At 39.7% G+C, this 116,134-nt stretch overlaps 4 protein-coding genes across 6 annotated transcripts; 1 reads left to right on the forward strand and 3 right to left on the reverse strand.

The window, feature by feature from the left end:
• The first annotated feature begins 13,109 nt into the window (after positions 1–13,109).
• LOC109078374 (collagen alpha-3(IX) chain-like) lies at positions 13,110–43,746 on the forward strand. Its single transcript, XM_042751328.1, has 32 exons — positions 13,110–13,113; positions 13,227–13,302; positions 13,855–13,926; positions 14,441–14,476; positions 14,820–14,892; positions 15,003–15,056; positions 20,066–20,101; positions 20,342–20,365; positions 20,554–20,607; positions 20,978–21,031; positions 21,117–21,158; positions 22,785–22,841; positions 23,005–23,058; positions 23,160–23,213; positions 23,771–23,824; positions 23,938–23,991; positions 24,089–24,142; positions 24,240–24,293; positions 24,372–24,425; positions 24,508–24,558; positions 25,816–25,860; positions 26,912–26,965; positions 27,105–27,158; positions 27,371–27,424; positions 27,647–27,718; positions 28,024–28,059; positions 28,149–28,193; positions 28,282–28,314; positions 35,753–35,899; positions 35,985–36,039; positions 36,121–36,303; positions 43,685–43,746. Exons 1-32 carry the CDS (start codon positions 13,110–13,112, stop codon positions 43,744–43,746), a joined length of 1,851 nt encoding a protein of 616 aa, XP_042607262.1.
• A 2,842-nt stretch (positions 43,747–46,588) lies between these two features.
• On the reverse strand, positions 46,589–75,183 carry LOC122141840 (transcription factor-like 5 protein). 3 transcript variants are annotated; one of them, XM_042750098.1, is made up of 7 exons: positions 75,097–75,183; positions 74,046–74,504; positions 51,760–51,895; positions 50,703–50,844; positions 48,720–48,921; positions 48,485–48,626; positions 46,589–47,392 (listed from the first exon to the last, which is right to left on the reverse strand). In XM_042750098.1, the coding sequence occupies exons 2-7, from the start codon at positions 74,501–74,503 to the stop codon at positions 47,267–47,269; spliced, it is 1,206 nt and encodes a 401-aa protein (XP_042606032.1). In that variant the 5' UTR covers position 74,504; positions 75,097–75,183; the 3' UTR covers positions 46,589–47,266. The 3 variants fall into 3 exon arrangements, with proteins under 3 accessions (XP_042606032.1, XP_042606033.1, XP_042606031.1); XM_042750099.1 differs by lacking the exon at positions 75,097–75,183 and adding an exon at positions 74,875–75,090 and having other exon boundaries at positions 48,720–48,918; XM_042750097.1 differs by lacking the exon at positions 75,097–75,183 and adding an exon at positions 74,875–75,090.
• A 2,909-nt stretch (positions 75,184–78,092) lies between these two features.
• si:ch73-181d5.4 (death-inducer obliterator 1) lies at positions 78,093–92,132 on the reverse strand. Its single transcript, XM_042751329.1, has 13 exons — positions 92,088–92,132; positions 90,610–90,828; positions 89,219–89,393; positions 86,430–86,796; positions 85,837–85,996; positions 85,674–85,742; positions 85,463–85,579; positions 84,606–84,744; positions 84,012–84,465; positions 83,756–83,897; positions 83,562–83,651; positions 83,268–83,463; positions 78,093–83,180 (listed from the first exon to the last, which is right to left on the reverse strand). Exons 1-13 carry the CDS (start codon positions 92,130–92,132, stop codon positions 79,345–79,347), a joined length of 6,009 nt encoding a protein of 2,002 aa, XP_042607263.1. The 3' UTR covers positions 78,093–79,344.
• A 2,771-nt stretch (positions 92,133–94,903) lies between these two features.
• LOC122142024 (death-inducer obliterator 1-like) lies at positions 94,904–109,162 on the reverse strand. The gene is made up of 3 exons (XM_042751357.1): positions 108,962–109,162; positions 107,380–108,029; positions 94,904–95,312 (listed from the first exon to the last, which is right to left on the reverse strand). The coding sequence occupies exons 2-3, from the start codon at positions 108,027–108,029 to the stop codon at positions 95,108–95,110; spliced, it is 855 nt and encodes a 284-aa protein (XP_042607291.1). The 5' UTR covers positions 108,962–109,162; the 3' UTR covers positions 94,904–95,107.
• Positions 109,163–116,134: the final 6,972 nt, after the last annotated feature.

Below are 116,134 nucleotides of genomic sequence, written 5' to 3' on the forward strand. Positions count from 1 at the left end.
TAGACTCCCAAATCTTCATTACATTTATCTCCTGTTGAATCTGGCCCGCTAAGCTTTTGGTTACAGTTATTGGCAAAGGGCATCTCAGGAGCCACACTCCAGTGGTATGCTTACCTCTCAGATAGGTCCTTCAAGGTAACTTGAGAGGTGGGCGTCCAAAGTCGCAATATATCTAACTACTGGGGTGCCTCAGGAGAACCAGCGTTCTTGGACCAATTCTCTTCTCTGGTCTACGCTAGCACTACTAGGTTCTATGTTAATTCAGAAAGCATGGCTTTTCATATCACTGCTATGCTGATGACACTCAACTCTACCTCTCATTCCATCCTGATGATCTGAAGATAGCGGCTCACATCTCAGCTTGCCTTCTAATAACTTATTTCTTTGGCTGGATGAAGGACCATCACCTTCAACTCAACCTTGCCAAGACAGAACTGCGTGTGGTTCCGAAAGGAAAACAATTGTGACATCACAATTTCACAATTTGATTGAGCACATCAACCCTAACGCCTTCAAAAATAGCCAGTAACCTTGGGTTATGATTGATGATCCAACTTACTTATTATTATTGTCACATTGCTAAAACTTGCCCAGTCCTGCAAATTATTATTATTATTATTTTTATTTTTATTTTTCAACATCAAGAAGATCAGGCCCTTCCTTTTAGAACATGTTTCTCAACTCCTTGTTCAAGCTCCTATTCTGTCCATGCTGGACTATTGCAATGCTCTCTTGGCAGATCTTCCAGCCAGTCCTATCAAACCTTTGCATTTAATCCAGAACATGGTAGCAAGATTAATTTTTAACGATCCAAAAAGAATGCACGTCACACCTCTGTTTATCAATTTGCACTGGCTACCAATAGCTGCTCGCATAACATTGAAGGCATTGATGTTTGCCTACAAAACCATCACTCGCTTTGCATTCCTTTACCTAAATTCATTACTTCAGACTTATTTGCCTCTAGAAGCTTGTATTCTGCAAGTGAACAACGCATTATAGTGCCATCCCAAAGAGGCACAAAATCACTTTCACTGAATTTCACATAAACTATTTTGCTTTTTTTGCAAATTCCAAGTGTGTTTTCATGTGTCTTCACTAAGAAGAGGATTGAGTTTGGCCACACGGCAATAAAGCTCAGATTGGTGGAGTATTGCAGTGATGTTTGTCCTTCTGTAGGCTTCTCCTATCTCCACATATGATCATGGAGCTCAACTAGAGTGACCATCAGGTTCTTGGTCACCACACTAACCAAAGCCCTTCTCCATCAGTTGTTTAGTTTGGACAGGAGGCCAGCTCTAGGAAGAGTCCTGGTTGTTTCAAACTTCTTCCATTAAGGGTAACAGAGATTGTACATGGTCTTGTCTCTGTGACCCATCAGTGATGCAGAATTTTTTTCTGAACTTTTCCCCAGATGTATGGCTTTATGCAGACCTGTTTCTGAGCTCTACAGGCAGTTATTTTGACCTCAGGGCTTCATTTTTGCTCTGATATGCATTATCAGCTCATTACCAAGACGTGTGTGCCTTTCCAAATCATACCCATTCAACTGAATTTGCCACAGTAACATCTACAAGCGATATAAAAGCTTCTGAGCTAAATTTCAACTGTCCCAGATAAGGGTATGAATACTTATGCAATGAAATCTGTTCAGTGTTCATGTGTTTCCACACTACAGAGTGTTAAAGTAGCATTGAAGCAGTGCTGGAGTTAAGAAGATAATTATGTGATGATTGACCATTAATGATGAACAGCTGCTGTTAACAAGCAGAACCACTGAAGAAAAGATAAACACAAGAACTACAACTGACTTCAGCCACAGATGAAGATAAAATCAACTGAAATAAAATACATTAAATCTCTCAAGATCTGATTAAACAACTCCTAAAACAGCTTTACCAGCTTCTTATTATTAGCCAGACTGACTTTATTTCTGTCAGACATCTAGAGAAGCTCTTATTGAGAATTATCAGAGGTTTAGATGTTTCATTTGAAATCACCATCAAGGAGACCAATGTTTCCTTTTGTTGGAATCTTGACCCTTGATTTTTTTTTGGTGGAAATATTGCACTGGTTGTTTTAACTGTGTTTTTGTAAAACAAATATGTTTGTTTTAGTCAACAAAACTGAGTAAAAAAAACTAAAAGGTTTTCTGTAGATGATCCATTGATTTCATTAGAAGTCCAGTTTCTGTTAAAATGGATGTTAAATTGCTTTAGCATTGCTTATAGCTTCAGATTAAGTAGTACTGAACAACAAAAAAATATGATTTAAATGATTTACAAATCATTTTGTGCACAAAAAGTTTTCCTAAGCAATACAAAGACTACAGACTGAAAATGTTTTATGCACAAAGTGATTTGTAAATTATTTAATTTTTTTGATTATTACAACACATACTACATCTGAATTTATAAACAATGCTTAAGCAACACAACATCCATTTAATCAGAAATTAAACTACAACTTTTTAGTTTTTTTTTTTTTTTAAATGGCTTTTTTAACTAAAATAAACATGTTTTATTTACATATATATATACACACAGTTAAAACAACCAGTATAATATTACAACCATAAAAATCAAGGGTCAAGAGCCCAACAAAAGGAAACACTGGTCTCCTTGATGGTGATTTCAAATGAAACATAAGAGCTTCTCTAGACATCTGACAGAAATAAAGTCAGTCAGGCTAATAATGAGAAGCTGGTAATGCTGTTTTAGGAGTTGTTTAATCAGATCTTGAGGGATTTAATGTCTTTTATTTTAGTTGATTTTATCTTCGTCTGTGGCTGAAGTCAGTTGTAGTTCTTGTGTTTCTCTTTTTTTCAGTGGTTCTGCTTGTTAACAGCAGGTGTTCATCATTAATGGTCAATAATCACATAATTATCTTCTTAACTCCAGCACTGCTTCAATGCTACTTTAACAATCTGTAGTGTGGAAACACATGAACACTGAACAGTGTGGGCACTGTTCAGACATTAACTGCGAACAAACAATTTTTTCTAAAATTTTTGAGATGCATGGTAATTTTGAGATAATTCTTCAAATCTATTGTATCTACATTAGGCTTTTTAAGGCCCATTGGAACAACCCCATTATAAAGGCAACAATTAATAATGGAAGTAATACTTGGCCCAATGACATCGACTATCTCCTCTATAAAAAATAAAGTAAATACACCACAACACAAACACCACAATAAACAAAAAAGATAATAAAAAAACAACTGAAAGTCAAGTCAAGTCACCTTTATTTATATAGCGCTTTAAACAAAACAAATTGTGTCAAAACAACTGATCAACATTAATTAGGAAAACAGTGCATTAATAATGCAAAATAACAGTTAAAGGCAGTTCATCATTGAATTCAGTGATGTCATCATGCAGCTCAGTTCAGTTTAAATGGTATCTTTGCAATAATTTGCAATCAAGTCAACGATATCGCTGTAAATGAAGTGTCCCCAACTAAGCAAGCCAGAGGTGACAGCAGCAAGGAACCAAAACACCATCGATGACAGAATGTAGAAAAAACCTTGGGAGAAACCAGGCTCAGTCGGGGGGCCAGTTCTCCTCTGGCCAGAAGAAACCAGCAGTTCAATTCCAGGCTGCAGCAAAGTCAGATTGTGCAGAAGAATCATCTGTTTCCTGTGGTCTTGTACCAGTGGTCCGGTTTACCTAATTAATGCAGCCTAAAAATCCTTTAACGGATTTGGATATTAGAAGCGTATTAGTGTGTTATGTGTAAGCCAGGTTAAAGAGATGGGTCTTTAATCTAGACTTAAACTGCAAGAGTGTGTTTGCCTCCCGAACAATGTTAGGTAGATTATTCCAGAGTTTAGATGCTAAATAGGAAAAGGATCTGCCGCCCGCAGTTGACTTTGATATTCTAGGTATTATCAAATTGCCAGAGTTTTGAGAACACAGCAGATGTGGAGGACTATAATGTAACAAGAGCTCATTCAAATACTGAGGTGCTAAACCACTCAGGGATTTATAAGTAATAAGCAAGATTTTAAAATCTATACAGTGTTTAACAGGGAGCTAGTGCAATGTTGACAGAACTGAGGTAATATGGTCATAATTCCTGGATCTAGTAAGAACTCTAGCTGCTGCATTTTGGACCAGCTGGAGTTTGTATATTAAGCATGCAGAACAACCACCCAATAAAGCATTACAATAATCTAACCTTGAGGTCATAAACGCATGGATTAACATTTCTGCATTTGACATTGAGAGCATAGGTCGTAATTTAGATATATTTTTGAGATGGAAAAAAGCAGTTTTACAAATGCTAGAAACGTGGCTTTCTAAGGAAAGGTTGCCATCAAATAGCACACCTAGGTTCCTAACTGATGACGAAGAATTTACAGAGCAGCCATCAAGGCTTAGACAGCGTTCTAGGTCATTACATGCAGAGCTTTTAGGCCCTATAATTAACACCTCTGTTTTTTTCAGAATTTAGCAGTAATAAATTACTTGTCATCCAGTTTTTTATATCGACTATGCATTCCATTAGTTTTTCAAATTGGTATGTTTCGCCGGGCCACGAAGAAATATAGAGCTGAGTATCATCAGCATAACAGTGAAAGGTAACACCGTGTTTCCTGATGATATCTCCCAAGGGTAACATGTAAAGCGTGAAGAGTAACGGTCCTAGTACTGAGCCTTGAGGTACTCCATACTGCACTTGTGATCGATATGATACCTCTTCATTCACTGCTACGAAGTGATGACGGTCATGCTAATGCACTTCCATTAATGCCAACAAAGTGTTCTATGCTAAAGAATGTTGTGGTCAATAGTGTCAAACGCAGTGCTAAGGTCCAATAGCACTAATAGAGAGATACAACCATGATCAGATGATAAGAGCAGGTCATTTGTAACTCTAAGGAGAGCAGTCTTACTACTATGATACGGTCTAAATCCTGACTGGAAATCCTCACAGACACCATTTTTCTCTAAGAAGGAATATAATTGTGAGGATACTACCTTTTCTAGTATCTTGGACAGAAAAGGGAGATTCGAGATTTGTCTGTAATAAACTAGTCTTTGGGTGGTCCAGTTGTTTTTTTAGTGACGAGGCTTAATAAGACAAGCAAGTTTGACAGGTTTAGGGGGCAATGATGAGATTAATAATAGTCAGAAGAGGAAATCTATGATTTCTGGAAAGCACCGATTTTGTTTTGAGGGCTTGATGGAATAGGGGTCTCTAGTAGAAACAGTGGTTCTCAACTCCAGTCCTCAGGAACACACTGACTCGTGCACCAGTTTTGTTCGTCTATGCCCGTTATTATGAACCTGATTCAGAATCATCATGTGTAGTCAGATTTCGCAGAAACGTCAGAAACGTGACAGGTAGCAGCGGGTCCCAAGGCCTGAAGTTGAGAACCAATGGTGTCTTAACAAAACATACATCGTTTGTTGGTGTAGCATGATTTGACAAGTTTATACAATTCTCCTTCTCTTATGAGTCGAGAATGAAGTGGGAACTGTTTTCCCTCAGGGGATCTATAGTGCAGTGTCCTGATGCAACTACTGTACCACTGTTTAAAAACTATCCGTAATTTTAACAGGAAATTCTCGGCAAACTAGTAGGTACCAAGACTTTATAGCAAATAATATACCGGAATATTTTTTTTATTTTTTTTTTTTTTCAATTCAATTTACACAATAAAGTTACCTGTTTAACAACAGAGTATACTGTGATTATAGTAGTAGCATTAATTACAATAAGTAATGCTGTTTATGTTCTATTTGTTGTCATACCAATCCTCAACAAGTGGTGCACAATCAATGAAAAAAAAATAAAAATAATGACTAAGCGAGGAGCCAACTCAGCATGCAATGCATGCTGGCATGACGCATGTTCACAAGCCGATGTGTTCCATATGTGAAATGTTGATGCCTGTGAGTGTATAAAGGGAGACAAATGATTATTTCATGTAACGGTTAACAAATAGACAATATTGGTATCTCTCTAAACATTAGCAGCATGACAACACTAAAGCTAACCTTTCTAGTTACTTCTGCTTTAGCATTAGTTAAATTATTTTAAAACTTATTTAAATAAAGTTCAATTCATTTCACTGTTTTAAAAGCAGACATTGATTCATCGTAATTTAATCAATGCAGAAAATGTTTTCTGAAACAATTGTAATTACTGCAAAAAGAAGCAAACTCCACAAAACTTGAGGGTCAAAGAGCCCAACTGACAGCAAACGCGAATGGTGATCTCAAAAAATAAATAAATTCAGTAAGACACTGCGACATCTAAACCTCTGTTAAGTCTCATAGTAAGAACTTTCTGTAGGCGTAAAATCTGGTTAGTACTAATTGAAGCTGGTAATGCTGTTTGTGCATGCTTGTTTAATCGATATCTTGAGACGATTGTAATGCATTTTTCTCTTCAGTTCATCTAATCTGGTGGATGAAGAAAGTTGTAGTTTAATTGTTCTTATTTCTCTTCTTTCTTTCAGTGCTTGTTCACAGCGGGTGTGTTTGAATAATTGAAAGACTGTTTGCAGGAACATCATACGTTAAACTTTAAATAACATTCTACTAACATTAAGGAAACTGGATCTTTTTATGTTTCTGGGATGTTACAAAATAAAAGTGTTCCTAGAATATTACATTTTATAAATCAAAAACTAAGTTTGAAAGAACATTTGAGGAAACATCATACCTACGATTCCTCTAATGTCAAGAAAACTGGATTTTTTTTTTTCCTTGTTCCCCAGAGCCAACAACTCAATATTTGGTGAGAACGCTTCTTAATAACAAAATTCTGGTTAGCTGGGGAGAGTAAAACAGATTTTAAAGTGCTATCCTACAATGGCTATGCGGTGGCTGTAAAATAAGCTTCTACGGTGTAGTTACAATAATGTTAGAGGACTGTCCGTCAATTTCCCATCATGCATTTGCATTTACAATAAAAAATGGCATGAATACAATGCATTTGCTGTAAAAATTTATTGTAAAAATTATTAGCTGATGGCTGCATGGTTACAATTTTATCTCTAATAGTATTGATCTTATAAGTAAAGTAGTTCATAAAGTCATTACTGCTGTGCTGTTGGGAAATGTGAACACTTGTTGATGCTTTATTTTTCGTTAATTTAGCCAATGTTTTGAATAAATAGCTGGGGTTGATTGTTTTCTTTTAAAAGAGATGAAAAGTAATCAGATTTAGCAGTTTTTAATGCTTTTCTGTAAGATAGGTTACTTTCCCTCCAAGCAATATGAAATACCTCTAGTTTTGTTTTCCTCCAGCTGCTCTCCATTTTCCGGGCTGCTCTCTTTAGGGTGCGCGTGTGCTTATTATACCACAGTGTCAGGCTGTTTTCCTTAATCTTCCTTAAGCATAAAGGAGCAACTGTATTTAAAATGCTAGAAAAGAGAGAGTCCATAGTTTCTGTTACATCATCAAGTTGTTTTGAGGTTTTGGATATGCTAAGGAATTGAGATAAATCAGGAAGATTACTTACAAAAGCAGTCTTTTGTGGTAGAAGTGATGGTTCTACCATACTTGTAACAAGGAGTATAATTTACAGTTTTAGCTACATGAAGTTTGCACAAAACTAAATAATGATCTGAGATATCATCGCTTGGGCTGCATAATTTCAACACCATCAACATCAATTCCATGTGACAGTATTAAATCTAGGGTATGATTTCGACAATGAGTAGGTCCTGAGACGTGTTGTCTAACCCCAATAGAGTTCAGAATGTCTATAAATGCTGATCCCAATGCATCTTTTTCATTATCAAACATGGATATTAAAATCACCAACAATTAAAACTTTATCTGCAGCCAGCACTAATTCGGATATAAAATCAGCAAATTCTTTAATAAAGTCTGTATGGTGCCCTGGTGGCCTGTATACAGTAGCCAGTACAAACATCACAGGGGATTTATCATTAACATTAGTTTCTCTGGATAATGTTATATTAAGCACCAATACTTCAAACGAGTTATACTTGAAGCCCGCCCTCTGAGAAATATTTATAATAGCTCATGTTTATAACAGTAATCTTGGGAGGTAGACTTATTTAAAATAATGTAATCATCAGGTTTCTGTCAAACACAGCACATCTAGGTTATGATCAGTGATCATATCATTTACAAAAAGTGCTTTCGTAGAAAGGGACCTGATATTCAATAAGCCAAGCTTTATCATTTGTTTATCCATATTGCATCTGTATTTTATTTGTTGAACCTCAATTAAATTGTTACTCTTAAATTCGTTTGGACGTTTTTTGTATTTTCTAGTTCAGGGAACAGACACAGTCTCTATAGTGTGATATCTAGGTGAAAGAGTCTCTATGTGCTGAGAATTAACTGACTTCTGTGACGTGAGGCGGCTAGCAGACGGTCGGTTTAGCCAGTCCATTTCTAGAGAGAAGAGCGGCACCACCCCAGGAGTGATGAAGACCATCTCTTTTCAACAGGTCAGGTCTGCCCCAAAAGCTCATCCAATTGTCTATGAAACCTATGTTATTCTGCGGGCACCACTTAGACATCCAGCCATTGAGTGATGACAATCTGCTATGTATCTCATCACCACGGTTAGCAGGGAGGGGACCAGAGCATATTACAGTGTCTGACATCATCTCCTTCACTTGTGTCAATGATACCTGCTCAAATAGGTCGAAATCACCACTGGCTCAACAAACAGTGTATGAAAACTAGATCTAATCATCTCAATTTTTTCCACAAAAAATGTCTGTCAAACCAAAACATTTGGTTGAGATTAAGAAGTCTATTAATAGTTGAGAAGAGGGCTGTAGTGGCATTACATTTCTGTGCAATGACATTGGAAAAATAATTCTGCCTCGCAGTTCTCACAGCAGCCTGATAATCTGAAAACCATTGCCTCAAAATTTGAAGAGAAACCTGTAACTTATTCTCCATTTCCTTTCGGCCTTCCTGCATTCCTGCCTAATCACACTTGTATGATTATTAAGCCATGGTGCTGAATTAAACTTAGATATCCAAACTTTATATGGAGCAACCTCATCCAAAATATCTAAACAAACAGAGTTAAACAATATCAACAACTCATCTGACACAACACCAACATAAAAAAACTCAACAAAATCAAAAAAACAGGAAGAATTATAAACATCAGAAAATTCTACATCCATGAAAAGCAACATTCGACGAGAACAAATCACACCAGACTGAGGTATAACTGGTTTGCATGGCATAGAAACATTAAAAATAACAGTCATATGATCAGACAAACCATAATTGTATATATCAATGTTGCTAATGGGAAGGCCCAGAGACAAGACCAAGTCCAAAATATGGCCTTGCTCATGGGTTCATGCGCATAACACCTCGGGAGCAGCTGTGGTCTATTGGTTAGAGAGTTGGACTTGTAATCCAAAGGTCGCAGTTTCGAGTCTCGGTGCTGGCAGGAGTTGTAGGTGGGAGGGAGTGAATGAACAATGTTCTATTCCTCCATGGCTGAAGTGCTCTTGAGCAAGGCACTGAACCCCCAGTTGCTCCCTGGGCACTGGATATATAGCTGCCCACTGCTCCGGGTGTGTGTTCACTTCTCACTGCTGTGTGTGTGCACTTGGATGAGTTAAATGCAGAGCACCAATTCCGAGTATGGGTTACCATACTTGGCAAATTTCATGACCTTCACTTTCAACATTTTTTCTGTAGGCCTATGTGTTTTCTCAGCACACTACAGCTTATTACAGCTATCACTGTAAAATTACAGAAGAAATGTTTATGAATGGGAGTGAAATTAAAAGAGCAACTGTGAACTTTTACAGATATTTTACAGTAAATTAGAACCTTTGTTGTGAAATTCAATTCACTAAATTAACTACAATTGAGATTTGTCATAGCTGTGATAGTGTGTAAACATTTGGTTAACATTTCATTTGAGTCCACTGAGAATGAATACTTATTAGTATAAAACTGCAAAAACTTAATGTGTAATAGTAAAGCACTAAAAACAATTTTAACTCCCTGCAGTTCATCGTCGGCTAAAGCACACATGTATGTTCTGAAGTACTTAACAAAGAGATTATCACTGCATCAACTTCACAGTTACTGTCTTTAAATAAAGATTACAAAAAAAAACAAAAAAAACATCAATACAGTTCAGTTGATTATTTATTCTCCTTAAAGATAATTCTGTGATTAAGTGATGTTGGTGCTTTAGAGATGGACAGCTGCTGTTAACAAGCAGAATCACTGAATGAAAGAGAAACAAGAACTTCACTGCAGCCGATGAAATCCACTGAAATAAAAGAAGACATTAAATCTGTCAAGATCTGATTAAACAACTCCACATACAACATTGCCATTTGTCTGCTGTTGCTGTCATTCTCTACAGTATGTTGTTATTTGTTGTCACTGTCTGTCTGTCGGGGTTTTCCTAACTCTAACATACTCCTCAGTGTCTCTGCTAGGCCTACTGTAAAATCCTTCCTCAAAGCACTGGTATTGGAAAACGAGAGGTCTCTGGCTGTAATGATTCCAGCAACGTCCTAGTTAATGAATACAGTATATGATGTAAAACCTTGCAGCAAAAGATTTTTCTTACTGACTGCTCTCAACATTGGAATACACATGAATACATGCAAGTAATAATAGCAAAAAAGGAAATAGAATATATAGCAAAAACTATAAACACTGTAAAAAATAAGTGTCATTTTAACTGTAATTATTTATGAATTAAAGTATGCTGAAGTGTTGCTAGTTTGTGCTGCATGTGCATTTGTTTGTGTGTGATGTAAATTATGTGTGTGAGTGTGGTCTCTCTATCTTCCTGTGTGTGTGTGTGTGTGTGTGTGTGTGTGTGTGTGTGTGTGTGTGTGTGACAGGCACAGGTTCCTCCTATCCTAAGAGTTAATTAATAGTTAATTAGAGCTACATTATTAAGAAACTGGAAGCATCTGAATCAGGGTGTCTCTCCCACCATGTCCTCCTCCATGACACTTGACTCTGCAGTAAAGTATGTTAATTACATACTTTAAACGTATGTAGCCTGCTGTATGGGTGCTCAATGTTTTAATGTAATATATGACTATCTACACAGCAAAATCCCCAGTGTTAATTTAACACTCTGAGTGTGGACTCATATAAACACCGAAGTAGTGTTAAAAGTAACACTGAAGCAGTGTTAAAGTTAATGAGATAATTAGGTGATTAATTGAGTGATGATTGACCATTATTGAAGACACCTGATGTTAACAAGCAGAATCACTAAACAAGAAAATCACAATTTGTGTGTCACCATTATAGTGGTCAGTGTTTGCTTTAGTTGGGATCTTGACCCTTGACTTTTTAACTTTAAATTTTATTTGGCTGATATAACTGAGTTATAACAAACAGATAAACCGAGAGTGAAAGTCATCAGGTGATGATGATTATGCTTTAATGTAATCATTATGTGATCTGAATCACTGAACTCACTCAGAGTCTTTTCTCTGAGTTATATTTCCTTGATTGAATATAACAACTTTTGATGACACAGTGAAAAAGTCTGTATCTGCTTTACATTTTGTAAGGGTCCCTTGCAAACTGTTCTGATTTCTTTTTCAAGATTCGTTATTTTAGGCACACACAGACATCAAGAATCAGTGTATGAATCTAAACAACGGTGGACAAACAGCATAATTCAGATAAACAGATCAACTCTGAACATCACAAAACTACATAAAATATAGTTAGAATAAAAAGTTAAAAAGGATGAGTTTTTTATTGGCTATAACATGCTTTTTTGATGGTCACCATTGTTGTGATGCTCACGCTGATTCCTGATGTCTGTGTGTCTAAATAAAAACTTACCATATAGCTGTAACTTTTAAAAGCATCTGTCTGATTAGGACAAAATGCAAGGTCTTGTATTTTTCATTTAACTTACGCAATAAATAAAGACAATCCAACTCAAGTATTCAGACCCAAAACACAACCAACAACACAAGACAACATTTCCTCTGGTTTGTCTGTTATAACTCAGTTACCACAGTCACACAAAACCTAAAGTTAACCACTTAAGGTTCAAGATCCCAACTAAAGCTAATACTGACCACTATAATGGTGACACACAAATTGTGATTTTCTTATTTGGTGATTCTGCTTGTTAACATCAGGTGTCTTCAATAATGATCAATCATCACTCAATCACCTTATTATCTCATTAACTTTAACACTGCTCAAGTGTTACTTTTAACACTGCTTCAGTGTTTATATGAGTCGACACTCAGAGTGTTAAATTAACACTGGGGATTTTGCTGTGTAGCAGCCGAATTTAAACCTTTTGAAAAGAGCTCCGCTAATTTTACACATTAAGCAGCCTCGGACTTAAGCCCTTTGTTTCCTTTCTTAACGTTTTTCTGCACTGCCTTCCCTTTGGTCTGTTATCCAGCTTTTACTGAACATTAGCTCGTGTTGCAATCTCTCTGATGGGTGATGATTTTGACTGAACGGTTCGGTCGGCCCATCTCGGGACCGGACGTTGCCGCCTGGGCCAAATGCCTAACATTTATTTATTATTAACATTATGATTATTATTATAACCATAGAGAAATCGGGTAAGCTATAAAACCTGTCCTATGCGCTGTTGGCCCGTAAAAACAATTTTATTTATATATATATATTTTTTAAAAAAATCTGACCGGATCTCTCTCTCTCTCTCACAATAAGATTACTATCTCTCTCTCTCTCTCTCTCTCTCTCTCTCTGCTTTGCATAATAAGATGACTACTTCTGAACATTTATAAAAACATTTTATGCACAAAACCTTTAGTATCATTTTTCATTTGCAGTGGCAGGTGATTTTCATCACTCAACATTACAACTATTTAAATTTAAATACCAATAAATCGTAAGATATTTGTATTTTGTAGGATGAAAACAACTGGCGCAATAGTTAAAATCTCAACATTTTATTTTCAAGAGGCATATCAATTACATACATCCAGTCTTCCATGAAAAATAAGAAGAGTATGCTGTAAAAAAAACGTCTCATGAGAACTTAGAATCACCAGCATTACTGTCTAGTAGGCTACATGTTTTAATTGCCAGTACTGAGAACATGCCAGTTGAGACCGCGTGTAATTCGCTCGTGTGTGTGTTTCTCGTGGGATGGGTTTGCATCTCTCGACTGGTCTGGGAGTGAGCTGACCGCCCCCTCCGCCGGACTCCTGCTCTTTATCTGCATTCATACTGAGAGCGTGCAGCACAGGGCACAGGGCTGAGGAGCGCAGGAGCCATGGCCGTGTTCTCAGCGCTTCAGTTACTCTTCCTCTTCCAGCTGCTCACGTCGTCTCTCGCTCAGGTAAGACCACAAAGACCTGCCTGATGCGCAGCTGGAAACAATATCACATCACATCAGTTTGTTAAATCCATGACAGCAGATGAATTGTGTTCGTGTTTTCGTTTACAAAGGCTTTGTGGACTGACTGTAATGTGTATATTGTAAAAGTAAAATCGTTTCTACCTGACCCTTAAAATGACTTTTGCTGGTGTAACTTTTTACATGAATAAATCTGTTTATATTTAACATAAAAAAAACAAAAAATAAATATTTAACAACACACAAAAAATGTGAATTTTGATCGTCGCACAATAGCATCTTTGTGAGATCTTTGCAGTGTTTGCCATTTGTTGTGTTCTTCACCTTGGTCTTTTTCTGTCTGAGTATATAGCATTTCAATGCAAATCACATTGTTACTAGTTCATTTTCATTTATGAACAGATTAAACTCTAGCTTCACTCAGACACCTGACATTTTGAGCTGAGAACTGACACTGGAGGCATTTCATTTATTTACAGTGATTTCTGTTTTTGATTATTCTTATTCAAGATTTCGTTTGGTTTATGTCTATAGCAAAGGCCAGGTCCTCGGGGTGCACCTGGAGTGCCAGGGCCGCCGGGACCCCCAGGGAAAGACGGCATCGACGTGAGTTCCAGCTTCATGTGTTAATCTATTATAAATACTGTTTTCTTTATATACGTGTGTTTGTTCCACACTTTAGGTGAGAAACAAATGACGGAGAAAAAGTAATTTTCAAAATTCAGAAAAATGACTGAAAAGATTTTCATTCTGTGAACTAAACAAAAAAAATCTCTCATCAATAATCTAAAACTTTCATGCAGATGACCTTCATTATATTGCATGTGTGAACAGTAATGTCTTGACTGTTTTAGACAGGCTGTTAATGGTAAAGGAAAACCTCTCAGGAATTTACGCATGCAAACGTTGAAAGCAGTGAATGTTTCCTCAGTAAGACGAAAGTGGTGCAGTGACAGAGAGCCCATTCATTCAGCCTCAAATCAAACACGAGCGTCTAGAGTTTCCCAGCCCCCTCCAGCCCCAGTGTTATTCAGCTCAGAACAGCACAAGCTTTTATAACAGAAATACATGATCACCTAGGGCTTATAAGTCTAACGTTAAGTGATTGTCATCTGTGCAGGGTAAACCTGGCCCTGCTGGACTTCCTGGAAAGCCTGTGAGTATCTGGATGTGCTCACGTCTAATACTTTAAAGCACTGGTTTTGCAAGTGTACTTTGCTTTTGCATTTAACATGCATCACAATGCTAAAGAAGTAGAAATGGCTGCTCACTTCATATCTCTGATGATGTTTCTGACAGTGCTTTTCTATCTAGATTTTGTGTAAATAATGCAGTAGAGCAGGGGAACACAGACCAGTCGAGTGTCATGCTTTAACCTCATCCTTAGTCCCTTCCAAAGACTTTGTGCAGTGCTTTTTTTCTGGTTGCGCTGTTAGATGCAATAAATAACATGTAAACACAGAATCGTACTGGGTAAGGCATTTTTCTTCTGATTGCAGGGCCCGAAGGGTAAAGCAGGTAAACCTGGGGGCCGCAGGGAGCCCGGGACTGCCTGGCCTCCCTGGTGTGGATGTGAGTCACAGCATTTTCAGTGTCTTCTTTTTTTTCTCTATAAAGCAAAGAAATCATTTAAGCACTAAACATACTTGTCCCCTGGTCCTGAAAAATGTCATGTTCTGCAGGGTTTGACCGGTCTGGACGGTCCAGCAGGCAAGGATGGGCCGCCAGGAGCAGCAGTAAGTGACTCTCAGTTTTGTTTGAGTGCTCGAGTCTCTATGCATTATACTCTTGTAGTTTTTTTTTTTCCAAGCTATATTTTGCGGTCCTAAACTGTCCCACAGCAGATTTAATGAGCATCAGCTGACTGTAGATTAACGGGGAGTTTTCTCTAATCCAGCCTGGAATGTGAAGCCGTCCCAGCACAGGTTTTCTGTTCATTAGTTTCTTGGAATCAGCAGGAATCGCTGTAACTCTGTGTGGTTGATAGACTGAGCTGTGGGTATATGTGATGTCTTATTGTGGAAACCATGTGTTTGCACAACATACGGCATGAACTGTTTGACAGCAATAGAAAAATAATGTTTGTCTCATCAAATAATGCTCAGATGCAGATGTTCAAAGTTGTATTTGTTGAATTTGAAATGCCACTCCATTTTTGTAAATAAGAAATCTAGTAGGAAATAGCTTTAGTGATGGCAGAAATGGCAGAAATTGGAAATTTCTCTGTTTTATTTATTTATTCACATAATGTTGCTCTTTTGTTAGTTTGATTGCTTCTACTGTCATCATTTGTAAGTCACTTCGGATAAAAGCATCTGCTAAATAACTGGTCGTCGTGATTTTGCCAAGCAAGACATGTTCCTAGAACAACATCTTTTGATGATCCTGGGTCAACATTATTGTCCAAAAATATAGACTTAACCCAATCCCTGCCCCTAAACCTAACCCACCCATATTTTATTCCTAAAATCAGTAGGAAATGATTAACAAGAGTATAGAAGCACCTAACCCTGACTGTAGGCCTAAAACAGATATTTCCTGAAAAGTTATATCTCAATTCTCATTGGCTGAATGGAATGTTGTTGATTTCCACAAGGATGTTGATCCAGGAACATGTTGTACTTGGTGAAATCCCGATCGCCTAAATAATTACATGTAAATGTATTTACAGTTAGTACATAACAGAAAACATGATGCATATTTTAAAAAGAAGCTTTCTTAATTAAACTAAATTAAACATTGACTTACAAATGTTTTTTCTTTTTATCTTAAATGAAAACTGATCTTTCATATTACAGCTTATTTATGTTTTGTTTATGGTGATATTTGTAAAAAGCCAAAAATTTACCTACATTGGGTAACATTTTGGCATATGTATTTGTAAAAAAAAAAAAAATATATATATATATATATATATATATATATATATATATATATATATATATATATATATATATATATATATATATATATATACACACTAAATATATATATATATATTTAATAAGTACATATAAAATATAATATATTTTAAATATGGTACACACACTGTAATAATACATTTAAAATGTGCAGTCTGCTAGATGACATTATGTAGGGCGAATGTGAACCAATAGGAACTTGACAATGATTTGGATGTTGACAACTGAAACTCTACTTCCCATGGGACTTAATGGGGAGAGTAAAGATATGTGTTTTTGAGCAAGATTAGAAAATTTGAACAATATAAAAAAATGATAATACTTTATAGGGTTTTATTTTTTCAATAATGTGGGGAGTTTCAACAGTTTGATTTCCACTGGTTTGCACTGCGCTGAAGACGGACACATAAACAGTGTGTCTAAGCAGACTCACAGTGCGTCTGTATCGCACACTGTCTGAGGAGGTGCTACATTTGTGTTGGGCTTAATTCACAACCGTTAAAGAAGCATGTTCTGTGTATGAATGTGTGTAGTATGAATGAAATTTGGACATACTACATCCACCATGTTGTCAATGTCACATGACCTACTAGCGTTAGTTGTGTGGCTTCACTGCTGTGGCCTCATGGGATAGTAAAGGGTAGTGTGTGCTTCAGAATCCAGGCAGAAGTAGATCATCTGAGTACTTTTGTAATGTAGTAATGGACCATGTGTAACTTAGTTATGTATTTGAAATATAAAATACTGTATGAGTTAAAAATAATAATGTTACATTTTAAATGGGTGGTAGTCACATTATAGTTACATCAAAAAAGTATTTTAGATGACCAAAGTGACTCTCAAAATCATAATTTAAACCACTTCATTTAAACATTAATGTAAACTGTATCGGGCAATTAGTGGAAAGAACAATTGAAGATTCTAAGAATCTGACGGTCTGCAAAAGCATATTTTATACCCCTTGCAGAATATGCAAAATTGTAAACTTTTTTAAACAAAATTAGAGGGATCATAAAAACTTTATTTTAGTATTGTCCTGAATAAGCGATTTACACAACAGATGTTTAGATACTGTACTCCAGAAGACAAAATAACTGAATTTATAGAAACTGTAGGACTGTTGTCATGTTTTGTGATAGCTGTTCATGAGTCCTGTGTTCATCCTGAGCAGTTCTTCTGTCCGCTGGTCTTCAGAAAAATCCTCCAGCTCCTCACTTTCTCAGGTTTTCCAGCATCTTCTGCTGTCCAACAATGACTGTATGATTTTGAGATTCATCTTTTTCACTGAGGGCAGCTGAGGGACTCAAACACAACTATTACAAAAGGTGAAAACATTCACTGATTCTCCAGAACGGGATGATTTTGTTTCAAGAGGGTGAACTGCAAACTTTTGAACGGGATGATTTTGTTTCAAGATTTTTATTATTATTATTATTATTATTATTATTATTATTAACTGCCTTTTCCCTTTCTAAGAAATGCTGTGGAAAGCTGATTTTGTAAATATATATATATGTTCTTTCTCAAGAGGACTCTTGGTGTTACATACCTTATTAGTATTAAAAAGCATTCAAAAGTGTTTAGATTAAATTTGAGTAATCTAAAAATACATAACAAATGACTTTTTTTAGAGTGTGTATTTTGCAATCTGCACATTCTGCAGTGAAACATATTTTAAAATTAACCTCCCCAGTCCTGTATTTATAGTAATAAAGTACTATACTAAAAAAAAAAACCAAATTCAAATATAGCATTATAATTTAGTATAACAATTATGTGCGATTGTTCCCTAACAAAAAAAATGTATGAAACTGAGTGAATTAGTTCCTGTCATAAAACCACAGAAAATCACATTGAGATGCTTCATTTGGTTACTTCAAAGATAGCCCAGCTAATGGAAACATCAATCGCCAGTATGGTGACTTCAAATGCAACAAACGTTAGATTTAAACCCCTGTTAATTCTCAATAAGGACCTCTATAGACTTCTACCAGAAATAAAGTCTGTCTGGTTAGTAATAAGTGAAGATGGAAATGTTGTTTGTGAAATTGTTTAATCCTCCTTTGCTGAGATCTTCAGAGATTTAAAGGGTTACTCCATCCCAAAATGAAAATTTTGTCATTAATCACTTACCCCCATGTTATTCCAAACCCGTAAAAGCTTAGTTCATCTTCGGAACACAATTTAAGATATTTTGGATGAAAACAGGGAGGCTTGAGACTGTCCCATAGACTGCCAAATAAATACCAGTGTCAAGGTCCAGGAAAGTGTGAAAAGCATCGTCAGAATACTCCATCCGCCATCAGTGATTCAACCGTAACGTTATGAAGCGACTACTTTTACTTTTTGTACACGAAAAAAAACAAAAATAACGACTTTATTCAACAATTCCTCTCCTCTGTGTCTCTCCAAATCAGCGGAGCCATTTTGACAAATCTGACTAGTACGCAAGCCGCTTACGCTCTTCTGTATCAGCCGCGCTACAAGGATACATTTTGGTTTATTTCTTTGCTCTTGCCTGACATGTGGCATTGCTATGGCCTGCTTGTGGCCCAGATCTTGCAAACAGGAGCGGTCCGCCCAAGTGCCATCATTCCACGCTACATGTGGGCCAGATCTGGGCCAACACTATGTTGCTATCTGGGGTGGGTGTGTAAAGAATTCAAGTATTTTTAGTAACATTGTTGGTGATCAGGCCTACATCTATGGTGCTCATGGCTGCGCAGAAGGAATAATATGCTGTGCAAACGCAAAAATGAGTTGGGAAAAACAAAATAATTGCAATGCTCAGGCAAACTGCTAAGTTGGTGTTGCTTTAGAGTTATAGAAAGAGAATGATGTGAGCCAAATCAGTCGCTGTAAAAATTAAATACTTTAATTGTTGTGAATGAAATAGCTCAACACGAGAGCCAACACAATGACTTGTGAAACAAATACAAAGACGTTCACTCCTATACTTATGAATTGGAGAAACTGCAACACACAATATCATGGAATCGAACCACCTTCTAAATGAAAGAGCCAATCGCTGATTGGTAATCACTGCAGCAGCCGTTAGTAGCTCTGGTTCCCATAGAAGCCTGAGGCTAGACCAGCCAATGCACATGTGCAGTCATAAGCGCATTATAACTGCCCATGCGCATTGGCTGGTTAGCCTGAAAAATAAACTATTTGAGAATAAGAAACAACATTCAAGGGGCAGTTCATTTCAGATTTTGTTGCTGATTTGAAATATGTAATTTAATTACAACTTCAACAAGCAGTTTTTGAGATTTCAGGATTCCCCAATTCATTTAGATAGGACTTGGTCTTGTTTGAGCTACCCGAAGGCGTTGTTAATATGGCCGGCGAGTGAACGGACTTTCCTTGAAAGGGACTTTGTGTGAAATAAAACGGCATCATGTTTCAAAGAGGAGTGGCTTGATTACGTGCTTGAAATAGTGGATGATGTGCACAGAACAGTAACAAACCTCAGTCATACACAAGTGTAGTAGTGTGCAGACTCTAGGGATGTTTATATAACTGTAAGAATTCACATGCTTAAGTTTTTTGAAAATATGTGGCTTACAGTTCTCATTTTAAACGCTTCAGTTTGTTTTCTATTCTATTCTATTCTACTCTATACTGTTATATTCTATTCTATCAGTTTAAATTATTTGTTTCATTTCTATTCTATTTATTCTATTCTATTAAAACTAGTGAATAATTGACCTCAAAAAGGAAGAGTACAAGCAGTACTCTTCAACATGATACAGTTCTGCTGCTTTCTCAGCTTGCCATCTCAGACTTTTATTTTGAACATTGTTTTGTGTGTGTTGTTGTAGGGTGACCCAGGACCTCCCGGACCGGATGGACCCCCTGTAGGTGCCAAGCATCAGTAAATCCACAGTAAACACAAAAGTCATATGACGTTTCAGCATGTGTGCTACAGCACAGCACAATAAGATGATCTCCAGTTCAAGCCCACACCATCTTTTTCTCAGTCGTCAGACCACCGTCATTACCTACATTCACAAAACATTTGTACAGCAAGAGTGCAGTATCATGATGTAATATCAGTCAGTGACTTGTCTTAAGTTGTCTTCTCTTGTCATCCTCAGGGCAGAGGCAGACCAGGAGCTCTGGTGAGTGAAACCCGTCCAAAACCACAGTTAGAGGAAGAATGATCCGAGTAACGGTCATTAGTTCAAGGTTCATTTGCTCTGGCTCTTGGTGGGCTTATGGTGATTTGTTATCTAGTGAGGACACTCAACAAAAGAAAATGTGCAGCCAGTGTCAAGCATCTGTATTTCTGTGTGTTTTCTGATCTCAGGGTCTTGCTGGAGCTAATGGACTTCCAGGTGGACCAGGACCTAAGGGTCCGCCGGTGAGTGACTGATCACTGGCTTTTACACACTTTGCCGGCAAAAACAGTGCAGACATTGGTGCTCCTGATCTACTAGAGTGCACAAAGGACAAACAGCGATTTGGACATGCAGAGAGTACAGAGACAAGCAGATGAAGCATGAAACATTTGTGTCAGACGAGCTGCAAACTGGCATTTGATTGTGAATTCTCTGAAATTTGATGCAATCCACTGAGAATAAAAGCACACATAGATTCAAATCAGGAATCAGATGTGGTTGGATGTGTATTTGCAGGTTGAATGACAAGCTGTCTGTAAGATATTGTTAATAGCAGCTTCAGCACAGCTGCAGGATGAGTGTTGTGAAGAGTGACTTGGGTTTGTGTTGTAGGGCCCCGAGGGTCTTCCAGGACTCCCTGGTCTTCCAGGCCCAGACGGACCTCCTGTAAGTACCTGCACTCAGAGGGCAAAAACACATTTATTTCATTCAAATAATTCAATCTCATCTATACTTCTTCCTCTTTTTTTAGGGACTCCCAGGAACTCTTCCTGAAGGCAATGGAGATCTGCTGGTACGTTAAGATGCTCTACCACTTTGACATGAAAACTACTGGAAAAAAATATACTGTACTTCATACAAACTAATTTAATATTAATCAAAATTAAATTACAAAAAACAAAAAAGACTAAAAATAATAAAAACCATCAAATCCATCACTGAAAAAAAAATTATGTTGGATTTACATTATTCAGTCCTTCTACATCGATTCACTGTGTTAAGTTATTCTGAATTGACCAAATGTCTCAAAATGCTTTTACATGGTTCACTGACAGGTTTTCATTCATTCGATTTGTCACATCACTGAATTATAAGATAGTACTGCTAGTCAACAAACTTTTCACGAGCAATCACACATAAAGCAGCACACAGATTTTCTGTAGCCGTCCTCATCCTCATCTTCAGCACAGAAACTGTTCAACTCTCCCCACAACTGAACATTAAACACTACCAAGCCTCCCCTTTTCAAATAATAATAATAATAATACTTCATTTCCGAATGGTTACCCTCCTTGTTAAGTCAAATTCGAAGAATTTTCAAGCACGTGTTTAATTCACATTCACGCTACTAGGCTGCATGTTACATCATTAAGAGCAAAGAAATCAAGTCCAGAAGAGAAAAACAATTTCCTTTTGTAGACCACAAAGATCAGTGTACCATACTTAATATATATTTTTTTAGACGTACATAACCCATAACTGACTGTAGATCAATATATGTAGGTCAACTTTTTACAGCCTGATTTCACTTAAACAAGAATTTTCAGTTAATATTTTAAATTCTTGATGTTTACTGTGACGCTAGTTCTCCACATTATCACAAAAATACTATTTAAACCAAATAATTTATTTTCATTTATTCTATGGGGAGTGTTATTTGATTTTAGGCAAACTAAACAAAACAGGTTGAAATGGAAATCATGCTTTTCAATCAAAATAAATGGTCCTTTCACTTTTTTCAGTGTATGTACAGACATCTTTCTGTAAAATCGAATTAGTTGGGCTCACTTAAAAAAAGCATGCATACCGATTGCCTTAAAACTAAGTAAAATATATAGTATGTTGTACTGACAAATGCTTATTTAGTATAGTTTACTTACACCAGAGTTCTAGTAACTAAAAACAAACTTGATCCTTTACTTTAGGTTTACTCATGACTTAGTATAGCTACTCACTGACTCTAAAAAAGATCTTGTGTCAGTAGTAGCACAACAAAAAGAGCAAATAAAATGGTTATTGTTACAATTAGATAAAAATGTCAAATTGAATTGTTACCATTGTTGTGATTCACGTGCTGAATGTTGAAGTCTGTGTGTGACTTGAGCATAGCACCACAAATATTAATGGTTTATAACAGCCCAATTAAAAGCTTCTCAAGGTGTCAATGAAAAACAATTAAATCATGAAAGATCATTCATAAACATGAAAAACACACTAGCTAACGATTTAATTAGAAGAAAGATCGCCACCTAAAACCAATCTGTTTATTACTTTTCTTCCACTGAAATCAAATAACTCTGATTTTATCTTGCATTGTTGCATTAATAGGAAGACAATAATAATAATAAAAAGGGACCGCTAATCGCTATAATGGTGAGTTTTTGCATGCAGATTGATTGCATCATTGTCTTGTTTGCAGTGTCCGGCCATCTGTCCTCCGGGTCCTCCTGGACCCCCGGGAATGCCTGGATTCAAGGTACTTGATCTCAACAAAACGACATAGAGCAGCTTTCCAGCAGAATCACTGTCTCTGCTGTTGCCTGTTTATCTCTCTCAAGCTGCTAAACATTGACATAATATAACGATAAAACGCTTGTTTCTTTCACAAACTGTTGTTCTGCCTCTGTGTTTTGGTTTAGGGTCACACAGGTCATAAAGGGAGTAAGGGAGAGCTGGGGAAAGACGGAGAGAAGGTGAGATGGGCGTGCGACATGCAGAGACACTGCTCTGAATGAAGTGGAAGCAGTGAGCAGCTTGTTGGTAATGTGTTTGTGTGGCTGTGTCTTCCCATCAGGGGGATCAGGGGCCGCCGGGGCCGCCAGGAATCCCAGGGACAGTGGGCTTACAGGTGCGGCTGACCTCACCTCATGAATATCTCACTAATTCCTGTTTAGTTTGGGATTCAAAGACCGTAAGGAAAAATAGTAGCAATAGAAATAGGTTTTAATGTTAAGTAATGCAGCTAACATTTTTTGCAAATAACATTTTCATTTTATAAGATGCACACACTCTTATACAACTAACATGTCAAAACCGGCTCTGTTTTATGAATTACTTTATATGTATTATGTACATGATATAGGCAATATTTCACATCATCAGATATTACTGCCTGTAACAATTCTGTCATAAAACAGTTGTCAGATATTGGACATTAATGTGAAGAAGCTCTGTTTACACCTGCTACTTCTGTAGAATCAACTTCTCGTTCATTTCTTTTATTAAATGATAAAGGACCCCAGTGTTAAATAGTTTTAGAAGAACAGAACAGACTAGAATAGAACTGGTCAAAATAAACAGTGACATATTCTATTCAAATGTAAAGAATATAACACGTTGTGTGTCCAGATTTCAGTAGCTTGTCTCTTCTTCCGTTGATGTTTTGTGTGTAATGGTGTGTTAAAGGGCTCTCGAGGGCTGAGAGGACTGCAGGGGCCGGTGGGAGCAGTAGGAGACAGAGTAAGACCTCAGTAACATCACACGCCACACATCTTACTGAAATATAGATCACATGAACAAAAGAACAAGCCTCTGCCGAGTCCAGACAGCTGTGCTTCTGCTTCTCTGTGCAGGGATTGCCGGGCTTCAGAGGAAAACCTGGAATTGCTGGCATCATTGGAAAAACTGTGAGTGATTCGTCACTCCTTTAAAGCTTTTTAAAGTGTTTTTTCTGTTAATAAATAATAAAATCATAAACAGTTTGCTGCGTGTGTCTTTGAATAGGGTGATGCTGGTGAGAAAGGACCGCAAGGTTTCAAAGGGCCCAAAGGAGAGATAGTAAGCACATTACTTGCTAGATATAGTTTCTTCTAGGCCCTTCATACTTATTTCAATGTAGGCCTGAGAGTGATTGTGATATTCATCCTCTTAATAGGGGAAAATAGGTCCCAAGGGACTCCCTGGAGGTGCAGGACCTAAAGGAGAACCGGTGAGGAACTGTTTTGTTTGCTGACTCTTATGAGGAGCGTTAGATTTGCTCATAATAATGCTGTGTGTGGAACCGCAGGGCATCCCCGGCAGGGACGGGAAGGATGGCACTCAAGGGCTGGACGGTGAAAAGGTAATCAGCTTGGGTTGTTTAGAGACACGTCTAGGCCTTATTTCTGGTGATGCTGACGCTGATGCTGCTGCTGTGTTGACAGGGAGATGCTGGGAGACCTGGAGTACCTGGTGAAAAGGACCTAGGCCTGCCTGTACGTATAACCCCTAACTAAACACACCATACAAATAACAAACACACAAAACAAAAATATAATATGGCAAAGAAAAAATTAAATATAGATAAGAAGTGGTGAGGCAAGGCAAGTTTATTTCTATAGAACATTTCATACACAGTGATAATTCAAAGTGCTTTACATAAACAGAAATGAAAATAATCGTAAAAAATAATCACAACAATAATATTAAAAACTTTTAAAATGATCCAAAATTGGTTTTAAATGATTTTAAAACAGTTAAAAATAGAAAATGATTATATACAAAATACAGTGCAATCAGTTCAGACATCACGCAGTGCTCATTCAATAGATGCACAGTTTAAACAGATGAGTTTTGAGTCTAGATTTAAATGTGACTAGTGTTTTAGCACATCTGATCTCTTCTGGAAGCTAATTCCAGCTGCGGGCGGCATATGTAACTAAAGGCATGTGGCCTAATGGTTTAGAGAGTTGGACGTTATTTCTAACTGACTCGATCCTAATGATCTGAGTGCTCTGTTAGGTTTATATTAATTGAAAACATCTGCAGTGTATTTTTCCCCTAAACAATTTACTGATTTATAAACAAGTAAAAGTACTTTAAAATCAATCCTAAATGTAACTGGAAGCCAGTGTAAGGACCTGAGGACTGGTGTGATATGCTCAGATTTTCTGGTTCTAGTCAGAATCCTGGCAGCAGTGTTCTGGATGAGCTGCAGCTGTCTAATGGTCTTCTTGGGAAAGCTGGTGAGGAGACCATTACAATAGTCCACCCTGCTGGTGATAAAGGCATGAACAAGTTTCTCCAAGTCTTGACTGGAAACAAAACATCTAATTCTTGCAATGTTTTTTAGATGACAGTATGCTGATTTAGTTACTGTTTTGACATGACTACTGAAACTAAGCTCTGTCTCCAGAATCACACCAAGATTCCTGACTTGATTTTTAGTTGTTTGAGCCCTAGACTCAAGGTATGCATTCACCTCGAAAACTTCATCTTTGTTTCCAAATGCAATGACTTCAGTTTTCTCCTTGTTTAACTGAAGAAAGTTCTGGCACATCCAACTGTTAATTTCATCAATGCATTGGCAGTGAAATGAAATAGTGAGATTTCATCTAGGAGATCATGTGGTTGTTCTGTTAATAATCAAATATGAGTGCTTTATTGCTTTTGAGTAGTTTTGTTTGCTGGGTTTTGCATTTGTATCATTGTTCAACTTACAACAAGTGGAAATCTATCTGTGTGTAATTCAGGGTTTGCCAGGAAAAGCTGGTGCAAAAGGTGCCAAAGGAGGAGCTGTAAGTATATCAGTCTGTTTGCAACTTTCATGAGAGCTAAGGCATTTTTAGCTGCATTACAAGTGAAATAGATTCAGATAAGAGAGACATACAAATTGTCATCATAATCATTTTTATTTTTCAGAAAGATTGTTTTTTTTGGTACTTTTTTTGTTTTTTTAGATTAGGCATCCTCAGTGAGATTGTATAAATACAGAATGTATTTTTTACATTGTTTCTCTATGTAAGCTTGCACTAGATGAATGTGTGCCCCTCTGTTCTAAACACACAGTGCTTGAGTTAAAAGAAGCAAGTTATGTATTTACATTCCACTGCACTCTTTCAAGTCAAAAATGTGTTTTTATGTGAATTAAACTGGCCCATTACACTGGAAGACAGTGGAATGAATAAATAAATTTAAAAAAAAAACTCTTTGAGGATAACTTTGAGGATAACTGGACAATGCTTTCATCTGAGTGCTTAACTGCTTTGATAAGAGTAGCATATTTCATCTAAATGTGTGCATCCAGTGCAAGGCCTTGTGTTATGTTTACTGCAGCACTTGGCCAGGCTTCAGTTTACTCACAGCAGAGCTCTGAGAGACCTTCTCCATTCCTTATTAGTATGTCCTTGTTTCCGCTGCTCGTGTTCTAGCTCCTCGACGGACAAAAGGGTGGAAGAACTGATGTGAGACATATTTGAAAAAGCAGTATTACTGATCACTCACTGTGGATTTTGCTTAATGGAAACATTTCAAATAAATGTAAAAAAAAATAAAATAAGATGCACTGTGGAAGTTTGTGGTGCAACCCCAAAGATGGAATGTTAAGTAACACACATGTGCATGGGAATTCATGACACTTCAGTGTTTCCTAGTTGCTAAACTTCCTCTGTCCTCGAGAAATGGACAGTTTAGGAATGATAAGCACCTCTGGAGAGAGGCATCTGTTAGCATCTGCTCACTGTACTTTCGGCTAAACATGATAGCTATCCCAGCTTCTTTACTCAATGGTCTTTGGATTTCTGAATCAGACTGCTGTGGTGTATAATGCAAGATTCCTTCTCCGTTCAGGGCAGTCCAGGAGAGATGGGAGAAGCAGGGCCATCTGGAGAGCCAGGTATACCTGTATGTATCTGACTCGTGACCTGATACGAACCAATGCATGCTGTAAGATTTCAGATTGGCAGCCAATGTTTCTGCACTGTGACTACACAACATACACAGGTCAGGTGTGATGCACTGATGTGTGTGACTGCTCCCACAGGGGGAGATGGGCGTCCCTGGAGAGAGAGGAGAGGCTGGACCCAGAGGTGTGACTGTGAGTACTACAAAACCATCAGCAGCACTGATTATTATTATTATCTCCTCTTTCTGAATAATTTGTCTGAATTCAGACTTGTAACATAAAATTGCACAAGACGTTGATGTGCTTTTCTGTAAAGGAGGTCCATCAGCTGATCCTACTCTTCATGTTCATCAGACTTTCTCAAGCTGAAGGGATGTCATGAACTGTTTGTGCTTGTTTAACAGGGCGGCATTGGAATAGCTGGAAACCCTGGACCACAAGGTGTTAAAGGATTCCAGGTGAGTTGCATTATGGGATCGCGTTGAGTGCCACAACAGAAAAACTCTAATCATCGAAACGCCTCATATTCCTGGTCTTCTGAAGGCATAGGAAAGTGTTTGGCGACAGTAAATGTCATTCATTATCTGACCATTGCTCTGAGGGCTGAGCACATGGGAGCAGCATCTGATCCGTGGTTTATGAATGTGATGAACAACAGGCTGTTTCGTGTTTCTGTGCAGGGTGTTAAAGGGGCTATAGGTGACCCAGGTCTGCCTGGTCCCACTGGAATCAGAGGCGGCTTCGGTGAGCGGGTAAGTGAAAAATCTGTCTGTCTTTCAGTGTTAAACTGTTTGAAAATGTCTTTATTCTAAAAAAGCTCCTCGTCAACTTTCCTTTTCTAAAAACAGAGACAAAACATATTCAGTTTGGTTTAATCACAGAGACAGTAAAGAGCAGAGCTTATATTTTAGTAGACATCTGGTCCTGGTGACTTTCACTGTGCAGCGCTCCTGCCACAGAACAAAGCCGATCTGTATTTTCTGGCCTTCTTCATTCAAACACACACATAACTCTCTCTCTCTCTCTCTCTCTGTGTCTCTCTCTCTCTCTCTCTCAGGGTCCAGTTGGAGCTGGAGGGCCTAAAGGAGACATGGTAAGAGGAATATCTGCTGTGTGATGACAGAAAGCATATGATGATCAATTATATATGCATGTTTTCATATGTTGCCGTTCTGTGTTTAGGGAGTTGCTGGAAGTGATGGTTTGCCGGGGGAGAACGGAGAGCCGGTACGTAACGCTGTTCTCTTGCCACATGCAGCTCAATGTCTGATAGTCCTCCGATTTCTGACACAGACTCTGTTTCCTCTCACTTCAGGGTCCTTATGGTCCCGTCGGACAGAAAGGAGAGGTGAGATCTTATTTAATTGTATTACATTTTCCTGTTTTCATACTATTTGCATATTTTGTTTGAAAAATGTATTCAAAACCAGTATACAGGTTGTTTTTCTCTAAACCTTTTTTTAGCCATGCGGTATGTCACATTTACAAATTCACACAAACACTAAGTTATTATTATACTTGTAATTAAAAGTGCCTGTAGTCAGATCACAGCTGTGTTTAATTGATGTTTTTTCATACAAATCATGGAAATGGAGCAAAGGGCATTCCAGATTCCTGCATGTGGGCAGGGATCCGACAGGTGAACCGAGATGGCAAACATTTACCTTGTCATGAGCGGTGCAGCTGGGGATCAGTGGGTAGGGCAGGGGTGCACTTCACCAAAGGTGCGAGGCAAGCGGACGCTTAGGGCTCCAGGGAATCCAGTGGCCAATCAGAGGCCTTTAAGTTGGACAGAATCCACTCGTCACTTAAAACACTGGAGTTTTTGTCTCGCTCACCAATCCTCGCATTATAACAAAGTGCAGAGGCAATGTAAATAAGAGATTAATTGTGCATTGCAGAGCCTTATTTATTATAATGGAACTTCAATTCAAAGTGGGAGTGACAGGTTTTAGTGATTATAAGGTAAGCACTTATTGCAATCTGTCTTATCATATAAGCATATTATAAATAAAATAATAAAATTAGTAGTTTTAAATTAGGTGTGAATTAAAGCATTTTAATTATTAACACACAGAAAAGAATAATAGGCTATATTGTGTATACTATATAATAATTGTTTCGTGGCCATGACTGTCTCACAACAGAAATAAATAAAAAAAATCCAGCAACACTTGTAGTGAAGAGAACTTTTACATTTATATTATATATATATATTGAGAGCCTTCCTAAGGGTATGGAACTGGCACAATACATGAACATCTAAAAATCAACTCCGTTGTAATCTACTCAAGTAGTCTAAAAAAAAAAACAACAACAACAACAAAAAAAAACAGATTAACAACAGCTTGAAAGATCTACTCACAACATCACATTTCATTTTAGAAAGTAATTAATGTTTAAAAAAAAAAAAAAACATCAGGTTTTCCAAAAAAAAAACATCAGGTTAACCAACAAATAAATGAATTTACATTGAAATCTTCTGAAATCTCTTGTAGATAATGTGAAGCTATGAGGCAGCAAATAAGGCTTACCAAAAGTAAACAGTAGTTGCTATATTTTGCTTTTCTGCAATATATGATGCGATATATATATATATATATATATATAAAATACAGCAATTTTCACCAGGCGATTTAAAGAGCTTATATATATATATATATATATATATATATATATATATATATATATATATATAAAATACAGCAATTTTCACCAGGCGATTTAAAGAGCTATATTTAAAGGGGTCATATGACATTGCTAAAAAGAACATTATTTTGTGTATTTGATGTAATGCAATGTGTTTATGTGGTTTAAGGTTCACAAAAAAAATTATTTTACACATACTGTACATTATTGTTTCTCCTCTATGCCCCGCCTTTTTGAACGCGTCATTTTTTATAGAGCTCATCGATCTGAAAAGAGAGGTGTGCTCTGATTGGCCAGCTATCCAGTGCATTGTGATTGGCTGAATGCCTCAAGCGTGTGACGGAAATGTTACGTCCCTTACCATACTGTGATGCTGTCTCCCGGCACGACGAGACAAAACCAATAAAACCCATTACCAACCAGGCATTTGTTGCATCCAGTGGCAACATAATTACTGACTATAATGATTTATACTTCCTTTTTATGCGTTGCATCTCGCTGCGTAAACATAAAAACATGCCTGCATTTGTGATCGGAGAAACGACAAACAACAAGCTCTGCTCTACACTGCTTAAAACTCGCATTTGAATCATCAGTGGCAAATCCTTTAAATATGTAAACATACTTACAGACTGTGAGTCAGAAGACTGTACTTGCAAAGTTGGAACTGCCTCACTTTATAGAAACAGACACTGTAGGCTACTCTCTCAGGAAACAGTCCTCGTCCTCCGTAAAATGTACTGCACACATCTGAATATTTGGCTTGAATTGTTCTGGAACAGTGTTGTGAATACAGCTTAACCATTGATTTCTAGTTGTGTCCTCTTTTGGAAGGCCAAAGAAAGTAGTTTCGCTTTCACAATGAAACACACAGCGTCTCCACAACATGGCGCCAGCGGCAACAGCGAAAACAAAAGTTACGCCTTCTCTCTTTGGGCGTGAACATTTGGGCGGCGTTATGCAAATCTTCCCACATCGTGACGTAAATGTGGGGGCATATTAGAATGAGGCGTTTTAGGAGGGTGTGGACAAGTCTTAACTTTTATAAAGAATATCTCTTTGGGTTTGAGACTTTGGTCTTTGCAACTTTACAGATCTTGTTTATGCACCAAGAGCTTGTAACACTCCAAAGAGAGAGGAAAACTTGAAATCATACATTCTAGAGTTAGTGGGGTGATTTTGTTAGGGAGTGCATCTATATAGAAAATAAAAATAATAAACAGCTGAAAATGTATTTGTACTCTGAAGATTTACAAGAACCAACTCAAATATCTTTCATCAACCACTTAAGGTAAAAACAAAACAAAAAAAACAAACCTTTTTTACACTTTTTATTGTAGGCCACATTTCCATTGTTTTTGACCAGTTCAGTATGGCTATAAAATACAATTGTGGTTGTCATAATTTTATTGTTATTAGTGATTATAATATTGTGTTTTATTATCATGATATTACGAAATAAGAACAAAATGATAAATAGATAGTAATAATACTGCACAGAAGAAGCAGTCGAGCAACAGAAAAGGACAGCAGTTTGTAAGTGTTTTGCCTCATTTTTCTCATTACATTTCAGCGCGGTTGTCATTGCTATGAACCTTTTTTTCCACTTACTGTGTTTTACAATGGTAAATACGTGCTCAAGTCACGTTTGTTCTCACGTTTGCCTATCGCGGGACTCCCCAGTTTCGGTTTGCTAAATAGTAAGGCATGGCCAGCTGACTTCAATAACAAGTACTCAGGCAAATATAAATTTGGTTAGTTTCACCACGGCAGCGGCCGCGGCAGCCCTTGTGTGAAGCCTCCTCGTGTGAAAGACTATTGACTCTACCTGCGCGACTCCACCGAGCAAGGACACAGACAAGGCACTTGAGTATTGCTTTCCTCCCCTCTTTTTACTTTTTGTACAGCTTGTTCTCAAATACTTATTTAGGTCACTTGTACTCAATATGTGCTTTCAAATCTCTACTATTACTACTAACACTTGGAGAGCACGCACTGTACGTTGGAGGCAGGCTTATCCCAATAATCTACAGCCTGTCCCTCTGACCTCTACTGCTTTACTCTCTATTCCAGTTGGTCTCTGGAACTGCCAGTCTGCTGTTAACAAAGCAGAATTTATTTCTTCTATTGCTACTCATTCCGGTCTCAACCTCATGGCCCTAACTGAAACTTGGATTGAACCTGAAGACACTGCCACTCCTGCAGCCCTCTCCACTAATTTCACTTTTTCCCACACCCCTCGCACGAATGGGAGGGGTGGAGGTACTGGTCTCCGTATCTCAAATGAATGGAAATTTGATCTTCAACAATCTCTTACAGGTAACAGTTAATTTGAATCACATGCAATTACTATTACCCACCATGTTAAAATCCACTTTGTAGTCATTTATCGTCTCCCAGGTCAACTGGGAAACTTCTTGGTGGAGCTGGATGTGTTACTATCAAACTTTCCTGAGGATGGTACTCCTCTGGTACTGCTCGGTGACTTCAACATCCACCAAGAAAAACCTCAGGCTGCTGACTTCAACACTCTGCTCGCCTCATTTGATCTCAACTGAGCGTCTACCACAGCTACGCACAAATCAGGCAACCAGCTAGACCTCATCTACACGCGCTGTTGCTCCACGCACAACACTTTAGTTACTCCACTGCACACCTCAGACCACTTCCTCATCACTTCTAACCTCACACTTACTCCTGACATGGCACACACTCCTCCGCAGGTCACTTTTCGACGCAACCTACACTCACTCTCTCCCTCTTGCCTATCCTCTATAGTTTCATCCTCACTTCCTTCACTCTCTCAGTTTTCAGCACTGGACACGAACAGTGCTACTGACACTCTTTGCTCCACTCTAACCTCTTGCTTGGACAACTTTTGCCCACTGTCATACAGACCAGCACGCACCACCCCATCTGCCCCCTGGCTGTCCGATGTTCTCTGTGAACATTGTTCTAAACTCAGGGCTGCAGAGAGGAAATGGAAACTCTACCGACCTCGATGTGTATCAGTCACTCCTGTCTTCCTTCTCTGCAAATGTCTTCAGTGCTAAAACAACATACTACCACAACAAAATTAACAACTGTTCTGACTCTTGCACACTATTCAAAACTTTCTCTTCTCTTCTTTGTCCTCCTCCCCCTCCTCCTTCATCCAGTCTTACAGCTGATGATTTTGCTGTTTTCTTCACAAATAAGACAAGAACCATCAGTGACCAATTCTCCACACCGCAGACTGATGATAACTTCATAACGACTAATACACACTCTCTCCTCCTCCTTGTCTCACAGGCGGACATTTCCAAACTTACCATTTCCAATCATCCTACTACTTGTCCACTTGATCCTATCCCCACTCACCTCCTTCAGGCCATTTCTTCTTCAGTCATACCTTCACTTACTCACATTATCAACACCTCGCTTCACTCTGGTACATTTCCCACAGCATTTAAGCAGGCTCGGGAGAAGAAACCATCTCTAAATCCAGCACTTTTAGAAAACAACAGACCGGTATCCCTTCTTCCATTCATTGCAAAGACACTTGAGTGAGTTGTGTTCAAGCAACTCTCTATGTTTCTTGTACAGAACAAACTCCTGGACAGCAACCAATCTGGCTTCAAAAGCAGCCACTCAACTGAGACTGCCCTGCTCTCGGTTACTGAAGCCTTGCGACTGGCGAGCACAGCTTCCAAATCCTCAGTACTCATCTTGCTGGATCTGTCTGCTGCTTTGGACACAGTTAACCACCAGATTCTCCTGTCCACCCTCAGAAAGATGGGCATCTCTGGAACCGCACTCCTGTGGTTTAAGTCCTACCTCTCAGGTAGGTCCTTCAGGGTGTCCTGGAGGGGTGAGGATTCTAAGTCACAACTTCTTGCTACTGGGGTTCCTCAAGGCTCAGTGCTTGGACCACTTCTTTTCTCCATCTGTATGACATCATTAGGATCTGTCATTCAGAAGGATGGCTTTTCTTATCACTGCTAAGCTGATGACACTCAACTCTACTTCTCATTCGAACCAGATGATCTGACGGTAGCTGCTCGCATTGCAGCCTGTCTGAGAGACATTTCTAGCTGGATGAAGATCCATCACCTTCAGCTCAACCTTACTAAGACAGAACTGCTTGTGGTTCCAGCTAACCCATCGTTTCATCACAACTACTCTATACAGCTGGGTTCGTCAACCATAACTCCTTCCAGGACAGCCAGAAACCTAGGAGTTGTGATCAATCATCAATTACGCTTCACAGATCATATTCCTACAATGACCCAGTCCTGCAGATTTGCCTTATACAACATTAGGAAAATCAGACCCTTCCTGTCGGAGCAAGCCACACAACTTCTTGTCCAAGCTCTTGTTCTCTCCAGACTGGACGATTGTAATGCTCTCTTTGCTGGCCTTCCTGCATGTTCTATCAAGCTTCTGCAACTGATCCAGAATGCAGCAGCAAGAGTTGTCTTCAATGAGCCAAAAAAAGCTCACACCCAAACTTAGTCCTGGAGGGCCGATGTCCTGCAGAGTTTAGCTCCAACCTTCCTCAAGACACTAGGCTTCTCCTAGTAATATTTAGTGCCAGTTTATCAGGAAGTGATGATTTTGTTCTCTTTGACTCTTTGGATGGAAACGGTGCTTTAATCACAAATGATTTATGCAATATTCCAGTTTTGCACACAAATTCGCATCTTAAATTTCTTCCACAGCTAGTGTCTCAGAACAGCTCGATTCACATTAAATGAACCAAATTATTCTCAGATGCTCAAATACTGTATCATGAACTACAGGTGTGGAAATGTCACGCTTGAGACCAGTAACATACAGTATATTTAATGAAATTGCCACCTGTGTTTTCTAACAGTCACACTAAGCTATATTGCCACCATTTTATTTTGATATATCATCTAGTATGGAATTAAATTACTGCTGCTATCAGATAACAGGTTAGGTGCTCTGTTAAGTACTATCTGTGTTGTTTATCGTGGTCTCAAGTGTTTTATTGCTTTTAGAAAATAGTAGCTACATAGTCTCAATCATGAATAAACATGTCAACTAGATCTAGAAAAGTGGTGCTGGGGAGGAGGAGGCGTAGGGTTAAGAGAAAAATTCTTGCATATTGCAATGAACCAGCTTACAGCTTACCACTGGAGTATTTAAATGTTAGCTATAAATGGAGCTTGACAGATTACAAGTGGAGAACTTAGTAAGCAAGACGATTGTGAGTAAATTTCAAACCATCAGTTTTGAAAACAGGGCACCCTGAGGACATCCACGCAAACACCACACAGAAAATGTCTCCTGGGACTCGAACCTTCTTTCTGTGAAGCAGCATCGCTACCTACTGCAGGACTGCTGTGTTAATAATAATAACAATAATATATATATTTTTTTTTATTATTATTATTTTTAAGTATTTTAGTATCCTGTGTGGTATATGTACTGTAAGTATCATATGTAGCTTGTGAAAAACAGTGCTAATTGTTCTTATAATGTTTCCTGATTGAGCATCAATGAATGTCTGCACCTTGTGTAATAGCAGTGCAAGTCCCTTAATTATCATCGTGATAAAAGCTGAAGCTGTTGGAAAGAGATGGAATGTACAGCAGGAAAACGAAAGAATGTGCAAGAAAACACTTCTCTACAGGATCATTTGTGTCAGTTCAGTTATCATTGTGGCATGTGGCATGTATGTAAATATCTTAATCAGAATAGTACTTTAAAAATTAAATAAATATTTAAAATATAATTTATTTTTGGCATTTTTGCCTTTATTTTGATAGGACAGTAGCATAATGACAGGAAGCGAAGAGGGAGAGAGAAGGGGATGGGATCAGGAAAGGTCCTCTAGTCGGGACTCAAATTGGGGATGCCGAAACCGCAACACAGTATTTCGGCACACTGCCCACAAGGCTATTGGTGCCAACAATAAATAAGCTTTTTAAAATGATAAACATCTTGCAGAATCTACAACGGGTATGCAAACTTGTGACCTCAGCTGTAGTAGTTAAACACATCATAGCTCTTATATGGTGTACAGCTGATCTGGAGTGACTGAACTTACAGCATCTGGGACCAAATGCAAAACATTTTATGCTGCTACCTGAGGACAATCATTCCTCCTTGTGGTTTTCCCTGTGTCTTAGTCCGGTAAGCGTGGTGAGCTGGGAGCCAAAGGAGTTGTAGGACCACAAGGAGAGACCGGAGCCAGAGGCGCACCTGGAAAACCAGGACCGATGGGATTCCAAGGAGAGCAAGGTTTTCCAGGGGTTGCTGGAAAGACTGGTGTTCCTGTAAGCAACTGCCAGTCAACATGTGTCGGTATGGCGCTGTAAACACAGAATATGCCTCACAAGTGCTGTTGTGATTTTGTTGCAGGGCAAACTGGCTAGTGAGCAGCACATCAGAGAACTGTGTAGCTCCATGATTGATGGTAAGACCTTTGTTCACCCATAAATGGTATTTATGAAAATGTTCACGATGCAACCTGTAACATTGGTGGTGTTGATCTTAGATCAGATAGCTCAGCTCGCTGCTAACCTGAGAAGACCTCTGGCTCCTGGTGCTGTGGGACGGCCTGGACCACCCGGGCCTCCAGGAAAGCAAGGAGAAGTTGGATCCATCGGTCACCCTGGAGCCCTTGGCCCACCAGGTTATAGAGGACTGCCAGGAGATCTCGGTGATCCTGGTCCTCGAGGTGAGAGACGGGTCATGTTGTGCTTTTTTATTAAATGGGTCATATGACGTTGCTAAAAAGAACATTATTTTGTGTATTTGGTGTAATGAAATCTGTTTAAGCAGTTTAAGTAAAAAAAAAACACATTATTTTCCACATACTGTACATTATTGTTTCTCCTCTATGCCCCGCATTTCTGAAACACATTGTTTTTTACAAAGCTCATCGGTCTGAAAAGCAAGGTGTGCTCTGATTGGCCAGCTATCCAGTGCGTTGTGATTGGCCGAATACCTCAAGAGTGTGACGGAAATGTTACGCCCCTATGTTGTAGTATGATGCCATGTTTCCTGAAGCGCAGAGACAATAACATTAAAACCCATTATAAATGAGCCATTTGTTGCATCCAGTGAGGACATACAGGTGCATCTCAATAAATTAGAATGTCATGGAAGTTCATTTATTTGAGTAATTTAACTCAAATTGTGAAACTCGTGTATTAAATAAATTCAGTGCACGCAGACTGAAGTAGTTTAAGTCTTTGGTTTTTTTAATTGTGATGATTTTTGCTCACATTTAACAAAAACCCACCATCTCAACAAATTAGAATACTTCATAAGACCAATAAAAAAAATAAAAAAATTGTAGTGAATTGTTGGCCTTCTGGAAGGTATGTTCATTTACTGTACACGTACTCAATACTTGGTAGGGGCTCCTTTTGCTTTAATTACTGCTTCAATTCGGCGTGGCATGGACTTCAGAGGTCTGCTACCCGACTCAAGCCCGACGGGTCCCCAAATACTTTTGGGATTTCAGGTCGGGGTCTGGTTCGGGTTAATGAATAGTGAATAGCTTCGAGTTCAGGTCGGGCTCGGGTTTATAACTAAACTAAAACCATATGCAGCAGGCTACGCTGCTTTCATAGAGAACACAGTACGGAAACTTTTATTAGTAAATTAGCTTCGACAGGCTACTGACTCACAATGTTATATTTCTCTGCAATGAGGGGGTAAAATTGCTGTTTTTGCACAAATTAAACATACCCACAAAAGAAAGACACACACAACCATCATCTCAAACATCAAAATACGCACATTTCATCCCTCTCTCTCTCTCTCTGGCTAATTTTAATAAATTATATAATTAATTAATTAGGCCTAATTCAAATAAATGCGATCTTACCGCACTGCATCTGTGTGTCTGATTTAAAGCAGGCCGAATGCTAACGAGCCTTGACTGACGAAAATGACCGTAATTTGCACGATGGAAGAAGGCTTGTATACTACGTCTTGTAGTATACAACCATTCAAAAACTCGGCAGAATGTATGTGACCCCTGCACCTGATGTTCATAAACTTCAAAGGTGCTGTATGAAGGATTGATACTGAGTGGTTGAACTAGGTATTGTGATGTTTCAATAAAGCAACTTTGTTTCCTCAAAGTTTGAGCTTTATTAACATCGAACTCCAGTACCTAATATTAAAGCACAAAACTAAAACCCTAAAAACACTAGGTTGCCACCTAATGGATTAAATAATGTCTGCAACTTAACTCTTAGAAACACTAGGTTGCCACCTAATGGATTAAAGAACAATTCCCTATAACAACATTAAACTGTTTTATGTCACATCACCCTTCCTTGTGAGTTATTTAACAAATGTAACATTGAACTGTGAAATTACTGTAGTCAGAAAACAACATTTGTCTTTACATTTTCTTTTTTTCATGAACGTCTTCCTTTTATCTTGCAAAGTCCTTGTATCTCTTAGGAGTTGTGACAATTCGTCCAGACCTTGTTTGCACTCTTTTAGGTGAACTGATTTTAGTGTGACTGGAATCAGACTCAGGTAGATCAGTTTCAAGTTGATCATACTGCACTGGACTGTCTGGGACGTTATCAGGCTTAGTTGCAAGTTGATCCTGACCATGAACTTCATTTTGCCTCTGAGTTTGTTGAACTGAAGTAGATGCTGGTTCAGTGTCACTGACTGTAGGCATCAGGTGTCGTTGATTTTGTCGAAGTACTCCAGTTTCAGATTGAATGAGGTAAGACCGTGGTGATTCACACTTTCTGAGAATAGTCCCGGATCTTATCCAACCTCTTTCAGCATCCAGCTTGACTACAACAGAAGTTTCAGGTGGAATCTCTGGTAATGTTCTAACACTGTTTCTTTTGTTGTAATACTTCCTGTAGGTCCTTTTTGTCTTTTGATCAGCCTTTCTCACTCGCCGCAGATCGGGCCATTCAGGTTGCAGGTGTGACTCCAATGTGGCAACTGTAGTTCTTATTTGACTTCCCATCATCAGCTGTGCTGGACTTACGCCTGTAGCTTGAAGGGGTGTGGCTCTGTAGCTCATCAAAGCGGTGAATGGGTCAGACTGTTTCAGAATCCTTTTAGCTGTTTGCACTGCCCTTTCAGCTTCTCCATTTGACTGGGCATAAGAAGGGCTTGAAGTAATGTGCTGAAAATCATAGTCTCTAGCAAAGTCTTTGAAAGCTGGCTGCTGGATTTCCTTAAGCCTGGCCACCACACACTACATCTGGCTCTCTCTCTACATTTCACAATGCCTTGGTGACCACTGTGCAATCTTTGCAGTATGTCAGACCTCATATTTTGGGGAATTATGATCCTGTCATCATGAAGCACAAGGTCCTGAAAAATTGACAAGTGATGGTGTGCACTGTAGTATGATTTCAAGGCTTGAGGTGAGGGACATTAGCTGCATACCTGGGCCAGCCATCAGTCACATACTGCCTCACCTTTTGTAGCTCAAAATCCATCTCCGTCTTTCTTTTCACAGATTCCAGCTTTGTGGGAGAAATTGGCCATGCACCACTGACTGCATTCTCATAGGCTTCCACTTCTTGCACTAATTCAGAGACCACTGATGAAATGGTTGGTTGAGGGTGTCGTGAAAGCGTATCAGCGACCACCAGTTGTTTTCCAGGTACAAATTGTGCGTCATCCGCAGCAACAGCCTTTGACATCTCAGGGGAACTGAATCAAGATCCTTTGCATTGATCAGAGGAATCAGTGGCTTATGGTCGGTTTGCAGGATGAAACTTTCCAATCCATACAAAAAACATGAGAATTTTTCACAGGACCACAAGCCGCCAGACACTCTTTTTCGATCTGGGCGTACCTTTTTTCAGCATCGGTCAGCACCCTGGAACAGCAAGCCACTGGTTTCAGCTGTCCATCATGGTCCTGCAACAAAACGCCCCCCAGACCATAGCTGCTCGCATCTGCACTGACGACTGTGGGCTTTGTAACATCGTAGAATGCTAGCACAGGAGCTTTTGTGATTAAGCGTTTCACATTTTCAAAGGCCTCCTATTGTACAGCACCCCAGTACCATACTACATCTCATTTCAACAGCTCGTTGAGAGATCGAATAACCTCTGAGAGATGAGGAACATACCTGCCCAGGTAATGAATCATTCCTAGCATTCCCCGTAGCTCTGAGATGTTCTTTGGCTTTTCAAGGTGAGTGATACCTTCGATTTTGGCTGTGTCTGGGTGGATGGCCTCCTTGTCTATGACATGTCCCAAGTACCGGAGTTGACTCTGACGTAACAGGCACTTTTCCGTGTTCAGCTTGAGACCAGCCCGGTCAATGGCTTCCAGAGCCCTCTGCAGTCACTGCTCGTGTTCCTCTGGGGTGTTGCTAAATACTAAAATATCATCCATGTACAATCCTTCCATGATTACTGACATTTCCCGTTGAAAGATTTCGGGTGTGCTGGTGATCCCAAACGGTAGTCTGCGGAAAAAATATTGTCAGTTTAGCACAGTCCATATCCAGTGAAAGCTGCCAGAAGCCACTAGCTGCATCGAGAAGTGAGAAAACTTCGGCATGTGCTAGCCTAGGAAGGATGTCGTCAGTTGTTGGCAGCACAAATTTCTCTCTTTTTACAGCTTTATTTAGTTGTTTCAGATCAACACAAATCCTTATTTGCCCTGTCTTCTTTAGAACGGCCACCATAGGGGCGCACCACTCAGTAGGCTCAGTGATCACCTCAACAACACTGCATTGTACCATTCTCTCGAGCTCCGCCTTGACTTTTGGAAGCAAGGGCACGGACACCCGTCTTGCAGTGTGCACACTGTATGGTACAGCATCCTCCTTCAGGCAGATTTTAATGGGTTTAGTCTTCACTAATCCCAGTTCAGAAAAATAAATGGGATGGAGCTCTTCCAGCCTCTTAACTAAACCCATTTCACTTGCTGCATCACGACCAAGGAGATTGTTTACATAGGGACCAGTCACCACAAATGCTTCAAAAATATACTGCTCATCTTTAAAGGTAGTCTTCGCTCTGAACTGACCTTTGCATTGCAATGTACCCCCTGAGCTCTCAAGTTTCACATTAACTTTGTTGGCTTGTACTTCAAAACTGAGAAGGTTTTCTCAGAAATGACACTTATGTCAGCGCCTGTGTCAATTTTAAAGTCTATGTCTGTGCCCTGACTTGGGAGTGTGACAATCCAAGCTCCACTTTTGTCATCAATGTGAGTTAACTCACCCAGGAAATGTGTTACACTGCTGCCCTCTTGTGGTTTGCTGACATCATGGACTTCTCGGGTTCTACAAACTACAGCGAAATAACCCTTTTTCCTGCATTTGCGACACTCAGCACTTTTTGCTGGACAAATTTCACCTTTTCCATGATTTCTGCCACATCTTTTACATCTCCAGTCAGAAACATGCTCAGTCTGGTTCCGTTTCGAGCCACGGTGCTGTCTACCTCTTTCACTTTGGTGGAATTTTCCCTGGCACCGGCCACCTCGCTGATTTGAGCACTGACGCTGGCAGCCTGAATGTGTGAACAGACTTGTTCAGACTACCTCACGCTGACAGCTTTCAATTCAGCTATTCTAACAGATCTCAAATGAATCCCAATTACGAGCCTGTCGCGAATATTTTCTTCTTTAGCAGCACCAAAGTCACACATGTTTGCCAGCTCGTGGAGGCTATGAATATACTCTTCGGCCATTTGACCTGGCTTACCTGTGTGAAATCGTGTACACTCGTGAACAACATTAACTTTCGGTACAAAGTAGTCATCGAGCTTCCTGATCACAGTATCATAGTCCTCTCGTTCTTCCTCCCTGAACGTAAATGTCTGATACACTTGTTCAGCTTCTTTTCCCAGTGAATAAAGCAGTGTACAGACTTGTACTTCAGCCTCTTTGTCAAGTTTAGTGGCTATCCTGTAGCGGCGAAATCTCTGACGCCATTCTGGCCATCGTTCGGAGTGACTGAAATCAAAACTGTCCGGGGGCTGAAACTTTGCCATGGTGTTGACAGCACTCCACTTCTGACACCATGTGATGTTTCAATAAAGCAACTTTGTTTCCTCAAAGTTTGAGCTTTATTAACATCGAACTTTTGACTGTATATGCAAGCACAATGTGACTACTCTTAAAAACTGGCAGACTAGAGTTCTTCTTTTAATGTCTGCAACTTAACTCTTAGAAACACTAGGTCGCCACCTAATGGATTAAAGACACATTACCTATAACAACATTAAACTGTTTTATATCACAGGTATTGCAGTCCAAATTCAAAATATTGGAGAGGGTTTTTTTCACCCGGCCCCACCTCCTCAGACTTAATGCACACATAGGTTGCCAGATTGACACACAAACAGGAACGAGCGCACTTGACAATGAACGAAATGAAATACGCTTTATTTTCCTCCAACTGGCAATCCAGGGTGCTGAAATAAAATTGGGTAAACTGGCAGTGGGCCAGACAAACCAAAACAAACGCTGACATTCCGGGCCGGAAATGCACATTTTCAAAGGAGAATAACGACTGTAGCATTGTTTTTCAGATAAACAAGTATGTTAACTTAGCATGTTTCTAAAATATCTGCAAACATATTATGGTGTTTTTATGCTTTAGTAGAGTCAAAATCTTACATACAGCACCTTTAATAATTGGTGTTTTTTTCTTTTGCCTTGTGAACTTCAGTTTAAAGCCCGTGCGGACCTCTACTTCAGCCACAGCCTTAGATGAAATCAACTGAAATAAAATACATTAAATCTCTCAAGATCTGATTAAACAACCCCACAAACTGCCTCACCAGCTCCACTTATTAATAACCAGATCGACAACCGTGTTGGTTGTTATACTGAATATTGGTGATGACAATCAACAATTATTGAACTGTTCAGAGTCTAATCTCTGATTAAATAGGTGTTGTGTAATAAGCTAGATTGATTATAGTAAAAGTGATTCTGAAAGACAGTAGTTTTCATTTGTTTTCCACATAGTGTAAATTATTTTCTCTAATCTATACATTATTGTTTCTCCTCTATGCCCCGCATTTTTGAAACGCGTCGATTTTTATAAAGCTCATCGGTCTGAAAAGCAATGTGTGCTCTGATTGGCCAGCTATCCAGTGCGTTGTGATTGGCTGAATACCTTAAGCATGTGACAGAACGGTAATGCCCCTTACCATACTGTGATGCTGTGGGTCCCGGCGCGATGAGACAAAACCAATAAAACCCATTACAAACTAGGCATTTGTTGCATCCAGGGGGGACATAATTACTGACCATATTGACTTATACTGGGTTTTTTTTTTTTTTTTTTTTTACATGCTGCATTGCGTATTTGACTGAAATGCTTGTATTGAAACATTTTGCATTTTACCTGTGATAAAACTTTCATGGACTCATACATTAACTGCTCCCTCCTGGTGGATTGACCGTCTAACATTTGCACTCTCTATTCTATTTATATTCTAACTACTTGTTTTCTTTTAATTTATTATAAAAACAAAAAAAGCAAACATACACATCATACAAACACACACACTCACAAAACTTGCTACGTATACTTTTAGGCGAAACACCGCTCAGACACAAGACACGTTTTTCAACACTTAGGTAACACAAAACTCTTCACACAGTTCTCTCTACCAAACTTTAGCTTAGCACAGCAGCACAATTCTCTCTAGAATGCAAAACAAACAAACAAACAAATACACCAACATCACATAGCAAAATTATACAATGTTTTCTTCTGTCAAATTTCTTCACTAAACAAGAATAAATCTTGCCACTGTTGAGAATTCAATGCAGTATTATGTATTTGCAGTGTTTACATTGCAGTACTAAATGATTTCCAAGTTTCCTCACTTGTATAAGTTCATGTAGTTTTGGTGCTGTTTGAAAGATTTATTCACTGAGTGTGTTTTGTGTCAAAGCAGTGATAAATGATCCACACAGACTGCTGCTGTGCTCACTGTGTGAAGAGTGTTGAGAAATGGGTAGCAACTGTAAAAAAAACTTTCTCACAGCTGTGTATGAATCCAGAAAGAATGTTTTATCCTAACATGAATCCATAAACCACATTCCAGAATGAATTTGGATGTATCTTAATTCCGCAGGGGACGTCGGCGAGCCAGGTGACAAGGGGCCTGTAGGAGACCAGATAGAACCGCCCACTTAAAACCAGACACACCATCAAATCAACATTCCAATGAAAAGCAACACATTAACAATGCAGCTTGTAAATTAAAATAACAAAATTAACAAAAATTTGTTTAACAAACAGCCCTGCTGTGTAACCACTATCAAATATTAAATTATAAACACACATTTCCTAAATTATTAGCATGCTTCTAAGAACAACCTGGGATTGATTCCCAAGAACATGCCAGTGGAAATTTCTATACTGTACAGCTCAAACTAAACGAAAGATAAGTATATGAGCAACCAATCATAAAACGATTATATGCAGAGCTGGGTAGTAACTGATTACTTTAATCCTGATCTGGATTATGTAATCAGATTCCAAATAATAAAATACTTGTAATTTGATTAAATAACATTTCAAAATACTCTGAATCAATACTACAGTTACTTTTTTATTGATTGCATATTATTCACACAATAGCAATAAATGTCATAATTTATTGTTTCTCCCTAATTCCTCTTTTAAATCTATTTTTCTAAAATAGCCTACCACAAATATACACTCAGAAAGTCTGTCAGTTTTGTGGACATTCAAACAGAGATCAGTCTTTAATCAGGAGGCTACACTGCATTTGACCACTGGATTTACAAAAATCATTTCAAGTGTTTCAACACTGCATCAAGTTCTGATGAAGAATTTTCATTTGAATTATCTCTCTGTCACTTACTAGATCCTGGACTTTTGTCTTTCAAACACATTAAAATGCACAAATTCATGTTATTTCTTATTAACATGTAATGCAGGGATTCCCAAACTTTTTTATCATCTGATATAATATATATATATGTATATATACACACACCTGATATATTTACTTGAATGTACCACTGAGATTTTAAATAAATATTTTAATTATTATGTATAACAAAGTTCTCTGATGTTGGTTAATGGTCACATGACATGCATGCAAACAAATATATATATATATATATATATAATTTTTTTTTTTATATATATTATATTTAAAATTAAATAATAACCTTTCAAAAAATCAGAAACCCCCTGCAGTTTATTCACGAACCCCAGTGTGGAAAACCTTTAAGTAATGTAATGTTTCATTCACTTCATGTTGTTTATTACAACAAATGGAATATATTTTTATATCAATATGGTACAAGATTGTCCTATTTAAATCAATGTGATAAGTTGTGTCAAAAGTAGTCTGATTATATTACCTAAAATGTGGACTGCAATGGATTACGTTCCTAACTACAATTTAATTTGTTTAATTCACTTCATGTTGTTTATTGCAATGGAAAACACAACTAAATACAAATTAATTTGCAAGATTGTCCTATTTAAATCAATGTGATAAGTTGTGTCAAAAGTAGTCTGATTATATTACCTAAAATGTGGACTGCAATGGATTACGTTCCTAACTACAATTTAATTTGTATAATTTGGAATCAGTAACTGATTACAATTTGTAAGTAATCTACCCAGCTCTGATGATATGTAACCGCACTGGATCTGTAAGGCCCCATTTTCACTGCATGGTTCAAGTGACCCAATTCAGATTTTTTCCTCTCATGTGGCACAGAATGGATATGACCGGTGAACGTGTAAGCAGGAAAAAACCGCATGGATTCCTATTTTCTCAGATCGGATTCAGGCCTCATTCATATGTGGTAATAAATCGGATATGAATCGGATACGTGCATTTGCGTGTGCCATGTAAGCAGACAAATCGGATATTCCCCAGTAAATGCGAGTCGTACGTCATTAAAAAAAGTGACATCAACTCAGGTGGACACCACCGAGATCACATGACGTATTATAGGCGCGATGAAGGACGAAGGATACACACAGTGGAGCAATGCGGAGGTTTCATGTCTTTTAAGTCCTCTTTTTTTCTCCGCCGTACAAGACCAATGTTTTGCTGATGTTTTTGTTGACTTTTCAAAATATTGTGAAAAGCAAAACACTATAATTTTATTTGCATCTGCATCCATTGTATTTCGTGCTGTTTTACTTCCTTTTCCGGGTCAGAACGTCTACGTTTGGTAGTTTCAGCAGTGTATAATGTAAATGCAAAAATCAGATACGGGTCACTTTTAAAAGATGATGTAAGCGGGTCGTCAAAAAAATCGGATATAGTCAGAAAATCGGATTTGGGCATCAAGACCTGCAGTGTAAATGCAGCCTAAGTCTACTTAGAAAGAAATCAGCTTTAGCTGAACGGGGCACCATCAGAGCATAATTGATGTGATAGATAGATGTGTGGTTTACGTAGCTCTTCTTAAAACTCCTGTGATTGTCTGATTATTCATCTCATGGCCACCAGGTCTGCCTGGCGTGCATGGCATCGTCAAAGACGGCCGTGACGGAGCACCTGGAGATCCAGGAGAGCCAGGAGAAGCAGGAAGAGCCGGCAGACTGGGTCACCAGGGATCACCCGGAATCTGTGACACATCAGCTTGCCAAGGAGCCGCGGTTCACGGGAAGTCCTCCAACCCCAAGAACCATTAACAGGAGACCCAGCAGGAAACGCAACTGAAGAAGTGTCAGAGGATGTCCGAGCCGAACGAACACTGAGCATCAGAGCGGAGCATCTGTGAACTCCAACACGTGTAGATACAGCAAAAGACTAAATACATCACACCGTGAAACTAGCTGATGGGAACATCATAATTCAGTCCTTGTATTAGAAGTCCTCATTTACAGCACCCTTTAAAACTGTAACGGAGTACAACTTTGAGCCTCATGAGGGTGCCTCAAAATCTGACCTCAACAACAGTAAAAACAAACCAAACTGGAGGCTTGTTTGAGGCATCAAGAAATGAAACCAAAATATTGGACGTATTACTGCAAATGATTTTCTTTTGATTGATTCATTCTTTTTATTCTTACGTTTACAATTAGTTTCTAAATTTTTAACATTCAAAGTCACTGTTTGAGGAACAAACTTAAAGCATCGATGGAGATGCTTCAGACACACTTGCTGTAAAATATGTCACTGGCCATCTGTGGGCTTTATCAACCTTATCCACTAGATAATGGTGCTGTAAAACTATTAAATATGATTTTAAATACTATTTATTATTTCTGAGTTACTGTTGTGTGTACAGTGAGTTTCTACAGCATGGTATTGTAAGAAAAACTGAATAAAGCCACTTTTCAGTAAAATATTTCTCTGAACATTCGTTAGTACACTATTAAATAAAAAATAACATGTATTGAGACAACAAATGCTCATGACTTTCAAACTAACAAGGCATAAAAACACAAACCAAAATACACAGCACAACTTCTCTAAATCTGTGAACTATATTACAGTAGGGTTTGCTCTCCGGTCTCAAGGGTTTGAAATCAAACGAACAGTGGGTTGAGCCTCGTTCTACACTCGAGCTGGTCTAAGACAAAAAACGCTCAGGGTCTTCTGGACATGGGCTAATGGAAGAGAGGAACTAGCATTATGCAATAAACCCACACCAAAAACATTAATGACAAACTACAGGCACACATTCACAACGCTGTAGCCGAGAACAGGAAGTCAGCCGTGCGAGGATGAATCCGCAGGTTCTGTCGTGTTTTTATAGGCTTCGAGGAGATGTGCCACTGAAACACAACTAGGCTTCAACCGCAGTCCAGTCTTGCCACAGAAAGTGCTCTGGAAATCCTGAAACAGAGAGTGGATTTCTGAGTAATGATGGTCAGAGTACTTCAGGAAGAGTTGATCGCTCCATACACTCCATAGCACTATGTATCTATCACTCTTAGAGCGTTTCATGGTCTGTATCGATCTCAGTAATTGCCATAATACTTCAGATGCCTTCAGCCTCACTTTTGTAATTTGTTTCTGACGAGTAGGTGGTGCTTAAGACTGCATTTTAAAGCCACCTCATTACAAGAAGACGTTTCTACACTATTTAAGAAAATGGAAGACTTTTTGCAGCCTTCTGTTTAAAAAAGTAAACTGAAGATCTCTGATCCTCCTTTAGAATCCATGCTTCACACAACATGCATGTCACATGACCCACTTTTACACTCAGGGCCACTCTATGCAAAATGTCTAATTCCCTGACTTTCACTGACTAAAAAGCTGAATTTCCATGACCTATAAGGCCGCTCCCTCTCCCATGTTTGATAGCTCAATAGTAGTCGTCTGCTTTAAAAACACAGAGTCTTTGAAGTGCTCATTTGGTAGCCAAAGCTCTTGAAATTGACATTAGTCCCTGATATTCTATGACTCAGATAAAAAATATATATATATTAGGGTTGGGCGATGTCTACCAAATTGGCATTGGATGATGTCTACAGTGAAACATTGTGATGGACGTTGACATCGAGGGGCGGGGTTAGGGCTGTGCCTGAAGCGTGAAACAAATAACGCGTTCTACAGAGCCACTAGAAGGTTCGCCGCTTGCTAGCGGTAGCCTGTTACATTACAGTACATGAAAGTTCACTTACCACATACACAGAGTAAGGAGAAAGGAGAGGGGGAGGGGGTGGGCGGGAGGAATTCAAATGTCAGCTTAACATTGTGATGTCTATCAGCCATCGGTGATTAATCCCTGACTTTTAATGTATGGAATAAACCTTTTAAAATTTCAAGATATTTCATATATATATGACTTATTAATGTATATAAAAAAACCTTTTTAATGTATGGAATAAAGATTTTTCAAATTGCAGTGTGTCAGAAATTCCATGAACCTTGGGAAGCCTGTAGACTTATTAAAAAAGAAAACGATGGCGTGATCAAGAAAACCTGCTTGAGTCGGTCTCCATGTATTTCCTGGATGTATTTGAGGAAGGCTGTGGTCCACTGCAGTGTGGTGGCTTTATCAGTGTCAGCGTAACAGAACGGCACCAGCAGGTTTAGCTCATCACAGCACAGACGGATTCTTCTCCTGAGGTCACAGATTGTGCAAACCGTAAACATGCTTCATGTAATCACTGCACAGTGAGCGGTACAGGTTAAACAACAAGTCTGCAGAGCCCACCTGCGATCGCGCTCCTTTCTGTTGTGTACTTCTTTTCGCTGAGTTCGGTCCATGAGAAGTCTTGTCCTGCAACGTTTAGTCCCGGACATACCGGCGTACGGCTTCCAGTTCTCCGAGTCCTGCATGATATTAGAAGAGCTGAGAGGCCTTGTGCGGACGCGCTTGATGGGGTGCGCAGCTTTATCCACCGCCTCATCTGCTGCTAAAAGAGAAGCCAAGCCAAAACAAACCAATGCAAACACATCACTGCTTTTCATGCCTTAAAACAGTATGCAACAAGCAGGCTTTATTCAGCCCAATGGAAAGCATATTCACTCTGTCTAATACACTCTCTGTTCCATTCAAAAGATAAGGACAACGAAAGAGAAATACACTTAAGCACTTACAGGTTTGGAACCACATGAGGGTGAGTAATTAATGACAGAATTTGATTAACTATCCAATTAATCCCTCAAATGAACCAGCTAAAAACTCAATAAAAATAATTTAAATAATTATATAAATCATCTTAACCAAACACTAAATAAATAATAATTGCAAAATAATGCATCATCATAACTAATCATTGTTTACATAATCATTGCAAAATATTTGCGTATATGCCTAGTTATAGTGATATGCATTGTATGTACCTAGCATTATGTTTTATTGCTTAATATTGGAAACAACCCCACAAATTAATTAATCTTCTCTTTGGGGATTTAAAGGGTTACTCCACCCCAAAATGAAAATTTTGTCATTAATCACTTACCCCCATGTTATTCCAAACCAGTAAAAGCTTTGTTCGTCTTCGGAACACAATTTAAGATATTTTGGATGAAAACCGGGAGGCTTGTTACTGTCCCATAGACTGCAAAGTAAAATACACTGTCAAGATCCAGTTAAGTATAAAAAGCATTGTCAGAATAGTCCATCTGCCATCAGTGATTCAACCGTAACGTTATTAAGTGACGAGAATACTTTTTGTACATGAAGAAAACAAAAATAATGACTTTATTCAACAATTCCTCTCCTCTGTGTCTCTCCACATCAGTGCAGGCAGCTTACGCTCTTCTGTGTCAGCCGCGACAAACAAGGATATGTTTTCTATGTGTATTTATGCTTTGATTTGAACGAAAACTGCGTATCCTTGTGGCATGGCTGACACAGAAGAGCATACGCTGCCTGCATTCAGATCATATTCTCTAAAATGGTGCTACGGTGTTGCAGAGAGACAGAGGAGACGAATTGTTGAATAAAGTCGTTATTTTTGTTTTATTCGCGTACAAAAAGTATTCTCATCGCTTAATAACGTTATGGTTGAATCACTGATGCCAGATGGTCTATAAGATTTTTTTCATACGTTTCTGGACCTTGACAGTGTTATTTATTTGGCAGTCAATGGGACAGTCACAAGGCTCCCGGTTTTCATCCAAAATATCTTAAATTGTGTTCCAAATACGAATGAGGATTTTATGGGTTTAAAACAACATGGAAGTAAGTGATTAATGACAAAATTTTCATTTTGGGGATGGAGTTACCCTTTAAGACAAGTTATCCTAACTTTAGGAGGTTACTTACAATAATTTTTATGGAATTCAGCATTCTTTTCAGGAATTCAAATTCAATATTAATAAAAAAGATAAGATATAAGAGAGCAGAGTTTAAGATGATTTTCCTTCTTAATTATTTTCCTTGAATCTGGCTCTTGGTGCAAAAGGTTTGAATGTGTACCAAAATGGAAAGGATTTGTGAGCTACAGCACAAAGATAATTTTTTTAATGCATTGGTTAAATGAAGCACTTTTAAGGCACTTTCTTTTTGATTACTGGAGCTTGGCAGCCCCTGATCACTGAATGGAAAAAAGTCTTCTGTGTTCTACTGATGAATGATATTCACATAGCTTTGGAACAACACAAAGGTATCATTTGCTCATTTTAAAATGAATAATAACTCAGTAAGCTAATTGTTTATGTGTAAGTGAACAACATTAGAGAATCTTACTCTTCAGTGTGTCTGCAGTTTGCTGGTCAGCAGTGTCCGTGTAAATGACAAGCGGAGCTCTCATCACAGACTCAGGCCCTTTATCTGCTCTGAAACTCACAGTCAGCTCTGTAGGAATGATCAGTTCAGACTGCTGTCCACCCTGCCGTGAGAGAAAAAGACATTTCTCATTACCAGCTAGGGTTGGGAATCGTTAGAAATTAAACAACTATTAAAAAAATAGTGGTAAGGAAAAATGCACAATACTCAACTACTCAATGCTCAATACTGTTTATTACTTACTGTCAAGTTAATTTAAAGGTTGTCAATGTCAAAATTCAACATATATTACAGTATACAAATTTTCCGGTTCCATTTAAATGAACTATTATTATGTTTTTTTTTTTTACTATTTTACCTTCATTGAATGTAGTGTTGCTGGAAGGTAGTAAGTAATGTTGAGTAATGCTAGTCCATCAATCAGCATGTGCTTCAAAGTTGATGTTTTTTACACTATCAATAACATTTTGCTTTTCAAGCAGGAATAAGGTTGGCCAAACAGTCCCTTGAGGGCTAAGAAACTTGTTCATTTCCCTAAATTAACGAACTATAAACTGTTATTCTTATAACCATGTATACACACACTCCATAAAGCCCCTATTTTACAAATAATAATGCAGTCAGGAGATGGTGTGATGCAATGAGTGGTTTCCACATTCTTAAACATTTCCAGTCGTGGGAAACATGTGTTCAGCAGTTAAAGACATGACGCGGCGCACGTGTCTGGAAACAATGTGCTCAGAAATTAAAGAGGCAGGGTGGCATTTCTGTTATTTGGTTTGTGACAACCTTTACGGGAAACGCAGAATCGTCAGAACACCATTTCAAGGCTGCTCACAGTGCTTGGGCACGTGCTGCACCAGAACCGTTTTCGGAACCGAAACTCAGAAATTGCTCACGGTTCCGATTCTTTTACAAAAACAGAACTTCTTGGTTCCCAACCCTATTACCAGCAGAAAACACAGAACTCAGAATTAGATTAAAAACTGAAATGCATCTGAATGAGATCAGCACTCACCGTTTTGAACAGACGTCCTTCGTATGGATACGTGCCCTGTATTTTCACCATCTTGTCTGGTTTACTCCATTTTTCTATTTGTGCATGTGTGGGTATCCCTGAAGTGTTTGTAGAATGACAAAGCACTGATAAAAATCTGGAAGACAAATGATTAAACCATGTCAAAATTGAGACAGCTATGAGTAAAAGCAGTAACCAAACCTAAAACAGGTTCCCAAACAAAGCTTAATTAATTATATCATAAAAATAGCTTAGTGTGAATTTCAAATAGCAAAAGCCTGCAATTTATTCTGATGCAATGCATCACTGTGTTAATTTACACGTGTGCCGCTTCTGGTGTTTTCAGTGTTTTGCAGTAAACTCTAGTTAGGGTTGGCATTACTTTATTTAATCAGTCTTCTATTTGATGAACCAATATCGATTTTTTAAATCTCAAGAACAATCTTTTAGTCTGTGCCGTTTTCAGGTAATAGATAAGCAAAACCTTCCTAAACATTAGGTGTAGCATGTCTCCAATTCAATCATTTCAATGAGCTTTGTACTTTGTTACTGTTGATTAGAAATAAAGTCTCAGCTTTCAAATTCTGTCATTTTATTACAAAATTGTGTCTGAAATCTGGTGTGACATTCTTTCAGTTCAAGGTTCAGTTCAGGTATGTTGAAGAGATGGTACAACTTACTGAAATGTATCATGTCTTGTGTAAATTGCAATCTCTGTTCCAACCATTAAAAGACATCAATAAAACAGCTTGTAAACAATATGTCATGCTGATGCAACCTCAGGAAAGCCATTCAATGTCCACAGCTATATATATATATATATATATATATATATATATATATATATATGTTTTTCCTGGATTAAAATGAGGCGGAGGTAGTACCATCCTGATCATGTGCACACACTGTACCCACCCTTCAACTGGCTGAAACAAACACTTTTTACACGCAACGTATTTTAGGTGTTCTTAGATGATTGAAGAAAATGACAATTACCAGGTTCAATTTTACAAAAACAAACCTGTTGAACATTAAATTAAATACAACATAACAGCTAAAAGGGGCCCTTTTGCAGTATAGGTGAACATAAACATAACATTAGGTTGTGAAACACTGCATGAAACTGAACATCTTTATTCACTCCTTATAGTCTCCTGGTCCATGCACATCTCTCTGATCCAATATACATTTATCCACTTATAAAACGTCTTTCTAGACAACCCTACATGAATTCTTCTGATAGAATACATCATGAAATGTAATCGTAGCAGTGTAACAGGTGCATTAGAGCTAACATTAGCATCAAGCTACATAAGACTATTAATAAAATTAATACTACACTTCTACTAAAATTTCACTTCATACCACCACAGAGTGTTTGTGATAACTTCCGACTGTGATCTAATGTCGAATTACAAATAACGCACAAGAAGCTAGGGTGGCCAAACGTGTCATTTTCGCAGGACACGTCCTGGCCAGGATTTCTATATTGCCTAAAATAGCCAGGTTTTGGCTTATGTTTCCTGTTTTCATACTTAATGAAGGTAATGATCGTTTGACCAATAACATGCAGGCATTGTATGTAATCGACCAATCGTGGTGCGTGAGAAGGTGGGATCTACAGAGAACGGTCAAGGCGATGCAAATACGTGTACATATTAGTGTTGGACTGGAAGCAGCACTTAGCATACCGATCGGTGTATGACATCAAAGTACCCTGAGAGCGATTCAAAAGCACAAGAAGCCATCTGCTCTCCAGAGCTCTCACGGTACTTTATACAACAATTGGTCTGCGCAGTGCAAACAATGCCAAAACGTAGATATTTTAGGCAATATAAAAATCCTGGCCAGGACGTGTCCTGCGAAAATGGCACGTTTGGCCACCCTATTTGTAGCCTTTTATATTCAGCTAAACGCTTCACCAGCTTAGCATTTCTCATGTAAACATTCTTTATTGTTATGAAAATACCCCAAATCTTATATACCATCGTAGCTTCACGTTTCGTGTGTAGAAGTGTTTCTCTGGGTTTATGTACGGAACAGAATGTGGAAGAGATATGGAAGCTTGTCATCGGAAGAGACAGGCCGGGATTTGAGCACTTAATATGAGTGACATATGAACAAAGGAGTTTCACCCAGAAGAGTTTCTACATTGAATTACATCCTGAGCGACCCCCTTCGAGCGCACCCCCCTGAACATAAGTGAAAGAGAAAATTATATTTCTCAGTTGCACAAATCCTTCATTAGAACATTTGAAAAACACACTTAATAGAATCCAGTTATTTAACTATTGCCTACAACAGGAAACACACTTTTTAAGGTGCTTCTCCACCTCCAACATTGCCAAAAGACAATGAACACAATTCTGCACTAAATATGACAGTATAATTTATCAGAACTTAAATAAATATACACTATATACATAAATATGCCAAAAATATATACTATCAGATATATAAAACATGTAATGTAGAAAATGTAGAAATGTAATGTAGTAAAAATGTAGCAAGCATCATAGTAAAAAGACTAACATACTTAAGAGTTATACCCACCAATTAACATTAGCCCTTCATTCATGACATGGATACCGTAATAATCACACAGAGAGAACATAATTGCATACCTTTATCTTTTGCTCATTTCTCCTCTTCTTCTTTTCTTTTTTTCTAAATTGGGCACCTGATGGCTTTGACCTTTTCCTGTCCATCTCTTTGTTTATTTGGCACTCGACAATCAACAGATTTCCCATCCCCCCTAAACTGTCACTCATGACCAGAAGTCAAGACTAAACCAATTCACCTTGGTGACCACATGTTGTATTACCTATTTTTATTAGCCATTTCACACAGTTCAGAAAAACAAAAATGTGCAGGAACTATAGGCTTGTATTTATAATATTATGAATGAAATGTGCATTATTTGGAAGAAAGTCGAGGTGTGACTCCTCGAATTGCTCTGTTTCCATTAAATAAACTCCCCATACAGTGGATTTCCCCCCCCCCCCAACACCATCCATTCCATTTGGGAAAGACCCAGAGGTGAACTGTCCCACGCGCCAAGCTGCTCCCCTTTCCCCTTCTCACACAGCTTCTGTGCACGGCACCTTCTCAGTAAACAGGGGCACCAATTTGCCAATTCCCCACACAGTGAAATAATAGATAATAGAAAACTGCTTTGTGGCGGCGCAGAGGATTATTACTATTTTTTAACTGCTCGTGCCGCCCCCCATGTATCATGAAAAAAAGCCACCCAGGGCAGCTGCCCAGTTCGCCCGTGCCAAAAACTGCTACTGGCTTCATCTGTCATAACAGCGATCGCAGAACAGAAAACACAGACAGGCAGTGCTAGAAGCAGCTAATGCTCATCAGATTGTGTAAATCAGTGGAAAATTTATAGAAATTATGATTCTGTGTATCAAATATCAAAATATGTGATATCAAATTTTCACGTTGCGATTAATTGCTAATGCTTTCATCACGTTGTACGGTTTTATCAGGATATTGAAATTTAGTTTTAAAAAAGTAATAGTTTAATACAGTAATACATGATATAGTACAACAGGTTTAATAACTTTTTTCTTATAACAAAAATAATTGAACATTTAAATACAATAAAGTACGACAGCGTTTTAGTGCCACATTAAAAAAAAATCTAAGATTATGAGATTAAAGTCGTAATATTTTGAGAATAAAGTCGAAATTTCGAGAATAAAGTCAAAATATTAAGAGAATAAAGTCAAAATATTAAGAGAATAAAGTAAAAATATTATGAGAATAAAGTCAAAATATTAAGAGAATAAAGTAAAAATATTATGAGAATAAAGTCAAAATATTATGGGAATAAAGTCGAAATGTTTAGAGAATAAAGTCGAAATGTTTCGAGAATTTAAATCGTAGAAATTAAAGTTATAATATTTTGAGAGTATAGCCTTTATTGCGCATGCAAATGGCCCAGATTGAGAGCACCGGGAGAAGTTGCAGGCCACTAGAACTGATTTGAATATTGTTGCGTCCAAGCGATGCATCATCTTACTGGGATGAGGAAGAGTCAGTTTTAAGGACTCAAGGAAACTCAAGAATATGATATTTATTCATAGACTGAACAGGAACAACTTTTTATCTTAACATCAACTCACACACCCAATCGACATTCCTTTGGGGGGCGCTGTAGCTCTTATTTAATGCTTTTTTAATACACTACAAATATATGTGGATTAGCAGAAATCATACCATGTGTCATACTCATGGGGACAGTACGGAAATTATATTCCATGTCTTTCATTGCATTCGTTATTTGTAGTGCGGCAGCCACCCAATAGCAATAAGCATTGTGCTTTTGGGAGGCCTACTTATAATGTCTTAGCTTTCAAAAAAACAAAACAAAAAATTCTCCTCATACCCCTTTGTTTATAAAAAACCCCGTCTGTTTAGTTCTAGTTTGTCGGTTCTTGAAGTATCATAGTGTTAAGTTAGGCAAAGTTATGTATGTGTTTGTTTTTCACCATTGTCATCATTAAAACCTCCCTATTTTGGATTTTTGTCTGGCTCCCTTCATCTGAAGACACACACGTGTTACAGTGGCATCCAAAATTTTATTTCTCACATGTAGCCTATTTAATTAATAAAACGTTCTGAAAGTTGAAGTGGGCTCCAACTCATATACATAGGCTAAGTTATATTGTTTTATTTTCAGAGGTAGCCCATAGGCTATAACATGTAAGTGAATAGGCCTATTCACAAGCTGTTTTATTCATGGTATAATACAGTAAATGATTGGACATAATATTCAACGTCTTCCATTCATTATTTGTAGCATGCCAGCAACCTAGTAATCACAATATTTTTTTTGCTTTGTTGCTTAAATATAAAACGGCTTTCTAAGTCAGTTTTATCACGAAATACAAATTATGTGTTTTTCCTCTTTATTTCAAGTTTATAGCAAGATATAAAAGTGAAGGAACATCAAAAGGCATGAAAAAACAGTAGCCTATAGATACATTTATAGTGAAAAGAATGTCTCATTATTGTAATCGGAAAGACTCACATGCCGCACAAACTTAAGCGAATACAGCGATCTGTCATTAAAGAGTGTGAGAAAAAAAAAAAAAAATTGTAATATATTGTTTGTATTATTTTGCTATACTGACAGATTTTTTTAGGAAACAAATTGTTTTTTTTTCCATGTCTTTACATTAAGAGCATTAAAAATAATGAAAAAAATAAAATAAAAAATATTTTTAAAATTTCATTCATAAGTTACGCTATGTCCTCGTTAGAGGACATCGGGACTCAATTTCTTTAGAAAAATAAAAAGACACAAATGAACAAAAACAACTTTTTTAAATCACCAATATATTTTTAGTTTTAAAGATTTTTTTTTTTTTTTTACCAAACTTTGTATAAATATGATTCTCAACTATGTTATAACAGAATGATTTCATATACCATTTTCCTTTCTGCAAAATGTGTGTAAAATAATAATAATAATAATAATAATAATAATAACAATAACAAAACACTTAACATACAAAAATAACATAAAAATTACTTTCTCAAGGCGCTGTCCAGGAAAACTACATTAAAGAAAAAAACACAACAATAAAATACAAGATATTATACAAAGCAATAATGCAAAAGAAGATAGAGTACAAAACAATCAAATAAAAGCTTCCCTAAAAAAGAATGTTTTAAGCAAGATTTTAAAAACAGCTAAAGAATTAGCAACCCTTATGTCAGTTGGGAGAGAGTTCCACAGTGTTGGGGCATATGAAGAAAAGGCCCTGTCACCCCTGGATCGTAGCCTTGTTTTGGGGACAGCTAAGAGACCGTGCTGAGAAGAGCGTAAATTGTGAGTTGGCGTGTAAGATGTCAAAAGATCTGCCAAGTACTGTGGAGCAAGTCCATGCAGAGCCTTATATGTAAGCATTAAAATTTTAAAATCTATACGGTATTTAACAGGCAGCCAGTGCAATGTCTTCAAAACAGGAGTTATATGGTCGCCAGCCCTAGCCCCAGTTAAAATTCTAGCTGCTAAGTTCTGCAAGTATTGCAATTTATTAAGAGAGGATTTGGACACTCCAACAAGGAGAGCATTGCAATAGTCAATTCTTGAGAAAACATAAGAATTAATCAATTTTTCAGCTACAGAAAATGACAACATTGGCCGAATACGTGCAATATTTCTAAGATGAAAAAATGCGGTCTTTACCGTGTTCTGGACAAAAGGCTCGAATGACAAAGTGGCGTCAAAGATAACACCAAGATTTTGTAGTTTACTGTGTAGCTCTAGGGCAGCACCATCAACTGAAAGATCTATTGAAGCAGCATTTCGCAGCTGGTGGGGAGAGCCAAGGAGCATAACTTCAGTTTTAGAGCTGTTTAGACAGAGAAAGTTTTTAGCCATCCACATCTTAATCTCAGAAATACAGCTGGAAAGATGAGGGACATCCACAAATTGACCAGGTTGAGAATGTATATAAATCTGAGTATCGTCAGCATAGAAGTGATAGCTGAGGTTAAGGGATCTTAATAGCTGACCAAGAGGATAAATATAAATACTGAAAAGCAAGGGACCAAGAACTGAGCCCTGTGGGACACCAGTACAGACAGGGTCCACATCAGATCTGAAACCATCCATAAAAACAAATTGAGTGCGACCTGTAAAATATGACCTGAACCACTCAAAGGCAGTTCCAGATAAACCGAAGACAGATTCCAGTCTATTTAGTAAAAGCATATGGTCAACAGTGTCAATGGCTGAACTAAGATCGAGTAAAATGTGAATCGAGAGAGTGCCAGAATCAGAAGCTAAGAGTAAATCATTAACAACTTTAACCAGGGCTGTTTCAGTACTGTGCAGTTTCCTAAACCCAGATTGAAGGGGCTCAAACATACTGTTGATGGTTAGATGGTTGTGTAATTGAGACGAGACAACACCCTCTAAAATGGCCATAAATGGGTTTTCTCATTATATACAATGCATCTATAAACTAAATCTAATTTGCATATTAATGTGTTTTTGGGGCAACATGTAATGCAAAAAGAAGCGTAATAATGGGAGTTATAATTGACAAGATTTTTTTAATAATATATAATATTTCATAGAATATTGAAATATAATTTCTTTCCCTGTTTATTTGTTATGTCTCCCAAAATGTGTAATAAACATCCTTTTAGTCCCGGTGTCCTCATATGAGGACATGAATGAAATCAACGTCCCGTTTCATAACAGAAAGTCATATTTTGATTTAAAACCCCATAACATTTTCCTAAGATGTTGATTTATGACACACGATTAAAAAAAAAAAATTGACAGATTTAAATGATAATTCCAAAATATTATCATATTTCCATAAGAGTGTCACTAAATTAATTTCAGACATTTTTGTAGACCAAAGAGAGTGAGTGGTCATGGTGAAACATCCAAACATTTGGTATCTCTGAAAAGCCCTGAATGTGCTCTGTACAGGACATCCAGACTTAACACTGTGGCATGTGCAGTCTCAGAGTATAATGTCCTCATATGAGGCCGCAGGGTCTTAAAAGGTTAACGTTTATTCCCGAAACATTTCAACTTTCTTCTCGTAATATTTTGACTTTATTCTTGATAAATTTCGACTTTATTCTCGAAACATTTTGACTTTATTCTTGTAATATTTCGACTTTATTCTCGTAATATTTCAACTTTATTCTCAAAACATTTCGACTTTATTCTCGAAATATTACGACTTTAATCTCATTACCTTCGTTTTTTTATTTTTTTAACATGGCACTAAAACGCCATCATAATAAAGCAATACAGAAAAATGTTTAAGTTAAAAGTTTTACAGAGATTAAAGTGCAAAAGAACTATAAAGACCATGGGTATCACTTTACAATAAGACCTCATTAGTTAACCTTAGTTAATGCATTAACATTCACAATGAGCAATAGCTACATTTGCTACAGAAGTTATTAATCTTTGTCAAAAAATACAAGTCTTAGTTCATGTTAGCTCATTAAATAACACAGTTGCAACTTTCGATTTTAACAACGTATCATTAAATATTGGAATACCTAAGATTAATGAATGTTCAGAAGAATTTTTCATTGGCAGTTTATGTTAATTAATGAAGCCCTAATGTAAAGTGTGACTGAACAATAAAGAATCAAAACACGTTCAAACTATATCTAGGGCATGTTGTAGTCCAGATTCAAATGTAGAAAAAGTTTGAAAATAAATAGCCTATTAAGTCTAAATATTTAAGTGTATGGCGAACATCATAGCAAATACACAAATCTGAAAGGTTGTTTAAATAATTTAAACACGTTTCAGAAACAGAAATTAGTGCAGCTGCTTTGTTTACAGGGTTTCAGGGGGAAAAGGCTCAATTTCTGCAGTTTAGCACCATCTGCTGTCAGAGAGTGAAAGTGCGCTTTCATCAAGAGCATCTCTCACATGTTCTGGCATGCATGCTTGTTAACATTAAAGTGCACATGCTTCTTTCACGCAGCATACAGCGGTGTTGTGCATTTTGACCAGTTGATGGGAAAAATATTCTTAAAAAGCATTAAAATTCTGAATAATTTTTAATATATAATTATTCATGATATTCCTCCTCCTTGAACCGCAACCTTATCGTGGTGGAGGGGTTTGAGTACCCGAATGATCCTAAGAGCTATGTTGTCCTAGGGTCTCCAAAGGCAAACAGGTCCTAGGTGACAGGTCAGACCAAGAGCAGTTCAAAAGCCCTTTATGAATTCTCTAAAAACGAGGACCGTGACGTCCCCGGCATGGCGCAGCCAGGGCCCCACCCTGGAGCCAGGCCCGGAGTGGGGGCTCGAACGCGAGCACCTGGTGGCCGGGCCTCCCCTCATGGAGAAAAATGGCATCTGTGAGGATTTCCAGTCAGGATTTAGACCGTATCATAGTACTAAGACTGCTCTCCTTAGAGTTACAAATGACCTGCTCTTATCATCTGATCGTGGTTGTATCTCTCTATTAGTGCTATTGGATCTTAGTGCTGCATTCGACACTACTGACTAAACCATTCTTTTGCATAGACTAGAACACTTTGCTGGCATTAATGGAAGTGCATTAGCATGGTTTAAATCGTACTTATATGACCGCCATCAATTCGTAGCAGTGAATGAAGAGGTATCATATCGATCACAAGTGCAGTATGGAGTACCTCACTACAGCTTTCACTGTTATGCACACTACACTAATCCTTGGGAGAAATCAACACAAAACACATATAAAGCTTTCACTGTTATGCTGATGATACTCAGCTCTATTTTTCTTCACGGCCCGGCGAAACACACCAATTTAAAAAAACTAACGGAATGCATAGTCGATATAAAAAACTGGATGATGAGTAATTTCTTACTGCTAAATTCTGAAAAAAACAGAGGTTTTAATTATAGGACCTAAAAGCTCTGCATGTAATAACCTAGAACGCTGTCTAAGACTTGATGGCTGCTCTGTCAATTCTTCGTCATCAGTTAGGAATCTAGGTGTGCTATTTGATAGCAACCTTTCCTTAGAAAGCCACGTTTCTAGCCATTTGTAAAACTGCATTTTTCCATCTCAAAAATATATCTAAATTACGGCCTATGCTCTCAATGTCAAATGCAGAAATGTTAATCCATGCATATATGACCTCAAGGTTAGATTATTGTAATGCTTTATTAGGTGGTTGTTCTGCACGCTTAGTAAACAAACTCCAGTTAGTCCAAAATGCAGCAGCTAGAGCTCTTACTAGACCCAGGAAGTATGATCATATTAGCCCGGTCCTGTCAACACTGCACTGGCTCCCTATTAAACATTGTATAGATTTTAAAATCTTTCTCATTACTTATAAAGCCCTGAATGGCTTAGCACCTCAGTATTTGAACGAGCTCTTGTTACATTATAGTCCTCCACGTCCCCTGCATTCTCAAAACTCTGGCAATTTGATAATACCTAGAATATCAAAGTCAACTGCAGGCGGCAGATCCTTCTCCTATTTAGCGCCTAAACTCTGGAATAACCTACCTAACATTGTTCAGGAGGCAGACACACTCTTGCATCTATTTAACCTAGCTTACACATAAAACACTAATATGCTTCTAATATCTAAATCCGTTAAAGGATTTTTAGGCTGAATTAATTAGGTAAACCGGAACCGGGAACACTTCCCATAACACCTGATGTACTAGCTACATCATTAGAAGAATGGCATCTACGCTAATATTAGTCTGTTTCTCTCTTGTTCCGAGGTCACCGTAGCCACCAGATCCAGACAGTATCCAAGTCAGAAGGTCACTGCAGTCACCCGGATCCAGTACGTATCCAGCCCGGATGGTGGATCAGCACCTAGAAAGGACCTCTACAGCCCTGAAAGACAGCGGAGACCAGGACAACTAGAGCCCCAGAGACAGATCCCCTGTAAACACCTTGTCTCAGTTGACCACCGGGACAAGACCACAGGAAACAGTTGATTCTTCTGCACAATCTGACTTTGCTGCAGCCTGGAATTGAACTGCTGGTTTCGTCTGGTCAGTGAAGAATTGGCCCCCCGACTGAGCCTGGTTTCTCCCAAGGTTTTTTCTCCATTCTGTCATCAATGGAGTTTTGGTTCCTTGCCACTGTCGCCTCTGACTTGCTTAGTTGGGGACATTTCGTTTACAGCGATATCGTTGACTTGATTGAAAATTGTTGCACAGATACTATTTAAACTGAACTTAGCTGCATGATGACATCACTGAATTCAATGATGAACTGCCTTTAACTGTCATTTTGCATTATTGACACAATGTTTTCCTAATTAATATTGTTCAGTTATTTGACGCAATCTTTTTTGTTTAAAGTGCTATATAAATAAATGTGACTTGACTTGACCTCCGGCAGAGCTTTGACCAGATTCCCAGGGAGGCTGGAGACATTGAGTCCGAGTGGACCATGTTCTCCGCCTTCACTTGGAGCTGTGGCCGTAAGGTCTCCGGTGCCTGTCGAGGCGGCAATCCCCGAACCCGGTGGTGGACACCGGAAGTCCTATCGGGCCTCAATCTCAAGAACTAGACCTACCAGGCCAAGCAGCCTTCAGCCACTCCTGAGGCAGCTGACGGGTGCCGGCAGGCCAAGCAGGCTGCAACCCAGGTGGTTGCGGAGGCAAAAACTCGGGTCTGGGAGGAGTTTGGTGAGGCCATGGAGAAAGACTATCGGTTGGCCTCGAAGAGATTCTGGCAAACCATACGGCGCCTCAGGAGGGGGAAGCAGTGCCCTGCCAACACTGTTTATAGTGGAGGTGGGCAGCTGTTGACCTGAACAAGGGATATCGTTGGACAGTGGAAGGATCTCCTCAACCCCACCGAGATGTCATCCATTGAGGAAGCAGAGGCCGAGGGCTCGGAGGTGGGCTCGTCCATCGCCTAAGCTGAAGTCACCAAGGTAGTTAAGAAGCTTCTCGGTGGCAAGGCACCAGGGGTGGATGAGATCGCCCTCAGTACCTGAGTCCCTGGATGTTGTGGGGCTGTCTTGGCTGACACGCCTCTGCAGCATCGCGTGCCGGTCGGAGACAGTGCCTATGGAATGGCAGACCGGGGTGGTGGTCCCTCTTTTCAAAAAGGGGGACCGGAGGGTGTGTTCCAACGACAGGGGGATCACACTCCTCAGCCTTCCTGGGAAAGTCTATGCCAGGGTACTGGAGAGGAGAATTCAGCCGATAGTCGAACCTTGGATTCAGAAGGAACAATGCAGTTTTCGTCCCGGTTATGGAACACTGGACCAGCTTTATACCCTCACCGGGGTACCGGAGGGTTCATGGGAGTTTGCCCAACCAATCCACATGTGTTTTGTGGATTTGGAGAAGGCATTCGACCATGTCCCTCGTGGCCTCCTGTTGGGGGTGCTCCGGGAGTATGGGGTCCGGGGCCCTCTGTTAAGGGCTGTCCGGTCCCTGTATGACCGAAGCAGGAGCTTGGTTAGCATTGCCGGCAGTACATGTTGGACTCCGGCAGGGCTGCCCTTTATCACCGGTCCTGTTCATTATTTTTATGAATAGGATTTCTAGGAATATGATTTTCCGGCCCGGAGGTTGTCCGGTTTGGGGACCACATGATTTCGTCTCTGCTTTTTGCAGATGATGTTGTCATGTTGGCTTCATCAGGCCAGGACCTTCAGCGTGCGCTGGGACGGTTTGCAGCCGAGTGTGAAGAGGCTGGGATGAGAATCAGCACCTCCAAGTCCGAAGCCATGGTTCTCAGCCGGAAAAGGGTGGCTTGTCCCCTTCAGGTTGGTGGAGAGCTCCTGCCTCAAGTGGGCGAGTTCAAGTATCTTTGGGTCTTGTTCACGAGTGAGGGAAGGATGAAGCGGGAGACTGACAGGTGGATAGGTGCAACTTCTGCAGTGATGCGGTTGATGTACCTGTCTGTCGTGGTAAAGAAGGAGCTGAGCTGCAAGGCGAAGCTCTCGATTTACCGGTTGATCTACGTTCCTACTCTCACTTATGGTCATGAGCTGTGGGTCATGACCGAAAGGACAAGATCCCAGATACAGGCGGCCGAAATGAGCTTTCTCCGTAGGGTGGCTGGGTGCTCCCTCAGATATAGATACATCATAGCAACCACTCCACATCGAGAGGAGCCAGCTGAGGTGGCTCGGGCATCTGTTCTGGATGTCTCCTGGATGCCTTCCTGGGGGAGGTGTTCTGGGCATGTCCCACCGAGAGGAGGCCCCAGGGAAGACCAAGGACATGCTGGAGGGACTATGTCTCTCGGCTGGCCTGGGAACGCCTCAGTATCCCCCCGGAAGTGTCTAGGGAGAGGGAAGTCTGGGTGTCTCTGCTTAGACTGCTGCCCCCGCGACCCGGCCCCAGATAAGCGGAAGATGATGGATGGATGGATGGATGGATGGATATTCATGGTCTTCAGAAGTGCCCACAATAACAATACTGTGCATATTCATTACCGTGATATATTGCATTACCGAATACCGGCAACATTTCTAGTAAACATGTATAAAGATAAGCCTAATGGACGCTGTTCAGTGACGTTTGCACGTGACTGCCTGTCTGAGTTTTGTTGACAAGCAGAGGCAGCACATAATTTGGTGGAGGCGGCCGCCTCATAATTCTCTATGCAGGAAAAACAATTGTCGATAAGAGATATATATATATATATATATATATTAATTGTCGATAAGAGATGCAATCGATTAAAGCTATCGATGGTCAATTAAGCTGTTTAATTTTGGGCTGCATGCGGCTCGTGTGCAAAAAACGTGCGAATGGCTGTGAATGATGGTGACGGAATATAAACGCATCATCATTCATTCATAATGTACAAATTAAGCTTTTAATGTGACTTAAACTTTAAAAAGTACATTAAAATAGAAACAACACAAAGTTTTTCAACATGGAAAGCAACATAAATGTAGTAACTAAGTAATTTCCCTAGATAATTGTTTCATATCGTGCGCTTTGGCTGCGGGGCACAGGACGGAAAGGCTATCCTACTTGTTAATTTGTTCCTACGACTTATTCATTTGTGGCAACTGTCCATGTTTCATTAATTTTGTTCCTTAAATAACCCATGATTTAACTGAAATGAGGGAACAAATTAATAAATAAAACAAATTCTTAATTCATGAAATCTTTAATTTCCTTTCCCGCATGTTTACCACAGTAAGAGATACAAAAACAGTGATTAAAAGTGAAAGACATAAAAATAAACCTGCGAAATTAGAGGGTTAGACTATGAGGATTTAGGAAAAGAAACAATGCCTAAATATTGCTGAATTTGTGGAAATTCGTGACCAACCGGCAAACCAGAACAAAGCCACATGCAGTCTATATGGGCTTGTACGGCGTCCAGAAGAATGGTCGCGATGTAACATTTTCCAGCTAACCAATTATTCCTCTAATAAACAAAGCTTTTATACCACACTTGTCACAATCAGAGCTTATAATTTGTAAATAAATAATTACTGGATTCAAAACAGCAATTAATAGGTGTTGTGACTGACACTGTCAACAGGTTTTCCCGGAGCATTCAATGATGTCACTAAATGGTGATGCAACAACTACAAGAGCATCGTTCACAAGTTTCTGCATGGACTTAACTAGCTTAGGGCACAGGTTTTCAAGCCCTGGGACAGAATGGGATGCTTTAAGGAAATTGTATAGCCTATGTAAGTAATAGGCCTAAAATAAAAATAACAATTTTCATAAAAAAAAATTTTAATTATGCGAAATATATCTGACTTAAAAAATTAAGATAACGGATTTAAAACAGAAGTGTGGCGGCGCTCCATAAACAAGTTCACAAAAGGAAAGGATGACTGATGAAAGCGGTTTACTTACTGTGCAGCACAAATTACGTTTGGGATAATTTTATTTTAAATGCCATAATGTCAGTTGAAAAATACAACAAGCACCACAAAACCATTTAAAGAGGTGCGTTCAGTGGTCTCTGTGACAGGATTGGAAACAGTCTAAACAAAGATTGAAAACAAACTAAAATGATCTCAAACGTATGACGCACTACAAATTAAGCTTTCAATGTGATTTAAACTTTAAAGTACATTAAAATAGAAACAACATAAAAGTTCTTCAACATAAAAAGCAATAGAAATGTAGTAACTAAGTCATTTAATCAGATAATTGTTTCATATCGTGCGCTTTGCAGAGCTGCAGGACACAGTGACAGGACAGGTAGTCTATTCAATCCTACAACTTGTTAATTCGTTCCCACAATTTATTAATTTGTGGCAACTTTCCATGTTTCATTAATTTTGTTCCCTAAATAACCCATGATTTAAGTGAAATAAGGAATCAAATTAATAAATCGAACGAATTCTTAATTCTTGAAATCTTTAATTTCCCTTCCCATGTTTACCACAGTAAGAGATGCGAAAACAGTTATTAAAAGTGAAAGTTAATAAAATAAACATGCGAAATTAGAGGGTTAGACTGTGAAGATTTAGAAAAAGAAACAATGCCTATATGTTCTTGAATTTGTGGAAATTCGTGACTAACCGGCAAACCAGAACAAAGCCGCGTAAATGAAAGCTATGGGCTCGAACGCATCCAGAGGCATGGTCACAATCTAACATTTATTCCTCTAATAAACAAAGCTTTTATACCACACTTGTCATAACCATATCTTATAATTTGTAAATAAATAATTGCTGGATTCAAAACAGCGATTAATAGGCGCTGTGACCGACACTTTTCCCACGCGCATTCAGTGGTGTCACTAAACAGTGACGCCGAGCATCGTTCACAAGTTTCTGCATGGACCTCACTAGGGCACAGGTTCTCGAGCCCTGGGACAAAATGGGATGCTTTAAGGAAAATGTATAGCTTATGTAGCCTAAGTAATAGGCCCAACATAAAAATTACAATTTGTTTTCATAATTGTTTTTTTTTATTGTTTTTTTTTTTTTTTTTTTAATATGCCAAATATATCCGACTTAATTAAGATAGCGGATTTAAAACAGAAGTGTGGCGGCGCGCCATAAGTTCACGGAAAGAAAAGAAAAAGGATGACAACGCATTCTGTTTGTTTGCTTTATTTTACAAGAGCACAAATCTTCTGTTTTTATTGTGTGCGCACAAATGAAAGTAAACACTTGTGTGGAAAAGTTTTTTTTTTTTATATGTCTCAGCTGTTTCGATCGCGCCGGAGCCTGCTGCACACGTATATTCTAGCGATTCAAACTTACATCGCAGTCTGTTCATTATAAAAAATAAAATAGTCAACTAAACATATAAAAGGTTACACTGGTCATACAAAAAGTTCAGTTAAAATAAAATATTAATCTCTCACACAGAAATATTTAATTGTAATTTAAATGAAAAAAAAGCATTTCAATTAAGACAAACATTAAATTCAAAAAGTCTGGCTGTGCTTAATGGGTAGATTTCTGTACACTTTAAGCACACCCGTGTTCACAAAAACCACACAACATTTTATAAAAAAAACTCTTTTATATTAAAAAAAAAATTTAAAAAAAAAAATTTAAAAAAAAAATTTTTGAGGGTACAAAGTCAATCACAAAAAAACTGAACACTAAAATCAAGCAACAAGGCATTTAAGTCGATCAGTTATACATTCATAGTGAAGTGTCATTTAAGCACATTGTAACATCTATACCAGTCCACGTTCAGCTAAGTAACACATATTCAAAAATCAATTAAAACAAACCAATAAAATATTTAATTCATGGGGATAAACACAGAAACTAGCCTCATTATAAACCTCTTATTAACCCTTTAGGCGCCAGGTTTTTTTGGAAAAAAATGCTGTATTTTGACATTCCAAATGATCAGGGAAAAAATTAAGAAAAAAAAAAAAAAAAACTGGAAAAAGTAGTAAATTATTGCTATATTACTGTGCCATAGTAAAGTGAATGCTATTTTTTGATCAGTTGACCAGCTATCTGCCCAATCAGGTATCTAGGTGACACAGTTTATAGTTCTTGAGAGTATGGTAATGTCTGCCGGCGGCCCTTAGAGCGTGCGCGATCAGCAACAGCCTCCTATGGACACTATGACCACGTTCACCCCAGTCACCCCCATCCCCGTTGGGCAAAGGGGCGAAATGATCACTTGTTTGTGCTTCATGAACACTCTCGCCTTGTACGGCGGCACCATTGCGCTGTAAAGATGTACCGAGAAAAGCACGACTATTAGACGACCGGTCGTCATTTCCAAAAGGCAAATATTCCCCTTCAAAGTCAGAATCGGCGAATAACATTTGCAACACATCCTCACGGTACAACTTTTTATAAGCCATTTGCCGATTTTCTCTTACAAATCTCACCATTTACTCGCACGCTATGAAATGAACTGCTTCCGCATCAATGACAAGAGAGCTCACTTGCTCTGCTATTTTCTCGAACACTTTGAAAAGGAACATGACGTAATGTTGGTCTAGAGTCGAAGTACTACATGTCTGCCATCTAATGGTAGGGAATACAAATGGCGCTTAGAGGGTTAAATGGATGTCAACTTCTCTATAGTCTCGTAAGGCTAGAATACACTACACAATATTTGCCCCAACTTTCCACAGACTTAAAGTCTGGAAATGTTGATGCTAGTTGCCAAAGGTCAGAGCCAGTCTGCAGATTTGAGTTGACAGAATCCATAGAAAATTGAAGGTATTTACATAGACGTTCAGTGTGGAAGAGCTTAAAGAGAGCACACGGCAGGTCCTTCTCTCAAAAAATTAGCATATTGTGAAAAAAGTTCATTATTTTCCATAATGTAATGATAAAAATTTAAACTTTCATATATTTTAGATTCATTGCACACACAACTGAAATATTTCAGGTCTTTTATTGTTTTAATACTGATGATTTTGGGGCATACAGCTCATGAAAACCCAAAATTCCTATCTCAAAAAATTAGCATATTTCATCCGATCAATAAAAGAAAAGTGTTTTTAATACAAAAAAAGTCAACCTTCAAATAATTATGTTCAGTTATGCACTCAAAACATAACCAACAATCATCATGAATTTTATAGGAATGCAAACCCCAAATATAACAGAATCAATCAACATCTGCCACAACCTAATCCATAATGTAGGACCAGGATGCTTCAATAGCGGCCTTAAGCTCATCCAGAGTGTTGGGTCTTGCGTCTCTCAAATTTCTCTTCACAATATCCCACAGATTCTCTATGGGGTTCAGTTCAGGAGAGTTGGCAGGGCAATTGAGCACAGTAATACCATGGTCAGTAAACCATTTACCAGTGGTTTTGGCACTGTGAGCAGGTGCCAGGTCTACCTAAAGCTAGCTGCATTTCATCTTCATCTCCATAAAGCTTTTCAGCAGATGGAAGCATGAAGTGCTCCAAAATCTCCTGATAGCTAGCTGCATTGACCCTGCCCTTGATAAAACACAGTGGACCAACACCAGCAGCTGACATGGCACCCCAGACCATCACTGACTGTGGGTACTTGACACTGGACTTCAGGCTATTTTGGCATTTCCTTCTCCCCAGTCTTCCTCCAGACTCTGGCACCTTGATTTCCGAATGACATGCAAAATTTGCTTTCATCCGAAAAAAAGTACTTTGGACCACTGCCCAACAGTCCAGTGCTGCTTCTCTGTAGCACCAGGTCAGGCGCTTCTGCTGCTGTTTCCTGGTTCAAAAAGCACACGCCTGTGCCCCGTTGGGGCTCTGGATGTTTCTACTCCAGACTCAGTCCACTGCTTCCGTAGGTCCCCCAAGGTCTGGAATCGGTTTCTTCTCCACAATCTTCCTCAGGGTCCGGTCACTCTTCTCGTTGTGCAGCGTTTTTTTGCCACACTTTTTCCTTCCCACAGACTTCCCACTGAGGTGCCTTTGATACAGCACTCTGGGAACAGCCTATTCGTTCAGAAATTTGCTTTCAGTGTCTTACCCTCTCGCTTGAGGGTGTCAAGGATGGCCTATGGACAGCAGGTCAGGTCGGCAGTCTTACCCATGATTGCGGTTTTGAGTAATGAACCAGGCTGGGAGTTTTCTCGAAAGCCTCAAAAGGAATCTTTTGCAGGTGTTTAGAGTTAATTAGTTGATTCAGATGCCATTAGGTTAATAGGCTCGTTTAGAGAACCTTTTCATGATATGCTAATTTTTTGAGATAGCAATTTAAGGGTTTTCATGAGCTGTATGCCAAATTGCATCAACTTAAAACAAACCTTAAAAGACCTGAAATATTGATGTTAGTGTGCCAAAGGTCAGAAAATATCTGAAAGTTTGAGTTTTATCATTACATCCATAGAAAATTGAAACTTAACTTTTTGACAACCATATTTGATATATATGTGAAGTCTGTTTATAAGGTATTTACATAGACGTTCAGTGTGGAAGAGCTTAAAGAGAGCACACGGAGCTTAATTGGAGTAGCAACAATTTTTTATAAATTTCACGTAATATCTATTAAAATGACAGGATTTTGCGAAATAAATAGTCTAGGTCAGGACTATTCAATTGGCGGCCCTCCAATCATCTTCATCCGGCCCGCGAGAAGAGTACGTGCAGATCGCACATACAGGTGCTGGTCATAAAATTAGAATATCATCAAAAAGTTGATTTATTTCACTAATTCCATTCAAAAAGTGAAAGTTGTATATTATATTCATTCATTACACACAGACTGATATATCTCAAATTTTTATTTCTTTTAATTTTGATGATTATAACTGACAACTAAGGAAAATCCCAAATTCAGTATCTCAGAAAATTTGAATATTACTTAAGACCAATACAAAGAAAGGATTTTTAGAAATCTTGGCCGACTGAAAAGTATAAAAATTAAAAGTATGAGCATGTACAGCACTCAATACTTAGTTGGGGCTCCTTTTGCCTGAATTACTGCAGCAATGCGGCGTGGCATGGAGTCGATCAGTCTGTGGCACTGCTCAGGTGTTATGAGAGCCCAGGTTGCTCAAATAGTGCCCTTCAGCTCTTCTGCATTCTTGGGTCTGGCATATCGCATCTTCCTCTTCCCAATATCCCATAGATTTTCTATGGGGTTAAGGTCAGGCGAGTTTGCTGGCCAATTAAGAACAGGGATACCATGGTCCTTAAACCAGGTACTGGTAGCTTTGGTAACTTGTTCAAGAGTGGCTTGACACAAGGAATGCGACAGCTGAAACCCATGTCTTGCATACGTCTGTGCGTAGTGGTTCTTGAAGCACTGACTCCAGCTGAAGTCCACTCTTTGTGAATCTCCCCCACATTTTTGAATGGGTTTTGTTTCACAATCCTCTCCAGTGTGCGGTTATCCCTATTGCTTGCACACTTTTTTTCTATCACATCTTTTCCTTCCCTTCGCCTCTCTAATAATGTGCTTGGACACAGAGCTCTGTGAACAGCCAGCCTCTTTTGCAATGACCTTTTGTGTCTTGCCCTCCTTGTGCAAGGTGTCAATGGTCATCTTTTGGACAATTGTCAAGTCAGCAGTCTTCCCCATGATTGTGTAGCCAACAGAACTAGACTGAGAGACTATTTAAAGGCCTTTGCAGGTGTTTTGAGTTAATTAGCTGATTAGAGTGTGGCACCAGGTGTCTTCATTATTGAACCTTTTCGCAATATTCAAATTTTCTGAGATACTGAATTTGGGATTTTCCTTAGTTGTCAATTATAATCATCAAAATTAAAATAAATAAACATTTGAAATATATCAGTCTGTAATGAATGAATAAAAAAAAAAATATAAACATTTAAAATAAAATTACTAATCTATATAATAAAATATGATCATATTAAATTTGTTATATTACACCTGTATGCCCTGAATTGTGTTTGCACTAATTAAGTTAGTTTGTCCACAAGGTGGCAACACTGACATGGGCCTGTCGGAAAAAGAAAAGGAAGAGACACAGTGTTGCCAAATCCGTGTTTTTTCCCGTAGAATTGGGCTACTTTAACAATGTTGCCACAAGTTGGTTTTCATGTCAGTGGGTTGAAGCGACTCCAATAACATGATATTTATCCCCTGGAATGAGAATTTAAGCAGGGAAACCCCAACAAAAAAACATGATTTTTAACTAGGGAACCCCTCGAAATGCAATTGAGCTAGTTTTGGGCTTGTTTTGATGAGCAATTGGGCGGGTTTTCTTGTGAAAACCTGGCAACCCTGAAGAGAAGCAACAACAACAATAGGGACTTTCAACAGCTGATGGAATGGCAACGAGAAAGAACGTGCGATTGCGCATGCGCGACTTTAAGTGCTACTTCGTGACGTGTTCATTGTAATGGTCTACTACGGGAGTACAGCTAATTTGCCGTAGTCGCTACTACGTGACAGATTAAAAGGCGAGTACATTTTGCATGGTAAATCTAGGTAGATTTTAGACTTATTGGCATCATACAAGACTAAAAACTTTTCTTCTGACAATAAGTTCTCATTTAATGCCAAAAGTACGCTTTCTCTTAACCGTTTAAATGACATTTTTTATTACGCTAATGATAAATGATTGGATGTTTCACTGTCCTCTCTGTTGTTGCTGTTGCTTAGTGATTTTTGCGCTCTTTGGCTACAGCAGTTAACAGTTGACGTCAGATCGCCGTTGACGTTCCATCAGCTATTTTTGCATAAATTCCCTAATCTACCAGAGACTGCAACATCAATAGACGGCAACATTGACAAGGGCTTGTGAGGGAGTTATAGGAGTTAACTCTAGTTTAAACTAATATATAAAGTGTTTATATAAAGTGTTATCGGTCATAACATTTGTCAAGAAATAGCGCAGACTGGACAACGGTGATTATCAACTGGAGTATAGTTTGAAAGTCTGCGCTTTCAGCTGAACATATACGCCGGCTAGCTGCTTCGGACAAGCACGCCAGTAGCTCTTCAAACAACAAAAAAATGTTTTTTTTTTTAACCTTAAACTGCATAAACATATTTCATTACACCAAATACACAAGCAGCAGCATCATATGACCCCTTTACATTTAAAAAACACATTTTTTCCACATAATGTACATTATTGTTTCTCCTCTATGCCCCGCCTTTCTGAAACGCGTTGCTTTTTTACAAAGCTCATCGATCTGAAACGCGAGACCCACAATAAACATCCAGCTATTCAGTGCGTTGTGATTGGCCGAATGCCTCAAGTGTGTGACGGAAATGTTACGCCTCTTAACATACTGTGATGCCTTGTCCAGCCGGAGCGACGAGACATAAACGTAAAACCCATTATAAACATGATTTCTAGTCGTGTCCTCTTTTGGAAGGCCAAACAAAGTAGTTTCTCTTTCACAGTGAAACACACAGCGTCTATACGACATGCGGCGGTGGCAACAACAATACTACAACGAGAATAAAATGTATGCCTTCTTTCTTTGCATGAACATCTGGGCGGCGTTATGCAAATCTTCCCACATACTGACGTAGAGATGTGGGGACGTGTTAGAGCGAGCTATTTTAGGGGGGCGTGGATGAGTCTCATCTTTTATAAAGAATATCTCTTTGGATTTGAGACTTTAGTCTTTGCAACTTTACAGATCTCCTTTATTCACCAAGAGCTTGTAACACTCCAGAGAGAAGGGAAAATTTGAAATCGCATCATATGACCCTTTAAACCACATAAACACATTTCATTGCACCAAATACACAAAATAATGTTCTTTTTAGCAACATCATATGACCCCTTTAAATGGTAGGCCATTCAGAATCAGTGTAATTAACTGCTTAATATTGATTGATGAAGTTCAGTTACAGTGCATCCGGAAAGTTTTACAGTGCTTCACATGTTACAGCCTTATTCCAAAATGAATTAAACTGATTATTTTCCTCAGAATTGTGACTCAGGTTGCATGTTTACCTCTTCTCCAGGCAGACACGAGCAGCTGGGCTTGGTCTCCCCTCCAGGGGCCGCTCTTCGGAGACACACTGGACTCTGCTCAGCACTGGGCCTGGCACATCGGCGCTGCCGGCAGGCGTCGTGTTCGACTCGCTCAGCAACAGCATCTTAATGTCCTGCAGGTCCTCCGGCCCCGTGCCGCTGGCCCCCGCTGAAGTCCCCTCTGGCCTGCACACTAACGGGCTGTGAGGCGAGCAGGCCAGACGCCTCTCTGGCTCGGCATACAAGCTTTCTTCGAGCTGTGAAAGGCCCGAGCTGTCCGTCTCTGTCACCTGAGCATCAATGTGGCTCTGAATAATGTGGTGTAAGTACTCCACCTCCGTCATCTCCACCAGGCTGAGCTCTGAGCTTTGGCCCACAGGCTCAGACACATAGACATCTGCTGCATGTGGACTCTTACAGGCCATCGATGTGCTCATCCTGGAAGACATTTCAAACCACTATAAAAACAGATCTCTCTGCATTTGTGTCCTGTCCTGTTGAACTCACAATATGGAAGATGAACGGCCAAGTAAAAGAATCTGTGGACTGCATGTTCATTTTAAGTGGATATTACCTAACTCTGTAAAGTAGATGTACTATGACAGACATAAATATGACTTATGACATCAGCTAAAATTAAAATACCGTAATTACTAACTTAACGTTGCAGTAACTATGGGAACATGGGATTTTTAGCCACTCTTAAAAAAATCCATCCATTCTCCAAAGATAAAAAAAGACAAAGACTTTCTCTTCCTGATTTGCTATATTTTACAGAAGTAGCGATTAATAATAGTAAACAATATACCCTTTTTATAACAGTATTTTTGGCCCAAACTCTTCTTATAACTGTGACTCGTTGGTGGAAGTCTCCCGCGTTTCCCGCCCTCACAGCCCGGACTTTATCACCGCCATTAGTGAGAGCAGTAATGATGTAAATTATGTCTCCAGAACACGAGGCAAACGTAGATCGTAAAATCAACAGTGAGGCACTGAGTTAAAAGGGTACCGTGAGTGTTTAAAGTCTTACCTGACACACAACTGCTCTGAAACTGAACACGAAACACGGTCTTGCGCTGCTTGCGTCGTTCGTGACGTCACAACCCTGCATCAGTTTACTTTTCGCGTTTTATTTTTATTTTTTTGGTAAATATCACATCAAGACCACAGTTAAAATCCCAATGATGCGATCTGTTTCAGGACTACAAACGGTTTTTTTTTTTTTTTTTTTTTTTAGACTGCAACCTGTATATCAAACGCGCAGGTAGTGATGTATTCATCATGTATTTACGGCATCATCCGTAATATGAAAACCATTCGAAATTAGTTTGTCCCGCATACGCTGTGTGACCACAATAACCAGCTCCAAATTAATTATTATTCCAGAATTAGTAAGCGTCCGCCGCTTTTGACTGCGGCACATCAGGGCGAGTGCAAATAATTCGGTGATTATATTTATATTGTTCATAAGTCCATCATCCAGACACACAAGAAAAACATGCAATCTACCTGTGATCATAAAGGGAAGCGTTTTAGTTAATGTTAATGTTGTTAAAGCAAAAACTTATGTCTTAAAAATATAGAGAGAGAGAGAGAGATTAATAATTTTGAGACAAAAACTTATGTCTTCATGTCATGGGCAAATTGTATTTAAAGTTGTCCGTGGAATTTCTTGATTTAAAATTAGGATACGGTGTCACTGCTGATCTATAACAGATCAGTGGTATATCCTAATTTTAAATCAATAAATTCCAGGACATCTTTAATTAGCTGAAGGACCCCATATGCAAGGTCATGTTACTGAAGCCCATAATGACATGACACATAATTAGTTTTTGTCTCACAATTGTTCAAATATTTAAAATTATTTTTTGCAGCCCGAGGTGTTTTGTTGTCCTTTTTTTTTTTCTTCCATTTACTGATTTACTGTCACAAACAGCTGAAACATAATTTGGTGTGACAGATAATGTCCACTAGTCAAGGACAAGGTCTCTTTAAGAAGCATTTTAAATAATTAAATAAGATTTGTTTAACTCCTTTTTATTCTTTTTTGAACATTTTCAGTGTTCTTAAATGCAAAAATTACATTAAAATATTTTCTGATGTTTTTGCAAAATAAATAAATAAATAAAAAATAAAAATAAAAACACTGTACTGTTATAAAGTGTCATGAAAATAAGTATAAAATGTGGTACTTTGTTTTTGAGATGAAAGAATCGAGGGAGAGAAATGAGTGAGAGAGAGGTCATGGAAATATCAAAAAAAAATAAAAAATAAACAAAGAACACGCAAAAAGAACCAGAACAACTATGATGCAGAAAGTAAACAGAATCAAAGAGCAGCCATATACTTAAAAAAAATTATAGAACAGTTGAGTGTTGCAGTAGGGCAGATATAATCATCATTCACCAACTTTTTCAGCAATTTTGAAAGGACAGCAGAGTTTGTCTTGAAAATGTCCAACATGCTATTTGTATATTAAGAGTTTTTTCCCCTTAATTTTTGCTATATCACACCATAGGTCACAAATTTACAGTACAGTTCACTAAACAAGTGAAAGTGACACTTTTTCAATTCGATAAACTATGCACTTATGCACTATGAACCATGTTTTATAAGGCTATTTTTTCAGCTGATATTTTGTCAACATTTAACATGCAAGTCTGGTGCTACTCCCTCTCTACATATGTAATCAAATCTGTGACATCATCAGGGCATTTAGAGTGCAGTTTTTCCTTTTGGAATTTACAGTGTATATATATGTATAATAAAACTAATTAATAAATTAAAATAAATTAATAAAAGTAATAAAATACTTCGAACAGATGGCATCAACAATAGCACATACCACCGATTAACATCCTCTGCATTCACAGTAGGTTTATAAAGGTACTGTATATGATTTTGATTGACTGTACTAAAGCATCAAAACACCATAATATGTTTGCAGATATTCAGGAAACATACTTGTTTCTTTTAAAACAGCCAGACATTCAAACTTAAAATGTGCGTTCTGTGTCAGAATGTTTTTTTTTGGACTGGGTGATTTCGCCAATTTACCCAATAGGATCCCAGTTAGCAGAAAACACAGCGTACTGCAGTCATTGTCAGTTGTGCTTTCCTGTTGTCTGTCCTCAATCTGGCACCCACATCAGCATTAAGTCTATGGAGGAAAGGGTGGGAGAAACAAGTTTTTCCAATATTTTTAATTCGGATTGCAGTACCCATTAACACATACTGCACCTTTAAGTTAACTAAAAATCTATTTCCCTATGAAGAAACTGAATGGAGTTTTTTTTAATTTTGGAAACCGACTGTTGCACTACCTCTCAAACCTATCCTGGAGTACCCCCTGCCCTGCACATTTTGCATGTCTCCCTCATCAGTCACACCTGATTCAGCTCATCACTGGAGACGACAAGACCTGAAGTGGCTGTCAGATACAGGGAGACACAAAATGTGCAGTGCTGGGGGACTCCAACTACTGACCTAGCACATGTATTTGCAGCCCATGGTTAAAAATGGTAAAAATACAAGATTCTGTCTAAAATCTAGCATACCAAAAACACGTTATTTAATAGACTATTCATGCATTAAAAAAGAGAGATGGCTTTTCAAACCCTGTTTAATGTCAGCTTGCCATCAGAACTTATTGTCAATTTACATAAACTCTGAGAAACCTGCTGTTAAACATGTCCAGGGTCACAGACACATGATTTAACACATTGGGGAAGTCATGGCCTACTGGTTAGAGAGTATGACTCCTATCCCTAAGGTTGTGGGTTTGAGTCTCGGGCCGGCAATACCAAGAACCCCCAACTGCTCCCTGGGTACCACAGCATAAATGGCTGCCCACTGCTCCGGGTGTGTGTTCACGGTGTGTGTGTGCACTTTGGATGGGTTAAATGCAGAGCATGAATTTGGAGTATGGTTCACCATATTTGGCTGTGTCAGGTCTCTTTCACTATTTTTTTTTTTTTTACAGTAATATTTAAAGAGACACTCCAATCCTACCGCCCTCCCCAATTTTTTTTTTTGTGTCATCATTTATTAATTTACTGTCATTCCATGACTGTATGTGTTTGTGTGTATGTTGTGTTATTTCTTCTGTGGGACATGGGGGAAAAACATGTTTTTTGTGCATTCAATTAAAGTCAATGGTTCCCGTTGCTTGATTCCCAGTGTTTTACAAAATATATTATTTTGTATTCTACAGAAGAAGAAAAAACAGTATTGGAACCACGTAAGGGTAATTAAACAATCAGAATTTTTATTTTGGTCGAAGAGACACAATTAGAGACAATCATGTGCACTGGTCAGGATTTGTGGTTCAGTTGTTTAATAAATGACATCAGTGGATGTTCCAAAAGATTCCATCTTTTGAGGCTCTGAATTACTTACAAATATACATTTAGAAAATTACATAAAAATCTATGCACAAATGTACACTGCTATTTTTAGCTCCAAGAACTTTTTTCATTGCAAGAGAAAACAATCTTTTTTTACAAACTTCTGTCAGTAGTTAACATGACCATGTCCTGCTTCCACAAAACAAACCAAAACATTTTTTAGTAATCAACTTGAAGTAATTTAGTTGGCATGGAAGGATGAACAAACCTTCAGCCTTTCAAGAAAATTTTAACAGATTTATCAAAAACTGCTTGACTGACATTCACTGCTTCACTTTCCAGAACAGACAATGAACACACACACACAGTGTACTGGTGTATAACAAGGTGTATTTATGCTTGAACTGGTAAATATTAATTCAAACTTTCAGAGGGGTTGTCTTGCTCCTTTATTCAATCCATTCTAATTCTGAACATTTTGCAAACTGAACTGAATCTATATTACAATTTTGCAGCACCCGATAGTTTAAATCTTGACTACTCAGCCAAACACTGCAAGACCTGCTCCTATCATTTCTATATAGTCTGCAGCCATGTACTCTAACATTTCCTCTATATTATAAAAAAAAAAAAAAAAAAAAAAAAAAAAACATTTTAAACAACTCAGTCTCCTCTTCATCATATTTTCCTTGTGTTGTGTAGCCTGTCTTCAGATATCAGATTTGAGGTAATATCTTTCCTCCAACTTGTACAGATTTCGTCCTCCTGAACACTCGGTTCTTCCGGTCCACTTTCACACTCAACTCTTTGTTCCTCCTGAATTACACTTTTAGAAAAACCACTTTGCAGAAGTTTAAAACAGTTACTAATGCTTGGCTTATCTTCATGAATACAGCATCCATTAACATCCTTTGCGACATGACCTTGTCTTAGGTCAAGTAGTCCCTGTTACATTCATTGTGAGAGTTTTGTCCGCGTCCCCGGGAAAGGTTCCTCCTAATCGGCCCTCCGGGAGGAGTGGGGAGTAGTGGACCTGATAGTCGTAAAGGACGTACATTAGTCTGTCTGAGGCAGCCCTCCAAATTTGCAGGTGGCTGTCCCAAATGCTTATGCTGTGGTTTTGTAAAATGAGTGGGGGTGGTAGTGGAATGGTCGGGAAAATCAGATGAATGGGTTTCATTATGATCATCAAAACTGTCACAGTTTTGAGGTGAAGGTCTTCTCCGTCTATGTAAACCAAGAGATGGTCCTCTTTGGCCCAAAAACTGTTGTGGTGAATCAAAGCAAGGTCCCCTTACTTCTGCTGTATTTTTATGACCCCTGGCATAAAATGGGCCCACAATGCCTCTTCTTCGTCCTCTGAATTTTTGAAGCCCTCTTGGTTGACCCTTGATTTCAGTATACTGCTGTTCTTCAAACCGGCTATGCATGGCCCCATGTGCTGGGTCCTGAGAGTGTGATGGAGCCTGTCTTGAAAAACCTGTGTGCATTCTGTCTTCTGCTGCATCCTCTGCAAATGTTTGGTGGTGATCAGGGCTTTGTAGTTCATCTTGTGCATAACCACTTGGATTAGCAAGATGTGGCACGTGAGATTTACTGGTTGGGGTTGTGTGCGAGCCTCTGGCGTCAATCTGTCTCTCCGATGGCCCTTCAACATTAGGAATGCTCATTTGTTTAGTTGAATTCATTAGATGGGTTCTATCATGCATTACCTGACGTGAACCCCTGTGTCTACCCCTACCACACCTAAAAGAACGTTGTCTTTGAGATGGGTCCTTTAATCCAATGGGTCGAGCAGGTCCCGAACTCTCAAACATCTCTTCTGCAAATGGTCCACTGGGTTGAAGATCTTTAGTCGGGCTTTCGTACCTCACAAAACCTGAGGATTGGCCCCTAGGTCCAAAGTTTGTAGAACTACCAGAATTACCATCCCTAGGCTGAACAAATTCAGGACTTCTCCGTTTCATTACAGAAGGACGCTCTCTCAAAGGCTTCCACTTATCAAAGGTGGAAGGGTGGAAGTGCTCTCTAGGATTAAGAGGTCTGAAATTGCCTTTGTGCACAGGAGGAGGCCCTAATAGTGACTCTCTTTGCTGAAACTGGACAGATTCATCCTCATTAAAATTCTGGCCTTGTTTATAAGATGTGTATTTTTTGTGACATAATCCAGTGGTTTCAGGTTCTTCAAAGTTGCATTCATGTAACTGGTCAGGTCTGGGTTGCTGGCTTTGATGAACCTGATCTGTCGCTTCCACTGGAAACCTTCTGAGCCTGTGGTTGGGATGTTTTTGGTGAAATGTGCCTGTGGAGAATTCTTCCTGTTTGTGAGATACATAAGGTTGATTGTTGTTGTCTGCATCATGCATAAACTTCCCTCTTTTATTTTGAGGCAGTTCTCTGGAAAAGAACTGATCGGGGTCAGATTGTGATAAATTTCTATATTGTGAATGGAAAGCTCTTTGAGGGTAATCTCCTGAATGTAATTGGTCTGTCTTATGTGAATAATTTGGCCTTTGCATTGATGGCATGTTTCTCTTTTGATCAATCTGGCCAGTCTCAGAAAAACTATCTGTTTGGTTATGTGGTGGCTGGGTATCATGTTGAAAAACGCCTGTCTGAATGCCAGATGGCTGTGATGCTGGTGTAACTCTGTGTGAAGGTAGGTCAGTAGCACCATGGGCCAGACAGGGTGTAGGCAGTAGTGCTCCTTGATTAGAAGAGTCAGTTTGGTTCTGGGGCAAATTCTCCCTTTTCATTTCAGACAGGACTGAAAGTGGCAGATTTTTGTCAATTGATTTATTTAACAGAGGCTGTGAAGAACCCTCCCCAGGGTTTTGGAACGACTGAAGTCCCTTGTTTTGATCAGCCTCATGTTTTGTATTATGAGGACCACCTTTCTGAACTTCAGCCAAATGTTTGTATTTGCAATTATCAGCCTCCCCCTCCACTTTAACACTCTGTCCTGATGTGTACACAGATTGCATGCTATCACTGTCTGGCACCTGGCCAGATTCATGTTGTGAAGGTTTAGTGTTATGCTCGGACAGGTCAGTCTTGCGTGACTGGTCACTGTCGTCATGTGAAGATTTGTCTCTCCGGCTTGAGTGTGATACGGGGGAATAATGACTTCTCCGACGATACCTTGGGGGTGAAGATGAGTCTCTGTGATGGTGATAATGCCTTTTCCTTGATGTTGTCACTCCTTTTTTGTCACTGTAACATCCTCTAGAGATATGCCCTGCAGAGTGTCTACTTCTATGGTGTTTGTCTGAGTCATCCTTTGAGGATCTAACTGTACGCGATGCTCTTAAAGATGCCCTGTCTTGGTTGTATGACCTGTGTTCGTGCCATGACCTCCTCCTCGATGACCTGTATGTGCTCAGTGTGGACCTTCTACTGCCTTGATTTTTGTGTGTGTACTCTGAGTGTGAGCATTTAGTGTTCTTTTGTTGTGCACTTTTAGTGTCTGGTGATCCTTCTTTGGGCATTGCTTTATCAGAAGCTAATTTCTCTTTCTTTGTGGTAAAAGATTTGTTCAGGACTTCATTATTGGCTTCCTCTGTGTTTAATAATGTCTCTGCACTTTCTTTATCTATAGCCTCACATTCAGTATCATCAACTGGCATATCCTGGCTTGTTTTTCGACAGATCCGTGGATCCCTAGTCTGATGAATTACTGGACAGTACGGTACGTTTTCTATGCTTTCTTCTTCATCCTTATCAAACTGTGTTGGTGACATCAGAGCTTTAGAAACAGAGAAATGGGCCATGGAAACACCAATTGCTTCCTTCTGTAGGCGTAGAGTTTCTGTCTGTTCTTCTAACTGTCTTTTCTGTTCCTCTATCTGCCTATTCAACTCTTCTAGAATTTTTTGCTGCTCAGAGAATGTTGTAACTGAGGTGTTATCATTGTAATGTGGCATGTTATGTTCACAGGAGGTGGATTTGTGAGGTATAGCATTACTTGTGAGGTAATTTTGCATCTCCTCAAACATTGTCTCATCCTCTGGATCATAAGCTACATCACTGGTAACTGTAGAGGACTCTTCTGTGTGTTTAGCCTCTGATGCTTTCGGTGCATTATTTCTGACAGTAACACCATTACCAACTGCACTGTACTCTTCCTCGGGGTCATAAGGTCTATCATCATCATCATCAGCCACTGCAGATGGACCTTTAGGTTCCAAAACTTCAGCTGGACTGAGAGAACCCATGGCCCCATTAGAACATGCCGGATCGTACTCCTCAGGATCGTAAGGCCTGTCATCACCTAATATCATTGCATCATCATCTTTGCAAGTCTGTTGACAAATCTGAACCGTATCTGCTGATGAGCTAATCTTACACTCTGTGACATCTGAGGGCTGTTTCTTTTGTCCAAATAATGTGTTAAGGATGGTCTGAAGTGGGGTGTTACTGGTGGAGTCTTTGAATGGGCCCAGACTGACAGATGGGGTGGGATTTGACACACTAGGGAGAGAAGATGGGACACATAGAGCGCTGGCAGAGCATGATGGATCTGGTAACCCAACTGAAGGTAAAGATCCAGCCGAATTTGAGTTGAGGAAGATGTCAGCATCACAAGTCTTTATGCTATGTTGTCCAGGATCATTTAGTGAGGTAGGATTGCTGGTTCCCTTCCCATCCAAACACATCGAGGACCTAGAATTCTTTTCGCCAACATCTTGTGGCAATCCCTCGGGACGCTTCGGCTTTTGACAGACTGCTAACCCTATTAGGAGATTAGGGTGATTCTGTTCAAGCCCTAAGAGAAGCCATAACATAAAACAGGTTAAAATCATAATAGTCCGATGTCTCAAAACGATCAGTATGTAATCTGTGTGTGATATACCTGGTCCATCAATAGGAAGAAGCACCGCAGGGATGGACTGTTTTGTACTCAAAGGAATGAGGTAAAGATCTTTGATGTGTTTACAAATATTAGAAACAACCCCAAATCTCCTACGACTGTTGAAATATGAAAACAGAGAGACATATGCAACCTCTTCCTCTTCAGAAGATGGATGGAACCGGATTAATGACAGCTCCTGCATTCAAAGAAATAGTGCAAATAGATTTTATTAAGGGCATTTACCTTAATAATGTGCATTTAATATTATTAATAAATTTGAAGTCACAGTCTTACCTTTGCCTCTGATGTTTTTATCAAATCAACATATTCCCACACCGTTTGAGGTAATATCCTTCCTCCAACTTGTATAGTGTCTGGTAAGTCCTGAACAGAGAAAATGCACATATTTAACACCCACTGGCCACATTCATATACAGCATATTTGGAGGAAATAATTAATAAACACTAGTTGAGCTTAAAAGGCTAACCTCTTTTAAAAAGTCAGGAGAGCCAGAAATCAAGTATCCCTTTGTGACAAATTTGGCCACAGTTGGCATGTTAAGAAAGCCTTTCCATATAATGTTCTGTTTGGATAAAAACTGTTTTGTTCCTTTATCACAATCTGCCAGGTGAAAGATACAGAAACACCATTACCATTAATAAAATATTTGTGCCACATAAGTTTGAACAGTTAATTGTATTAGTTATGGTTGAAATGACGTAGAAAACACTTTCTGCATGCACCTTGTCGTTGAGCCATATGAAGTGTCCAGAGAAGCTGGCGAAGGTTTCATGAGGATAGATTTTGGCATAGGAGCAGGAATAGGTACGGACACATGTGGTGGAAGCGTCTCTTTCAGAGATTCTGGTGCGTTCTTCACAGGCTGCTGTGGGATTGAGGCAGACTCTGGGCCGGCAGACAATGGCGGAGCTTGTCGGTACTGTGCTCTACGGGGGTCTCTTCTTGAGATGGGCACAGTGGGAACTGAAGGTATCAACACAGGAGAGAACTCTGCAGAGGGTATCTGTGAGTTTAGGTCCTCCCCGCTGGGAGAAGCAGGGGACTCGATTATATCAGAATCCAACGCTTCATTGATCACGTGAACAACCCCTGAAGATTTCTCCTTTTCTGTCTCATCTTTTGTCATCGTCATCTTGGGTTTCTTGGTTTCGGGATCATCATCAGTGGATACTTGGCCTGCAGGTAAGAAATTCATTTGGAACAAATTGTACTGTAAATAAATAACAATTTATTACAACTTTATAACGATTTTTACAATTTCTTAAATTTCCAGGGAAACAAGCAGTGCATGTGAATTTTGTTTCAGAGGGTCATACCTGTACATATCCTGCAATTAAGATCAAAGAGATGGCGCTTGTGTTCTGCTGTAGTGTCTTTCAGCATGCAGCTGATCACATCTGGAGCACCTAAGCATTTTTCCTTTGCCTGAGGCAGCTTCAGAGATGATTGCTCTTCCTAAGGGGAGACAAAATGCTTGATCGCTCAGAGAAGAACAGAAATGTCACTGTGCTCTAGCCAGTGAAGGGTAAAAAGCCCCAACATAAGAATATGTTCTCACTATGCGTTCTGGTTCACTTGGTCCTGACAAAAATAGAAAATGATACATTTAGTCCTGGTTTGTGATCTCATTTTTAACATTGAACCTAAAGATACCAAACCAAAAGCAAAAGGATGAAGTCACAACCTGACAGGACTGCTTTTATATTTTGTGACTGAACATAAATAAAGCAACGCTGTGTGCTGGGCTAAATGTGCTTGTTGTATGTGCATATGATGGTGTTACAAAAAAATCAAATTAAAAATTAAAAATTTAGCTGCATCAGCAATTCTGTTTGATCATTCATTCAATATTGTTTGAGCAAGTTTTTAAGTTTTTGGTCCAAGCTGCATTCATATTTCAATCGAACTGCATCAGAATCTGTCTGGAAGTAGACAGACCCAGCTTTTCAAGGGGTCTCCACCCACTTGTTTGGTGCGTAGAAGGTTTGGATGGCAGCATTCACACTTATTCAAATCAACTCTATCCTGCCAGTGTGAACACGCCCTAAGATTGCTGTGGTGGATGATCTGCAATGTCCTTGTTAACGCTGTCTAAAACCCAGCTAGAGAGCAGCAGATGAAGGATAAAGGTTATGATGCCTTTAAACAAGTAAGAAACTAAGCATCAGCTCACTGAAGGAGTGGTTGCGCTCGGTGACGGCGTGGTGTCCACACTCAGCACTTTCTCAGGAGGAGTAGCTGGTTCTTCCACATCCTCAGAAAAAAGGGATGATTCCTTCTCCATAGAGATCTGAAACAGTGGATCAGCAGCGGATTCCTGTCAAGAACTGAAATGCTATACACTGGCTTAACATGAGTTTGTTTGTGACATCACAGTACTTTACCTCCTGCTGACTCAACTGAATGAGCTTCACTGAAGGTATGTTTCCTTTCAAAACCTGATGACACAGTTCCTGAGAACAATAAACCATCAGAATAAATTCATTCTTGACTCCACACATTTCAATAGAATAACTGTGTACACCGTAAATTGACAAAAAAAATAACCTTGTTTTGGGGATCTTTCAAGGTGAGGACAAGATACTGGTATTTATTCTTATACTCCTCATCTGTTGTGTAACACATATTGAACATCTCTTTCTCCATGTCCACAGCCATCTTTTCAGTTTCACTCTCAGAAATCTTCAAATCATCACTCTGACTGAACCTGATGAAGAAAATGACAGGATTACAAATATAGCTGTAAACCACAAATGGTAAAATATGGACTGAATATAAAATGATTTTAGGCAAAGTGGTCTATAAAACCATTAGCATAATTAATCATAATGCAATAAAACTGATTTTAACTTGACCGATATGTGACACGGCCACCATTTTGATATTATAATATTGTCATACCATGACACACTAAGTTATGCCAAAGCATTCCAGAGATGGTGTTATTTCTAATAAATCAAGAAATACGTACATCATTTTCTCATTTTTTTTTCCTCATAATTTTCTCTTTGTTCAAGATGTTTATAACTACTCTATGTATGTTGCCTTCGCACTGTTGGTGCTTGATCACTAATGAACATTTCTAACAGGATTTGTGTGTAAATGAAGACATGACTAGAGACGAGGTAGCTTTCTCTGACCTTCTGCAGAGAACTGTACTCAGCGAGCGGCGAATGCTTTGTCTCATCAGCAGAGGACTGGCGCGAGGGGCCGCAGTGGGCTCTTCCTCCCAGGGGCCACAGGTAACCACTTCTGCGGCTTTACTGGACTCAATGGGTGCCTTGGATTCACAGAGCTTTTTAGGGATAGATAAAGGGCTTTTACCGAGAGCCCCTTTCAGAAGCTCCAGGCGTGGAGAGCCTGGCATGGTTTTCTTTGCTCTTCCTGGAGTGGACTTCTTAATGAGTGGAGCTGCGGGGACTTTTTCAGAAGAGGACATGTCTGGATCTGAAGGTTGGCTCTGTGGTGTGCTGGTACTGCACTCGACTTTATCTTTCTCTTTAACGGCTGAAAGAAACAGAAGGATATAAAGATATAAAACACCAGAAGAATATAGAAAAATCAGGAACTCACATGCAGCGCTCACATCATCCAAACAAACCCAAAAGTGCTTATGTGAAAGCACTGGGGCTTAACAACACCGAAGAAAACTAACAATGACACTTCGTTTCTCTGAAAAAATTCACCAGATGACTTTATGAACAGCTCGATTTATTAAGAATGAATCCTTCTAGACTGAATAGGGTGATTTTGTTGGGGAGTGGAACTATGCAGAAAATATATATATAAAAAAAAAAACAACGGAAAAATGTATGTTTTCACTGAAGTTTTTTTGTGTGTGCACGTGTGAAATCCTTTCAGGTCTTTAAGATTTGGGAAAAAAAACTTGAACATTTTGGGTGTTCATAATTGTCATGATTTTGTGATCACTGATTACAATATTGAGATTCAGATTATTGTGAAATAAAACATTAAAAAAAGAAACAGTCTAATACTGTAAAATAGTGTAAAAAAAGAAAATATATTTTTTTTTTTCACCGCAAAATTACAGTACAGTATGTGTCTTAATTTAACGTTATGCAGATCATGATATCAGTGTCTCAGAACAGCTCGATTCACAGTAAATGAACCAAACTGGTTTACTACGGACTGTGAAAATGACTCTGAAACCTGTGGGTGTTACACCATTGAATAACCTTTATTCAACATAACAGTCATTCCTGATCACATGAGATGTTTCATGGGTGGGATTATGCTAATTGTGAAAGTGCAAGGACCAAGAACGATAAAGGACAACTAATGACTATAATAACTATATTTGCATCCACACCAGCCAATGATTTATCCAAAGCTTGCACAATGTGTTTTCAAAATGGTGAAAAGGAGGTGGAAGTATCTGTCATGTTGCTTGGATTTTCGCTTTTTGAGGACTAACTTCATTCATGCTTCTGTATAAATCATATCATTTTCAGTTTTTGCTGTTTTTGCCTGTTCAGAATCATGATAGATGGGCAAAAACACTTGATGCTGACTCTGTGCCTGATTTAACGGCCTGTGTAAATGCACCTAATACATCATTTCATTGAACCAAATGTATGTTTTTGTCCTGGACTATTTTGAACACTGGGCCCATCTCACTTAATATATCAGTTTGACTCCAGCGTCAATTGCCAGTTAACGCCAACATCATCTTAAAAAAACACAACAGCCTTCCAGATTACAGTTCAATAAACAGTTTTTTACTTGGAAAATTTGAAATGTCTGTGTAAATACTGACCTTGAAATATGATCATCCAATGTTTGATACTACACTGAGAAAACAGGCTGAGCGGAGGTTTGAGAGAGTGTGTGTGTGTGCAATAGAGAGACAGAGCGCACATTTACCTGCACAACACCATGCTGATAACTATAAATAAATAACTGTAAACAGATTCATATGCAAGTTAACAACCCAGCTTTTTTTCTCCTTCCTCTTGGTTTTACTGTTTTTATTTTTCATTGTGTTATTCTCTCTTTAGTTATTCTATTGTAAAGCACATTGGTCAGCTCTGGCTGTAGTAAATAGTGCTACATAAATAAAACTGCCATTGCCATATTGATAAACTAATGCTTTGTTTTCGGCTCAAGAGATGAAGTTGGTGACACTGACTCGTCATCAGTAGTGGATGCACCTGTATGCATGTTTCATACTGATTACGTAATCTGAAAATATTTGTTTTACATTTAAATTGGTTCATTTGAAAGTAGACATTTCACTCTCTATAGATATGTTTTCATGTCTGTAAGGCAAGTATACACGGAGCGCGCATCCAGTTTGCTTTATTTTACAAAAGTGCAATGTTTTGTTGTTATTGTGACTGCACACAAATAAATGTAGAATCTTTACAGACCAAAAATGAGGGAGTATTTTAAGAGTAAGTGAGCAAACCAGCACCTTCACCTGTGCTGCAGTGAGCTACTGACTCTACATATTTGAAGTCGATGAATGATAGGCAAGCGTTTGGATGTACTGTATTACCATACAGACCAGCTGTTAATGATCTGTCCATCACAGACTGCGTGACTTCACCACTTCCTCTGGATCTGTTGTTTTTTTCTGTGACTAAGCAACTACTAAAATTCTGGTCGACCAAGCCTCTTCTCACCAACTATTAGGTGGCATCCTTACTTAAAACCCACATACATATTATTCCAAACGTCAGAAGGAAACAAGCAGACTCGTTATGTTTGCAGATTGAATCTCCTTCGGCTGCACAAGATAACACATATTTATAATCTCTTGGGTCAAGAAAGAGTCGAAGAGTGCAATATATTGTCTCAGTTACCGAAACAGTTGACATTACCATGTGTGTTGTCAGCTTAACATATTTGGTTTAAGATTGTAAACGCCTGTCTCCGTGTGTCTGTGAGGAGAGTATATGATACATACTGGGTTTGTAATCTGGAGCAGGAGTGGATGGTGTGGTTGACTGTACAGGCTCAGCGACCGCAGCGGAGCACGGAGACTCTTCATCCATGTCTTGCTTGCTCACACGCTCTTCCTGTGCCGGCGTCTTACTGACCTTCACCTTGAAAAGCTTTGCAAGAAATGACCGTTTCTCACTCTGAAATGTGAAAGCATAAGAGTGAACTGAGTACACAGCTACAGTAACAAACAGAATTGATCTGAAATGCAATTCCACAAGTTTTTTTCCATGTTTATATTTCCTGCTACTTCACAGCTTCTTTGTCAACCTCTCAGGCTGATAAAAGACTCTTATTTAATAAAGTTCTTGTTATCAGATAAAATATACTTTTGTTCATTGATTTTGGGTATCAGATAAAACCCTTCTAACAGTTTTGGATAACAGATAAAACCAGTTCTTTTTTTTTGCACTTTAACATTTCAGAAATAAAGTAATTTTTAACACTAAAACCCTACAAAAAAAAAATCATAATATCATAAAAATCCTAAAAACAAACATACAACTAAAGTTCAAAAAAAATGTAAAATAAAAATCATAACTAAACAGACACAAAATACAGTCACAAAGAACTGTTTATTACACAGAATCTGTGCCAATATCATGGACCATAAGTATGTCAGCATCACTTGGCGACAGTGTAGTTTGGCTCCTCCTCAATGCATCCTATAAACATTGTCATGTCATGCAAACAGTCTATTTTTCTTCATTAGTAACATGCAGTGATATAGGTGTTGGATTTTATGCAAAATGCTCCTCTTTATAGTTATGTTTTTAGCTGACTGATGAGCTTACGGATGCCGAATACCTATTCTGAGGTAAATGTATTATTGCGTAACATTGTTTACAAGCTTTACCTCAGTTTTCAGCAGTTTGAAACACTGAATGAGCGAGTACATGAGACACTTCAGTAAGCTGCACTGTATCTTGTAATATATCTTTTGGGGTCCATTCATGTTTATTTCGTACTATAATAGTAAAGAGAAAGCTCTGATGAGTTCACATGCTTCTTGAACTGAGGCGCTGATGGGATCACTCACACTGGTATATATTGTTTGAATTTCGTTATGAATTCGGCAGAATTTTATAGTTGATTATTTATGAAAAGGTAACAGAGCACAAAGCCTATGGCAATTACTGGATGGTAAGTACACTACAAACAATATGAAGTTCACACATTAACAGAACAGCATATAGACTAAAGATCTTGATAGTAAGAATCCATATTAGCATTGATTATAAACGAGAACTGTTAATACTGTTCATGTCCACACAGCTGACAGCTTCACCTGTTGTAGTTGTTATGATTTCTACCACAGATCGGAGCTACAATGAAAGAGACTAAAATAATATTTACCTTGAGAGGTGGGTCAGCTGGTGGGGCAGCAGGCTTTGTCTCAATTTTGGGTTCAGAGAGAGACTTCATTGCCGCTGCTGCATGCCGCACAATACACTGATGACCGCAGTACACTGACTCAGGCAAAGAGTCATTACTGCAGCCAGGACCAATGCATTTAGGTAAAGCTGCCTTCTCCTCGGTCTTAATCTCATCCTCAACCGACACCCAAAACACAAACTAAAAAAAAAGACACAGATTAGATAAAGTAACAGCAAGAAAATTTGTGCACAACTTAGAATCGTATGCGTGTTGACTAGAGATGGGCGACATGAGCTAGAATTCATATCACAATATTTTACACTGTCCAGGTGATATTGATATTATATTGTGATATAAGAAAGAAAATTACAGGCAAAATATTTTAAACTTACATAACTAGAAAAAGTAAGGGATTGAACATAGACCTGAAAAGGTTTTTTTTTATTCCATTATTTTTTGGCCATTATGCAGTTGTCAGGGAATTATTGATTATATACTCACCAAGGCTACAAACCATTAAAGTCCATTTAAATTATATATTTGAATGTTTCAACACATAGGCTACTGTATTCCTGTGATAAAAGCTGAATTTTCAGCATCATTACTCCAGTCTTCAGTGTCACATGATCCTTCAGAAATCATTCTAATAATTTCTGAAAAATATCAATGTTGTAAACAGTTGTGCTGCTTCATATTTTTGATCAAACTTTTTTTTTACGATTCTCAAATGAACATATTAAATCATACTAATTTAACACAGTATAACACTAATTCATAAATCAAATCAATTTATTAACTCAATATAACTCTGATTAATCAATAGCACCCACCCCTAGTGTTGACCAAATTTGGTGACAATTGCATAAAAACAATAGGAGGAGTAGGGGCGGGCAATCTGGGGATTTTATATCATGATCAATCTTGTAGATGTCCACAATGCAGTTTTTTATATGAATCATACAGATTGTTTTCTTATGGTCCTATTTTGTTCATATATAAATAAATCCACACAGCTTTCAGTTGCCAGGATTTTTTAAAGTTATTAACAACTGGGAGCGTTGAAGAGACATGGATGAATCAGACAGTAAAGAGTGGATGTGCTTGATATTAAAAGGAGTTAATAAAAATCAAAAAGCCACAAAAGAAAAAAAAAAAACACCCATAACCCTTGAATTGCTCAAAAAAAAAGAAAAAAAAAAAAAAAAAAAAGAAAGATACAGTCTAGATTACGTCTATAGTTTTCACTCCACTGGACTGTACAGAGTGGTATTGTATCATGCCTGTATGCTTGCTTTCATCTGTGGGACACAAAAGATAATCATTGTATTCGTCCACACAATGAAAAACTTTAAAACATGTTTTTTGTTTTCAACTAAACACAAAAGTTATACAGATTTAAAATCACACGAGGGTGTGTACATTTTCATTTTTGTGTGAACTATTCCTTTAAATCTTGCCAAACACAAAGCCTGCTTGATAATAGTGTTGGGCTCAACTGTCATCGTCCTGTCGTCAGCCTGTGAGATTGCTGATACACAATATCATCGTGCTAATTTAATCATTTAATTTGTTTCATTGCTGGAAAGTGAACCAACTCCAGCATAAGTAGGGCCCTATGATTTCTGCAATGTGAAAAACGCGGATGGAATCGCGGAATCCAGTCATAAATACGGAATTTACAGTTTAATGCGGTATGTCATGGAATGTGTAAAATTTTGAATGAATTAATCAAAAGAAGGTCATTACACTTAAATCAAATCACATTATGGACTAATATCTGTAAATATTAAGCCCGAAAAGTTGATTTAAATATGAATCCTAAATGTTCTGTGTGTCTCGGTTAATGAATGGCACAGAGGCGAGGTTTAATTTATTACACAGTCTCTCCAGGATTTCGCGGAACCCTTTTCTGATTTTTGCAGCCTAAAATGACTGATTTTGCTGCGGCTTTTCTCAAAATTTGCAGTGATATTTGAGGCATTTCTTATTGTTTTGCAGTGAAAATATACCACAGACAACATTCTTCTAACACTGTTATGACTTTTCTGACTTCGAGAACCACTGTAGGTCTCCAGACTAATGTTTGACGACACCAGCACCAGTGCCATTAAGTTCTACAGAAGATGGCACCAGCACCTGACAGCTTATTTAATTTTTGCATTTACATATGCAAGATGTATTTTTAAGAGGAGTGCTTACTCCTCTGCAATACGTCTCTAAGATGTTTTCTGTCAGATGTCAAATAGACATTTATTAGAATGCATGTAAACTGCTTCTGAGACGTTTATCAGAGTAAACAGCAGATGTTTCCCAGATCTTTAGCAGAAGTCTTACAGATGTAATAAATATATTACATCTGATAAAAATGTACTTTTATTACTGTCATTCATAATGTCTAAATATAATTTAATGAATACAAAAATATTATTAGGAAGTGGAAATGGCCTAGAAGTACTTCTCTGCAGCCATCTACTAGTGGTAATTTATTATCTTTTTTTATTTTTAAATAATTCTTTGCTTTCCTACATTATGAAACTTTTAGTTTTATACATGCGGGAAACCTATGAAGAATAAACATATATTACGCAAAAATAACTTTCAAATTCTGTAATTCTTAAAGCTTTGAAGTGCTGGGAAAAGTTATGTGAAGCATTTAAAATTACTCGAAAACATTAGACCATTTCTGCCACAAGTTGTTCCTGTAGTTTTACTGTTAAATCCATGGTGAACGGTGGTGGAGATTTGTGATTATTGAACAATGTTTTTCCAGGTTTCCACATCACTAAGTATTGAGTGCTGTACATGTTCATACTTTTCATGTTCATACTTTTCAGTTGGCCAAGATTTCTAAAAATCCTTTCTTTGTATTGGTCTCAAGTAATATTCTAATTTTCTGAGATACTGAATTTGGGATTTTCCTTAGTTGTCAGTTATAATCATCAAAATTAAAAGAAATAAACGTGAAATATATCAGTCTGTGTGTAATGAATGAACATAATATACAAGTTTCACTTTTTGAATGGAATTCGTGAAATAAATCAACTTTTTGATGATATTCTAATTATATGACCAGCACCTGTATACCCACACACACACACATTTTAGTTGTGTTGCTCCTAAATTTTTGAAGTTGGAAGCACCAGTGCTACCAAGTAAAAAAGTTAATTTTGAGCCCTGTATTGTATTGCCTCAGTTTAAAATAGTGACACTGCTTTTCTGCACTTTTAGCACGTCTCCTTCATTTTGATCTCTCTGGCACTGCACAACAATCAGGTGTGTGTCTGCGCAGATGAGGACTGTATGCAAATGCTTTTTTCCCAGTAAAACTCATGCGCATTGCCTCAACCTATACAGTCTATGGTTATAACATGTAAGTACATAGGCTTAGTGGCCAGTGGCGACCTCAGCAAAAACTTTCACTCGCAATTTAATTTTTTTGGTCGCAAATGCTAAACTCTGCAGGACAGCACCAATCCAGGACCAACGTTGCCTATCGGCACAACCCTACTTGATAAAGATGAGAATTCAACTTTGACTTATTAGAAACACACTTCTTCTTAAACGTTATTGATGGAGAACAGTACAGGCTCCTTTTGTAGAAGCGGCTAACATTCTCGTGGTTTTCCTCATCAGGGTCTGGGGGTATTCCAGAAAACAGGTCATGTGACATACCCGGGTATTTTTAAGGGTAATTAAGCAGATAAACTCAGCTTTTGTTTACAAGAACGAAGGTAATTTCAGTGTATGCAAGTAGCCACAGCAGCTTCTTCTCTGAACATAAGCTGCTCCGGAGTAGGTTCTGTTTTAGTGTTTTTAGAGCTATCAGCACATGCGTGACCTACTGACCAGACTCCAGCGGCCGTGACATTATATATTATTACAATATAGTTATGTATTAATATACAGCACTAATATAAGTAATATATAAGGTAATATATTAATATGTTTACTATATTTATTTTATTGGCATATAGAATAGTTATCTGTATAAATTATGAAACTATTATAACAAGGTAATTTTTTATTTATTATATTATATTATATATTCATTTCATTTTATCTCACACATCATGGGTTGGCATTTTCTATAATATCTATAATATTCCTATAATGTTTTCCATATTTCTATGATAAAATTACAGATCTGTTTTGACTTATATAATTAGCATGAAACAAACATCATAATTTTCTTATTCTCAAGGATTAAAGATTAATGAAAAATGACTGCACAACCACCAGTTAGGTGAATGGAAGAAAGAAGCAGCTCTGTTGAGAAGGTCTCGGGTGTTAACCAGGAACATACTCTGAGTTGAATGAACTTACTCCTGGAACCAGCACACCTCAAGTAAGCAAGGTTTGGGTTAATCAGCCGAGAGTTCAGTTTAGCAGATGGTAAGTTAACCCTGCTTTCTGGAACACACCCCTGGAGAACACACTGTTCATATTCTATTATACCTAATATCTCAAAAGCAGATAATCAGAAAAAAAAGAAAATTACCACATGAGTTGAGTCGATGTCATGTTTTCCGCTGAGACCGTTGGCTGTCGTGGCGTCCCAGTCATCAGAGCATGAGGGACAAACATATTGTCTGTTTCTCTGCAGGAGATGAGCGCAAGTCTCTGCGACGCCAACACAGTCGACATGACGCCACGTTCGGCAGGAGTCACAGCAGATCATCAACCTAACAGATGGAGCCGTCAGTTTGGGAGGGACTGAAATATCTGACCACCACAAATATGCATTACCATTTCAATCAATTCATAAAGAAGCTCGATGAATAAAGATAACAGATTTAACATCACATATTTCATAAAAAAAAAAAAAAAAAAAAAAAAAAAATCACATAAGATGCGGAGTGAGAAACAGAGCAAAACTGACATCCACAATCAATCTTCTTTCCTGGCTCATCATAGAAACTAACCACATTTTAATAAAACAATGGACAAACCTACTAGCACTCAGTCGAACACATCTAAAAAAATAGTGTGGGTCACAAGGTGATTAAAAGGTGACACAATAGACTGTATACTGACTGTGCTCTGAACAGTGTCTGATAAAAATCATCACGCATAAACCTTGTTCACTGCTCCGGGTGTGTGTGTGTGTTCACTGCTCCGGGTGTGTGTGTGTTCACTGCTCCGGGTGTGCGTGTGTTCACTGCTGTGTGTGTGTGTTCACTGCTCTGTGTGTGTGTGTTCACTGCTGTGTGTGTGTGTACACTGCTCCGGGGTGTGTGTGTGTGTTCACTGCTCCGGGTGTGTGTGTGTGTTCACTGCTCCGGGTGTGTGTGTGTGTTCACTGCTCCGGGTGTGTGTGTGTTCACTGCTCCGGGTGTGTGTGTGTTCACTGCTCCGGGTGTGTGTTCACGGTGTGTGTGTGTGTTCACTGCTGTGTGTGTGTTCACTGCTGTGTGTGTGTGTTCACTGCTCTGTGTGTGTGTGTGTGTGTTCACTGCTGTGTGTGTGTGTGTGTGTGGTGTGTTTCACTGCTCCGGGGGTGTGTGTTCACTGCTGTGTGTGTGTTCACCGCTCCGGGTGTGTGTGTGTGTTCACTGCTGTGTATGTGTGTGTTCACTGCTCCGGTGTGTGTGTGTGTTCACTGTGTGTGTGTGTCTTCACTGTGTGTGTGTTTGTGTGTGTTCACGGTGTGTGTGTGTGTTCACTGCTGGTGTGTGTGTGTGTTGTTCACTGCTGTGTGTGTGTGTGTGTGTGTGTGTGTGTGTGTGTGTGTGTTCACTGCTCGGGGTGTGTGTGTGTGTGTGTGTGTGTGTGTGTGTGTGTTCACTGCTCCGTGTGTGTGTGTGTGTGTTCACTGCTGTGTGTGTGTGTGTTCGTCACACTGCTGTGTGTGTGTGTGTTCACTACTGTGTGTGTGTGTGTGTGTTCACTACTGTGTGTGTGTGTGTGTGTGTGTTCACTGCTCCGGGTGTGTGTGCGTTTGTGTTCACTCCTGTGTGTGTGTGTGTGTGTGTGTGTGTGTGTGTGTGTGTGTGCTGCTTTGTGTGTGTGTGTGTTCACTGCTGTGTGTGTGTGTTCACTGCTCCAGGTGTGTGTGTGTTCACTGCACCGGGTGTGTGTGTGAGTGTGTTCACCGCTCCGGGTGTGCGTGTGTGTTCACCGCTCCGGGTGTGTGTGCGTGTGTGTTCACTGCTCCGGGTGTGTGTGTGTTCACTGCTCCGGGTGTGTGTGTGTGTTCACTGCTCCGGGTGTGTGTGTGTGTGTTCACTGTGTGTGTGTGTTCACTGCTCCGGGTGTGTGTGTGTGTGTGTTCACTGCTGTGTGTGTGTGTGTGTTCACACTGTGTGTGTGTGTTCACTGCTCCGGCTGTGTGTGTGTGTTCACTGCTCCGGGTGTGTGTGTGTTCACTGCACCGGGTGTGTGTGTGAGTGTGTTCACTGCACCGGGTGTGTGTGTGTGTGTGTGTTCACTGCTGTGTGGGTGTGTGTGTGTGTGTGTGTGTGTTCACTGCTGTGGTGTGTGTGTGTGTCACTGCTGTGTGGTGTGTGTGTGTGTGTGTGTGTGTGTGGTGTGTGTGTGTGTGTGTGCGTGTGTGTTCACCGCTCCGGGTGTGTGTGTGTGTTCACTGCTGTGTGTGTGTGTTCACTGCTCCGGGTGTGTGTGTGTTCACTGCTGTGTGTGTGTGTGTTCACTGCTCCGGGTGTGTGTGTGTGTGTGTGTTCACTGCTCCGGGTGTGTGTGTGTGTGTTCACTGCGGTGTTTGTGTGTGTGTCACACTGCTGTGTGGTGTGTGTGTGTTCACTGCTGTGGTGTGTGTGTGTGTGGCTGCACGGGGTGTGTGTGTGTGTGTTCACTGCTCCGGGTGTGTGTGTGTTTTCACTGCTCCGGGTGTGTTTTGTGTTCACTGCTCCGGGTGTGTGTGTGTTTCACTGTGTGTGTGTGTGTGTGTGTACTGCTCCGGGTGTGTGTGTGTGTTCACTGCTATGTGTGTGTTCACTGCTGTGTGTTCACTGCTGTGTGTGTGTGTGTGTACTGCTCCGGGTGTGTGTTCACAGTGTGTGGGTGTGTGTGTGTTCACTGCTCCGGGTGTGTGTGTGTGTGTTCACTGCTGTGTGTGTGTGTGTTCACTGCTCCGGGTCTGTGTGTGTGTGTTCACTGCTCCGTGTGTGTGTGTGTGTTCACTGCTCCGTGTGTGTGTGTGTGTGTTCACTGCTCCGTGTGTGTGTGTGTGTGTGACTGCTCCGGTGTGTGTGTGTGTGTGCTGGGTGTGTGTGTGTGTTCACTGCTCCCGGTGTGTGTGTGTTCACTGCTCCGGGTGTGTGTGTTCACTGCTCCGGGTGTGTGTGTTCACTGCTCCGGGTGTGTGTGTGTGTTCACTGCTGCGGGGTGTGTGTGTGTGTTCACTGCTCCGGTGTGTGTGTGTGTTCACTGCTCCGGGTGTGTGTGTGGTGTTCACTGCTCCGGGTGTGTGTGTGTGTTTCACTGCTCCGGGTGTGTGTGTGTGTGTTCACTGCTCCGGGTGTGTGTGTGTGTGTTCACTGCACCGGGTGTGTGTGTGTGTGTTCACTGCTCCGGGTGTGTGTGTGTGTGTGTGTGTGTTCACTGCTCCGGGTGTGTGTGTGTGTTCACTGCTGTGTGTGTGTGTGTTCACTGCTCCGGGTGTGTGTGTGTTCACTGCTCCGGGTGTGTGTGTGTGTGTCACTGCTGTGTGTGTGTGTGTTCACTGCTCCGGGTGTGTGTGTGTGTTCACTGCTCCGGGGGGTGTGTGTTTCACTGCTCCGGGTGTGTGTGTGTGTGCTCCGTGTGTGTGTGCACTGCTCCGGGTGTGTGTGTGTTCACTGCTCCGGTGTGTGTGTGTGTGTGTTCACTGCTCGGGGTGTGTGTGAGTGTGTTCACTGCTCCGGGTGTGTGTGCGTGTGTGTTCACTGCTCCGGGTGTGTGTGTGTGTTTCACTGCACCGGGTGTGTGTGTGTGTGTGTTCACTGCTCCGTGTGTGTGTGTGTGTTCACTGCTGGGTGTGTGTGTGTGTGTGTTCACTGCTCCGGGTGTGTGTGTGTGTTCACCGCTCCGGGTGTGTGTGTGTGTTCACCGCTCCGGGTGTGTGTGTGTTGTGTTCACTGCTCCGGGTGTGTGTGTGTGTGTTCACTGCTCCGGGTGTGTGTGTGTGTTCACTGCTCCGGGTGTGTGTGTGTGTGTTCACTGCTCCGGGTGTGTGTGTGTGTGTCACTGCTCCGGGTGTGTGTGTGTGTTCACTGCTCCGGGTGTGTGTGTGTGTGTGTCAACTGCTCCGGGTGTGTGTGTGTGTTCACTGCTCCGGGTGTGTGTGTGTGTGTTTTCACTGCTCCGGGTGTGTGTGTGTTTCACTGCTCCGGGTGTGTGTGTGTGTTCACTGCTCCGGGTGTGTGTGTGTGTTCACCGCTCCGGGTGTGTGTGTGTGTGGGTTCACTGCTCCGGGTGTGTGTGTGTGTGTTCACTGCTCCGGGTGTGTGTGTGTGTGTTCACTGCTCCGGGTGTGTGTTCGTGTTGTGTTCACTGCTCCGGGTGTGTGTGTGTGTGTGTTCACTGCACTCCGGTGTGTGTGAGTGTGTTCACTGCTCCGGGTGTGTGTGTGAGTGTGTTCACTGCTCCGGGTGTGTGTGCGTGTGTGTTCACTGCTCCGGGTGTGTGTGTGTGTTCACTGCACCGGGTGTGTGTGTGAGTGTGTTCACCGCTCCGGGTGTGTGTGTGTGTTCACCGCTCCGGGTGTGTGTGTGTTCACTGCTGTGTGTGTGTGTTCACTGCACCGTGTGTGTGTGTGTGTTCACTGCTCCGGGTGTGTGTGTGTGTTGTTCACGGGGTGTGTGTGTGTGTGTGTTCACTGCTCCGGGTGTGTGTGTGTGTTCACTGCTCCGGGTGTGTGTGTGTGTTCACTGCTCCGGTGTGTGTGTGTGTGTGTTCACTGTCCGGTGTGTGTGTGTGTTCACTGCTCCGGGTGTGTGTGTGAGTGTGTTCACTGCTCCGGGTGTGTGTGTGTTCACTGCTGTGTGTGTGTGTGTGTGTTCACTGCACCGGGTGTGTGTGTGTGTGTGTTCACTGCTCCGGGTGTGTGTGTGTTCACTGCACTGCTCCGGGTGTGTGTGTGTGTGTTCACTGCTCCGGGTGTGTGTGTGTGTGTGTGAGTTCACTGCTCCGGGTGTGTGTGTGTGTTCACTGCTCCGGGTGTGTGTGTGTGTGTTCACTGCTCCGGGTGTGTGTGTGTGGTGTTCACTGCTCCGGGTGTGTGTGTGTGTGCTCCGGGTTGTGTGTGTTCACTGCTCCGGGTGTGTGTGTTGTGTTCACTGGGTGGTGTGGTGTGTTTCACTGCTCCGGGTGTGTGTGTGTTTCACTGGTGGCTGTGTGTGTGTGTGTTCACTGCTCCGGGTGTGTGTGTGTGTGTTTCACTGCTCCGGGTGTGTGTGTGTGTGTTCACTGCTCCGGGTGTGTGTGTGTGTTCACTGCTCCGGGTGTGTGTGTGTTCACTGCTGTGTGTGTGTGTGTGTGTTCACTGCTCCGGGTGTGTGTGTGTGTGTGTTCACTGCTCCGGGTGTGTGTGTGTGTGTGTGTGTTCACTGCTGTGTGTGTGTGTGTGTGTTCACTGCACCGGGTGTGTGTGTGTGTGTGTTCACTGCTCCGGGTGTGTGTGTGTGTGTGTGTGTGTTCACTGCTCCGGGTGTGTGTGTGTGTGTGTTCACTGCTCCGGGTGTGTTGTGTGTGTGTGGTGTGTGTGTGTGTTCACTGCTCCGGTGTGTGTGTGTGTGTTCACTGCTCCGGGTGTGTGTGTGTGTGTGCTCCGGGTTGTGTGTGTGTTCACTGCTCCGGGTGTGTGTGTGTGTGGGTGTTCACTGCTCCGGTGTGTGTGTGTGTGTGTGTTCACTGCTCCGGGTGTGTGTGTGTGTGTGTTCACTGCTCCTCCGTGTGTGTGTGTGTTTCACTGCTCCGGGTGTGTGTGTGTGTGTTCACTGCTCCGGGTGTGTGTGTGTGTGTTCACTGCACCGGGTGTGTGTGTGTTCACTGCTGTGTGTGTGTGTGTGTTCACTGCTGGTGTGTGTGTGTGTGTGTTCACTGCACTGTGTGTGTGTGGTGGTGTGTGTGTGTGTGTTCACTGCTCCGGGTGTGTGTGTGTGTTCACTGCTGTGTGTTCACTGCACGGTGTGTGTGTGTGTGTGTTCACTGCACCGGGTGTGTGTGTGAGTGTGTTCACTGCTCCGGGTGTGTGTGTGAGTGTGTTCACTGCTCCGGGTGTGTGTGTGAGTGTCAACTTCACTGCTCCGGGTGTGTGGGTGTGTGTTCACTGCTCCGGGTGTGTGTGTGTGTGTGAGTTCACTGCTCCGGGTGTGTGTGTGTGTGTTCACTGCTCCGGGTGTGTGTGTGTGTGTTCACTGCACCGGGTGTGTGTGTGTTCACTGCTGTGTGTGTGTGTGTGTTCACTGCACCGGGTGTGTGTGTGAGTGTGTTCACTGTGTTCGTGTGTGTGTGTGTATTCACTGCTCCGGGTGTGTGTGCGTGTGTGTTCACTGCTCCGGGTGTGTGTGTGTGTTCACTGCTCCGGGTGTGTGTGTGTGTTCACCGCTCCGGGTGTGTGTGTGTGTTCACCGCTCCGGGTGTGTGTGTGTTTCACTGCTCCGGGTGTGTGTGTGTGGTTCACTGCTCCGGGTGTGTGTGTGTGTTCACTGCTCCGGGTGTGTGTGTGTGTTCACTGCTCCGGGTGTGTGGTGTGTTCACCGCTCCGGGTGTGTGTGTGTGTTCACCGCTCCGGTGTGTGTGTGTGTTCACTGCTCCGGGTGTGTGTGTGTGTTCACTGCTCCCTGTGTGTGTGTGTGTTCACTGCTCCGGGTGTGTGTGTGTTCACTGCACCGGGTGTGTGTGTGTTCACTGCTCCGGGTGTTGCTCCGTGTGTGTGTGTGTTCACTGCTCCGGGTGTGTGTGTGTTCACTGCTCCGGGTGTGTGTTCACTGCTCCGGGTGTGTGTGTGTTCACTGCTCCGGGTGTGTGTACTCTGGATGGGTTAAATGCAGAGCACCAGTTCTGAGTATGGGTCACCATACTTGGCTGAATGTCACGTCACGTCGTCACTTTCTAAAGTCCCAAAAGTAACATGTTTGATACCGATACTTGTACTGGACTGTTTTTAATACACTCTCAGAGAATTCCCATTTATCTCATAGTGAGTTTGAGCAAATTATTATTGCAGGGTACAAGATAGTAGTAGCAGCCCAATTTAGAGTAATAATCCATGGCTCAAAACTTAAAGGGTTACTCCACCTCTAAATGAAAATGTTGTCATTGATCACTTACCTCCATGTCGTTCCAAACCAGTAAAAGCTTTGTTCGTCTTTGGAACACAGTTTAAGATATTTTGGATGAAAACAGGGAGGCTTGTTACTGTCCCATAGACTGCCAAATAAATAACACTGTCAAGGTCCAGATAAGTATGAAAAGCATCGTCAGAATACTCCATCTGCCATCAGTGATTCAACCGTAACATTATGAAGAGACGAGAATACTTTTTGTACACGAAAAAAAAAAAAATAACGACTTTATTCAACAATTCCTCTCCTCTGTGTCTCTCCAAATCAGCGTAGCGCCATTTTGACAAATCTGAGCAGTACGCTCTTCTGTGTCAGCCGCGCTGTGTCGATGCGCTGTTTGCTTTCAAACCAAAGTGTAAATACACATAGAAAACGTATCCTTGTAGTGCGGCTGATACAGAAGAGCGTAAACAACCCGCTTACAACTCAAATTACTCAAAAATCAGATACAAAAAGTTCATATAAAAACATACATATTTACATGCACACAAATAATCCGTTTGTAATTGGATTGACGGCTCAATCAGATTGAAAACGTTCATATAAACACCTTCATCGATCCGACTGAGCTCGATCCGAATGAAATTTCGATCAGATTGAAGGTGGTTTATTCCTCTTCTGATATGATTGAGCGTGCATGCAAACACCGATCGGGTTGAACATGAAACTGAAAGGACTGCGCATGTGCAATGATGCAGAAATAACGTAATGATGTATGACGCACGGAACGAGCGGCTCTTCCTTTTGAATAAAGTGTTGTATAAATGCTTGTCCTGTCACTATAAACTCTCCTTTCACTCAGCAGCTGTGAAGTGCAGCAGGACGACCTTGTTTTGGATACTCACCCACAGGCAATCCGGTTTGGGCGCAGGGAGGGTTTTTTTTTTTTTCGTGATAAATATGAGCAGCACAGCGGTTTATATGTATATTTATCCATAAATGGGTAAATATAAATTCTGCTGTTAAAAACAAATAAAGAAACTGTGTAGGAGAGTGGTTACTATGTGCAAACAGTGAGAAACTCTATATTATCAGTCACGTTCACTATTTGAGCAGTGTGCGCATGTCAAAAAATTCTATTCCGATTTGAAGCTTGTGACATATAAACGCGCACATCAACCCGATCACTTTATTTAGTGTTCATGTAAACACTACAATCAGATTCATCAATCTTAATAAACTCAGTCCGATTGAACCAAAAAGTGTGCATTTAAATGTAGCCACAGAGGAGAGGAATTGTTGAATAAAGTCATTATTTTTGTTTTCTTCATGTACAAAAAGTATTCTCGTCTCTTCATAACGTTACGGTTGAATCACTGATGGCAGATGGACTAACCTAACTAACCTATCCACACTTTCCTGGACCTTGACACTGGTATTTACTAGGGCTGTGCGATTAATCGAAATCGTAATAAAATCACGATTTGAGCGTGCACGATTTCTAAATCGCTTTATAGCACGATTTTCCACGGTCCAGAGCTCCCGCAGTATGCTATCCGATCCAATCAGAATGCAGCGCACCTAAGTGGAGCGCCAGAACAGAACAGACTGGGCATATGCCTACATAACTCCAGGTTCACACACTCTGTCTGTGATGCGTATTTTTTCCGAGCCCATGTTAATGGATCAGAGCTTCACACTGCACGCGGTAAAAGATGTGAACAGAAAAGGTTAGAAATAAAAAGGTGCGAAAAGAATGAATATCTAGCGCATGAGCATAGAGAGACTTGTGAGTGAGTGAGAGGAGACATGTTTTAAGTGCGCGTACTCTCTCCGGAGGAGAGCAGCGTGTATCTGAGCACGCGTGTCTGGTTTTGTGACAAAGCAAAGGAAATCTGCGTGCGAGCGGACAGATTCGCGCTCGCGCATTATTTGAACGAACACACACGTTACAATAACTCGCCCTCGCTGCTGCTTCTGCACCGCATACACATACTGTATACGCACTGCAGACGGAGTACATGTGAGCCTTGAGCAATAAATATATTTCAGCACCTGAGGCACCGCTACAATGAGCTCTATGACCAATGCATGGCAAAAAAAAAAAAAAAAAAAATAAATAAATAAAATAATACAAAAAAAAAAAGCCCTGGACACGGGTTTTATTTTATTTATTTATTTATTTTTTACCATATGTCTCAACATTTTGTTTGACATCTTTACTTAGTGATTATTTTGACTTACGTCTGTTCTAGAGGCATAACAACTTTTTGATAAAGCTCTCATTGGTTTTCTTTTGGAAATATGTTTCAAATTTATACTGAATGCATTTATGACTGTAAAGCACGTCTGTGTGTGTCAAAATCGTGATTAAAATCGAAATCGCTAAATTGATCAAAAAACCGTGATAGGTTTTTTTTGTCCATATCGCACAGCCCTAGTATTTACTTTTATGGGACAGTCTCAAGCCTACCGGTTTTCATCCAAAATATCTTAAATTGTGTTCCGAAGACGAACAAAGCTTTTACGGGTTTGGAACGACATGGGGGTAAGTGATTAATGACAAAATTTTGAGGTTGAGTATCCCTTTAAGCACCTTCTCAAAACAGTTCTGAAGCACCTTTTTGTTTATGTTTACTGACAGACGAGCGTTTCCCACAGACTGCAGATTAATTCTCTGCCAGCAGGAGGCGCTGTTGGAGCACAGATATAGCGGTTTCCCTGGTAACGGCTGTAATCAAATAAGCACTGCTCACAAACACTACTTTATCAGGCGTTACAGGAAAGACTAAATGAAAATGACATCGAAGCTTTTCTGAAGACAGTCGGTTCTTTTCAAAGTTACATTCATATAAAAACACCCACGCTGCATTTTAATTCTGAAACGTGAAGCGCTCACTTTATTCAACAAGGTATAAGCCTTTTGGAAAATATATTTGTGGCGGTTTTAATATAGTGACGAGGCGTCATAAATAACTCAATGTATAGGAAACACCAGGGGTGCACGATAAATATCAGCCAATAATTTAAGTTCTCTAATCAGCAGTAAATTCCATCATGTGCATGATTTCACAGAGCAGCTGTTACTACACAGAGCCGTTGTTAACTGACAAGCTGCGCAAATCCATGCTACGAATTTACCGCTGGTTAGAGAACCAGCTTTACTGACGAGATGCGCATTAATTATCGGCCGATATTTATCATGCACCCCTAGGAAACACTGAACACTGCTGCAATTCAAATGGCCATAGTAATAACAAAAATAAAAGATTTCACACATATTACACAGCCTGCTGCTCCTAACTGCTCAAGAGTGCGCTGGCCATGAGTGATGTCATCGTGGAGGATATTGTCGGACCTACACACACGTTTCATGAGGAAAGTTAACGTGCTCGTTATAAACACCACAGAAGTTTTGTCTGAATTCAACGTGTTTCTACTTTCACATGCAAATGACTTGTTGCACTTATGAATATAATAACTATCCGGCATCAATTCTAGTCGGGTAAAACGTAATTATCTAAACAGTCTGTTTTGCCCTGCCATTAGCTGAAGCTGTGTGTGAACAAGCCGCTGCTGCAGAGTGTGAGCTGCTCCGTCTCTCACACAGCCTCAGAGGGAGTTCTGCAACAACGCTTAGCTGCCCGCCGGTGTGCCTGCCTATAAATCGGCCTAATTTGCAGCACAATCAGCCGATGCCGATTAATTAAAAAAAACGCCAAAAAACGGCAGATTAATCGGTCGACCTCTATCAGACATCACAACTTTCAAGAAGCAGTTGAAGACACACCTCTTTCACACAAACACTTAATTACTCCACAACTATACACCCAAACTATAACCAAGACACAAATGTGAGGGTGAGTGAATGGTGACCAGACATGTGCCGGTATTCGGTAATGCGGTAATGATATTGATATTGTGGGCACTTCTAAATACTGTGAATAATTCTTTATCACAAATTATTCAGAATTTGGAATGCATTTTAAGAATACTTTTCCCATCAGCTGGTCAAAATACACACCGCTGTATGCTGCTTGAAAGAGTGTGTGCGCTCTGATGTAAACAAGCAGCATGAGAAGCACATGAGGAACACCTGAGAGACGCCTGAATGAAAGCACATTCACTCTCTGACAGCAGATGGCGCTAAACTGCAGAAAACGCAGCCCTTACCCTGTAAACCCCATTAATAAAAGCAGCTGCTACTTTCTAAAACATATTTAAATAATTTTAAGTAGTCATTTAGATTTGTGTTTTCGCTATGGTGTTCATCACAGAACCAAATACTTAAATATTTAGACTTAGGCTATTTATTTTCCATATGAATCTGGACTACAACATGCCCTAGATATTGTCTGAAAGTGTCTTGATTCTTTATTGTTCGGTCACACTTTACATTAGGGCTTCATTAGTTAACATAAACTGCCAATAAAAAATTCATTAATCTTAGGTATTCCAATATTTAATAGTATTTTTTAACAAACATTAATAACTTCTGTAGCAAATGTAGCTATTGCTCATTGTGAATGTTAAAGCATTAACTAAGGTTAACTAATGAGGTCTTATTGTAAAGTGATACCTATGGTCTTTATAGTTCTTTTGTGCTTTAATCTGTGTAAAACTTAACTTTATATATTTTTCTGTATTGCTTTATTGTATTTAAATGTTCAGTTATTTTTGTTATAAGAAAAAAGTTATTTAACTGTCACTCAAATTTCTGAACATAGACTTGAAAGTGCACAATCCAAACAAAAATTTGTATAATTCATGAACGAAAACATTTTGTAACATATTGATGTACCATTTTCATGGTAATGCAATGTCTGAGTTTCAAACGATGAATTCTGAGATTTTAATTTTTCAGTTGATATATAATTTCTGATGATTTCTAAAGTGTGATAGAGAAAGAGGCAACAAAGAACTCCTGTTATGATGTAGATTTCTGAGGTGCACTCGTCATAAATTAATCTATTACTTTTCCTACATCATTTTTAACAAAAAACATTGGTAAAATATCTATTTACGAGTCTTAGACCGTTCCAACAATGTATAGTTTGTCAGGATTAGATTAGGATAAAACCGTACTATAGTGAAGCGTAGGCGTCCCACAGAGGGGACGGGTCACAGTTAACCTGTTATACTGTATTATGACCACTTTTTTGAAACTAAATTTCAATACCGTGATAATAGCATTAGCAATTAATCGCAACAGGAAAATCTGATACCAGCATATCCCTAATGATGACAGTATTTTATTTTATTTTTGGAGGAATATTCATTTTATTCCTGTTCACACAGCTCTCTGCAATACTTCATTCTGATTGGTCAAGCTCATCATTCAGCAGTCCCATAATTCCTGATACTGACTGTTGTCTATGGCCATGCAGTATACCGAACCTCTCATCCGGCTAACTAAAACCTGCACCACTTTCATGCTGCATGAATCACACCACACATTAAATTAGCTCCTTCTGGAGTAGCAGTGACTGATCATATTGCTGAATAACAGGCCCATGCTGCTCACCTGTTACTGTGTCCTTGTTGACACGTGCAGCAGACAGCATCCGGGTTCTTCCTTCCAGTGTCTCCCTCGCCGTGTTCAGAGAATGCCTCCTGGTCTTCCTCTGCAGTGGCTTCGAGAGCTCCTGCGGCAGCGGCAGAACTCCCACCTGCCCCTGTGTCTGTGGAGGAGCACACCTGTCCTCCTGTGTCTCCTGACACCATCTCTTCCCGGTCCATCAGTAGCCCCACGTCGATATCTTCTGTGCCTTTCACAGCAGCATCACCGTCATGCTTGAGTTCTTGCATCTTTCGAGCTACAGCCCGCTTCCGAATCTCCTGCAGATTGAGATCGTCACTGTCTTCAGCTCGATCTGATGGGCCTTCCTCACACGCCACTGTTCCCCGAGCTTCACTGTCACTGCTCGACCGATCGCCTGCGGGAGCGAGCGCAGGCACGCGTCCACGACCCCCCCGACCCCGTTTAGAGGCCACAGGAGTCCGGCGCCTCTCGTCAGCCCAGTGGCCCCGGGGTGGCCGGCCCTTGCGGCGCTGGACCGGAGGATTGCTATCCACAGAGCCCACAGCTTGCATGAACTCGCGCCTGGCGATGGTGCTCCGCCGGAAGCCCCAGGACTTGGTCACCGCCGCAGCGCTGGAGCCTTCCTCATCCATCTGAGATCAAGTACAACATTATCCTCACTGTTAACTCTCACTGAAATCTACTGAAAGAAAGATACTCATACAGGTTTGGAACAATGAGGACAGAATTTTCATTTTTGGTTGACCTATCCCTTTAACTCATACCAACATGTGTTCAGGCAAGTCACATGTGAGTAAACCTGTCCTCTCATTGGTCAGAGTGCTCACGTTCCTCACAGCATCATCCATCAAGCTAGCTCTGTGGTCTTATTGTAGCTGTCATTACACACACACACGTATAAATGAGTCCCACTGGAACTGATAAATTGTATCCGTGTATTATATTTGTTCATACACATATATAAATATATGGCAAGATTAATGTTTTTTGAAAAAAAAAATATGATATTGCAATGCTACTGTATTTCATACTCCAGCAGACCACACCACAGTGTATCATCATTTTATAAGTTATCAACCACTCTATTATTTTGTTTTTACTGGTTATTATTTGAGAAGAAGGCCACAGAAAAACAGAATAAACCCAGATTTTGAATGCTTGTCCTGTGCTCTGGTCAGACCTGGGATCAGTGGGATGTAATCAGAGCTGGTCAATGTGTTAAAGGGAGCCTAAGCATTAACACACACTGCTCCTGACAGCAGAGGGCATACAAGAATGAAGCAAATATTTCAGAAAGATACTACGAACTTGGTGAACCAAAGTTTATTTTACAGATCTGTCTGCTAGGATTAGATACTTTTCCACATTTGCTCATCACAAACATCAGCTGATAAATGAATGACCGTAATTCTGTACTTCCAACGACATAATAGCTGAAAATATTAAAACGAGGACATACAAAACACTTTGCAAGGGTCTCCTCGTGCTGTAATGTGAGCATTGCGTCTCGCGTGTCTCGTTTATCTAATGCAAATCTACAGAAACGGTTTCTAATAAAACTCACCCTTCAACGCAGGCTCACTCCACACAGCGTAATGTCTGCGTTTACATGCACGCTCTGATTTACGTTTGCAAACTTACTAATGATTATTAATGTGTACTGCACTCAAACAAACAAACAAACGCAGAGTGTTTCCTCCATTTTGTCCATGAGAGGGGCGTGACACAGACAGCGGCGAGACGCCACGCTACGCACCACCGGAAACGAATAGCGCCGCTGGCGGACTGGACGACAAACAGCAGCTGCGTCTCACTACATTTGTACTCCAGTATTGCATTAAGCATTTATGCTGTTACCTATCATATTTCAAATATCTGTATCTACAACAATGTGTGTGTGTGTGTGTGTGTGTGTGTAAGCCTGCTAAGTGTGTATTATAGTTTAATCCTTTAATTTCTGAGTGTTAGCATATTCTCTATGTGTTCTGCTGTTAGCAGCGCCGGCACCACTGGGGGCCACCTCTGTCACCTCTGGTGCCGACTCCATAGTGGGCGCCCTGATTTTTTATGCAGAGCAAAATAAGAACGGTAGGCCTACTGCATTTAGAAATAATTCTTATTAACTGGGCTATTATTCTTGAATTTTCAAACTGCTAACACTTTGCACTTTTCAGTTTAGAATTAAGCCTTTATTGTCTGACCAAAAATGACGGAGTAGTCTGTTTTATGTTTCAGCTGTTTGATGGCACCGGCGCCTCACACCCACACTACTGCATTCATTGGAGCTGTTCACAGTGCTGTTCTGCGTGAGCACCGGTCCACTGTGGCATATTTTTGCTCTTTATGATATTTTTCTGTTGATACTTGAACGCGTATGAACTACAAATCCTATTTTACCTAATAAAGACGCTAATAGTTTAGCTTCAAATAGGCTACATCATGAATATGGACACATTTGTATTTGTGCCTAATGAGAGAGGTAAGCCCAACTTTACCTTACGTTTCATTTTAAATTTATAAGTGCATATTTTTAAATGCAGCATTAACTCTCCCCGTACGTCGCACAGAAACTTCACCAGAAGTGAACTGGTCTACTGGCAAAGGCTCTACAACTGATGAAGTTACTGGCTTTACACCAGATGGTCCAGAAGCTCCTAAGGTGACTGCTTCAATAGCCTCAGCTACACCCTGCGGTGCAGTGGGACCCATCGCTGCAGGGTCCTGCCTTACTGTCCTACCACCCAAGTGGGGAGTTTCAGATATCAAGACCCACAAATCCACTTCATCCAACAATGGGGACACCAATAGTGGTGCCTCAACCACCACTGATACTTCTGCACCAGCGCTGGAGAAAACAACCAGAACCAGAACCAGAACAATAGAAGCAATCAGATCAACGAGAGAACAACGACAGTATACAAGTGCCATGACAAGTCTCAGTTAGTCTAGCACAGAACTCGTAGCAAGGTTTTTTATTTTCCCAAGAATAGGATAGACAAGAAAAGAAAAGGTAAGTGCTAGTATTAGTTGGTCAAGTGCTGGCGAAAAAGATGAGTCTTTAGATGTTTTTTAAAAATGAGTAAAGACTCGGATGTTCGAATTGAGATCAGGAGGTCATTCCACCAGCGGGGAGCAGTCCAGGAAAAGTCCGTGAGAGTGATTTTGAACCTCTTTGGGATGGCACCACAAAGCGCTGTTCACTTGCAGAACGCAAGTTTCTGGAGGGCGCATAAGATTGAACTAGTGAGTTTAGGTATGTTGGCGCCGTGCCAGTGGTCATCTTGTAGGCAAGCATCAGTACCTTGAATTTGATGCGAGCGGCTACTGGTAGCCAGTGTAACCTGATGAGGAGAGGAGTAACATGAGCTTTTTTTTTGGCTCATTGAAGACAACCCTCGCTGCTGCATTCTGGATCAGTTGTAGAGGCTTGATAGTACATGCAGGAAGGCCCATTAGGAGAGCATTACAATAGTGATGGGGAACGTGTTCCCTTCGCCCGCTTCGTTAACTAGGGGTAGACAGACTGGCCCATCTGCCTTGTCAGATGGCAGATGCCACCAGGAGGATCCCAGATGACAAGCACTTCACATTTTGAAATGACTTGACCACACAATTCGATATCCAATACTATATAGCCGATATATGGAATTGAAAGACCATTAGCAGCCCGAAGCTGCAACCACTGGCACGACTTATGTTGATCCTGACCCCATGGATTAAAATGGTCATGAAAACAACTCTCTTTAATTGTAGACACCATGGAGCCAGTATTGACCAAACATGGAACGTGAACTCCGCCCATTTGAACAGCAAGATGTGGGCACGAAGACATTAAATGAGACATACTTAAACTTAAGCTGGTCACTTCCCCAACCGCGCCTTGGCTCTGTGATACGGTGTTCCCCATCACACTCTCTAGCGAAGTGGCCGGGTCTTTGGCACCTCTTACAAATAACAGGGCCACGGTGAGGGGACTGACTATGTGTCTGAGAGACTTGCAAAATTTTGAGTCAACTTATTTAACTGCTCTTGCTGTGATCTCAGCATTTCCCTCAGCTCACCCAATTCAGACTGATGAGGAGATCTATCAGCACACGACTCGCCTTGCATGCCATACTGAATACCATAGGCAGATGGGACTGATTTACTTCGCCCCCTCGTACTCCCCAACATACCCTCCCTTTCCCATCTTCCATCTTCCCTATGAACCTCTAACAGTGTTAATGTGGGCTGATGACATATTAACTGTTTTAACTCTCAGTGAAGGGCAACATCACAAACTGTGAACTGATCACGTAACAAAACTTAAGAATTTGGCATAGCATACAGTGATTGCTGCTTCACCCGTTCCAGGAGGCCCATCAGGGCGAGGGAAAACTCCAACAAAGACTCACCCTCCTGTTGCTTTCTAGAAATAAATGCCTTCTGCAATGAGACATATGACTGTGAGCAACCATACAATTCCTGCAACACAGAAATTATTTTATCTGGATAGCTCTGCTCAATCTCTGAACGATACTTAATTTCTTCCCTTGCCTCCCCCTCCAAATGGTCAAACAAGAAGAAAGGCTGATTGGAAACAGACAGGTGGAGGGCCTGCATATAAGCTCGGGTCTCTTCAACTCACTCATCAATACTCAGACCAACCCTGCCATTAAAGTTTGGACATTTCCTGTCTCAAGGTACAAAGACAAATCTTTCTGGCAAGGAGAGCCTGTGCCTTACTTGATTGAGAGGGGAGGGCATCAGAAGGACCAGGAACAATAATAGGAGGTGCATCACTAGGGCCAGGTAGCACAGGGAAACGTTCCTGATGCAACCTCTCATACTCTGCCCTCAACTGATCTTCTACTTCCCTCAATTCCTGCAACTCTTCCTCCATAATTTTGGCCGCAATAACACTTACCAACAAGAGGAAGTAGACCCACAATGAAAATCAGAATCCACCGGACGTACGCTGCTGTCTTGCTGCTACTTCTCTCACCAATCTCACTACAACAAAAAAAGGAGACAAAACAAACAAACGATACAACCACCAATACCTGCGTCTTTGCCGAACACGCAAATCATGCCGACTGTGCCAGAATGAAGCGTAGCTACAGAGGGGTAAATTACGCTATGAATACCAAATTCATAGAAAATGTATTAATGCTGACTATGCCACCCCTTTAAAGTGAGGGGAACTGAATACTTGGTAAAAATCAGACACACTGGTTTGTTACCATGGAGGGCAGAGTCATAGGCATCAGTATACAAAATGTTTATTAAGTTCACAAGAATCAGGTAAAACACTTAAAAAGATCAGACTAAGATATAGCTCAGATGAGTTAAACAACCACGGCTCAGTACACCACACAAAAGACAAATAACTAAAACTTTGCCGTAGCAGGGTAGGCTAGCTGTAGAGTGATTATTCTTGACAGCCCAACACATACAGCGATCAGATAATTAGGATAGCTATGTCCACAACCACCGGCTTTAGCGTAGAAAGAACAAAACAAAATGACAAAACACAAACACAGCAAAACAGCAGCGTCGTCTTAATCCCGTTCTACGCAGGAAGCAATCACCCCAACTCCCAAAAGACGGAACGCTCCCAAAGAAATTGTTCGTCCTGCAGATATTGGTCACCGGGACACATAAGTTATACAGTTGCTCACAGCACAACTGAACCGTGAAAAAGATGCTATTTCAGCTTTTAGGCAGAAACCCACACACACCAAGGTGCGGAGCTAGCAACAATGCATCCCAGGTAGCCTTATCGCAGCCTTTATATCACAAATACCATGTTCTGATAGGCTGTCATTCTAAATGCAGGGAAGGGGACCTTACTCCGTTGGCCACACATGCAGCAATCAAAAATATGCGATTAATTGGTTAAAATTTGTTACTGTGGGTTAACAAATTTACATTAGTAGGCTATTCATGTGCTTGGCTTCCCAAAGCAACAGAGTCTGGGCCAAATCTGGTTTACATTCACTTCTGGCTTCAACGTTGTTGTTTTTTTTTCAGTCTTGATTGTAAATGTTTTTTTTGTTGTTGTTGTTGTTGTTGTTGTTGTTTTTGGGATATAATTAAAACAAAAATCAGGCTTGTGTATTTATGACATCAATTACTTTTTTTTCAGAAATAGAAGTAATTTAAAATGTTATTGTGTGTTTGTAATTTTAAAGGTGTCATATGATGTTGATAAAAAGAACATTATGTTGTGTATTTGGTGTAATGCAATGTGTTTATGTGGTTTAAGGTTAAAAAACACATTATTTTCCACATACTGTACATTATTGTTTCTCCTCTATGCCCTGCCTTTCTGAAATGCATCGATTCTTACAAAGCTCATCGTTCTGAAAAGCGAGGTGTGCTCTGATTGGCCAGCTATCCAGTGCGTTGTGATTGGCCAAATGCCTCAAGCGTGTGATGGAAAGTCACGCCCCTTACTTTACTGTGATGCCGTCTCCCAGCACGACCAGACGAAACTAATAAAATCCATTACAAACTAGTTATTTGTTGCATCCAGTGGCGACATAATTACTGACTATAATGATTTATACTGTCTTTTTACGTGTTGTGTTGCTTATCGTGCTGCGTAAATATAAAACCATGTCTGCATTTGTGATCAGAGAAACAACAAGCGCTACTCTACACTGCCTTGCGTTTGAATCATCAGTGGCAAATTCTTTAAATATAAATAATTTACTTACAGGCTGTGAGTCAGAAGCACCAGACTGTCCTTGCAAAGTTGGAACTGCCCCACTTTATAGAAACAGCCTTTGTGTACAGACCCACTGTAGGCTAGGTTTCAGATTTAGGAAACAGTCCTCCATAAAATGCATCACACAGCATCACACACTGTGGACTTGAGTGAGGAATGGCCGGAAGACTTGAAAATGGCGTGGCCAGCGGATTCGATGAATGAATGGCCGGTGGGCTTGCGGCGACCACATGTGACAACCCCGGGCTGGACTCCGCTTCTACCACGGTGAAAGCCGTTTCGGTGATCCACAGCGTGAAGTTGATGTGTTTCCTCAGCGACCAGCACGGATCAGCTCCAGGCATGACGAAGCGCATATCGTCCTCTTTTGGAAGGCCAAACAAAGTAGTTTCATTTCACAACTAAACACACAGCTTCTCAACAACATGGCGGTGGTGGCAACAACAATACTACAACGAGAATAAAAGTTACGCCTTCTTTCTCTGCGTGAACATCTGGGTGGCGTTATGCAAATCTTCCCGCACAGTGACGTAGAGATGTGGGGGCGTGTTAGAACGAGCCGTTTTAGGAGGGCGTGGACGAGTCTTAGCTTTTATAAAGAATATTTCTTTGGATTTGAGACTTAAATCTTTGCAACTTTACAGATCCTCTTTATGCACCAAGAGCTTGTAACACTCCAGAGAGAAAGGAAAAATTGAAATCGCATCATATGACCCTTTAATTTTTTCAGCCATAAGCCTATACAGCAAACCTACAGAGCTTGCCCTCCCCCAACCCAAAAAGAAAAAAAACGTGGTCCCCCCTATAAAAAAATTATCCCTGCCCCCTCACTTTTTACATCACAGACACAGGCACATTACCAAAATTAATAGAGGAAAGAAACATTCTGGGCCACAGAACAGAAAAAGACAAAGGGGAAAAAAATACATTAAAATGAGGACACCAATGTCCAGATGAACGAACAGAGACCTAAAATCTCAAATTATTATTATTATTATTATTATTATTATTATTATTATTTTCATTATAAGTCATTCAACATTTAACATTGTTGCCTAAGATGGCAAAGTGATTAATGTTAATATCAGTTCATTTCTGAGCATCTCCTGCTCAAAAAAGTCATGGTATGTTTGTGAATGGGCATTTGATTTACATTTGAGAGAAAGTGGGAAGTTGTTAAAAACTAGTCACCTTCTGCTGAAAGTAACTGTTTTGAATTAAAAGCTCTTCCTACTACATTCTTAAGTACAAAAAAGGCTGAACTTTGACAAGAAAAGTGTTTTTTAAATGTTATAATAAAGATTTTATAATGTCTAAATGTAAATCAAGAAGCAAAACACAAGACGATATAAAATTAATGATCATCTGCCTCCATCTAGTGGTCATAGTGAAAATATCATGACATTCATTTAGTAGTATTTGTTTTTCTACCAGTTGGCAGAAATCTGTCAGTTAAGCATGTCAAATTTTCCATGAATTATCTCTGTAAGTAAAAATGAAAAATTCTGTTCTTTAAAGTTAATTATAAATTTTTAATGAGCCAAAAATAATGCACGTTACACCTCTGTTTATCAATTTGCACTGGTTACCAATAGTTGCTCGCATAAAATTCAAGACATTATTGTTTGCATACAAATCCACCACTGGCTCTGCAACCCTTTACCTAAATTCATTACTTCAGACTCATGTGCCTCTAGAAGCTTGCGTTCTGCAAGTGAACAATGCATTATTGTACCATCTCAAAGAAGCACAAAATCACTTTTACGGACTTTTACATTAAATGTTCCCTCCTGGTGGAATGACCTTCGCCATCTTCAAGAAATGACTAAAAACACATCTGTTCCATCTTTATTTGACCCTCTAACTTTAGCACTCTCTATTCTAATTCTATTCTTTATAAAAAAATTGTTAAAAAACTTAGACTTGCATTCTATTCATTTACTAACTTCTTGTTTTCTTTTTATATATTATACAATTAACAAAAACAAAAAAGGCTTCTAACACTAGCTTTCTCTATTCTTTTTA

The sequence above is a fragment of the Cyprinus carpio genome, chromosome B23 (assembly GCF_018340385.1).
Source record: "Cyprinus carpio isolate SPL01 chromosome B23, ASM1834038v1, whole genome shotgun sequence".
Lineage (NCBI taxonomy): Eukaryota > Metazoa > Chordata > Actinopteri > Cypriniformes > Cyprinidae > Cyprinus > Cyprinus carpio.

What these genes read in the sequence shown, in the direction of transcription:
- si:ch73-181d5.4 (XM_042751329.1), bottom strand. Translation starts at nt 92,132, where the DNA reads ATGACAGTTGAGCCCAACACTATTATCAAGCAGGCTTTGTGTTTG. An exon ending in TCATATGGCTCAACGACAAG is followed by an intron (nt 83,898 to 84,011) that starts GTGCATGCAGAA and finishes CTGTATCTTTCA; the next exon opens with CCTGGCAGATTGTGATAAAG. An exon ending in TCTTCCTATTGATGGACCAG is followed by an intron (nt 83,181 to 83,267) that starts GTATATCACACA and finishes GGCTTCTCTTAG; the next exon opens with GGCTTGAACAGAATCACCCT.
- LOC109078374 (XM_042751328.1), top strand. An exon ending in GAGGCAGACCAGGAGCTCTG is followed by an intron (nt 20,366 to 20,553) that starts GTGAGTGAAACC and finishes TTCTGATCTCAG; the next exon opens with GGTCTTGCTGGAGCTAATGG. An exon ending in GAGGCGGCTTCGGTGAGCGG is followed by an intron (nt 27,719 to 28,023) that starts GTAAGTGAAAAA and finishes TCTCTCTCTCAG; the next exon opens with GGTCCAGTTGGAGCTGGAGG.
- LOC122142024 (XM_042751357.1), bottom strand. Translation starts at nt 108,029, where the DNA reads ATGGATGAGGAAGGCTCCAGCGCTGCGGCGGTGACCAAGTCCTGGGGC. An exon ending in CAACAAGGACACAGTAACAG is followed by an intron (nt 95,313 to 107,379) that starts GTGAGCAGCATG and finishes TCCATCTGTTAG; the next exon opens with GTTGATGATCTGCTGTGACT.
- LOC122141840 (XM_042750098.1), bottom strand. Translation starts at nt 74,503, where the DNA reads ATGAGCACATCGATGGCCTGTAAGAGTCCACATGCAGCAGATGTCTAT. An exon ending in AACTGCAGACACACTGAAGA is followed by an intron (nt 48,922 to 50,702) that starts GTAAGATTCTCT and finishes CTTCTCTTTTAG; the next exon opens with CAGCAGATGAGGCGGTGGAT. An exon ending in AGAAAGGAGCGCGATCGCAG is followed by an intron (nt 48,627 to 48,719) that starts GTGGGCTCTGCA and finishes CTGTGACCTCAG; the next exon opens with GAGAAGAATCCGTCTGTGCT.